This window comes from Monodelphis domestica, chromosome 1, assembly GCF_027887165.1.
Source record: "Monodelphis domestica isolate mMonDom1 chromosome 1, mMonDom1.pri, whole genome shotgun sequence".
Classification (NCBI taxonomy): Eukaryota; Metazoa; Chordata; class Mammalia; order Didelphimorphia; family Didelphidae; genus Monodelphis; species Monodelphis domestica.
Window position 1 is genome coordinate 489,339,566 of NC_077227.1, and position 144,179 is coordinate 489,483,744.

Consider the following 144,179-nt stretch of genomic DNA (forward strand, 5'->3'; position numbering starts at 1 on the left):
GCCAGAGCTGTCTAAGTTTTTAAAGAATGAACCACAGAATACTACATAATTAAGACTAACTTAGGTGGTTTTGTAGACTGGTTTTTTTCTCTAAAAAGCTATATACCAATATAACACTAAGACAAGTGTCCTTATGGGTTTGATTACATTTATTTTGTGGGAGGTAGGAAGACCTGGAGAGGAAAGAAGGAAAATTAACTTATCAAAAATGCATGCTATATTCCAGGTGCTGTCCTAAATATATTACCAATATTTTATTTGAACTTCATAACTACCCTGGAAGGCTGATGATATTATTTTCATCATTTTGCTGGTGCAAAAACTGAGATAGAAGTTAAGTGATTTGCCTAAAGTCACAGAACTTGAAAGTGTTTAAGACCAAATGAACTAGGGTTCTACAGTTTATCCACTGTACCACCCAAAAGGAGCCTGTTTAGTGCCATAAGATCATAAATTTAGAGCAGGTAGCAACCATAGTGATCATCTAACCTAACTGTGCCATTGTTTAGATGCAGAGATTGTGGTTTAGAAAGCCTAGGTTACTTGCTAAAGATCTCACAAAAAGTAAGTATGTAAGGTCTTAAATGTCATATAACAGAAGACCGGGTTCAAATCCTACCTTAGATATATCATTGTTTTGAAACCCTGGGCAAGCTATGTAAATATCTACCTCAGCTTCCTCATTTATAAAATGGGTCTAATAATAACACTTCCTATGGAAGTGAAGGTCAAATTAGATAACAGGTGTGGTGATTTGCAAAGCATAAAATATAATATGAATACCTTTTTATCATAGGAAGTGGCACAGCAAGGAGTTGAGCCATGGTGATTTGATGCCAAATTCAGTACTCTTTCTACATGTGGAACTATTGTAGAATAAAGTACTAGCTTGCTTTTGGAGAGAACTCATTTTATTGTCAGTTACTATGATGTCTTTCCCTGACATTACTTCTCCCACTCGAGATTTCAGCGAACCAAACTGGATTTTTTATCCAGTACAAAGAAAAGATAAAGTCCCATTGGAAAAAAAAGAAACTGAAACAAACAGAAACATCTGTTTGAATAATGAGTTGCATGTTGGGGAATGTTCAGGAGGAAGGAGGCAGCAAACTGATCAGTTCTGGTCACTGAAGACATCAAGTTCTAAAATATAGAATGTGTTGGAGTCATAGAGAAACTTTGAGGAAATCGTACCTTCTGCACCCCCACACAGAACCCATGAACACACAAACACCTTCAGTAACCATGAAACCAGCATGCGCATGTACAGCCACATATAAAAATTAGCTTATCAAAGGGGTGAACAATAGAAATAAAGGGGGTTTAGGAGAAACAACTGAATCAGAAGTGATTTGTCAGAGAGCTCTATAAATTAGCAGGCCCCTCTTTGGGGAATAGTTTTTTGTTCGAAAGTTGTGTTTCTGCTAGATTTTAACTGAGACAAATGTTCTACTCTGTGTATTTTCCCATTTTAATTGAAGGAAAGCAACTAATTATCTCAGAGAAATAGTCATTATCAGTAGACAACAGCCAAATACTTTCAGTCAATGACCCAGAGGCAGCTCAGGGCATTTGATATGCTAACCAATCATTATAAGGCATGATTTTCAAATGGAGCTAACATCATGGCACCAGTAGTAACCCAATGAATGGGATAAAGTCCAAATTGAAGAATCATACTTGTCATATTTCTGGGATTCCAACTGAACATTACTGATTCCTAATTAAACCCAACATTCATCCAACATTTGTTCCTTAAAGTGGAAACCTTTTATTTCTATCCTTTTTTTCTCAAATATGTTCCATCAACTCTGCATATGATTTGCATTTGTACATAATTATTTAGCTTTGTCTAGTCCTTTAGAATACAAAGTTTTTCATGAGAAAAAAATGGGGTTTTTTTTGCCATTCTTTTTATGCCTAGCATTTAACTGAGTGCCTGGCACAAAGCAAATGTTTAATCAGGACTTCTTACCTGACTGGCTGATATGTATCCAGAGATGCATAAGAAGATGTATATGTGAATTTGTATGACATCACTGCATCACTACATGTCATATGCATACAAATACAAAATATGCTTCTTAAAAAAAAGAGAATTTTATATGAGATAGTGAGTATTTTTTTGTTGTTGTTTTTCTTTTGGTTAGGGAATACATTTTTGTGTATAGAAGTGGAGAGATTTCTTTGAGTGCTTATTGAGAAGTAACCTCTGTGTTCCAACCAGAAGTGTTTCCATTAAAAGTAGTATTTTAAAATTATTGATAACAATATAAAGTAGAATATTATAAATATCAACTTCTTAAAACAAATCCTTTAGCAATTTAGTGAAAGGAGATATCTTTGTAGCATTTAGATTAAAAAGGTATTTTAGTTAGATTGGACCTTAGTCCAATCGCTTATTCAGTTAAAGGGAGAGGCAAATGAAACCCAGAGAGGCTGCCCAAAATAAATAACAAAATCAGAAGGATGAAGAAAAGCCTGAAATCACTTGAAGATCAGATTTGGTGGGTATCTCTTCTTGGATAATCCAATGCCTTCTTCCTCCTGCCACAACCTGAAGCTGATACTAGCCAAGGCTTGAACTTTATGTATCCTTCTCACTCTGGAATTTTGTTTATATATTTTTTCTTGGCTGAAACTACAATAATAATAATAGCTAGCATTTATGTGGTGCTTTACAATTTGCAAAGCACTGTAAAATATGTTGTCTTGCTTGATACTCACAACAATCCTGGGAAGTAGGTACTATTTTTATCCCCATTTCACAGATGAAGTTACTGATATTAAGGCGTTAAGTGATGTGGTCAGGGTCACACAACTACTAAATATTTAAGGCAGGATTCCTTCTCAGACTGCTGAAGCCAGCTGGAACTGCCTCTAAAGACCACAATTGTTAAGTATTCAGTGTGAGCATTTGCACCTCAGAAATCAGCAAAAGCTATATATAAATCAGAGTTTGATTTATTGTTTTGTTGATTGTCTAGACTTAAGAAAGTGATGGAGAAAATGTTAATAATGCACATTAATCTTGAAAGTGTGTCATGGATATATTTCTTTTTCCATAGAGCCAGTTGTTAATTTACCAGCACACCCCTGATTTCAGGTATCCTTCAGTCCAGGACTCTATCCACTTCATTGCTAGTATGTATTCTTTCCTTCTCCCACCCCGTTGCTGTTTTTTATTTTCTCTCATGTTAAACTCCAACCTTCCTTTGTGATTTAAAGGGCATCTATATTAAAGGCCTTTCACTCTGAATTAGCAAGCATTTTATTCTTCTACAGAATCTGTTTTAAGTCCTAGCAATGGACTAGAACATAAATCTAGTTCATTTTCCCAATATACCACACTGTATCTCTTACAACTTTCTAGCTCAAGGATGAACAAACAGAAAGAAAAAGAAATTGAGTTCATCTGAGTGGGAAAATGGAAATTCCCTGAGTGGAAGAAAGCACAAAGAGATAGCCCTCACAGACAAGACCTTCTTATAGGAGCCACTATAGTCATTTATATAGAGCACAAGAGCCTGGATAATTTATTGACTCAGTAAGTACTAGGTTCCCTGCTGATTATGGATGGTGCTTTTAGAAATCTCCTTTAGTTATAGGCTATAAATATACAGGCCAAAGTGAATGAAGAACACCAACCAATATTCTTTCTATGTTGAGTGAATTCTAAGTGGTATCATATTGTGTAGATATTATTTCAAGGCTATTTGAAAGAATGGGTAGAAATCAGGAATGTACAGGCAGAGGAAAAGGAATAAGCAAAGATATAGGAATAGAAATACACAATAATACCAATACACCCTTCCTAATAAAAGGAAATCTTTCAATAGGGTGAACACTTTGCAGGAAAAGAAGGAAGTGTTAAATTTTTATGTTGGACTCATGGTGGTCACCAGGGATTTAATTTCTAAATCCTAAATGAATTGCTAAATTAGAATGGAATTTATGGTAGTTTTATTTACAATAGAAGGAAGATATTAAGGAATGAGAGAGAGAGAGAGAGAGAGAGAGAGAGAGAGAGAGAGAGAGAGAGAGAGAGAGAGAGAGAGAGAAAGAGATAAACCTCTGGCTTCCTCTGAGCCAGGTAGAAATGCTAAGGCCCTAATCAGGGAAAGAAGTCTCAAGAGTATGAGGGATGGGCCTTTCTTGGAGGTTCACACCTCCAGAAAGGTGGGGAGATTAAGTTAGCCTTTCACTCATCAGGGTGACCATCTAAAAGAAGAGCAGTCTGAGGTCTCCTGCAGGAGCTCCTCCAGGGTGGAGTTCCATAGCCAAGTCTGAGTGTCTGTCTTCCAGTCTCTCCTCAAATGTCTGTCTTCCAGTCTCTCCTCCAAGTGACTCTTCTTCACTCCAAGCTTGAGAGACTGATCCTCCAGTCCAACTCCAAGTCAGAGTTCTTTGATCTATATATCTTCGGGCCCTTGTAGTCCTCTATTTAAAGATATTTTTCTCTTGTGTCACCTCCCCTAAATTTCACATCTACCAAGAATAGCAGAGACTCTCTACAGCACTACCCACTCAATATATGAAATGGGTGTTAACACTTTTTTTGGTTAGATTATACCTTTTTTGGTTAGATCACACCTTTTGTAGTTAGTTCACATCTTTAGTAGTTAGTTCCCACCTTTAGTGATTAGTTACTTTTTTGTAGATTAAAATGGGTAGATCTACTTCAAATAATGAGATCACTTTGGGGATTAAAATCTAAAAATAGATTGGGGATTACAACTCAATGTTCCCAATAAAGGAAGAGCTAAGTATCTTCATTGTTACAATCATGGGAGAGCTAAATCTAATCTTTACAAAAGGAAGGAAGGAGTTAATGAAAGAAGGGAGAGAAAGAGAGAATGGGGGAAGAAGAGAGAAAGAAAACAAAAATTTATTAAGAGAATTATATTTTACAAATTTGAAAAGATATCTTGGAGCCAGAATTTGAAAAGCCTTAAATGATAGGGTAGCTAGTTTGTACTTTACTCTGCATATTAAGAATATGTAAATTGCTTTTTTATTTGTTCATTTTGGAAGGGAAAAAATATGATTACCCTGATGCTTCTAGGAAGGTTGATCTAGCAAGGGGAGAGACTGAAGGCAGGGAACCCCTTTCAGACCTGTGATAGTAGTCAAGGCTACAAGTGAGAAGAGAGAGGGGGAAGAAGAATTGGTGGCAAAGATGGAATCCATAAAATGTGCCATACGCTTCTCTTTCTCTTAATCTGCATATCCAAAGATACTTCTTTGTTGAAAGAGTAATATCTGTCTTCAATTTGGGAAGGCCAGATTTTTGTGGTGTTTGTTTGTTTTTCCCCAAGTCCTCAAAAAAGTTAATTGAGCATTCCTAAAGGATTAATTGATCTAGAGGATGAAGACTTGAAATACTGACTTGAAAAACTCCCTCTTTTTATAACGGTACAAGGAATAAATAATGTTCCTGAGGCATGTCACTGACCAATACACCATGTTGGCTAAAGAAGAGACAGAAACTGTTCCCAGTTGAATCAATGACATACCCTTGAAGAATATCCTTTCCATGAATTTTTTAAATAAACTTCTCTATTTAAGTGGTCAATATGTGTCCCATTTCATATCAGTACTGAAATTGAACAACAGGTCTGGCCTGCAGTCTGCCTGAGGTTTCAATAAGAGGAGATATACATTCCCCCCATCCTTTTCTCAAACTTTTTGTTGGAGAGGAGGAACTTAAATACCTTTTCTAAATAATTATGAAATGTTTATAACAGGTAATATCATTTAGTCAACAGGCAATTTTCAATTTTTTTTAAACATTGCTTTGTGCTAAATAAATTTTATATGGAAGATGAAGATTTTGCTAGAAAGGCTTTAGACTCTTTATGCCTCTTTTTATAATCTTAAATAATTTTATTTTTTCACATTCCATTTTTTTAAAAACAGATTGGCCCTGGATGTTGATATGTATTTACAGGACAAAACTCAAATCATTTCTTCCTTTAAAAATATTTTCATAGCATCAGTTACTAACATTTGTGACCTTAAAAGATTGTACAATACTTGATTAACTAACTGATGAGGAAATAAACAATAGTAATAGGTGACCTTTAAAGAGCATCTGATGCCTCCTGAAAAACATTCAACACAGCAGCAGTTCAGCTCCAACTTCATTACTTCCTGTATTTCTTGTCAATTTCCTCATTTTTAGGCTATTTGTTCCTATTTTGAGATAAGTCTGTTCTAAACCTTATTCAATTGTGCTGCTCAAACTTTCCCTATTGGAGACTTTACATTGTCCTTTTAAAAAGATTCACCACTTGGGTTCAATAGGATGAAAATACTTCCCAGCAATTAGGAAGGCCCAGAAGTGAACTGAGCTACCTTGGGAATAGTAAGTACCTTTTTTCTAGTGGACTGGAATGGGAATAGGATGACCGTTTTTTTCAGGATATACAAAGATGATTCCTATCCCAGTGTGGGCAAAACTATAAGAACTTTGAGTCCTCCTACAACTTTGAGTTTGTATGATTTTATGTCATATGGAACTTCTAAGTAGTACACTGGTATTTTATTATGGTTAGGAATTAACACCAAGTTCTCAAAGGTTCTTTTGGCTCAAGAGAGTTTTAAGCATATTCTACGGACTTATGTTCAAATATTGTTTCTGACACAACTATCTTGCATAAGATCCAATTTTTTTATTGATTAGATAAAAATTGGTTTAGAAAATTTCTAAGTTCCCTTCCAGCTCTGGATCTATAATACTATTATGTTTTGAACATGGTTGCTTGATAATAAATTGTATGCCTGTCACCCAGGGAACAATTCAACAAAATGCAGAGAGAGTCATTACCATCCTGGACTAGAAGACTAATATTTTTCAGAAATAACAGTTCTTGATCTTCTTTCTACTAAGTCACAGAAAAAATATGGTGGGCATCTCTGGAAGGAGTATCCAAACCAATTTTAACCTGAGGCTTAGTTTATTTTTATAAGATTTTTTGTAAATGATAGCTGATTTCTCAGTGGGTCATGAAGTAGAAGTACCATCATTGAGAGGTCTATGGGAGAGGAGGGCAACATATAATTTAGTGTCTTCTAAAGATCTCACTAACTCAACCTTTCATGTTGGCATGGAACATTGAGAAATCATTCCCCATCAATATGAACAAAATGATCATAACTGAATTTTAACTGAATGTCTAATGTCTTTTTGAACCTTATGCAAATGACCTTTAGCTCCATATGAAATCACAGATCATTTGAATATCTAATCATGACATCTGGAAAGAGGGGCTCTAATAATAATCTGGCCATGTCATTTTGGTGGTCAATAAATTCCAGTTATTCCTATCTTATCTAGAATCAAAAGAAAATTACCCTTTCAGTATGTAAAGTTCTTGGTAACCTGGCCCCAACCTACTTTTCCAGACTCATTCTATATTATTTGCCTTTACATATATTTTGGTCCAAATAATGTTTTTTTCTTTTTTCTCCCCAAACATAATACTGAATCTTTTCTCATGTTTGGAATGTTCTTTTACCTCAGATTGGCCTTAGAATCTCTAATTTCATATAAAGCTTAGCCAAATTAGCCTTTCCTACTGATCCTCCCTCTCTTTACTACTAGTTCCTTCCCTATAAAATTACCTTTTATCTATTCACTATGTCATGCATATGCATAGTTGTGTGTTGTTTCTCCCATTCGAATTTAAACTTTTTTAAATCAAAAATTGGGTTTGTTTTTGTTGTTGTTGTTGTTGTTGTTGTTGTTATTGTTTTTAACTCTCAGTTCTGTCTTAGAATATCAATACTAGGTACTGGTTCTAAGGCAGAAGAGTGGCAAGGACTAGGCAATTTAAGTTAAGTGACTTGCCCAGGGTCACATGCCTAAGGAAATATCTGAGGTCACATTTGAACTCGGGACCTCCTGTCTCCAGGTCTGACTCTCTATCCACTAAGCCACTCAGCTGCCCTAGGGAATTATATTTTTACCTTTCTTTGCATTAATAGCATTTACTTAGCACATAGTAAATACCTGATAAATAGTTGTTAAGTGATCCTCTTTTCTACTAGTATTCTTCCCCCAAAATTCCTTTAACTTATGTTATATAAATTTGGATAGATATGTATACATCGTCTCTTTCAATAAGTTCCCCTAGGGAAAGGGATATTGCCTTTTTGGTTTAGTACAACACTTGGCACATAGTAGGTACTCAATAGACTAATCGAGCATTAGTATAGTGGATAGTGAGCTGGGTGGGGAGTTAGGAAGACCCATTTTCCTAAGTTCAAATCTGGCCTCAGATATTTACTAGCTCTGTATATCTGGGCAAGTTACTTAACCCTGTTTGCCTCATTTTCTTCAACTGGAAAATGAACTGGAAAATCAAATGGCAAGTGACTTGCTACTAAGTCACAGAAAAAATATGGTGGGCATCTCTGGAAGGAGTATCCAAACCAATTTTAACCTGAGGCTTAGTTTATTTTTATAAGATTTTTTGTAAATGATAGCTGATTTCTCAGTGGGTCATGAAGTAGAAGTACCATCATTGAGAGGTCTATGGGAGAGGAGGGCAACATATAATTTAGTGTCTTCTAAAGATCTCACTAACTCCACCTTTCATGCTGGCATGGAACATTGAGAAATCATTCCCCATCAATATGAACAAAATGATCATAATAGTTGAGTGTCTGAAATCCAGATTTAAACTCAGGTTAAACTGACTATAGACCCAGTGATCAATTTCATTGAGCCATTTAATTGCCTTTAGTTGATTCTTAGGACCAGATAAGTTTCTATATTTGGGGGTAAAATTAAGGCTTTCTACTTAGTGAATAAATTCTTTTGATTTGTAAAAATTATTTCTTTCTCCCCTTCTTTCTCTTTCTCTTTCTTATTTTGTTTTCTTCCAAAGTTAACTTTTCCCCATTATTTTCTATACCCTGTTACTGAACAGATGGGCATCTTATCTGGGATTTTGTGACTGTCTCCTATTCCCACCTCCAGCTTTGCTATTAGGAAGATTTCTTGTTGGGGAAACAATTCACTGAACATAATGCTTGCCAGGAGACTAAAGCTCATATTTTCCCAGAGTGTCTCCTCACCTCCTCCTTTTGTTCTACTGAAGGTTTCTTATCTTGAATTCAGTGAAACAGCAAAACGGAACTTTAGTCCATTATGTACTTAGATCTGGCCTACCTCCTAATACTCAGATCAAAGGCAGATACATCAATAATTAGTACTATACTGGTCAAAAAAGCCCATATTTCCCCTCCAAATTTATATTGTATAAAACCTGACTACAGTCCATGACTAATTGCTGTATCATTACTCAGAAAGATATGCACATACATTTTTTACCTAATAGAAAATTCATTTTATGAATATGGCCAAAACAAGTAGGTATTTACTGTATTTGTACCTATAAAATAATGTCTTATTATTCCTTAATCCTGACCAAACTCATAATATTACTATAGAACATGGTGAAAATATAACAGCATACCCTTGTTATCTCTACTACTAGGTTGGTTGAAGGAGGTTAAATTCCAAATTTTTGATCTGCAATGTGCTAAATTAATCAGGTATCCTAATCAAGTCCAACATCAATATGGTGAGCACACAGAAATGAGGAGTCACCAGATTGCCTATGGACTGACAAACTAGACTAAGTCATAAACAGTGCAGGCCAATACTCCCATGTTGGTCAATAATAGGATTGATTCTTTTAGTGACCAATATATTTCCATCCTAACTCTCAGAGATAGAGAATTCGGGTCCAAAAACGTAAAAAAAAAAGTATAGGGGTAGGGAGCAATAAATTAAGATTAAATCTACTTCAATATATCCAAAAATCTCTAATTTAACTGTCATGTACATTCCCTTCAATTTTACACATAGCAGGCTCTCTATAGCTTCATAGATTGGCTTCCCAGTTGCTATGACCTCAAATTCATTACCCTGAAGTCAACCTGGCAGTGAACTTCACCAAGCTAAACTAGACTGATTTTTAGGCAATAGACAATAAAATCTGCCATTAGGCATGAATGAACTGAGAATCAGGCATGCCTGTACACCCTGGGAAACTTTAATATTGGCTCTGAAGAGATGGAGGTAAATGGTAATTCTTACCCAAAGGGGTACAGGTATGTCTGGGCTTGAAGAGTTTCCTTCTTGATATGACCTACCAGAGGATTTCCTTCACTGGCTGAACCTTTGATAACTTATGTGTAACTGCACATTATTATGAGGCTTTGAATAATTGTTCTCTATTTCCAACCCACATTATTGCAGGAGAAAACTTTATTTGGCTCAAAGCTAGACAACAAAAGAAAACATTGTACTCCATATATACATCCATGTCAATCAATGAAAAATATATTCCTTTATCCTATGAGATATACTACCCACCATTTTCATAGATTGAGAGACCACTTTTTCATATTTTTTCCATTCTCATATCATTATTGTAACAGTAATTCCATTCTTGTTCTCCAGAGTATAAAGACTGGACACTGAGAAAATACCATATTAGACATAATAAAGTCTACACTTTTGCCCAAATCTAGTTAGTACCCAAACCTCAAAATGACCTATTATGGTTCAACAGCTTTTGTTCCCACCCTTTTCCTAGTACCCAAATATAAGATGTGAGGTTGAATGGCACATTTTTGCTTCTCACTGTCCACTTTTTTCGCTTCATCTGAAGCCAATCAAAATCCCCTTAGTTTCCCAGGATTAAAAAAGATATGAAAAAAAAGGGTTAGTCTAAGGACATTCATAGTGCCCTCTCCAACTAATAGATCCTTCCTGCACTAAGTTATATTGTATTTGTGTCGTATTTGTAATTATAAATATAGTTAAATATGTAGTCATACAGAAAACTGTATATATTCTAATATTCTTCATATTTTTTATTGTTACAAGAATTTAACCCTCCTATCTCAGGTCCTAAGCCAGTGGAGACAAGCTTTCAGAGGTTCAATCAAACTGAGTTTCAAGGTGAGTCTGTAAATGTCAATTTCCTCTATTAGAATGTGAGGACCTTGAACTTGAGAAATGTTATTATTTGTATTTATAATTCCCCATAGTCTGGTATATAATGGATAATTAACAAATGTTTGTTGATCACCAAATGATTAATCAAAATAAAAGCTATCAGTCTTCCGAGGGAGGAGCCAAGAGGACAGGGAACAGATGAGCTCTCACAAGATTCCCCTTCAAAAAAACATTAAAATAGTACCACAAACTGAATTTTGGAGTATCAAAGCTAACAAAAGTTTAGGGTGATATATTTTTTCTAGCTCAATTCAACTTGGAGGTATGCAGGAGATACCTGTGATACATTGATATGGGATATAGGCTTTAGAATGTAAAGATAATTTAGGGTTGTGACTTAAAATCTTAATTAATTGGTCACCAGGGAAAAATCCCAAATAAAATACCAAAGTCAGTCTGGAAATGTATTGAAATTTCAATTAATATAGAGTTAAGGAGAAAGAGGGAAGAGGGTATATAGGATTTCTCCTGCCTGGCCTGTGGCAGGGGGAGTTCAAGATCTCTGCCTCTAGGTCTCTGAAGAAGATTAAAGGCTTCTAAGAGGATAAAGTTTGGAAAGTAAAAGAGGAAAACTCATCCAGAAACTCACCACCAAACTGGACAATAGCTGTAGCTATGCCGAGATGCTGAAAGGCCCAACACACTGCCACCAGCCACCTCTCTGCCGCCAAAAGGTACCTGAGAGAGAAAGTGATGCCAAATATATGACCTTTTACTCTTGTGTCCTTTCCTCTAAATTTTCACGTCTACCAATCACATCAGAGGCTTTTCTCGAGGATTGTTCATTCTCTAGTTCTCATCTTCTTTGGTTAGATTATATCTTTTTGAGTTACTTAAAACTTCTTTGTTAAGTTCACCTTTTGTTAGTTACTTAACCATTTTGTGATTAATTTACCCTTCATAGTTACTTAACACCTTTTTGTAGTAAGTTCTAAAAATAGACTTAGCTTAAAGTTCTAGCTTCACTATAAAGTAAGAACAAAGTACCTTCATTGTTCAGTCAGGAGATTACAATTTTATCTTCACCATAAAGTAAGATCTAAGTAGGGTGGAGTAATAGAAATTTCACAAAAACAAGGGTCAACACTTATAGACAAATTGAAGAACTCTCAGGTCAATGAAAAAATATTGTAAGCAACCAGAAATAAATTATTCAACTTTGTGAATTCTCAATTCAGAGATATTAAGGGGATCTGGCAACAGATTAGAAAAATAGTGCAGGTTAACCCTAACCCTAATCCTAAACACTAACCTTATCCCTAACCCTAACCCTAACCTTAACCCTAGCCTTAATCCTAAAATTACAGAGCATTCCAACAACACAATTTTACAATGTATTTCTATAATGAAATATTACAAAGTATCAAACACTAATACAGTAAGAATCACAATTCTGCACAATGTTCAGTTATATCATCTGCATTATTCAGCATCTTAGAGAAAAATGATGCCATAATTTATTTGTCTCTAGTTAAACACTTCCATCCCTGATTTTCTTACTTCATTCTTTCTACATTTTGTAAATAAATTGTAAATAAATTAATTTGGAACAAATTAAATTCCTGGTGACCACACTCTTAAATAATCAAGTCCAACCCTTTTAAAAATAATCCCTTTTCTCCCTTAAACAATACATGGTACATATACAAAGATTGACCATATACTAGGACATAGAAATGTTACAACCAAATGCTGAAAAGCAATAAATAGAAATAATAAATTTCACTTTTCAAGATGATAACATAGCAAAAATTATAATTAAAAAGGGTCTATGGAAAGGCAAATTTAAAATTAATTGTAGTCTATTCAAAACTGGTGGGTCAAAGAAGAAATCACAGAAACAATTATGGACTTCATTAAAGAGAATGACAATGAGGAGACATCATATCAAAACTCATAGATAAAGTGAAAGTAGCACTCAGAAGAAAATTTATATCTCTGAGTACCTATACTAATAAAATAGTGAGGGAGGAGATCAATGAATTTGGCGTACAACTTAAAAAAATTAGAAAAAGAACAAATTAAAGTTTCTGAGGTAAAAATTAAATTGAAAATTATAAAAATTAAAGGAGAAATTAATATAATTGAAAGTAAAAGAAGTATTGAACTAACAAGGCTAGGAGCTGATACTTTGGAAAAAACAAATAAAATAAAGTACTGGTTGATCTTATTAAAAAAAAAGAAAGAATAAAATCAAATGAACAGTATCAAATATGAAAAAGGTGATCTCACCTCTAATGAAGATGAAATTGAGGTAATTATTAAGATCTAATTTGCCAACTATGTGGTAAAAAATATGACAATCTAAGTGGAATGGGTGAATATTTAGAAAAATATACCTGCCTAGTTTAACAAAAGAGGAAATAGAATACTTAAATAACTCCACTTAGAAAAAAAAATTGAACACACCATCAAGGAATTTCTGAAGAGAAAATTCCCAGGGCCAAATGGATTCACAAATGAATTCTATCAATCATTTAAAAAACAACTAATACCAATAATATGCAAATTATTTGGCAAGATAAGCAAAGAAAAAGTTTACCAAATTCCTTTTATGACACAAATATTGTACTGATTCCAAAGTCAGTCAGATCAAAAACAGAGAAAGAAAACTTTAGACCAATCTGCTTAATGAACATAGATGCAAAAATCTTACATAGACTACTACTAAAAAGACTCCAGCAAGTTATCAAGCGGTTATTCACTACAATCAAGTGGAACTTATACCAGGAATGTAAGGATTACTTAATATTAGGCAAACCATCCACATAATTAACCATGTCAATAGTCAAATCAAAAGGAATAACAGGATTATCTCACTAGATGGAGAAAAAGCCTTTGACAACACCCATTCCTATTAAACAAGCACTAGAAAGTATAGGAATAAAAGGGCCATTGCTCAAAATAATAAACAGTAGGTATTTAAAACCAACAGCAACTATCACCTGCAATGGGGAAGAGTTAGAAGTTTCCCAATAAGATCAGGAGTGAAGCAAGGATGCCCATTATCACCTTTATTATTTAATATTGTACCAGAAATGCTAGAGGTACCAATTAGAGTAGGAAAAGAAATTGAAGGGAATAAAGTAGGCAGTGAGGAAACTGGTGTGCTTAAAGAACCCCAGGAAATCAACTAAAAAGCTGGTGGAAATATTTAACAATTTTAGCCAAGTTGCAGGGTACAAGATAAATATATATTTATCATTAGCATTTTTATGTATTAGCAATGAAACTCAGCAGCAGGAGTTAAAAAGAGAAACTCTATTTGAATTCACTCTAGACAATATAAAATGTTTAGGAATCTATCTGCCAAGACAAACACAAGAATTATATAAACACAACTAGAAAACACTTTTCACACAATTAAAACTAGATCTAAATAATTGGAAAACCATTAATTGCTCAGGGGTAGGATGAGCTAATATAATGAAAATGACAATACTACCCAAATTAATACATTTATTCAGTGCCATACCTATCAAACTACCAAAAAGAACTTTATAGAATTAGAATAAATTATAACAAAATTCATCTGGAAGAACAAAAGATCAAAAATACCAAGGGAAAGCATGAAAAACAATTTGAAGGATGGGGGCCTAGCAATACCAGATCTTAAACGGTATTATAAAGCAGTGGCCACTTAAAAAAATATGGCATTGGTTAAGAGACAAAAGGGTGGATCAATGGAATAGACTAGGGGTAAATGACCTCAGCAAACTAGTGTTCAATAAACCCAAAGACAACAGATTTTGTGACAGGAACTCATTATTTGACCAAAAAAAAAAACTGTTGGCAAAATTGGAAAACAGTATGGGAAAAATTAGGTTTAGATCAATATATCATACCCTATACAAAGATGAATTTAGAATGAGTAAATAACTTAAATATAAAGAATGAAATCATAAATTAAGTGAACATAGCATAGTATACCTGTAAGATCTGTGGGAAAGGAAGGGAAAAAATAGGCAGAGAACATTCCAAAATGTAAAATGAATGACTGATTATATCAAATTAAAAAGATTTTTGTACAAACAAAACCAATGCAACCAAAATTAGAAGGAAAGCAACAAACCAGAAGAAATTTTTTATAACAAAAATTTGTGACAAAGGTTAAATTTCCCAAATATATAAGGAACTAAATCAAATGTACAAAATACCACACCACTGCCTAATCAACAAATAGTCAAGGGACATGAATAGCTGATTTTCACATGATGAAATCAAAACTATCAATAAGCACATAGAAAAGTGGTCCAAATCCCTCCTGATTAGAGCTATGCAAATTAAAACAACTCTGACATACCACCTTATACACAGCAGTCTGGCCAATATGACAGGAAAGGAAAGTGATAAATGTTGTAGGGGATGTGGCAAAACTGGGACATTAATACACTGCTGGTGGAGTTGTGAATTGGTCCAACCATTCTAAAGGACAATTTGGAACAATGTACAAATGGTTCTAAAAGAATGCCTATCCTTTGATCCAGCTACACTATTGTTGGGTTTGTACCCCAAAGAGATAATAAGGAAAAAAGACTTGTACAAAAATATTTATAGCCATGTTCTTTGTGATGGCAAAAAAATGGAAAATTATGGGGAGTCCATCAAGTGGGGAATAGCTGAATAAATTGTGGTATCCAATGTTGATGGAATATTATTGTGCGGAAAAGTATGTTGAACTAGAGGAATTCCATGTGAACTGGAGAGACCTCCAAAAATTGATGCAAAGTGAAAGGAGAAAAACAAGGAGAACTTTGTACCCAGAGACTGATACATTATGTCATAATCAAATGTAATAGACTTTTCTACTAGCAGCAATGTAATGATCTAGGACCATCCAGAGGAACTTATGAGAAAGAATGCTATCCACATCCAGAGAAAGAAATGTAATAATGGAAACAAAGAAGAAAAACATATAATTGAATAAGTGATATGATTAGGGGTTTAATGTTAAAAGATCACTCTACTACATATGTGTATAATATTGAAATAGATTTTGAACAATGATACATGATTAACACAGTGGAGCTATTTGTCAGCTCTGGGAGGATGTAGGAAAGAGCAGAAGCCGGGGGGGGGGGGGGGGGATCATGAATCATGTAAGCATGGGAAAGTATTCTTAAGAAAAAAAGAAAACAAAAAGAAAAAAAGAAAGGTAATTTTAAAAATCTTTAAAATTTTAAAAAGCTAATTCATCAATTCATTCCCATTTGCAAAATCTAAATAAATGGAAATGTGTTGAAAAAATTAAATTACATTTTTAAAAATGCTAAAGGGAAGGTTTTATATTTTTCCCAAATAGCAAAAGGGAGTAACTGATGCTCTTTGAGCAGGGTAGTGACATGTTAAGACTTCGGCTTTACCCAGCTGTGTGACCCTGGACAAGTCACTGAACCCCCATTGCCTAGCCCTTACCACTCTTCTGCCATGGATCCAATACACAGTATTGACTCCAAGACAGAAGGTAAGGGTTTAAAAAAAAAAAAGACTTGGGCTTTACAATGTCATTTTGACCACTGTGTTAAAGATGTATTGGAGAAGGAAAAGATATGGAATAAGAAAATCAATTAGAGTATTGTAGTGGTGTAGATGTGAAGTAATAAGTCTAAACAAGTGTGATGATTGTGTTAGAGAAGAGGAAGGGGCATATATAAGAAATATTATGGAGAATCAACAAGATATGTATATCAGAGAGAGAATGGAAGGACAGAAAATGAAGGATGATTTCCACGTTGCAAACCAAGGTAATCAAATGGATAATGATAAAAGGCTTGTAAACTACTTAACAATCTCATGACAACATGTCATGAACACTTTAAGTAGAGAGTAGGAAGTTGTGGGCATAGATAGCAATGATTAACACCATAAAAATAAAATGATTAACACTTCAAAAAATAACATTGGTTCCATCTTAAAAGATAGGCTATGGATGTGGGAGTCATTTCTGAATCAGCTACCTATGTGCAGTAAACTATTATATAAAAGATCTGTTATTTGAGTAAATATACTTTTAGAGAAAATACTAAAATTCATAGAAAAAGTGCAAGGCTAAAAATTGAGTGAAATTTATTTCACTCATTGTAATTTGTAACTATTATAATATGAAAACAATGTATGGATGCTAAAACACCGTGAGGAGGAATAGGCATATACCTAGACTGTTATTACTTACTATTTTCCTATTTCTCTTAACTAATGCAAAGCAATCACTACATTGAGTAAGTCCAAACCAAAACAAAAACAAAAACAGAAAAAACAACATTTTTCATTAGAAAACACTTGATCCCCACAAAAGACATTCCAATTCAAGATCATAACGGTTTAAAATATAAACTCATATGAAAATCTTTACAGAAAAGATAGTGAAAGATAACAAACCATTTTGTGTCAAAGCAATGAAGAGAAAAAATGAATATTCAGAAAGCTTGGCATGAAACCCAAATGAATCAGATCATCCCAAATGCTTTGAAAAATGACATTGGAAGAAGGACAAGAAACAGATGAAAAATGAAACAGTCCTCTCAGTCTTTCAGTAACAGACTTTATTATTAGAGACAATAGAATTCCTATATTCAAGATTTAATATCTTAGCTCTCATGTGCTATATGAAGATGTATAAATAGCATTAAAAAAGATGAATCCATAAAGAGTAGTTGGGCCAGTGCAAGAATGCAAGGAAGTTTTTTTTTTTATTTTTAAAATGATACATTTTTGAAGGTTTTAAGGGATTGGTTCTTGGAGTGTTTGAAAGAGGAAAAGAGAATTGAAAATATGTATAATATTAATATTTTTAAAATATGATCTATAGGACTTCAATCATTAATGACCTGTATGCTTCCTTTCATATATCTGCTAAGTCTTTGTAAGAATAATCTTTATGTCTAGTGAGGACATTCTTAATAAATAATTATGAAAATATGCAGGCTTATACAAAGTATATTCTAGAGAAGACTATATCATTGTATATACCATAATTCACTGAAACATAGAAAGAATGCAAGATTCTCACTCTGCCTATTGTTTGTTAGCAATGAAAATGCTTTTGATTCAGTTGAAATGTAGGGTAACTTAAAAGTTTGTATTTAAGTTGTCTTTTGTGTATGCTAAAATAATATGAGATTTCTTGATATATGCAAAAAATAACTTTATCAATATCCATTCAGGCATAAATTAAGGCAGGCAATCTTATCAAGGATATTTGCCAGATATGGAAGATTATGGTACAAAGTCCAAAAAAAGGGATTCCTTGTAAATGATGAAATATGTAAAATTGTATTAAATGCCATAATATGAAAAATCTCTTTAATGATATACACAACCACTGCAAAAAGTTCAGTCTCATTACACACATAGTTAAAACCAAAAGGATGAAAAATATTGTTCAAACTGAGACTTGCCTGGCTAGAAAATACATTGAGTTAACCATTTCCTCTACCTTAAATACTGTTTACAGACACTAACATAAGCTCAAAGTTGAATAGGAGAAGAGTATACTGTTTTTCATTTGAGAAGCTAAACAATAGAAAACATGCTTCCAAGTGATGCTTAAGACAAATAAAACACATAAACAATACTAGCATTCTTTCACCAATTCCATATGGCTATGAATAACAGGACTATACAGTCTCCATTTATCAGGTTTGCAGGTAACATGAAGGACCATTGGAATATATGTGCTACATGTAACTAAATAGTAATACACTATCAACAATGTCTTGAGTGTAAAATATGGCATGAAAGATAGCCAAGAAATGTATATCCTTGATAGGTCAGTCATATAGTGAGAGCAAAGGATAACAAATGTTCAGCTTGCATGCAGAACTGATACTCAAGCAACGTTAAAAGTTTTTAATGCATTGGATAACTTCTCTGAAGAAGATTTATTGGCAACATGAATAAAAATAATACTGAATAGGGAAATGGAAATTGAGGTCTGTATCACTGGATTGATGAGACCACAAGCCAGTTGAGGTATTAAGGAAATTTAATATAATTTCATGATACTTACATATTCTTACTTCCACATATTGATTTTAATAAGTATTTAATGAATGAGATAGTTGAAAATTGACCCCCATCCCCAATACTACACCATTACTAGTGCTATGTCTTGCCAGACTGTTCTTTGTGTCCATCATCTAGAGGAGTAAATGCTGTGGGAAAGGGGCCAACCAACTCCACAACTACAATTGATATCCAAATGCTACCATTGGTATAGGCAAGGAGTCAAGGTAAAACAGTAGTAAAACATTCTGAGTAAGAAGCAGAGGACAGCATTGCCAAGAGAATTAAAGAATCAACATCTCCTTTTCTTGGACCCCAGTGGGGACAGCCTCAGATCTAGATCCAAAGAACTCTAGATATTCAAATAGCCCACAGACCACCAACTTATAGCCACTATTGAAAGGAGGAACCCTTGCAGAGATAGGATCCTCCATCTCCAACACCACCAACACCAAACAATGACTGTCAGCAATGGGTAGGAAAGGTCAAGAGCCCTGGCAATCACAATGTATCTCAAAGCAGTTACTGCCTTGGTCACCAGAGTCATTGTCCAAGGGAATGTCTCTTGTATAGATGAAACATGTCAGCTATTTCTTCAGCTCCTCAGAAGCCCTGGCTACCAACCATACAAAAAAGAAAGTTATCACTGAAGTCCTCAGCATCGTCAAAATTTTAGCATCAGAAACATATATAGTTTTTATTTATGAAAATTATATTTGATATTAATAATATGGAAATAGATCTTGATCAATAACACATGTAAAACCCAGTGGAATTGCTCCCTGTCTATGGGAGGGAGTGGGAGGAGGGAGGGAAAGAACATGATGCATGTAACCATGAAAAAATATCCTAAATTAATTAGTTAAATAAAAATTTTCAAATAAAAAAATTTACAAATTTTAAAAAGCAAGTAATGGAGAAAATGTTAATAATGTAGATTAAATTTTAAAAAAGAAAATTACATTTGATAAGATATAACATCATTTGTTTTATTACTGTACCCTAAAGACTACTAGGCCCATCCATCTTATTTACAGCAGAAATCTCATAAATGTAATGTCACATCCCATTAGAATGTTAGTCCCTTGGAAGTAGAAACAGTATTGCTAGCTCTTCCATATACTACCCGTGGGGTCTTGGGCCAACAACTTAACTTTTCTGGCTTCAAATTCTTCATATTAAAAACGAAGAGCTTGAACCATATGGGCTTGATGGTCCATTTTAGTACTATATACTATATTCTATAATCCCATGAATTCCTTTCAAGAGATTTTGAGGATACAGTCTATATTTAGGGACAGCCTATATTACTATGAATATGGTAATTCTAGGGAATAAATACTTTGCCCTTCTTTACTTCTCCTCCTCCTCCAAAAGGCATATATAAAAGGCCCTAATTTGAATATGCAGTGCAGAGAGGAGAGCCTTGTAATTAAAAGCTGAATGTCAGGTTCGATGTTTGCCGGAGATGGATTTGGCACATCATTATAGCTGTGCATGGAACATAATTGTTACTATTCTTAATATTGTGATAAACAATCATGACAATAAGAACAAATTCATCTTCTTTAGATGCACTGCAAGGATCCACTTGTTCTTTCTGTATGAGCTGAAAACCTTGTATGTCTCTCACTGTTACAATTTTCTTGGAAAAGGACCTGATATGGCCAGTACAAAGAGAATTTTTTATAATTCTATGAGTCAATGCCAAAAATATATAAAAACAACAACCATTCTCCTACCCAACCCATCATATTTTTTCCTTACATTTAGTGACAGTCTGTCACAATGAAATAAAACATTGATATTCACATTGTGGGATTCATCTAAATGACTTAGTAAAAGGAAATAGGCCTAGTGCTTTGAACCAACTACAATCAAGAGAAATGGTTTGACATTGAAATGTACAAAAACAAGCAGTTAAAGAGTTCTTATTCTTTCTTTAAAAAAACAACACAAGCAAGACTGGAGTCAGCAAAAGGGTTCTTGAGAGGAGTTAGCTGAGATGTGTGACTATAACTCAGTGGAAATGACTAAATCATTTGGAGCAGGGACTTGCCTGCAATGTTTCAGGGGAGGACATAAATACTCTAAAATAAAGAAAAAGCCTAGATAGGTTTGTGGGAGGTGTTTTGAGCTCTCTGTACTTCTATCATTATGATTTCCTAACTTTCAATGGATATTAATGATCTTGGGACTGATCAGTGAACAACACGCACAACTCCTTGGAATTCAGGTGGTCCCTTATATCTGACCTCAAGTTTACTTTTGTTTTCATCTGTCCTTCAAATCAACAAATACATAAGGGCTTGAGGTATCTTAGAAGTTAGTAAATATGTCTAATAATATATCAGCTTAAGAACATTAAAATATTATTTAGTAAACCCTAAAATTCTGTAGCAACCCAGGGGCCCACCTAGCCAGCAAGGTTTCTGAAGTTCAAGAGATCTGCTTATGTCAAACAGCCTGTTGTTATAGGGCATTGAAATGGCTTGTGTCCTGACCTAGTTTGTATCATCATGTTTTACACAAACCAAGTGTCAAAATGCTTGTTGTATTTGGTCAGAATTTAATGTTTCCTTATGTGAAATGCTTTATCACTATTAGGCCATACCTTGGTGCTATAAAATGATTTTTCTGTCTGACACCACTTATTATAGTTTTGTAACACATTGATTTAAGTCTTGGGCCATTTTAAAAAAAGAACCTTAGGTTTGTTCAGGAGGTGAGTCAAGATGGCAGTGTAGAGGCAGCAAATGTTCAGACCTCTGAAAAACCTTCCTTACTGATTACAAGCTACATGCTCGTAGGGCACCGAAAATCATACCTAACAACAAGACAGAGCCAAGGAACCCTCCTGCTGGACCCAACTTAAAAGGCACACTCCCAAACGCTTGAATTCAAAAACATTCAGGTCTAAGGGGAAGGAAGAAGGAAAGTCCAGGGACCCCTCCCCTCACCTAGAACGCTAAACCTCCAGCAGCAGCTGGAACCTCTGGGCAGGCAAAGACTCTGGCCTGGAGGGAGTAGCTTGCGGGCAAAGCTGTGCCAAGCTCAAAGCTTAAAACAGGCAGTGAGAAAGCAATTAGAGGAGAAGCACAGAACACAGAGTGGACAGCCTAGTTGTAGCAGTGGAGACACTCCATATTGCGTCCCCCTCTGAAGGTTTTGGCCTTAGGGCACGTCCAGCTCTGCAACTCAGCTGGGCTTAATTTCATCAAAGCCAGGTAAGCTCAAACTCCAACACCCCTCCCCCAGAGACTGTGCTGAGAGATTTGCTGACAAAACTCCAAGGGTGAAGGCTGATGGAAAAGCCCAAACCCACAAAAAAGAAATGAGAGGAGCAAAAGTGCAGGCATCTTCAGGAAGTAAAGAAGGGGTAAATATGAGCAAACAACAGGAAAAGAAAAAAGAAATTACAATTGAACTCTTCTATACAGGCAATAACAAAGAGCAAACAGAAGAGAGAAGGATGAAGGAACACAAAGCAAAAACAAAGAAACTCCAGTGAATTGGACATGAGCTTTGGAAGAACTCAAAATACAAATAAAAAACAATTAAGAGAGGCTGAAGAGCACTTGGAAAAGAACTTTAAAAGCAAAATATGTCATCTGGAAACAGAAAACAGTATCTTGAAAGCCAAAATTAATCAGCTTGAAAATGACGCAAAGGAGATGAAAGATGAGGCAAAGAAGATGAAAGTTGAGGAAAAGAAAATGAAAGATGAGGCAGAGAAAATGAAAGATGACCTACAAAGAAAATCAGACCAGAAGGAGAAGGATGATCAAAAGGCCATAGAAGAAATCCAGTCTTTAATATCCAGAATACAGCAACTAGAAGCAAGCAACTTCACAAGGCAGCAGGACACTATAAGACAAAACCAAGAGAATGAAAAAATTGAGGAAAATATGAAGCACCTCATTCACAAAACAGAAGATTTATAAAATCATTCCAGGAGAGACAACTTAAGAATCATTGGTCTACTGGGAGAGCATGACAAAGGAAAAAGACTGGGCATTATCCTACAGGAAATTATCCAAGAAAACTGCCCCAATATTCTAGAACAAGAGGGAAAAGTGGAGATTGAATGAATGCACAGATCACCTCTTGTACTTAATCCCCAACTGACAATACCCAGGAATGTTATAGCCAAATACAAGAACTAGCAGACCAAGGAAAAAAATACTTCAAGCTGCTAAGAAATCATTCCGATACCATGGAACCACAATGAGGATAACACAGGATCTGGCTGCTTTTACACTAAAGGACCAAAAGGAATGGAATATGATATTCCAGAAAGCAAGGGAACTAGGTCTACAACCAAGAATCAACTACCCAGAAAAACTGACAATATTCTTATAGGGGAAAGTATGGTCTTTTAACAAAATAGAAAACTTCCAAGAATTTGTAAAGAAAAGACCAGACCTGAACAGAAAATTTGATGCCCAAGCACAGAACTCAAGAGAATCATCAAAAGGTAATTAAGAAAGAGGGAAAAAAGAAAAACAAAACAAAAAATAATACATTTTAAGAGACCCAATGAGTTAAAATGATATGTATCCCTATAAGAAAAAATGTCATTGGTAAGTCTTAAAAATTGTTATTATCACCTGGGCAGCTAGAAGAATTACACTTATAGGGACCAGTGACAAACTATATAGGATGAAATGCCAAGACATAAATATATAAATACATATATGTATGCATAAATACAGGCATATGTATATATAATATATATACAACTAGAGCTAAAAAAGAGGTTAATATTAAAAGAAATGGGAAAAGAAAAAAAGGGATAAGTTTATATGTCAAAAAGAAGCTCATGGTGGGAGGGGGAAGAACATTAATACATTGGAACAGTAAAGAGGTTGGAGATGGGAAATATGAAATATAATGGGAAATGGGAACTCTTATATGAATTGAAATTGATTCAAAGGGGTAAAGAAAGATCCAATCCATTGGGGCAGAGAATTTATTTGTGCCCTATAGGAAAGTAGAAGGGTAACAAATGGATTGGTAGGGAAGAAAGCAGTACAAGGGAGGGATAGGGTGGGGGGAGTATAAAAAGACTGCAATGAAAATAAGAGGGAAATAAGAAGGGAGGGGGTAGAAAGTTAATAAAATAAGGGTGCAAATTGGGGGACTCAATAAAAACAAAACATTACTGTAGAAGGAAATAATTCAAGAAGAAAAGGCAGGACTAGGAGTACAAATCAAAATGCTGTGAAATATAGAGCTGGTAATCAAAACTCTGAATGTGAATGGAATGAACTCACACATAAAATGCAAGAGAATAGCAGAGTGGATTAGAAACCAAGACCCTACCATATAATGTCTACAGGAAACAAACATAAGGAAATCAGACACTCATAGGATAAAAGTAAGAGGATGGAGCCAAATCTACTGGGTATCAACTGATAAAAAGAAGGCAGGAGTCACAATAACTGGCAAAGGCAAAGTCAAAATAAAACTGATTAAAAGAGATAGGGAAGGTAATTATATCCTGATAAAAGGCAGCATAGACAATGAGGAAATATCAATGTTCAACATGTATGTACCAAATAGAATAGCATCCAAATATCTAAAGGAGAAACTAGTAGAGTTGAAGGAGGAAATAGATAGTAAAACTATATTAGTGGAGACCTGAACCTTTCTGTATCAGAACTAGATAAATCAAACCCAAAAGTAAATAAGAAAGAGATAAGAGAAGGGAATAAAATATTAGAAAAATTAGAGTCAGTAGATATGTGGAGAAAAATAAATAGGGGAAAAAGGAATACACCTTCTTTTCAGCAGCACATTGTACATTCACAAAGATCAATCATGTACTAGGGCATAAAAAACATTGCAAACAAGTGCAAAAGAGCAGAAATAATGAATGCAACCTTCTTAGACCACAATACAATAAAAATAATGTTTAGTAAGGGTACATGGAGAGCCAAACTAAAAATTAGTTGGGAATTAAACAATATGGTTCTCAAGAATCAGTTAGTTAAAGAACAAATCATAGAAACAATTAATAATTTCATTGAAGAAAATGACAATGGTGAGACATCCTTTCAAAATCTATGGGATGTAGCCAAAGCTCTACTCAGTGGGAAATCTATATCCTTGAGTTCATATAGGAACAAATTAGAGATGGCAAAGGTCAATGAATTGGGCATGCAAATTTAAAAAAAAAACAGAAAGTGAACAAATTAAAAATCCTCAAATGAAGACTAAATTAGAGATCCTAAAAATCAAAGGAGAAATTAATAAAACTGAATGTCAAATAACTATTGATTTAATAAATAAGACCAGAACCTGGTAACTTGAAAAAATAAATAAAATACACAAAGTACTGGTCAATCTAATTTTAAAAAGGGAAGAAGAAAACCAAATTGACAGAATCCAAAATGAAAAGGAAGACCTCACCTCTAATGAAGAGGAAATTAAGGCAATCATTAAAAACTATTATGCCCAATTATATGACAATGAATATGGCAATCTAGGTGATATGGATGAATATTTACAAAAATATAAATTGCCTAGACTAACAGAGGAAGAAATAGACTGCCTAAACAACCCCATATCAGAAAAAGAAATTGAACAAGCCATCAAAGAACTCCATAAGAAAAAACTCCAAGGTCCAGATGGATTCACAAATGAATTCTATCAAACATTCAAGGAACACCTAATTCCAATATTATACAAACTATTTGACAGAATAAGCAAAGAAGGAGATCTACCAAAATCCTTTTTACGACACAAATATGATTCTGATTCCAAAGCCAGGCAGGTCAAAAACAGAGAAAGAAAGCTATAGGCCAATCTCCTTAATGAATATAGACATAAAAATCTTAAATAGAATACTAGCAAAAAGACTCCAGCAAGATATCATGAGGGTTCTACAGTATGACCAGGTAGGATTCATACCAGGAATTCAAGGATGGTTCAATATTAGGAAAATCATCCATGTAGTTGACCATATTAACAAGCAAAAATCACATGATTATCTCAATAGATGCACAAAAAGACTTTGAAAAAATACAGCACTCATTCCTATTGAAAATACTAGAAAGTATAAGAATAGAAAGTATAGGAATAGAAGGGCCTTTCCTAAAAATAATAAACAGTATCTATCTAAAACCATCAGCCAACATCATCTGCAATGGGGATAAAGTAGAAGCCTTCCCAGTAACATCAGGAGTGAAACAAGGATGCCCATTATCAAGTCTATTATTTAACATTGTACTAGAAACACTAGCAATAGCAATTAGAGAAGAAAAAGAAATTGAAGGTAATAAAACAGGCAATGAGGATACTAAGCTATCATGCTTAGCAGATATTATTATGGTCTACTTAAAGGGTCCTAGAGAATCAACCAAAAAGCTAATCAAAATAACCAACAATTTTAGCAAAGTTGCAGGATACAAAATAAACCCACATAAGTCATCAGCATTTATATACACCTCCAACACATCGCAGCAGCAAGAACTAGAAAGAGATATTCCATTTAAAATCACCCTAGACAATATAAAACATTTAGGAATCTATATGCCGAAACAAAGGAAGTGTATTAACACAACTACAAAACACTCTCGACACAATTAAAACTAGATCTAAACAATTGGGAAAACATTGATTGCTCATGGATACAATGACATAACATAATAAAAAAGACAATCCTACACAAATTAATTTGCTTATTTAGTGCCATACCCATTGAACTACCAAAAAAAATTTTTAATGAATTATAAAAAAGCTATAACAATGTTCATTTGTAAGAACAAAAGATTAAGGGAAATCATGAAAAAAATGTGAAAGGAGGCCTTGTACTCCCAGGTCTCAAACTATACTATAAAGCAGTGGTCATCAAAACAATTTGGTACTGGCTAAGAGACAGAAAGGAGGATCAGTGGAATAGACTTGCTGTATGTGACCTCAGCAAGACAGTCTATGATAAACCCAAAGATCGAAAATTTGGGGACCAAATTCGATTATTTGATAAAAAATGCTAGACAATTTGGAAGACAGTATGGGAAAGATTAGGTTTGGATTAACATCTCACACCCTACACCAAGATAAACTCATAATGGGTGAATGACTTGAATATAAAGAAGGGAACTATAAGCAAATTAGGTGAACACAGAATAGTATACTTGTCAGATCTTTGGGAAAGGGAAGACTTTAAAATCAAGCAAGAGCTAGAAAAAATCACAAAATGTAAAATCAATAATTGTGATTACATCCAATTAAAAAGTTTTTGTACAAACAAAACCAATGCAACCAAAATTAGAAGGGAAGTAACAAATTGGGAAACAATCCTCATAACAAAAACCTCTAACAAAGGTATAATTACTCAAATTTACAAAGAGCTAAAGCAATTGTACAAAAAAAAATCGAGCCATTCTCTAATTGATAAAAGGGCAAGGAACATGAATAGGAAATTTTCTGATAAAGAAACCAAAACTATTTTTTTTTAATTTTAAACATTATTTTATTTGGTCATTTCCAAACATTATTCACTGGAAACAAAGATCATTTTCTTTTCCTCCCCTCGCCCCCTCCCACCACCTTTCCCTCTCCCATAGCCAATGCATGATTCCACTGGTTATCACATGTGTTCTTAACTCAAACCCATTTCCCTGTTATTGGAATTTGCATTAGAGTGTTCATTTAGAGTCTCTCCTCAGTCATATCCCCTCCAACCCTGTAGTCAAGCAGTTGCTTTTCATCGGTGTTTTTACTCCCACAGTTTATCCTCTGCTTGTGGATAGTATTTTTTAGATCCCTGCAGATTGTTCAGGGACATTGCATTGACACTAATGGAGAAGTCCATTACCTTTGGTTGTACCACAATGTATCAGTCTCTGTGTACAATGTTTTCCTGGTTCTGCTCCTTTCGCTCTGCATCACTTCCTGGAGGTTGTTCCAGTCTCCATGGAATTCCTCTACTTTATTATTCCTTTTAGCACAATAGTATTCCGTCACCAACATATACCACAATTTGTTCAGCCATTCCCCAATTGATGGGCATCCCCTTGTTTTCCCATTTGTGGCCACCACAAAGAGCTCAGCTATGAATATTCTTGTACAAGACATTTTTCTTATTATCTCTTTGGGGTACAAACCCAGCAGTGCTATAGCTGGATTAAAGGGCAGACAGTCTTTTCTCACCCTTTGGGCATAGTTCCAAATTGCCCTTCAGAATGGCTGGATCAATTCACAACTCCACCAGCAATGAATTAGTGTCCCCACTTTGCCACATCCCCTCCAGCATTCATTACTTTCCATAGCTGTCATGTTAGCCATGCTAGGTGTGAGGTGATACCTCAGAGTTGTTTTGATTTGCATCTCTCTGATTATAAGAGATGTAGAGCACTTTTTCATGTGCTTATAAATAGTTTTGATTTCTTTGGCTGAGAACTGCCTGTTCATGTCCCTTGCCCATTTGTCAATTGGAGAATGGCTTGATTTTTTGTACAATTGATTTAGTTCTTTATAAATTTGAGTAATTAAACCTGTGTCAGAGGTTTTTATGAAGATTGTTTCCCAATTTGTTGTTTCCCTTCTGATTTTAGTTATATTGGTTTTGTTTGTACAAAAACTTTTTAATTTGATGTAATCCAGATTATTTATTTTGCATTTTGTAACTCTTTCTAATTCTTGCTTGGTTTTGAAGTCTTTCCCTTCCCAAAGGTCTGACATGTATACTATTCTGTGTTCGCCTAATTTTCTTATAGTTTCCTTCTTTATGTTGAAGTCATTCACCCATTTTGAATTTATCTTGGTGTAGGGTGTGAGGTGTTGATCTAAACCTAATCTTTCCCACACTGTCCTCCAATTTTCCCAGCAGTTTTTATGAAATGGTGGAATTTTGTCCCAAAAGCTGGGATCTTTGGGTTTGTCATATACTGTCTTGCTGAGGTCGCTTGCCCCCAGTCTATTCCATGGATCCTCCTTTCTGTCTCTTAGCCAGTACCAAATTGTTTTGATGACCGCTGCTTTATAATATAGTCTGAGATCTGGGTCTGCAAGACACCCTTCCTTTGTATTTTTTTTCATTGTTTCCCTGGATATCCTTGATCCTTTGTTATTCCAAATGAACATTGTTATGTTTTTTTCTAAATCAGTAAAAAATTTTTTTGGAAGTTTCATGGGTATGGCACTAAATAGATAGATGAGTTTGGGTAGGATGGTCATTTTTATTATATTGGCTCGTCCTACCCATGAGCAGTTAATGTTCTTCCAATTGTTCAAGTCTAGTTCTAGTTGTGTGGAAAGTGTTTTGTAGTTGTGTTCATATAGATCCTGTGTTTGTCTCGGGAGATAGATTCCTAAATATTTTATTTTGTCTAGGGTAATTTTGAATGGGATTTCTCTTTCTAGTTCTTGCTGCTGAGCTGTGTTGGAATTATATAGAAATGCTGATGACTTATGTGGGTTTATTTTGTATCCTGCAACTTTGCTAAATTTGTTGATTATTTCGATTAGCTTTTTGGTTGAATCTCTAGGATTCTTTAAGTAGACCATCATGTCATCTGCAAAGAGCGATAATTTGGTCTCCTCCTTGCCTATTTTAATGCCTTCAATTTCTTTTTCTTCTCTAATTGCTACTGCTAGTGTTTCTAATACAATGTCAAATAATAGTGGTGATAATGGGCATCCTTGTTTCACTCCTGATCTTAATGGGAATGGATTTAGTTTATCCCCATTGCAGATTATATTAGTTGATGGTTTTAGATATATACTGTTTATTATTTTTAGGAATGACCCTTCTATTCCTATGCTTTCTAGTGTAAGAAACCAAAACTATTAATAAGCACATGAAAAAATTTTCTAAATATCTTATAATCAGAGAGATGCAAATCAAAATGACTCTGAGGTATCATTTCACACATAGCAGATTGACTAACATGACAGCAAATTAATGTAATGAATGCTGGAGGGGATGTGGCAAAGTTGGGACTTTAATTCATTGCTGGTAGAGTTGTGAATTGATCCAACAATTCTGGAGTGCAATTTGGAACTATGCCCAAAGGGAGATAAAAGACTCTCTGCCCTTTGATCCAGCTATAGCACTGCTGGGTTTGTACCCCAAAGAAATAATAAGGAAAAAGACTTGTACAAGAATATTCATAGCTTCGCTCTTTTGGTGGCAAAAAAAATTGGAAAATGAGGGGATGTCCTTCAATTGGCAAATGGCTGAACAAATTGTGGTATTTGTTGGTGATGGAATAGTACTGTGCTCAAAGGAATAATAAAGTGGAGAAAGTCCATGTGAACTAGAATGACCTCCAGGAATTGATGCAGGGTGAAAGGAACAGTAACAGGAGAATATTGTACACAGAGACTGATATAATGTTGTATAATTGAATATAATGGAGTTCACCATTAGTGGTAATGCAGTGATCCTGAACAACTTGGAGGGATCTATGAAAAAAAAAAACACTATCCACATTCAGAGGAAAAACTGTGGGAATAGAAACACAGAAGAAAAACAACTGCTTGAATACATGTTTCGAGGGGATATGGTTAGGGGTGTAGTTTAAATGATCACCCTAGTGCAAATATCAACAACATGGAAATAGCTTTTGATCAAGGACACATGTAATACCCAGTGAAAATGTGCGTCGGCTATGGGAAGAGTTGGGGTAAGGTAGTGAGGGAAGTAATAAGATTTTTGTAACCAAGAAATAATGTTATAAATCAACTAAATAAATTAATTAAATTAAAAAAAAGAATGATGGAATAAAAAAAACAGCTCTATTCCTTCCATTGTGTGAAAACTCCAAAGGCATTCTTGAGTACTGGAAACTTATAGGTGATTGTGAAGAAGTAACATGTGGATTTGTGAATGTATTATTTTACACTAAGGAATCATCTGATGTGAACCTTAGCAATACATTTTTTACTTACTTCTATTATCTAAAAGGCATATAAGTCCCACTGATGTGTAGTTTATAATTCTAAATTATTTTCTTGGATAGTAATCGGTTAACAACAATTATAAGAATAACTAGCATTTGTATAGCATTTATTATATTAAATATTTTATAATTACTATCTCATTTGACCCTCAAGGTAACCATGAGAGGTAGATGTTATTATTTCTCCCAATTTATAGATGAAGAAGTGGGGGGTGGGGGTAAACAGAGATTAAATGAATTGCCCAGAATAGCATAGCTAGTAAATATTTGAAGCTAAACTAGAACTCAGGACTTCCTGACCAGGTTCAGTGATGTATTTACTGGGTCACATAGCTGCATAGAGTTGATAAGATTTTAAAAAGTCACATAGTACAGCATCCCAACCAATGTAGATATCTCCTTGAAAATATCCTCAACCAGTAGAAATTTAACTGCTGTTGTAAAGGTGGTGGAGATGTATCATATGATTTTAACCTGGAAATTATCTTAGAATTCATATGATCCAGCCCTTTCATTTTAGAAATAAGGAAGCTGAGGTCCACATAGGTAAGGCAACTTTCCAGAAGTCACACAATTTGTTAATAATTCATGTGGAATGTAAACTGGAGTTTTCTGATTCCAAATCCAGTGCTCTTCACTTAACCTCTGCTGAACATCATTATTTTGAGAATCAACCCATTCTGCTCTGAATTAGTAAAAAGTTTCTTCTTATATGGAGGTAAAATTTGTCCAATTGTTATTTCTACTCACTGATCCTATTTCTGCCTTCTGAGGTCAAGCAGAACAATCTCTCTTCTACATGGCAATCTTTCAAATATTTGAGGGAAATGATCATAAACTTTCCCTTCTTCCATAATAACAATAATAATAATACTAAAATCCATCATTCTCTTCAATTAACCCTCATGTGGCATTATTTGACCCTTCCTTTTGCTCTCCTTTAGACATTCTCAAGCTTTTCAATATCCTACCTTATCTGTGGCTCTCAGAAACATACTATTGCAGGTTGGACTGACAGATTAAGAGAAATGAATTGGGTAAGAGCCACACATAGGGAGGGAGAGACAGACAAAGAGATATAGAGTCAGAGATAGACAAGGAAAGAGACAGGGTCAGATACAGAGAGAGACAGAGAGAGACAGATAGAGATAGAGACAGACAGAGAGAGAGAGAGAGAGAGAGAGAGAGAGAGAGAGAGAGAGAGAGAGAGAGAGAGAGAGAGAGAGACAGAGAGACAGAGAGAGAGAGAGAGAGAGGATACATGAATAGGTTCAGAGATTAAGAGGGAAAAATATATTAGAAGTCATTGAATCTAGATCCCTCATTATACAAATAATTATCCCATTACTTGTTCTGAATACTTTAACCCTAATAATGGAGTCTAAGATGATATTGCCTTTGTTGCAGTCACTTCATACTTTTAGTTCACATTATGCTTACTAAAGAGTCCAGTAATTTCTCACATGAAATTTCCTTCTATTAAGTCTGGTCTATCAAATATTCTTCATATAAACATCTTCATATGTATATATGAATGTATATATCTAAACATTATGTATAAATCAAAATATATAATAGTTTTCTAAACAAAAAGCACTACTTTCTACTCCTTAACTATATGCTGGTACTTATTAATCAAAACATATTAATAAAAATGCATTTTAATTCCAGTCATTTCAGGCTATGGCTTTTTCAAAATAAACACAGCTTTGCAATTGCTCAATAAAAGAATACAGAATGATTCTTCATATAATCACCTTAAGCTTAACCCTCACCTCATATATTTTAATTATGCATAACAGATAGCAAAACTCCTTTGCAACAAGCAGCCCTTCATTACCTATAATTCCTATTTTATAACTTTTTTGTTTGATCTGTTCCAGGATTCATTCGGAAGAAATTCAACAGAATAAATTATCATTCTCCCCTACTATTTGACTGCAGTTTTGAATATATAATATATCAACCTGTGTATATTATTTATGAAAAATTGGTTGTTATTCTATCTCAATGTTCCTTTAAGGCCCTGAGAATATGGACTTAACATACTATCTCTGAAATGCAACAGTAGCCTTGGAAAACATGATAAAATGATGACCAGGTATATGGATTCTTTCAAGTAAAGCCACACCTTGGTCAATAAAGTATTTTTCTAGTTGAATAAAGTCTTTACTAGCCTGAGCCAAGGGTTTATTTTCTCTTATCTATACAATAATGATTTTACTATATTCTCCCAAAACCAGGTCATAGGTTCAATTGTTACCTCTAAAAGATACAGCCCTCAAAATCAGATATTCAGTTTTAATCTCTTTCCTAAACATGAATAACATCTTTACTAGCCTTAGCCTCCTAAGAATCATTCTTATTTTTCCTCCTGGATATCCCATTGACAATAGGTATCTCCCACTCAATCTTTCCAAAACAGGACTTTGTATCATCCTCCAAATTTGTATCTCATCCAGACTTATAGATTTAAAATAGGATCATGGATATAAGTGGGAAGGGATTTTGGAATTCATCTAGTCCAAAGGTCTCAAGTTACAGATGAAAGAATTGAGTATCACAAAATGATGACTTTTTAAAGATTAATACAAGATTTGTATTTATTAATTTTTTCAGTTGCACATAGAATCAGTTTTTGACAATTGTTTTTGACATTTTAGGAATCAGATTTCATCCCTATGCTTCTTACTCCTTCCTTCTCCTCCCCAAAGGCAATATATAGGTTCCAGTACTTTAATACAATAAATTATTTGCATATTGCTCATGCCATGATAGAAGACCCATATCACATATATATTAAAAATCTCATGAAATAAATAAATTGGAAGATGGCATGCTTTGATATGCCTCAAACTCCAACATGCCTTCTTTGGTTCCCTTTTGGTTTTCTTGGAAACTTGCTTTGCAGTTTGCAGTTTAGTCCTTCACAGTTGATCATCATAGACTATTTGTTACTGTGTACATTGTTCTCCTGGTTCTGCTTACTTCATTTTGCATCAGTTCATAGAAGTTTATCTAGTTTTACCGACCTTGTCTTGTTCATTGTTTCTCATGGCACAATACTATTCAATTACAATCATATGTCACAACTTGTTTATATATTGCCCAAAAAATGGACAATCATTCCAGTTTCCAATTCTTTGCCATTACAAAAAAGAGCTGCTAAAATATTTTGATACAGGTTGTTCATTATTCCTTATTTCTGATCTCTTTGCAATACAGAACTAGTAGTAGTATTACTAGGTCAAGGGCATGCATAAGTTTTATGGCCATTTGAACCTAGTTCGCTACTATTCTCCAGAATGGTTGTATTAGTTCATAGTTCCACTAATACTGTATTAATGTTCCAGTTCTCCCATATTCCCTCCAGCATTTATCATTTCCCTTTTTGGTCATGTTTGGTATATAATACATATGAGGTGATATCTCATAGTTGTTTTAATTTGTACTTCTCCAATCTTTAGTGATTTGGAGCATTTTTCCATGTGTCTTTGGATTGCTTAAATTTCTTCCTCTGAGAATTGCCTGTTTATGTTCTTTGACCATTTATCAGTTGAAGATTCGTTTTTATTATTATAAATTTGTCTTAGTTCTCTCTTTATTTGAGAAATGAAGTAGTTGTCAAAGACACTTGCTTAATTTCCCCCCAAAAAAAGGTATCAAATGTTTTTAATATGATGTAATTATTTACTTCACTTTTTGTAATGTTCTCTATAACTGCTATGGCCATGACTTCTTCCCTTATCCATGAGTCCAAAAGGTAAAACTTTCCTTGTTCCTCTAATTTGTTTATGGCATCACCTATATTTATAGATAAAGTTATCTATTTTGACTTATCCTAGTATATGGTGTGAAATGATGTTCTGGTCTCTGCAATACTGTTTTCCAGTTTTCCCAGCAGTTTTTGTTAAATAGAAAGTTCTTTCCCCTAAAGCTTGGATCTTTGTGTTTATCAACATTAAATTGCTAAGGGCATTGTCATGTATTGATTACCTAATCTATTTCATTGATCCACTACTCTATTTCTTAGCCAATGCCAGATTGTTTTGATGATTACCCTTTTATAGTATAGTTTCAGAACTGGTATAGCTAGGCCTCCTTTCTTCATGTATTTTTTCCATTAATTCCCTTGATATTGTTGCCTGTTGTTCTTCCAGATGAATTTTATTTTTTTCTAGTTCCATAAAATAAAATTTAGGTGGTTTGGTATGGTACTGAATAGGAATATTAATTTAGGTAGTGTTGTCATTTCTTTATTATATTAGTTCAATCTATCTCTACTTAATGTTTTTCCATTTTTTAGGTCTACCTACATCATACAAGTTGTAAGTAGCAGAACTTGCATTCAAACCAAAATTTTCTGACTCCAAATCCAAAGTTTTTACATGGTGTCACAATGCTTTTTTCTGTTTTTATTTGGAGTACCATATCATTTCCAATCATTCAGATTTCACCTAGATTTATCCTTGACTCTTCCTTTTCTACTCTCCAAATCCAATCAGTTACCAATTTTTGCCTATTCTACTTCCATGACATCTTTCACATTTGTCCCCTTCTCTCTACTCAACAGTCACCATCCAGTTTCAGCTTTTTGTCACCTATCACCTGGACAACTGCAATAAGGCAATAATTCTTCTAACATCTCTTTTCTCAAATTTGTCTTTTACAGAGCTGCCACAATAAATGTCTTAGATTAAAGGTTAATAATGAAAATATTGAATATTGAAATAATATATGAAAAAATAATAAATGAAAATAATAAAATAATGAAAACTCCAACCAGATTTCTGGTTTGAGGGTTTCTACCATACTCTAGCCTCTAGAAAACAAATTATTCCTGGAACATATATTCTCCTAATCTGTTTTTATCTCATGTTGTTTATCTTCATGGTTTCTTAATTTTCTAGTTGTACATACAATATATTACTATAAGATATAATAAAACATACATTCCTTTTTCTCTTATTTAAGGCTAATCAATCAGTATATTGTGTTTTTTCATATTTTCTTCTACACTCTCCTAGCATCATGAATTCAACATTAAAGATGAACTGAATCACTAGCCATTAACTGAATTTGATACTCTATTTCTTGCCATTAAATTTTGGTACAAGCTATTCTCCATGGTCAGAATTCCTTCCTTCCTAATTGTTACTCCTCAGGAAGACCCAGATTTTTAGCAGAGTTTACTTCTTTCCATATGTCTTTTCTCACTCCCACCCCAGCTATTGCTAATTTCATCTATCTCCATTTCCTTTTTGTTATATTTTGCTTACATCATTCTGTATACTCCTAGTAGAATTCCTTAAGGCTTTGATTGGCTATATTTCATTAACACATAATATAGTTGGTTCTTAAAAATTGGGGTTTTATTGCATTGACTTAATAATTTTAGAGATGTCCCAAAGTGGTATAAGTTATCATAAGAATCACTAGAGATAAATATAAATCAGAGATGTTATATAGGGGACTCTTGCTCAAGTATAAGTTGGATTAAATGGCTTCTAATAAAAATTAAGAGAATTGGAAAACAAAAGCAATAACCATATAAAATCCAAAGAAGGATGAGGAACAAAATACTGAGTTATTTCCTTTGTTGAGGTAAAAGCACTAAATCCTCTGTCACTAAAGAACAGGAACTAACTTGTTTCAATGTGTCAGAAGTTCTCTATTGTATTATCCTCTAACATCTGTTAACCTTATGTTGTATAACATTTTTATCACTAACTAGGATGAAATAATAGATAGTATGCTCACCAAATCTGCATATGATACAAAACTAGTTGGTCCTTATATGATGAATACTCAAAGTCCTAGGAACTAGGAGCAATAGCTATCATTAGTTGACTGAGTTGGAATCCAAATGAATCTTGACAACCTAAAGCATTGAGCTGAAACTAATAAGATAAATGCAATAGCAATAAATGCAATGTCTCATACTTGGTATAAAATAGCAGATTCACAAGTACAATATGGAGAAGGCATGATTCTGAGGAAAAGACATGATTCTTTAAAATTCTCCAAGCTGAATAGTGTCAGCAATTTTATGAGGCAGCTGAAAGCAAATACATTTTAGAACTGCATCAGGAACATGGAGGTGAGGAAGCTCTATCAGACTTCATTTGGATCATTGCATTCATCTCTGGGATACATGGTTTAAGAGGGACTTTGAAAAATTAGAAAGAATACAAAGAAAGACAACCATATGGAAAAGGACTTTGAGTATTCATCATATAAGGACCAGCTAAAGGAAGTGGGCATTCTGTACCTGGAGAAATTAAGACTCAGGAAAAATAACAACCACTGCCTCTGAAAAGGTTTGTCATATGGGATAGAAATACAAGTTTCTTGATTTAGCCCCACTAGGAAGAATCAGAAACAATTCTGCAGATGGAACAATTTAAGACCAATTCCAAGATATACTTCCTATTAGACTTGTCCAAAAGTAGAATGGGCTACCAGGAAAAATGATGGACTTGTTCTGCTCATAAGTCTTTGAGCCAAAGGTCCAACCACTAGTTGATTATACTATTCCCTTTAGGTATGGGTTAGACTAAATCACTGATAATGTGGGAACCAGCTCTCAAATTCTATTTTTCTGAGTTTCTGTGATCCTGTGACCATATCAATATTTTATCCCAAAATACCAATCCCAAATCCTTCACATAATAGATAAATGAGAGTTGATTAAAAATTATGATCAAGGGAGTTCAAATGTTTGTCCTTTTAGAGAGACACCAAAGTCCAAAAATAGATTCTGGGGCCTAAAACAAGTTAAACCTGGGTTAAATTCTCATCTGAGTTACTTGGGGCAGTCACTTTCTTCTCTGAAACCTAGCTTTCTTGATTGTAGAAAAGGGCTAATAATACCTGCAGAATCTGATTCACAGTACTGCTATTAGACTCAGATGAATTTAATGCATGGATAATATTTTGAAAACTTTAAAGGCACTATGTAAATGTCAGTTGTTATTATCATTATTCAGCAAACATACCCAGGTGCATTCTGTGAGGGACTCCAGAAAGATGGCCATTAAAGTCTTGAGGGACTGTTAAAATTTTAGCTTGTGGGTGGATGAATATCTCAAACAGCACATGACTGTGTAGGAAGAGGAATGTATTGTTCAGACTAATTTTCTCTCTAATTATGTTGAAATCAATTGGCCCACACAACCATGAAGTGAATTACAGTGTGTCTCCTGAAGGACCAATTGAAAAGGTAGCACACTCAGATATCTGGGCATTTTGTAATTGCCAGGTAGAATATGTGTACAAATGATCAAATACAGAGAATCCCATTTTCTATAGGAATTTAACCCAGAGTAAAATTATAGAAAGGAACCTACAGAGGAAGTAGAGATATATCAAGACCTTCAAAAATGATAATGATACCTGATTTAAATGTTTGTTACCAAAGGAAAAGGTGATCAATGAATCACATGGCAATAGGATTAATGTCTGTTACTCTTTTCTCTGATTTGTTCTCAGTCCCTCATTCTAGTTCCTATATCAAGATTAATTCAGCCAAAGATGAGGACCCTTTGGATACTTTTGTGTTGTGAGAGACAATAAAAAATTAATAGAAGCAATATCGTCTTTTGAGTCAGAAGATTCCAAATAATTCTTAAATATGCTTATATGAGAAAATCAGTGAGGTTTGTGCTACATATATAGGCAGCATATAAATCACTGCTGTTGATGACAGAAATAAAGCAATGAATGAAATCACCCTTATTAATAAGTTACCAGGTGTGAGGAACAGGATTAAGTGATGGAGACACAAATAATAGTCCTCTGAACTACTAACTTTAACCCAATCAGCAAGATGGATCCCTGGGAAATAAATGCCCCAGAGTCAAGTTATTATCTGTGCATATGTACTTCTGAAAGTATTCCACTGATGCTTGTTCAGTTTTTCAGTCATGTCCAACTCTTCCTGTCACTGTATGGGGTTTTCTTGGCAATGGTACTGGGATGATTTGCATTTCCTTCTCTAGCAGATTAAGGAAACAGGGGTTAAGTGACTTCCTTAGGGATACATGGCTAGTGAATATCTGAAACCAGATTTAAATTCAGGTTCTCTAGGATACAGGTCCAATACTCTAGCTACTGATCCACCTAGCTGCCTCCAAGGCAAACAGAGGCAAAATGATTTGCCCAGGGTCACAGATCTAGTAAGTATCTAGAAGCTAAATTTGAACTCAGGTCTTCCTGACTCCAGACCCAGCACTCAATATACTAAGTCATTTAGTTGCTTCCTACTACTGGTACACTTACCTCTAATTACCAGCATTTACTGAAACTGCATTGTAAAATAAAAATAGCTACTCTAAAGAATAATAGCTTCTCCTCCATAGTCACCCATCTAACAAAGTAAAAGCATCAATTGGAAAACTGGACACATAGATTTCTCAAGCAGATACTCATACATGTAGGAAGCCATCATGATAAAGACAACTTATATCTCTGGCACTCAGTAGGGCCTCAATGTTTTATTTTCCTTTTGTTGCTGGGTGCTCTCAGTGCTTCTCTTGGGCAAAGCTTCTATTCATGGCAAATCACTCTGCTGGGTTCCCTGGGTCTATAACTCATCTCTCTGGGTCTGCTTTCTTTTGAGTATGGTACTTCCTATTGGGACAGTCACTCCAGTTAGGAGAAACCTTGCTGAAGATGGGCATAAGGGGAGAAAAGAGTGAAGAAGATGGAAATCCCTTCCCCATCCTGTTGTACACTGGAAGAGATGCAAGGGAAAAAGAAGAGAAAAGTAATTGGCACTCAAGAACTGAGTCCTCCCTATATAGTTGACTGTACTTGACTAACATATCACTGCCAGAAGATATTACTTTCACAACTGATTCAAGAACTGACCAGCTTGCTTTTTAAAGACTATCGACAGTTTTTGCTTAACCTGCAGTTAATAAATGTTTAGGTGCTCTATAATTTGGTCAAATGGAAAAAAAAAAAACCTTTTTACTTTCTCAAGCAGTAAGAAAATAATGTCCTCCTTTTCCTTATGGTTTTTATTTTCTGATGGTCTAGCCTAGGAGGTTATGTCCAGGGTGGGGGAAAGTATGGCATAATAAAGGCAGAACTGCGACCTTAACCTGCTTCACCCAGCTTTTGATTTTGTTCCTACCCTCATATATACACTAATCAAAGATCTTTATAGAAAAGTGAACCTCATCACCCTGGGAATTTTAATAGCTCCAGTGAAGTTTGAGGATAATGGAGTCCTCAAAATTAGTTTTAGATATATAACCTCACAATAAGAGATGAAATCTGAGTTTCCAAGGAATTTTCTAACCATAATCACTTAGTTGTTTGAGACTAAAGCTCTAGAGACAACAATAAAGAAAAGCTAAAGAATATAGACAATTTGCATGAAACATTTTTTCTGTTTTTTGTGGTCTCCCAGACTGAGTGTTGGGTTCCAAATCTGTGTATGAACTACAGGATTAAAGGTTTTATGCAAATAATTGGTGAAGGTAATTTTTTAGGGACCCACAAGTGAATAAAGAGTCCTGTTGCCATATTTATTAGACATGAAACATTAAGAATCTTAATCAACCTTACTGACCCTCAATTTCCTCATCTATAAAACTGGTTAAAGATAATTTTATTACATATATCACAGGATTGTTATGGCAACAATGCCTTAAAAACCTTGAAGTGATACACACACACACACACACACACACACACACACACACACACACACACATTAATTAAACCCTTACTTTGTCTCTTAGTATCAATCCTAAAACGGAAGAGTGGAAAGAGCTATGCAATTGGGCTTAAATGATTTGATCAATGTCACACAGCTAGGAAGTATTTGAGGTCAGTTTTGAACCTCCAAATCAAGGCCTGGCATTCAATCCACTGTGCTACATAGCTACCTTAAATATATTCTTATTATGAGATCCATTTTCATGTGTCCTTAACTGCTTGAATATTCTTTTGCTCTCTCATATTTTACAGTCCCTTCTATCTATAAGCCTGGGTAACTTTAAATAGGAGGACCTAAAAAGTATTGAAAGGGATTTTGTGTCTTCTTCCTTTTCTCTCATCTCCTATCTTTCCTAGAAAGAAAGCAGGCTGGAATTTTTTTTTCTTCTCTCAGAAGAATACAACATTTCCATGAAGGGGTCAGGGAGGGAGAACAGGAAGAAGAATTTCCATTGCCTGCTTTAAGTAAACTTTGGGCATGCAATAGCTTTGAGGAAGCAACAATAGCTTTACCTTGTTTCAGAAGCCAGCAAGAGATTGAGTGTCATAGTTTCACTATTGTATTTTGCAGAAAGATAACACCTTTAAGACCTATTTGAGGGTTTCAGTAATATTTGAATATAAATCTATCCCGAAAGAGTATATAGCTTATGAATTATGGAGTCACTTATGGTAAATATATATCTATATCTACATATCTCTCTATTGATCTATCTATCTATCTATCCTTCAAAAATAGAAAGTTTATTGATGAATATTTAATATATCTTTTACTATTTCTAAATGAGGTGTGTGGGTATATTTATTTTTCCTTTCCATTTAAATTATCCTTGATCTCAGATGAAATCTATAAGCCACTTTTGTAATTCAGTGAAAAAGATTCAGTGAAAGGCCACTAAGTTCATCTTTTGAGGAAATGCTTTTGAAAATTCTGTAAAAGCTGTTAACATTGGCAGGAGAAAGAAGCAACATATGGTATTGCCTCTCTCATCATCTTTAGTATCTGTGTACTTCCAGGCATCCTGAATTGCTTTTAGTGTGTATGTGATGAATTTCTGATCTTATCAGAGATCAAGAAAGAACATTCTTGTATTGTACCTTCTTAAATATTGTACCTTCTTAAAGGGCTTTGTCATAAAACACATACTCACCCTCAGATCTGTGATTCTTGCTTTGTGAGACCTTTACCAAGTCATCTAACTTCTAGGCATCTACTGCTTCCTTTCTGGTAAAAAAGGCTGCTGCCACTTAGATTGAGGAGTTCCATCATTCCTCTCAAATTTTCTATCACAAAACCCTGGACATTTGATCTTATACTGCTTTGTGACGTCTCTTCTTTTATATAAAGAATAGTATTAATAGTTTTGCGTTCCACTAAGTCTTCATTCCTTAATATATCCCTCTTCATACCATCTCAGGAAATAACTCTTAAAAGAATTTTTTTTAAAGAGAAGTAAAAACAAACTTTTCATCAAAATTAACCAACACATTAACAAAGTGTTATTGATGATATTCTGCAGCCATATCCTTCCTCATCAATCAACAAGAATTTATTATGCTATTAGTCACATGTAAGACTTTGGCCAAATCCCTTAATAATCAACAAACATTTATCATATGTTTATTATGTGTCAGTCATATTTAAAAATATTTAATTAATTAATTTAGATTATTTCCTAAGGTTATATGATTCCTGTTCTTTCCTTTTCCCCCTTATGCCCCCCTCCCATATGTGCCAGTCATTTTTCAATGACAAAAATAACCCTAATTTCTTTCAAGAAACTTATATAATTAATGAGGAGACAAATTTACTTCTAAATATATGAAGAGGTATAGAGGGTAGTTATAAAAGAAGGAATAAAGCAGAGGGTGAGAACGGGAAAGAAGCATAAAAATGATAAATATAAGCTGAGTCATAAAGGAAATCAGATTTGAAGAAGGAGAGAATGAATTCTAGGAATGAGTTGCAAAGGCACAGAAACAGGAAAGTTTTCTGTTTGCAGAACAGTAAGACAGTTTGGTTGGAACACAGCATAAATATAAGAGAAAAAGTTTAGTGTTAACCAATTTGAAAAGAAGAAAGAGAAAAGAGAAAAGTTGAAAAAAAAATTAAATATCCAACAATTGATTTGATTCTAGAGGTAAATGGAAGCCTGAGATTTTAAAATAGAAATATGACCACACTAACATTGGAGCAAAATTACTTTGGCAGTGGACTTCCAATCAAGATGGCGGCTTAGAGAAAGCTAAAGTTCAGATCTCCAGAAACCCTTCCCTACCGAACTCAAACTGTATGCTCCTAAGGCACCGAAATTCAAAATAAACAACAGCATAGACCCCGGGAATCCTCCTCCTGGACCTGGACCTGGATCAAAAGGTATGCTCTCCCCAAAAGCCAGAACATGCGATCACTTGGACCTAAGGGGTAGGCAGAAGGAAGGTCCCCAGACCCATCCCCCCAACCCAGAGCTCTGAGTCCAAGGCAGCAGAGGGAACCTCAGAGCCTCAGGGCGGGCTATCCTGAAGGCCTCTTCCTGAAAACAACCTGACCCAATTGAGGGGGCACCCAGACAGCAGGGAAACAGAGAGAGATGGGGAAGCCTATAACCCCCTGACCAGATCCTTCCATCTGAGTCTCACAGAAGGTCCCTGCCTCAGGGCATACTCAGTCCGAGGTTAATCCTATCAGGAGCCCTCAGAGCTCCAGGAAGCCACAACCCCCCCACAGAGAGCAGGGTCATCTGAAACAACAGTAACCCTCAGGGCTGGCAAAAGGGCCTCAGAGCTGAAGGCCGAATCCTGAAAACAACCTGACCCAGTTGAGGGGAAACCCAGACAGCAGGGAAACAGAGAGAGACAGGAGGAGCCTGTAGCCCCCTGATCAGATCATTCCATCTGAGTCTCAGGGAAACTCCCTGCCTCAAGGCATACTCAGTCTGAGGTTAATCCTATCACCAGCCCTCAGAGCTCCAGGAAGCTACGGCCCCTCCCTTCTCAGAGAGCAAGGTCCTTTGAAACAACAGTAACCATCAGGGCTGGCAAAAGGGCCTCAGGAGCTGGCTATTCTGAAGGCCACATCCTGAAAACAACCTGACCCAGTCGTGGGGGCACCCAGACAACAGGGAAACAGAAAGAGATGGGGGAGTCTGCAGCCCCCTGGTTGGATCCTTCCATCCAAGTCTCAAGGTCCCTGCCTCAAAGAATAATCAGTTCAACCCAAAGAAAGTTAATCTTATCAGGAGCCTTCTGAGCTTCGGGAAGCCACAGCCCCTCCCCCCTCAGTGTGCTGGCTCTCATGGCCAGCTAAGGCACAGAAACAAATGAGGAAAGGACCGAGCCAGGCTCAGAGCATGGAAGTAAGGCAATGGGAGAAGCATCGGGAAGGAACTGAGGAGGGCAGTAACAGGGAAACACCAACAATTCCTGGCTTCCCCGGGAAGACAGAACAACAAATGCATAGAAAGGACAATCGGCCTAGGGCTAAAACCTCTGAACACCAGACAGAGATAAGAAAAGCTAGTCCTTCCCTTTCAGATAGAGATGGCAAACTCCACAGAAGCACAAAAGCCCCAAAATTCCAAGAAAAACAAGAAGAAGGGGGTCAATTTGGACACATTTTATGGAGCAAAAATCCAAAATACAGAGGAGATAGAAGAGGAAACACAAGCAAATGCTCTGAAACCTTCCAAAGGAAATGGAAACTCTCCACAAACCCATGAAGAATTTGAATCGGGAACAATCAAAAAGATGGAAGCCTTCTGTTAGGAAAAGTGGGAAATAATGCAAAAGAAATTCACGCATCTACAAAACCAGTTTGACCAAAGTGAAAAGGAAAACCAGGCTTTAAAGGTCAGAATTAGGCAACTCAAAGACAACGAGCAGGTAAAAGAGCAAGAATCAATAAAGCAAAGCCAAAAGATCAAGAAATTAGAAGAGAACATAAAATATCTTACTGACAAGGTGACAAACTTGGAAAATAAAGGAAGAAGAGATAATTTAAGAATAATTGGACTTCCAGAAAATCCAGAAATAAACAGCAAACTCGACATCATAATACAAGATATAATCAAAGAAAATTGCCTAGAGATTCTAGAACAAGGGGGCAATACAGGCACTGAAAGAGTTCACAGAACACCCTCTACACTAAATCCCCAAAAGAAAACTCCCAGGAATGTAATTGCCAAATTCCAAAGCTTTCAAACAAAAGAAAAAATCCTACAAGAAGCCAGTAAAAGACAATTTAGATATAAAGGAATGCCAATCAGGGTCACACAAGACCTTGCAAGTTCCACTCTGAATGATCATAAGGCATGGAACATGATTTTCAGACAGGCAAGAGAGCTGGGTCTTCAACCAAGAATCAGCTATCCAGTAAAACTGACTATATACTTCCAAGGGAAAGTATGGGAATTCAACAAAATAGAAAATTTCCATGTTTTTGCAAAGAAAAGACGAGAGCTCTGTGGAAAGTTCGATATTGAAAAACAAAGAGCATGGAATACCTAAAAAGGTAAATATGAAGAAAAGGGAAAAGAAGAAAAATGTTATCTTTTTCTTTTACCCAAACTCTCTTCTATAAGGATTACATTTATATCAATCTATGTATAATAACATGTGGGGAAAATGTAATGTGTAAATAGGGGGAAAAGAAACACCAAATAGAATAATCTTTCTCACACAAAGATTCACATGGTAAGGGGAGGGGAAGAAAACTCCTATAAGAAGGAGAGGAAGAGAGTTTTTACATAAACCTTACTCTCAGGGAAATCAACTCTGAGAGGGAAGAACATCCAGATCCATTGGGATCGTTAATTCTATCTTACCCAACAAGGGAAGGGAGAAGGGAAAACCAAGGGGAGAGGGGGGAGGAACACAAAAAGGGAGGGAAGAGGAGGGGGGGAGTGGGAGGGAACAAAAAAGGAGGGACTAGAAAGGGAAACATATCAAGGGAGGGGACAAGGGGGACTGATATAAAGTAAATCACTGGACTAAAAGGTAGAGCTGAAGAAGAATGTTTAGAATTAGGGAAGGATATCAAAATGCCAGGGAGTCCAAGAGTAACAGTCATAACTTTGAATGTGAATGGGATGAACTCACCCATAAAACGTAGACGAATAGCAGAATGGATTAGAATCCAAAACCCTACCATATTTTGTCTTCAAGAAACACACATGAGGCGGGTAGACACTCACAAGGTCAGAATTAAAGGATGGAGTAAGACCTTCTGGGCCTCAACTGACAGAAAGAAGGCAGGAGTTGCAATCATGATATCTGATAAAGCCAAAGCAAAAATAGACCTGATGAAAAGGGATAGGGAAGGTAATTATATTTTGTTAAAAAGGACTTTAGATAATGAGGAAATATCACTAATCAACATGTATGCACCAAATGATATAGCACCCAAATTTTTAATGGAGAAACTAGGAAAATTTAAGGAAGAAATAGACAGTAAAACCATATTAGTGGGAGACTTAAACCAACCATTATCAAATTTAGATAAATCAAATCAAAAAATATATAAGAAAGAGGTAAAAAAGTGAATGAAATCTTAGAAAAATTAGAATTAATAGACATATGGAGAAAAATAAATAGGGATAAAAAGGAATACACGTTCTTCTCAGCACCACATGGCACATTCACAAAAATTGACCATACATTAGGTCACAGAAACATGGCAAACAAATGCAGAAAAGCAGAAATAATAAATACAGCCTTTTCAGATCACAAGGCAATAAAAATAATGATCAGTAATGGTACATGGAAAACCAAATCAAAAACTAATTGGATATGAAACAATATGATACTCCAAAATCATTTAGTTAGAGAAGAAATCATAGAAACAATAATTTCACCGAAGAAAATGACAATGGCGAGACATCCTTTCACACGTTTTGGGATGCAACCAAAGCAGGAATCAGAGGTAAATTCATATCCCTGAGTGTATATATTAACAAACTAGGGAGAGCAGAGATCAATCAATTGGAAATGCAAATAAAAAAACTCAAAAGTGATCAAATTAAAACCCCCCAGCAGAAAACCAAACTTGAAATCCTAAAAATTAAGGGAGAAATTAATAAAATAGAAAGAGATAGAACTATTGATTTAATAAATAAGACAAAAAGCTGGTACTTTGAAAAAAACAAACAAAATAGACAAAGTACTGGTCAATCTAATTAAAAAAGGAAAGAAGAAAAACAAATTAACAGCATCAAAGACAAAAAAGGGGACAGCAACTCCAATGAAGAGGAAATTAAGGCAATCATTAAACATTACTTTCCCCAAATAAATGGCAATAAATACACCAATTTAGGTGATATGGATGAATATATACAAAAATACAAACTGCCTAGACTAACAGAAGAAGAAATAGAATTCTTAAATAATCCCATATCAGAAAATGAATTCCCACAGGCCATCAAAAAAACTTTAGCAAAGTTGTAGGATACAAAATAAACCCACATAAGTCATCAGCATTTCTATATATCTCCAACACAGCTCAGCAGCAAAAACTAAAAGAGAAATCCCATTCAAAATCACCTTAGATAAAATAAAATACCTAGGAATCTACCTCCAGAGACAAACACAGGAATTATATGAACACAACTACAAAACACTCTCCACACAACTAAAACTAGACTTGAGCAATTGGAAAAACATTAACTGCTCATGGATAGGACAAGTCAATATAATAAAAATGACCATCCTACCCAAACTTATTTATCTATTTAGTGCCATACCCATGGAACTCCCAAAATATTTCTTTACTGATTTAGAAAAAAACATAACAAAGTTCATCATTTGAAATAAAAAAAAAAAAAGATCAAGGATATCCAGGGAAATAATGAAAAAAAAAACACAAATGATGGGGGCCTTGCAGTCCCAGACCTTCAACTATGTTACAAAGCAGCAGCCATCAAAACAATTTGGTACTGGATAAGAGACAGAAAGGAGGATCAGTGGAATAGACTGGGGGCAAGAGACCTCAGCAAGACAGTATACGATAAACCCAAAGTTCCCAGCTTTTGGGACAAAAATCCACTATTAGATAAAACCTGCTGGGAAAATTGGAAGACAGTGTGGGAGAGATTAGGAATTGATCAACACCTCACACCCTACACCAAGATAAATTCAAAATGGGTGAATGACTTAAACATAAAGAAGGAAACCATAAGTAAATTGGGTAAACACAGAATAGTATACATGTCAGACCTTTTGGAGGGGAAAGACTTTAAAACCAAGCAAGACATAGAAAGAGTCACAAAATGTAAATTAAATAATTTCGACTACATCAAATTAAAAAGCTTTTATACAAACAAAATCAATGCAACTAAAATCAGAAGGGAAACAACAAATTGGGGAAAATCTTTATAAAAACCTCTGACAAAGGTTTAATTACTCAAATTTATAAAGAGCTAAATCTATTGTACAAAAATCCAAGCCATTCTCCAATTGATAAATGGGCAACGGACATGGATAGACAGTTTTCAGATAAAGAAATCAAAACTATTAATAAGCACATGAGAAGTGTTCTAAATCACTTATAATCAGAGAGATGCAAATCAAAACAACTCTGAGGTATCACCTCACACCTAGCAGATTGACTAACATGATAGCAAAGGAAAGTAATGAATACTGGAGGGGATGTGGCAAAGTTGGGACATTAATTCATTGCTGGTGGAGTTGTGAACTGATCGAACCATTCTGGAGGGCAATTTGGAACTATGCCCAAAGGGTGCTAAAAGAATGTCTACCCTTTGATCCAGCCATAGCACTGCTGGGTCTGTACTCCAAAGACATAATGGACAAAAAGACTTTTAGAAAAATATTCATAGCTGCGCTCTTTGTGGTGGCCAAATGTTGGAAAATGAGGGGGATGCCCTTCAATTGGGAAATGGCTGAAGAAATTGTGGTATATGTTGGTGATGGAATACTATTGTGCAAAAAAGGAATAATAAAATGGAGGAATTCCATGGAGACTGGAAGGACCTCCAGGAAGTGATGCAGAGCAAGAGGAGCAGAACCAAGAGAACATTGTATACAGAGACTGATACACTGTGATATATTGGAACGTAATGGACTTCTCCATTAGTAGTGGTGTAATGTCCCTGAACAATCTGCAGGGATCTAGGAGAAAAAACACTATTCATAAGCAGAGGACAAACTGTGGGAGTAGAAACACCGAGGAAAAGCAACTGCCTGACTACAGTGGTTGAGGGGATATGAGAGAGGAGTGACTCTAAATGAACATTCTAATGCAAATACTAACAACATGTCAATGGGTTTGAATCAAGAACACATGTGATACCCAGTGGAATCACACATCAGCTATGGGGGGTGGGAGGGAAGAAAAAGAAAATGATCTTTGTCTTTAATGAATAATGCTTGGAAATTATCAAATAAAATATTATTTAAAAAAAAAGAACCCTAAAAAAAATTACTTTGGCAGCTAATTAAGGAATGGATTAAGTTGGAGAGAACAAAGGATCTTAGATAGTCTTACCTTTTTTCTTTGGAGCCACATTGGGTCATTATAATTATACTGTATTGTTTTGTTGTTGTTTCCATTTACATTTTTGTTGTCCTTGTATACATTGATTTTGTTCCACCGACCTCATTTTGTGTCAACTCATACATGCTCCTATAACTTTCCACATTCTTTCTGTTGATCATTTCTCTTAGCGTAATAATATTCCATTATGTCATCTTTTAATGTTATCTTAAACTGTTGTTAACTTTCTTTCATTTTTTTTTCTTTTTTGACAATATGGTGAAAAACAAAGGAGTAGTTTATATGGAGTCAGATAATCTGGCTTCAAATCTCTGCTCTGCTGTTAACTACATTAAAGACTTTGAACAAAATCCTTTACCTCCAGTTTCAGGGACCTGTTCTCTGATAAGAGTGGGGTGGACAAAACAACAAGTCTTTTCTACTTCCAAATGTTCTGTCTTATATTTCCAACTAGAATAGGAAGATCTTTGAGTACAGAGAAGTTTTCATATTTACAAATTTCCAAGTTGTCTGATATTCATTATATTCTGATCTACCCTATGATATTTTTAGCATAATAACTTGTAAACATTAGGTGCCCCCAAAATGTCTAAGGTAGATTTGATTTGTTGAATGCTAATGTATTCTAATACTTTAAGTTCTTCAGTAGTGGGGTAAATATATAGTATCCATTGCCATTATATTTATTTTGAATTAAACTTTATTCATATTCAAAACTAAATTCTTGAAAGGAAAAAAATACCAGTTCTTCCTCATTATAATAGCCTTAGCATTCCGCATTCTACTTTTTTTCAAAGACCTACTCAACTCATAGAGTTTTTAAATTAATTGGATAATTGCTATGCAACTAAATAGTCTGGAATTTTGACAGTCAATAAGAAAATTGCTTTCATCAGAGAGCATTCTGTCCCTATGCTTCTAGGATCCTATCACCAGGAGTATGAAAATGACCTAGAATCTAAGGAAAAGTGGTGCTTAATTCATCTCTTGTGTAAATTACCATCTGGAAAAATTGCCCTGCTGCCTGTGATACACCCAAATTAAATATACTTGCTTGTAAGCCCAGAAGATCAGAGCAAACACAATTGTGTCCATATTAAAAAGAGAATGAGCTATATGGTACGATATCCCTGTGGTGCTGAGAATGACTACTCAAGTACTAAATCATCCCTAATATACTACTAATCATGTTGAGTAACAAACACTTGTTTTGCTTTCATTCTGGCAGTCTAGCTTTTTTTATGGGTTTTTATGATCATTATATGATCATTACTTTTATGCTAAATTAGTAGAAAGATACTGCAGACTTGTGAAATACCATTGAATGAATAGTTTGTGCATGAAAAGAGATGGTGGCATGATGGGGTTATCAATTCTTGTCTCTACCCGGTAAAACCACATGGAATTAATCCATTTAAAAGGAGTTGTCTTTAAGCTGGGTAAAAGTTTCCAAGTCTTATTTTAACATACTTTTCAATGAACAGATACCTTGTAAAAACAGAATATCCATCTATTCTACCTAATCACAAATAGAGAATGAGCAGCTGTTGAAATTCTGTTTTTAATCTCCCTAGTTCAAGTCAGTCAAACTACTTCAAAGGGCCTAGGGCTACAGCAAAGTATATGAGCCAAGAAACACTTGGAAATATTTTAGTCTTTGAAACAAGTCAGTTTGCTTTCAATGAATACCTCATTATGTGTGCATGTCTGTTTCTTTTTTTCAATTATCACAGTATAAAGCCATCTCTGAAGCGTCTTACTTAGGAAGGAGAGGATTCTTCTACCCACCTTGATCTATCATGTTGGAGAGGTATCCCAAATACCTGTCCATCTGCCCAGATATTCCCACATTATTCACTTTATGGGGCTATTGCAGTCCTGAAGGTCTATTACATTACAAATGTTAATTAGGTAGAGAAGTACAATGATTTCAGAACTTAATAACTGAATCTTCTTACTTCATTTGATCCATGGTCTTATAGATGTCTATACTATCTCTACTCTCCTAACTTACAACATTGTATAGTTCATTTGTTTCTGGTCTGTGATGCTTGTTCATATATTTTCCTAAAACCTCCATTGAATATTTAGCCACAGCACTATATAACTTCCTTTATTTTTTCAATATTTTGTCAATACTAGTATGTAATCAGTCTGTTCATCTCATCTCTCACTCTAAGGAGTCAGTGTGTCATAGTGCAAAGTATGAAAATTTTGTAGTCTAGTAAAATTCCCATCTCCATTTTAAGGAGTATGATCTAGTCAACCGTGTCCTTACTACTGTCCAGATAAGACTACACCCTCACAGGATTTTCTCTACCATGACTGAGTTTAGCTGAGTACATCCCTCTCTTTACTCCCCTATTTCAGCTTCCTTTTGTGTTATCTTCCCCCATTAGAATATAAAATCTTTGAGGGAAGAGGCTGTCTTTCTTTTACTTGTGTTAGTATTCCCAGATCTTATCACAATACCTGCCACATAGAAAGCACTTATTAAGTGTGATAATAAGCATGTTTACTTATTGACTATCATGTTTCTAATGAGGTTAGTGTTAAAAGAGATAAGCCTTCACGTCAGGAAGCAACTTATTGAAATGAATTAAATTGAATACAATTCAACAAAAAATTGTATGTGTTTATTGCATACCAGGCAGTTGATATGCAACAAGCATTTATTAAGCCCCTACTATGTATGGGTATTGTGTTAAACAATGGGAAGACAATGAGAGTGAGAAAAAGTCCCTGTTCTCAAGAAGTTATAAGGATGATATTAGAAATTAGGTCTTATTATATTAGTTTAGAGATAAGAAGTAGAGAAGCTGACTTGAGAAAGAATTGGAGTTTCAAATAAAGTTAAGTCAGAGTGTCAGTTTCAAATCCAGTGTTTTTTACTGTGTGGCAGCTGGTCTCTGGCAATTGGCAGAGTCACTCACAGAGAGTCTCTCTCTAAGGGCTTGAATTAGGTAACATCTTTGCCTCTTTATCTCTCTCACTGTCTGAGGTAAAGACCTGAAGGAGCTAAGTGTTTTCCTTTTATAATACAATATACATTTTCAAAGCACCTAGGGGCCCTAATGGTTAGAGCAACAGTCCTGAAGCCAGGAAGACTTGAGTTCATATTTGACCTCAGACACTTACTAGCTATGTAACCAAGGGTAAGTCACTTCACCCTGTTTTTCTCAGTTTCTAAATCTGCTAATTGAATTTGAAAAGGAAATGGCAAACCAGTCCAGTATCTTTACCAAGAAAACTTCAAATGGATTTATGAAGAATTGAGTACTACCAAAACAATTAAACATCAACATGCATACTATGTGCCAGGTATTATGCTAAGGCATCACTATATACATAAGAAAAAGAAAGAGAATCCTTACCACATAGGATGGGAAGATGGGTTACATCTCACATTTCTCAGGATAATTGTTCATGGGACTTATACACAGCACAATGGTAGCTATGCTTATCTTCTAGAACTCCCTAAGGCTACTTCTCTTTCTGTTCTGTAAGCTTCCAGTCTCCATAGTTCTGAGTAACTGATGCATTTGCCCCTGGGAGCAGTTATAAACTAAAAATTAAGGTCACCCATAATAGAAAATACAGAGGTAGTCCTGAGAAAATCCCCTTTGTTCAAACATGACATACTCTTTCCCCCACATCACCTTGTGAATACAAGTACCCATTGAAGGGCAAGAGTTCTACTTACCTTCTTTTCATTTTGGGTAAGATAGAGTTGTACAGGATAAGTAATGAACCAATAATGATATACACATTAGAACTTTTCACATTATACATCCCTTAAAACCGGCTTATTTTCTAAAAATCCCCATTATGACCAATGGCAATCAATCCAGTCACTAAGATTCATGACTTCATTGTCATTGCCTGATTCTCATTGCCTTTCATTCTACGTATCCAATCAGTTTCCAGTCTTGTCATTTTTAGCTTCCTAATGTCCCGTACATCTCTTCTCTTCTTGCTATTTAAACATTTTCTACAATCTTTCAGGCTCTAACTTTTTCTTATTTCATTTCCTTGCTTCAATACTTTTCTCTCTGATCCATTCAGCATACACTTACTGAAGTGATTTTCTTAAGTGAAGTTCTGACCATGTCACATTCCTGCTCAATAAACTCTGATGGTCTTTTATTGTCTGTAGGATCAAATGTGATTTTATAATTATTTTATCCTTTTAAATGATTTGTGGATTTTATAATATCTCTAACTTGTGGTACATAATTACATATATAATTTATAAAGTATGCACATAAATAAATGGGTGGTACATGTTTAAAAACATGTTCTCAATGGTGGCATTATTTTAAGTCTAGAGACTACTACATAACATGTAGACAGTGAAATATACATGCATATATAAGCAAACCCTTGGGGCATCACTGAGTCTGAGGCCACATGGTTAGAAAGTATAGGGAGAAAAATTATAAGGAGTAGAAATTAGATGAGAAACTCAGGAAACAGCTCTCATGAGGTATTATACAAGTAATTATGGGGAAATTCAGGCACTGAACACCTGGATAGATGATGTACCTAAGTGGATAAAAGGGGTACAGAGAGGAGAAATAAAGGATAATGAATACAAATTTTCTCTACTTTACAGCTTGGTCTCATATTTAACCTGCTTCCATCAACCACTAAGGCAGGTTATGGCCAGTTCTATAGTTTTACAAAGGAGGGTGCAAAAACTCAGGAGCATATTAGTTTAAAGGGAAAGATTCAAGGCTACAATGTGGAAAAATTTGAAGGGAAATATGTTTCATTGTAGAATAAATATCATTAGAAACCACCGGGATTTGGGGGATGATAGACTGATAACAATAGAAAAATATTCTTTGTTCCATGAATATCAGAAAGCTTTGCACTTGTCATGTAGTACTTGTCATCACTCTGACTGTATTAAAAACACACCCACTAAGACAACACCACACCTTCTCAGTCCTGGTGGATTCTCTACTCTAGTTGGGCCATATTTAATACCACTCAAGCTCTGTCTCCCTGGAAACAAAGGGAGACACTGGCAGGTCTTGATGTACTACTCAAATGAACCAGAGATGAACCAGAATCAGAACCAGAAATTCCAAAACATATCTTTTCCTTGTGTTTGATCTTCATAAACTAAATAAAGCTACTCTTTTATAACCCACTCCTTGATTTGGCAGTAATTAATATCATTGCCATACCTGAGGTTATGACAGCTGCCAGTAGCCTGCTTACAATAATTTGGCATTTAAACATTCATGGCACTTGGTAATCTGGGAAATGACAAATAGAAAGAAAATATTCAAAGAAGAATAAATATTGTATTTTACTTGTTGGTACCTATTTTCTAGGAAAGTTCAAAGTACTAACTTAGTTGTCATTCAAAATAAAATGTATTGTATTGTAGTCTAACTGAATCTTATATATTCCTAGCTATGTTATGAGATAGGGAAATGTTAGGGTAATCCTCACTTGGCACCATATCTCAGTTATGTTTTCCTGACCACCAAGGAAGATAATTAGGTATCTGGGTTGGATGACTCTTGGGAAATGTCAACTATAACTTGTGATTCAAAAACAAAATGTTGCAAACATTGCCAAAAAGGGGTGATATATGATATATGATATGTGATATAATACCTGATCATAGTGAATAACCCTCGTGATGACTTGCTTGTGTCTTTTTGTTAGTATCCTTTTTAAGATTTTTGCATCTATGCTCATTAACGAGATTGGTTGTTAGAGTTTTTTCTCTGTTTTTGACGTGCGTGGCTTAGGGATCGGTACCATATTTCTGTCAAAAAAGGAATTTGATAGAACTCCTTCATTGCTTACTAATCAAATCGTTTGTATAATATTGGGATTAGCAGTTCTTTGAATGTTTAATAGAATTCACTTGTGAATCCTTCAGGGCTTGGTGATTTTTTCTTTGGGAATTCTTTGATGTCCTGTTCAAGTTCTATTATTTATTTAAGAATTCTATTTCTTTTTTTGTTAATCTAAACAATTTATATTTTTGTAAATATTCATCCATATCACCTACATTGCCATATTTATTGCCATATAATTGGGCAAAATAGTTTTTAGTGATCACCTTAATTTCCTTTCATTGGAGGTGAGTTCTTCCTTTCCATCCCTGATACTGTTAATTTGATTTTCTTCTTTCCACTTTTTTATTAGATTGACCAATATTTTGTCCATTTTGTTTTATCAAAATGCCAAATTCTAGTCTTATTTCTTAGTTCAATAGTTCTATCACTTTTGATTTTATTAATTTCTCCCTTAATTTTTAGGGTCTCTAATTTGGTTTTCATCTGGGGGGTTTTAACTTGATCACTTTCAAGTTTTTGGATTTGCATGTCCAATTCATTGACCTCTGCCCTTCCTAATTTTTTAATATATGAACTCAAGGATATAAATTTTCTCCTGAGTACTGCTTTGGCTGCATCCCATAGAGTTTGAAAGAATGTCCCATTGTCATCATTTTCTTCAATGAAATTATTGTTTCTAAGATTTGTTCTCTGACTAGTAAATTTTGGAGAATCATATTATTTAATTTCCAATTCATTTTATTTGGCTCTCCATGTACCCTTACTAGTCATTATTTTTATTGCCTTATAATCTGAAAAGGTTGCATTTATTATTTCTGCTTTTCTGCAGTTGTATGTCATGTTTTTATGATCTAGTACATGGTCATTCTTAGTGAATGTGTCATGTGCTGCTGAAAAGGTGTATTCCTTTTTGTCCCTATTTATTTTTCTCCATATATCTATTAACTCTAATTTTTCTAAGATTTCATTCACCTCTTTTATCTCTTTCTTATTTATTTTTTGATTTATCTGAATTTGATAGTGGTAGGTTCAGGTCTCCCACTAGTGTAGTTTTACTCTCTATTTCCTTCTTCAATTCTACTAGTTTTTCCATTAGAATTTTGGGTGCTATACCATTTGGTGCATACATCTTGATTAGTGATATTTCCTCATTATCTATACTCCCTTTTATCAGGATGTATTTACCTTCCCTATACCTTTTAATCAGGTCTATTTTTACTTTGGCTTTGTTAGATATCATGATTGCAACTCCTGCCTTCTTTCTGTCAGTTGAGGCCCAATAGGTCTTGCTCAACCCTTTAATTCTGACCTTGTGAGTATCTACTTGTCTCATTTGTGTTTCTTGTAGAGAACCTATGGTAGGATTCTGGATTCTAATCCACTCTCCTATTCATCTATGTTTTATGGGTGAGTTCATCCCATTCATGTTCAACGTTATGATGATCACTTTTGAATTCCCTAGTATTTTGATATCCTCTCCTAGTTCTGAGCTTTCTTCTTTTGTATATCCTTTTAAACCAGTGGGTTACTTTTAGTCAATCCCCCTATTCCCCTCCCTTTTTGTTCTCTTCTTGTTTTTTAGGGTCTGTTAAGTTCCCTCCCTCCTCTCTTTCCCTCCCTTTTTTTGAACTCCCTCTCCCCGCCCCACCCTTAATTTTCCTTTCTTCCTTACCCTGTAGGATAAGATAGACATCAAGATCCCAAAGGATCGAGATGTTCTTCCCTCTCAGAATTGATTTCACTGAGAGTAATACTTGAGTATTACTTATTAGCACTCTCTTCCTCTCACTCTTATAAGAGTATTCTTCCCATCCCCTTCCCATGTGTATCTTCGTGTGACAAAGATTATTCTATTTTATTTCTTCAATTATATCTTAGTGCCATCATGGATTTCCCCCCACCCCTTTTTTGCATATCATTTTATAGCCTTTAAAAGCCCAATCTTTTCCTATGAATGATTCTTTTATTTACTATAATAATGAAAACATTTTTGAGAGTTACAAATAACAGTTTCCTCATATATTAATATTTATAATTTGATCTAATTATAGCCCTTAAAGAAGAGAGTTTGCATAAAAAAAAATTTCTCCTTTTCCCTCTCTTTCATATTTACCTTTTCATGTTTCTCTTGATCTTTGTGTTTGGATACCAAACTTTCAACTTAGTTCTGGTCTTTTCCTTACAAATACTTGGAAATATTTGATTTTATTGAATGCCCATACTTTCCCCTGGAAGTATAAAATCAGTTTTGATGGATAGGTGATTCTTGGTTGAAGACCCAGTTCTCATGCCTTTCTGAATATGATGTTACAGGCCTTGCGGTCCTTTAGTGTGGAAGCTGCCAGGTCTTGTGTGATACATATTGGTGCTCCTTTGTATCTGAATTATTTCTTTTTGGCTTCTTGCAGGATTTTCTCTTCAGCTTGAAAACTCTGGAATTTGGCAATTACATTTCTGGGAGTTGTTTTGGGGGGGTTTAGTGTAATGGGTGTTCTATGAACTCTTTCAATGTCTTTTTGCCCCCTTGTTCAAGAACTTTAGGGCATTTTCTTGGATTATCTCTTGTAGGATAGTGTCAATGTTAAACAATAGAGGTGATAATGGTCATCCTTGTTTCACTCCTGTTCTTATTGGGAAGGCTTACAATTTATCCCCATTGCAGATGATGTTGGCTGATGGTTTTAGATAGATACTGTTTATTATTTTCAGGAAAGGCCCTTCTATCCTATACTTTCTTGTATTTTCAATAAGAATGAGTGTTGTATTTTTTCAAAGGCTTTTTCTGCATCTATTGAGTTAAGACTGAGCTTTCTGTTGGTTTGGTTTTTGATATGGTCAATTATATGGATGGTCTTCCTAATATTCAACCATTCTTGCATTCCTGGTATAAATCCCACCTGATCATAATGAGTAACCCTTGTGATCACTTGCTGGAGTCTTTTTACTAGTATCCTATTTAAGATTTTTGCATCTATGTTCATTAAGGAGATTGGTCTCTAGTTATCTTTCTCTGTTTTTGACTTTGCTAGCTTTGGAATCAGTACCATATTTGTGTTGTAAAAGGAATTTGGTAGAACTCCTTCATTGCTTATGATGTTAAATAGATTGTATAATATTGGGATTAGTTGTTCTTTTAATGTTTGATAGAATTCACTTGTGAATCCATAAGACCCTGGGGATTTTTTCTTAGGAAGTTCTTTGATGGCTTGTTCACCTACATTGCCATATTTATTGCCATATAATTGGGCAAAATTATTTTTAGTGATTGCCTTAATTTCCTATTCATTAAAGGTGAGTTCTCCATTTTCATCTTTGATACTGTTAATTTAGTTTTCTTCTTTCCTTTTTTTAATTAGGGTGGCCAGTACTTTGTCTATTTTGTTTTTTAAGTACCAGCCTCTAGTCTTATTTATTAATTCAAAAGGTTTTTTTTTAATTTTATAAGTTTGTCCTTTAGTTTTTAGGATCTATAATTTAGTGTTCATGTGGGGATTTTTAATTCATTCACTTTCTAGTTTTTAATTTGCATATCCAATTCATTGAACTCTAGCCTCCATATTTTGTTAATATATGCCCTCAAGGATGTAAATTTCCCTGTGTTCTGCTTTGGATGTATCTCATAGATTTCTATAGGATATCTAACCATTGTCATTCTCTTCAAAGAAATTATCATTTTTTCTATCTTTTGTTCTTTGACCAGCCAATTTTGGAGGATCATATTTAATTTCTAATTAATTTTTGATTTGCCTCTCCATGTAGCCTTACTAATTATTATTTTATTGTATTATGATCTGAAAAGGTTGCATTTATTATTTCTGCTCTTTTGCACTTTTTGCCATGTTTTTATACCTTAGTACATGGTCAATCTTTGTGAATGTACTATGTGCTGCTGAAATGAAGGTGTAGTCTTTTTGTCCCCATTTATTTTTCTACAGATATCTATTGACTAATTTTTCCTCTAGGGATGCATGGCTGAGTTATGAGGTATATGAATCAATTGGCAAGAGAAATCAAAAACAGCAACAAAAAAAATCAGAAGAAAAAACGATAATTTCTGGATGAAATATAGACTATCAAAGTCTCATATGTAAAAAATTCCAAGTAAAGGAAAAATAAATCTATAACAGGTCCTTGAATCAGGGTCCAATTAAAATGATATAAACAAATAAACATTTACCCAGTCAATAGCCAGGACTACAGAAAGTTGCCATGTTATGAAAGACATAATAGTGACTAGATTATAGGAGCGAAATCTGAGATACTCGTCTGTAAGTATTTTCAGAGGGTGGATATAAGGAAGGCCTACGTCTTAATATATGTTAAGTGTCGTAACCTTGAGGCTTCACACTAGATTCAAGTGCTTTGTATTGGCTTAGTATTTTCATCAACCCCATTGGGAATGGTTGTTCTCTTTGACCTTGTTCTTGATTGGCACTGTGCAAGTTAACTTTGTGCTTCTTTGGCCCTGTGCAATGGCTCTTTTGTATATCTTGTCCTGGAATCAGACAGAATCATTAAGCAAGGTACCATAACTTTTTTAAACAATTAGTGGCATCATTTTTATATTCTCAAGCTTTTGGGACATGCATTGAGATTAGGCATTATAGCAAGTGTATTTTAAACTTATATTACTGAAAATCAAAAATAAATTAAGGAAAATCTTAATACTGATGACATGCTTCAAATATAAAAAGAGAGAAAAAATAAAAAACTGAAATAGTATATTGCACATGCAAGAAAAATATAATGATAAAAGAGTTTTAAAATTCAATATAGCTTATAATCATTGACACACTGTGTCAGCTAAGAAAATATAGAATACAAGGCTTTCTCACCAAAAATGAGATCCATTCCATTTCCTCTTCATACCTGGCCATGATCTACTGTGAGTATGAGTAAATGAATTTCACAAAATAACAGTTTTTTATATAAAGAACAGTAGTACAAATATATAGGTATCAATATCCCCAAAATTCTCAATAGCCCAATTAATTACAATAACAAAGAAACACTATTTTTTTTTTTACATGAGTCTGCTGTGTGACATTTAAAGAAAACGGATACTTGTTTTTCAGGGGTAGCAATGTTTCAACCTTGGCAAACATATTTTTAAACAAAGTAAAACTTATTTGGGTCTAGAACATCATCAAGAAATCTAGATTTCATTAAAAAATGTGGCAGGGGACTAGGAAAAATTCAAACCTCTGTACTGTTGATGTTGGGTAAAGTGAGCTGAAGAGTTATAAATGAGAGATGCTCATCTTTGGGGAGTCATTTAGAGAGGTGCAGTGCCCTGGGATTAACTTCCTAGCTCCTTTGGTATGAGACTGTGATGTCCTATCTGTTCACATTTTTATAAATGTCCGATGTGGGGTTTATAATTCTATTTCACTTCAGTGGAGTCAGTGGAGGAGGGGTGTTGGAAATTGAGCTTCCCTGGCCTCTGAAGGCTTTTTATCTGCCTTATTGATAAGATTAAGCCAGAAAAGTGTGGAGTAGATCTTTGGAGCTGGTTGTCCCCTAAGGCCAAAACGTTGAGAAAAGGGGTGGGGCAAGATGGAGTGTTTAGGTTGCATCTAAGCTGCCCTCTCTGAGTTTCTCCTCCAGCTGACTCCCTGCCATCCGTGTTCAATGTCCTGAGTCTGTTACAGCTGTGCCAGTAAGATATTACCTCAAGTCTAGCACCCTTGCCTGCCCAGATTCCAGGGACCATTGTAGACTCAGAACAGTAAGTAGGAGAAGGGTCCTGGGACCTTACTTCTTCCTTTCCCTTGAACCTGAAAGTTCAAGAATTCAGACTTTTTTGGCATACCCTTTAAGTTGAATCAAGCAGTAGGGTCCCCCAGGTCTGTTCTGTTGTAATATTTGGTAATCTGTCCCCTTGAAGCACTTTGTTTTTGATTGTTGTGGAAGGGTTTTGAGAGAGGTCTGGACTTTTGCTGTGTCTAGGTGGCCATCTTCCCAGAATCCTCAAAAAGTAAAAATAAAAAAAAAAAGAATTTCCTCTCAGGGATCAAGTTCTTCCTTAACTACTGGCTCCTTTCTAACTCAGGGGTAGTTTATTAATGGAGATTTTTTTTTTTAGTCATTTAATTTTTAAATCTCTGAAATGGACAATATTGAATAAGCATAAGAGAAAGTATTGGTCAGACCCTAGGAAAGATGAAAAGCCATAGAAGAGAGATTGGAGCACTTGAGATGAACATTATATTCCAAGCTTCAATACCAATAGATGCAATAAGGAATCAAAGGGGGGAAAAACCCTGATACTTGCAACCACTCTACTTAATGAAACATGTTAGCCATCATTTTTGAGAATACTACTATTTCTGTCACTGTTGCCTCTGGCAGGAGTCAAAAAGAATGATAAGCAAATAACAAGTTTGAAACAGTAGTATTGTGGGAATTATGAGTCTTGCTGTTTTCTTACTTCTCCTAGTAATATATACATATATGTAAATATATGTATATATTAGATATTGGTTTTGTTAAAAGGGCAAAAGGGCTTTGGGCATTCAATAAATTGCCTTCTCTAATCATAAACTCTTCCTGTAACTATTCAAATTAAATTTGTTAGGTAGCCTAGCTATGTTTCTTAAACTCAGGAAATGATTATCCCAGTCAAGCTAGTAGGATGGGAAATCTTTTCAACTCTTCAAGATTTCTCCTCCCAGTTTATTAAAACTCTTCTCTTGTGCCAGAAAGTGACAACAACCCACTTTTACAACTCTCCTTGAGACTTACTTGTACAACACTCACTCTGATGTCTTGAGAATGCTCCAGAGGCCAGGGTCTCTGCAGGAAGTTCCATTTTGTAACATTTGAAGCTGATTCAGCCCAGGAGTTCATGATATTCCCCAGGAGGATGGCAGCTGTGGATGGTTAGCTCATTTGACATTGCAAACAAGAGTCTGTCTTCCACAAACACTTCTGAGGCATACACAAATCCTGTAGGAAGGAAAAGGAAGAATTATAAGGCAAATATATGTCATTTTCCCACCTTAACTCTATTATATTTTTTAAAATTTATTTATTTATTCGTTTGTTACATTAAAATCTCAAGTATTTTCTAACTTCTCTTCCCTCCCTGCACTAGATAAAATATTATTTAACAAAAAAGCTATGTATATATAAAACTATGATTGATTGTTACTACTTATCAGTTCTTTTTCTAGAGGTAAATATACACAAGTCATTTTTCAAACATTTTTGTTTTTGTATATAAAATTCCCTTGGGTTTGTTCATTTCACTCTTCATAATTTCATGGAGGTTTTTCCATGATTTTCCCCTAGAATTTACTAATAATATCTCCCTTTATCACTACTATTCATAGATGCTCATGTTAAAATCACAGACTTTGGAGTCAAAAGATCTGAGTATATATATAATGCCTCTAATACTTACTAACTTTGTGATTTAGGTCAAGTCATTCAACAGTATTAGGACTCAGTTTCCCTATCTGTAAGAGGTGATAGTTAAATTAGGTGACCCACAAAATCTCTTCTACCTCTAGAGCTATAATCCTATAACCTTATGTCCATTGATATTTAAAATTTGCTGATTTGGCAACTTATAATATATCTCAAAATATAATAATTTAATGAATTTGTAATAGAAACACTGGTCAATAATTGCTAAAATGAGTAGTCCTTTATTTGATATAGCTTAATTATTGAAAGGAAAGACTTAAGGCTCAAAAAATATCCAAGGAGGAGAGAACAGAAGTGGGAAGGCAAGATCAATTAAAGAAAAATATGGCTTATGCTAAGTTCTTATTAAACTTTTGTTGACAGATAACCTGACTATCAAAGTAGGTAGGAGACCTGAGATGTGAAGTCGCCAGGCCTCAAAAAGAAAAAGGTAAAAAAAAAAGAGTTAAGGAGATAATTTTAGATTAGTTAGATGGAATAAATAGATGGAAAGAACTTTATAGGCATCAAAAAAATACATATTTTTCTCAGCCAGTACATGCCACTTTTCATAAAACATGACCATAGGGGCAACCAGGTGGCTCAGTGGATTGAGAGCCAGGTCTAGAGATGGGTGGTCCTATATTAAAATCTTGCCTCAAATATTTTCTAACAGTGTGACCCTGGGCAAGTCATTTAACCTCCATTGCCTAGTCTTTGGCATTCTTCTGCCTTAGAAAAAAATATTTAGTATTGATTCTTAGATAGAAGTTGAGTTTAAGAAACTGATCATAAATTAATACACAAAAATTTTTAAATTTTAAATGCATGAAAGCAAAATTATTAAATTTATAATTTTCAAAACATAATGCAATGAAATTATTTTTAATAAGGGACCATGGAATCACAGAATAAAAAGTAATTAGATATTATATAACAACCTTAAAAATGAGTAGGTGGAAAGAAGCAATAATTTTATTAAATAAAATGATACTTATGAGATAACATACTAAAAATTGGGAGATATAGCAAAAGCAGTAATGCTATAGAGAGAAAAGATAAAAAAAATTGTGTGTTCAATTTTAAAAATTGCAAAAAAATACAAATTGAACATCCCCAATTAAATACTAAACTTAAAACCTTAGAAATTAAAGGTGAGAGATTAACAAAATTGAAAATAAAAAGCTATTGAATTAATAAATAAAACTAATGAGTTGGTTTTATGAAGAAAAAAACCAAAATAGATAAACCATTGGTTAACTTTATTTTTAAAAAGAGGGAACAAGACTTCCGGTTAAGATGGCGGCTTAGAGAAAGCTGAAGTTCAGATCTCCGGAAAACCCTTCCCGACCGATCTCAAACTAGAAGCTCCTAAGGCGCCGAAATTCAAAACGATCAACAGCACAGACCCTGGGAACCCTCCTCCTGGACCTGGACCCGGTTCAAAAGGTACGGCTCCCCTTAAAAGCCAGAACCCGAGATCCCTCGGACCTCAGGGGTAGGAGCGCAGAGTCCAAGGCTCCCGGAAGCGGCAGCCGCGCCAGGCTCAGAGAGCAGGGTCTGAGGAACAACAACCCTCAGGGTCTTCTACCCAAGTCCCAGTCCAGGTGAAAGTTACTGCCTGGGGCCTCCGCTGCAGAGAGCTGGTCAAAACAACAGCAACCCTCAGGGCGGGCAAGACAGCCTCACGGGCTGGATCCTGCTATCCAAGTCTCAGTGAAAGTCTGTGCTCTCGGAGCTTGGGGAAGCGGCAGCCCATCCCCCCGCAGGCCGACGAAACAGCCTCACGGCCAGGGATTCTGAAGGCAACTTCCGGAAATCGAGCCAGGGGGAGAGTGTGGCCTCGTGGTCCGACCCTTCCATTCCAGTTCCAGTGAGGCATATTCAGTTTAACCCAGGGAACGCTCATAGAACCAACATCTGCCCAGGACTAAAGCCTCTGATCACCAGACAAAGACAAGAAAAGCCAATCCTCCACGTTCAGAGATGACAAATTCCACAGAAGCACAGAAGCCCCAAAATACCAAGAAAAATAAGAAGAAAGGGGCGACTCTGGACACATTCTATGGAGCCAAAATACAAAATACAGAGCAGATAGAAGAAGATATACAAGAAAATTCTCCAAAATCTTCCAAAGGAAATAGAAACTCTCCACAAACCCATGAAGAATTTGAATCAGAAAGGACCAAAAAGATGGAAGCCCTCTGGGAGGAAAAGTGGGAAATGATGCAAAAGAAATTCACGCATCTACAAAACCAGTTTGACCAAACTGTAAAAGAAAACCAGGCTTTAAAGCAAGAACTAATAAAGCAAAGCCAAAACACCAAGAAATTAGAAGAGAACATAAAATATCTCACCGACAAGGTGATAGATCTGGAAAACAGGGGGAGAAGAGAAAATTTAAGAATAATTGGACTCCCAGAAAAGCCAGAAATAAACACCAAACTGGACATGGTGATACAAGATATAATCAAAGAAAATTGCACAGAGATTCTAGAACAAGGGGGCAATACATCCACTGACAGAGCTCACAGAACACCTTCTACACTAAACCCCCAAAAGACAACTCCCAGGAATGTAATTGCCAAATTCCAAAGCTATCAAACAAAAGAAAAAATCCTACAGGAAGCCAGAAAAAGACAATTTAGATATAAAGGAATGCCAATCAGGGTCACACAAGACCTTGCAAGTTCTACGCTGAATGATCGTAAGGCATGGAACATGATCTTCAGAAAGGCAAGAGAGCTGGGTCTCCAACCAAGAATCAGCTACCCAGCAAAACTGACTATATACTTCCAAGGGAAAGTATGGGCATTCAACAAAATAGAAGACTTCCAACTTTTTGCAAAGAAAAGACCAGAGCTCTGTGGAAAGTTTGATACCGAAAATCAAAGAGCAAGGAATACCTAAAAAGGTAAATATTAAGGAAAGGGGAAAAATGTTATCTTCTTTTACTCAAACTCTCTTCTATAAGGACTACATTTATATCAACCTATGTATACTAATATGTGGGGAAAATGTAATGTATAAATAGGGGGTAAAGAAAGACCAAATAGAATAATGGTTCTCACACAAAGATTCACAGGGGAAGGGGAGGGGAAGAAAACTCCTATAAGAAGGAGAGGAAGAGAGGGGGGTGGGGTTTACTTAAACCTCAATCTCAGGGAAATCAACTCTGAGAGGGAAAAACATCCAGATCCATTGGGATCTTGAATTCTATCTTACCCAACAAGGGTAAGGAGAAGGGAAAACCAAGGGGGGGAGGGGGAGAGGAAGAACAAAAAGGGAGGGAAAGAGAGGGGGGAGGGGGAGGGAACAAAAAGGGAGGGACTAAAAAGGGAAACATCAAGGGAGGGGACAAGGGGTACTGATTCAAAGTAAATCACTGGACTAAAAGGTAGAGCCGAAGAAGAAAAGGTTAGAATTAGGGAAGGCAATCAAAATGCCAGGGAGTCCACAAATGACAATCATAACTTTGAACGTGAATGGGATGAACTCACCCATAAAACGTAGACGAATAGCAGAATGGATTAGAATCCAAAACCCTACCATATGTTGTCTTCAAGAAACACACATGAGGCGGGTTGACACCCACAAGGTCAGAATTAAAGGATGGAGTAAGACCTTCTGGGCCTCAACTGATAGAAAGAAGGCAGGAGTGGTAATCATGATATCTGATAAAGCCAATGCAAAAATAGACCTGATCAAAAGGGATAGGGAAGGTAATTATATTTTGTTAAAAGGGACTCTAGACAATGAGGAAATATCATTAATCAACATGTATGCACCAAATAATATAGCACCCAAATTTCTAATGGAGAAACTAGGAGAATTGAAGGAAGAAATAGACAATAAAACCATACTAGTGGGAGACTTAAACCAACCATTATCAAATTTAGATAAATCAAATCAAAAAATAAATAAGAAAGAGGTAAAAGAAGTGAATGAAATCTTAGAAAAATTAGAATTAATAGACATATGGAGAAAAATAAATAGGGATAAAAAGGAATACACCTTCTTCTCAGCACCACATGGCACATTCACAAAAATTGACCATACATTAGGTCACAGAAACATAGCACACAAATGCAAAAAAGCAGAAATAATGAATGCAGCCTTCTCAGATCACAAGGCAATAAAAATAATGATTAGTAATGGTACATGGAAAACCAAATCTAAAACCAATTGGAAATTAAACAATATGATACTCCAAAACCGTTTAGCTAAAGAAGAAATCATAGAAACAATTAATAATTTCATCAAGGAAAATGACAATGGCGAAACATCCTTTCAAACCTTTTGGGATGCAGCCAAAGCGGTAATCAGAGGCAAATTCATATCCCTGAAAGCTCATATTAACAAACAAGGGAGAGCAGAGATCAATCAATTGGAAATGCAATTGAAAAAACTCGAAAGCGATCAAATTAAAAACCCCCAGCAGAAAAGCAAATTAGAAATCCTAAAAATTAAGGGAGAAATTAATAAAATCGAAAGTGATAGAACTATTGATTTAATAAATAAGACAAGAAGCTGGTACTTTGAAAAAACAAACAAAATAGACAAAGTACTGGTCAATCTAATTAAAAAAAGGAAGGAAGAAAAGCAAATTCACAGCATTAAAGATGAAAAGGGGGACAGCACCTCCAATGAGGAGGAAATTAAGGCAATCATTAGAAATTACTTTGCCCAATTATATGGCAATAAATACACCAATTTAGGAGAAATGGATGAATATATACAAAAATACAAACTGCCTAGACTAACAGAAGAGGAAATAGAATTCTTAAATAATCCCATATCAGAAATTGAAATCCATCAAGCCATCAAAGAACTTCCTAAGAAAAAATCCCCAGGGCCTGATGGATTCACCTGTGAATTCTATCAAACATTCAGAGAACAGTTAACCCCAATACTATACAAACTATTTGACATAATAAGCAAAGAGGGAGTTCTACCAAACTCCTTTTACGACACAAACATGGTACTGATTCCAAAACCAGGCAGGTTAAAAACAGAGAAAGAAAACTATAGACCAATCTCCCTAATGAATATAGATGCAAAAATTTTAAATAGGATACTAGCAAAAAGACTCCAGCAAGTGATCAGAAGGATCATTCACCATGATCAAGTAGGATTCATACCAGGGATGCAGGGCTGGTTCAACATTAGGAAAACCATCCACATAATTGACCACATCAACAAGCAAACTAGCAAGAACCACATGATTATCTCAATAGATGCAGAAAAAGCCTTTGATAAAATACAACACCCATTCCTATTAAAAACACTAGAAAGCATAGGAATAGAAGGGTCATTCCTAAAAATAATAAACAGTATATATCTAAAACCAACAGCTAATATCATCTGCAATGGGGATAAACTAGATGCATTCCCAATAAGATCAGGAGTGAAACAAGGATGCCCATTATCACCTCTACTATTTGACATTGTACTAGAAACACTAGCAGTAGCAATTAGAGAAGATAAAGAAATTGAAGGCATCAGAATAGGCAAGGAGGAGACCAAGTTATCACTCTTTGCGGATGACATGATGGTCTACTTAAAGAATCCTAGAGATTCAACCAAAAAGCTAATTGAAATAATCAACAACTTTAGCAAAGTTGCAGGATACAAAATAAACCTACATAAATCATCAGCTTTTCTATATATCTCCAACACAGCTCAGCAGCAAGAACTAGAAAGAGAAATCCCATTCAAAATCACCTTAGACAAAATAAAATACCTAGGAATCTATCTCCCAAGACAAACACAGGAACTATATGAACACAACTACAAAACACTCGCCACACAACTAAAACTAGACTTGAACAATTGGAAAAACATTAACTGCTCATGGATAGGACGAGCCAATATAATAAAAATGACCATCCTACCCAAACTTATTTATCTATTTAGTGCCATACCCATTGAACTACCAAAATACTTCTTCACTGATTTAGAAAAAACCATAACAAAGTTCATTTGGAAGAACAAAAGATCAAGGATATCCAGGGAAATAATGAAAAAAAACACATATGATGGGGGCCTTGCAGTCCCAGACCTCAAACTATATTACAAAGCAGCAGTCATCAAAACAATTTGGTACTGGCTAAGAAACAGAAAGGAAGATCAGTGGAATAGACTGGGGGAAAACGACCTCAGCAAGACAGTATACGATAAACCCAAAGATCCCAGCTTTTGGGACAAAAATCCACTATTCGATAAAAACTGCTGGGAAAATTGGAAGACAGTGTGGGAGAGACTAGGAATAGATCAACACCTCACACCCTACACCAAGATAAATTCAAAATGGGTGAGTGACTTAAACATAAAGAAGGAAACCATAAGTAAATTGGGTAAACACAGAATAGTATACATGTCAGACCTTTGGGAGGGGAAAGGCTTTAAAACCAAGCAAGATATAGAAAGAATCACAAAATGTAAAATAAATAATTTTGACTACATCAAACTAAAAAGCTTTTGTACAAACAAAACCAATATAACTAAAATCAGAAGGGAAACAACAAATTGGGAAAAAATCTTCATAGAAACCTCTGACAAAGGTTTAATTACTCATATTTATAATGAGCTAAATCAATTGTACAAAAAATCAAGCCATTCTCCAATTGATAAATGGGCAAGGGAAATGGATAGGCAGTTCTCAGATAAAGAAATCAAAACTATTAACAAGCACATGAAGAAGTGTTCTACATCTCTTATAATCAGAGAGATGCAAATCAAAACAACTCTGAGGTATCACCTCACACCTAGCAGATTGGCTAACATAACAGCAAAGGAAAGTAATGAATGCTGGAGGGGATGTGGCAAAGTAGGGACATTAATTCATTGCTGGTGGAGTTGTGAACTGATCCAACCATTCTGGAGGGCAATTTGGAACTATGCCCAAAGGGCGACAAAAGAATATCTACCCTTTGACCCAGCCATAGCACTGCTGGGTCTGTACCCCAAAGAGATAATGGACACAAAGACTTGTACAAAAATATTCATAGCTGCGCTCTTTGTGGTGGCCCAAAACTGGAAAACGAGGGGATGCCCATCAATTGGGGAATGGCTGAACAAACTGTGGTATATGTTGGTGATGGAATACTATTGTGCTCAAAGGAATAATAAAGTGGAGAAGTTCCATGGAGACTGGAACAACCTCCAGGAAGTGATGCAGAGCGAGAGGAGCAGAACCAGGAGAACATTGTACACAGAGACTAATACACTGTGGTATAATCGAACGTAATGGACTTCTCCATTAGTGGCGGTGTAATGTCCCTGAACAACTTTCAGGGATCCAGGAGAAAAAAAACACCATTCATAAGCAAAGGATAAACTATGGGAGTGGAAACACCGAGAAAAAGCAACTGCCTGAATACAGAGGTTGAGGGGACATGACAGAGGATAGACTTTAAATGAACACTCTAATGCAAATACTATCAACAAAGCAATGGGTTCAAATCAAGAAAACATCTAATGCCCAGTGGACTTACGCGTCGGCTATGGGGGGTGGGGGGGAGGAAAAGAAAATAATCTATGTCTTTAACGAATAATGCTTGGAAATGATCAAATAAAATATATTTAAAAAAAAAAAAGAGGGAACAAAACCAGATGCCCAACACCAAAAATGAAAAGTGTGAATTTACAAACAAATGAATATGAAATCTAAACAATTCTTAGGGCAATTATTATTGCCCAATTATATGCCAACAAATGTGATGATTTAAGTGAAATGGATGACGACTTACAAAAATATGAGTTCCCTAGAACTAACTCTAGATTAAATACATAGAAAAATAAATTGAACAGGTTATAAAAGAACATTCTAAAAAAAAGCTTCAGCACTAGATTGATTTACAAGTGAATTTTACCAAACATTTAAAAATCATATTATTCCAATATTAAATAAATCATTTTGAACAAATGATAAAGAAGAATTCCTACTACTCCCTTTTTATAAAACAAATATGGTGCTGATACCTAGACCAGGAAGATAAAAAAGTCAATTTTATTAATAAACATAGATTCAAAATTTTTAAATAAAATATTAGCCAAGAGACTCTAACAATATGTCACAGCAATTATATATATATATATTTATATATATAAATATTATGATTAAACAGGATTTATACCAGGTATTCAAAAATGGTTAAATATAAGGAAAACCATTAACATGATTAATTACATCAACAAAAATATGATTACATCAACAAATGCAGAAAAACCTGTTGTCAAAATGTAATATTCATTCCTATTTAAAAACATTTGAAAGCATAGGTAAAACTGATTTTGTCTTAAAAGAATAAGAAGCATATATTAAAACCATCACCAAACATTATTTGTAATGGAAATAAATGATAACTTTTTCCTACAAAATCAGGAGTAAAACATGGATACACATTATCACGAATAGGATTTAATATTGTGTTAGAAATGGTAGAAATATCAATAAGAAGAAAAAGAAATTAAAGGTATCAAGATGGTCAAATAGTTAATGAAATATCTCTTTTCATAGCTGATGTGAAGATATATATATATATATTATGTATATGTACATATAAAATATCCTAAAGATTTAAGTGAAAAATTAATTGAAACCATCAATAGTTACAGTAAAGTCTCAGGATATGAAATAAATGACACAAAATCATCAGCATTTTTATGTATCACTAATAATGTCCTGCAAGAAAAGATTGCAAGAAAATAAGCTTAAGTAGAATTAACCATAAGTAGAATAAAATACTTAGGAGTATAGATTGCCAAACAAATATGGAAACTTCATGAAAATAATTATAAAACATTTTATACAAATAAATCAGATTTATGTAATTGGAGAAATATTAATCATTCATGGATGTACAGAGCCAGTATAATTACAAGGACAATACTACCTAAACTCCTTAAATCAATGCCATGCCAATTAATTTTTAAAGTATTTTATTAACTAGAAAAAATAATGACATTAATTTGGAAAAACCCAAAATCAAAATATCCATATAAATAATGTAAAAAATGTTAAGAAATGAGTTCCAGCAGTGTCAGATTGCAAATAAATTTCAAATAAAGCAGTAATCATCTAGATTATCTGGTATTAGCTTAGAAGTCAGTAGTAGATCAGTGGAATATAATAGACATACAACAAATGGAAGTAACTTCATGCTCGGCAAAGGAAAGTTCCTAGTTTGTGGAATGAAAATTCAGTATTTGGTAAAAAAATTTTGAAAATTGGAAAGCAAAAGCAGAAGTTCAATATGTTTTCTTATAAAGACTCTTCCCTGCACTTTGTGCTTTTGCCAATTTATGTAGGGTATAGTCAGTGTTCTAACTCCCTCACAAAAGCAGCATTCTGATGCCCTCCCTGGGACCAAAAATCTGAACACCTCCCATACTAGAGTAGTAGATACTAACTCATTCATTCTGGGACATACAATGTACAGGGAGAGCTCAGCCACTAGGGCAATCCCTACAAATGCCAAAACCATAAGATTTGTAAATTGGGTCAGTTTCTCACTGTGTGAGTTTCTCACAGTCAGTGTGTCTGACTGGTTTCTAATCTTTGATGTCATAGTCAGGAAGCTTCCAATTAGCAACATTGCATTATTGGTAGAGTTTTCAAGCATAAAAGATTTAAGAAATTAAAGGAAGTGCCAGATAGGAGGAGGCTTATCTATAGTTCTGACAGCCTGTCATAAGAAAGAATCCAAAGAAACAGAAATTTTATTTTCAATTATAATGTCAAATCAAGTGAGAAATGACTTTAGTTTTCTCAAACCTTTTAGGAAACACTGAATTCTATTTAATGGATAGTATATCCTAAATAACATTAAATCATTCTGTGATTTTAGTACATATTTTTGAATTTTAAAAGAGTTTCAACCTTCAATCCGAATAATTTTTGAATGTACTGCAACTCTGTGGCCAGATTCCTCTGAACACTTAGATGTAGAAAAATCTAAGGGTTCTGAAGGTATTAAGGATAAAGCTGTTGAAAACCTTGTAAGATAAAAGCATCATTGGACAAAACTTCTGTACCCAAGGTTTTGGGTAGAGTCTTTTATTCACAGCATGACCCAATTCATAAGGCTTATTTTTTCTAGTAACATAAGATGCAACCCAGAGGATCATAAATGTAAGTATTTAAGTGGTCAATTAGAATACCAGCACTACTCTAAGCAACCCTGCTGCACCACCAAGAACTGATATTTCTCTCTCTCTCTCTCTGTCTCTGTCTCTCTCTGTCTCCTGTCTCTGTCTCTGTCTCTCTGTGTCTCTGTCTCTCTCTCTGTCTCTGTCTCTGTATCTGTCTCTCTCTCTCTCTCTCTCTCTCTCTCTCTCTCTCTCTCTCTCTCTCTCTCTCTCTCTCTCTCTCTCTCTCTCTCTCTCTCTCTCTCTCTCCTTTGTTCCCTCCTTCATGAACTGCTTTGGCAAGTAGTAATATTATAGGCCAGATTAAAATACAGGTGCAATGTTGTCAGGTTAGTTGGGTTTTTTGTTTGCTTGTTTCTTTGTTTTTATTTCCTGCTCCATTCTGTCTTTAATCACAATGTAGGAAAGAGGTTGATGCAGTCTTCCAAGTCATTGTCCACAGGTGCTACTTGCCAGCCCCACAAATCAGTTGCCAACTTTCTTAAAGTGAAAGTAACAAGCAGGAGTGCAGCCTCATCAGAGAATATCTCCTGGATAGCTTCATTTATCTATCTCAGCAGTTGAAATGCAGCACAATAGAGATGCTTACACCCCATGGTTCTGTTTTCAAGGCCGAGCTACTAAGAGACAGGATCTAATTACATTTAATCATCCCCTTTATTCACTAAACACCTCATCTTAAGACCTGCCTAATGCAGTGTGGGGGAAAGAGCTCCTGTACAAACTCTTGAAAAACCCACAGACAGTGTTATAGCATGTGATGCCTCTGCCTGAATGTCAAGATGTACCAGTGGAAGAAATTAAAGGGAACAGAAAAGATTAAGTGAGTTCAAGATACAATGATGTTTTGTAGTTTTATAATAATTGAGTCTCCTTCTGTGTTCCACTCTGTTCTTAGAACACGCAATGCCAATTTTTCTTCTCTCCAGTTAACTTAACCTCTCTTAGAAGATTTTTAAAAGATGCCCTTTCTTTATTGCTTATAGTTCAATAGAGACAGAACACAATGTCCCAGCTGACAGAGACTAGCTTGGTCTGCTATCAGCATGGCATAGGAAAAGAGATGTCTTTGCTGACTTCTCTGCAAAGACAGCAAAACAAAAACGGAGATGTATGAGAAAGGGGGGATTGAGGAAAGATGGTCTGTAAGAGAAAATTAGGATCATTTTTATAACTAAACACTCTCTATGAAATATAAAAGCCCAAGTTCAGATCCTAGCTCTATCTTTGAATAGGGACCATTTACTAGGATTCACTTTTATTTTCAAATCCCAAAGGAGAAAACAATGGGATTCGGGCAATTTCCTACTTGATAACTATGAATCCAGTACAATCTCTAGTTTTTTCTCTGAAGAATGTCTAGTGTCATCACTGACAGGCACAAAGAGATTTTGTGGATCTATGCTTAATTTAGAACAGCTTTCCTGTGAAAAACAAATGGAGGCTATTTTCATTTCTAAGTAAGACCCTGTCAAAAACTCTATATTCTCCTGAGCCACTGGAAGAGAACACTCCCAGGATCATTTATGGAGATGATGACAATAACGATAATGATTTCAAAAACAGTAACATTAATAGTCAACATTAATTTAGTACCTTAAAGTTTACAAAGCACCTTTCTCTATATCATCTCACTTGACCTTCTCTCCCTTTACTTTGGCTTTTGAATTGGTCTTTCTCCTCATTAAGGCCAACCACTTTAAGTATACCCTTGATTCCATTTTCTTCTTTCTCTTCTACCAAATTGATCCTACAGTTGTTTTCTTTTTCTTTAATCTTTGGTGTCTATGGTTCCACAAGTTCCTTTCCTATTGCATATTTTAAAAAATCTACCAACAGTCTGATAGACCCCCTCCCATCCTTTGCTTGCCTTTCATATATATCACACCCTTTTCCTATTAGTATACCTTAAACTCTCTTCTGATTCCTTCTCTCTCTGTCTCTATCTCTGATTTTGTCTCTGTCTCTGTCTCTGTCTATCTCTATTGATCAACTCCACTGAATTACTATGTCTTCTATGTGCTCATGACTAAAGAATTCATACATACATCCTAGTCTCTCTTCTGAACTATTTCATATCACCAACTGCCTCTATTGGACATTTGAAATTGAAGCTCCCATAGATATCTCATACTCAACATGTCAAAGACAGAACTCCTTATCTTTTCCCAAAAATGTAATCCCTATTCTATACTTCTCTATTTCTATAAAAGTTCCTTGACATATCTGGTCATCCAACATTATCCATAACTTCTCACTCCATTACCCAATTGATTGCCATTATTTCCAATTCTGTCTGCAAAATATGTCTTATTCATTCCCTTTATTCTATTCACCTAACCTAAGCTCTCATCACCACCTACCTGGACTATTACAATACAAATTACTATTGTAATTGGTCTTGAAGCTCAAGTCTCTCCATTCATCGATCTATCCTTTTCATAACTGCCAAAGTGATTTTAATAATTCACAAATTAGAACAAATCATCCCCTTAAAGCACAGATATGATCTTATAATTACTTAATAAATTTCAGAGGTTGTTCCCTTTATTAGAATAAAATATCACTTTTGCCTTTGGTATTTAAAGCCCTTTAGAGCACAATGCCGACCTACCTTTGAAATCTTAATACTCATACCCCTCTTCATATACCATAAGGCCCAGCAACACTATACTTCTTACTGTTCTTCATATATGCCAGTCCATGTCTTGTTACATTTCACTGGCTATCTTGCATGTCTAAATGGACATCCTTTGCATTTCCTCTGCTTCAAACTCCTTATTTCCTTCAAAATTCAGCTGAAGTACCCTATATTATACCTTTCCTGTTTTTCCCACATCTGAAAAGGCTCCCTTCCAAAACTGTTAGGTGTTTATATTAATATATTATATAAACATGCATTTATTTACCTAGACATAAACTTACTGAAGGCCAGAACCATTAAAGTTTTGTTTTCTCATATTTATCATAGGGCCTGTGCCAGATCCTGGTTCTATCTTTCTAGTCTTTCAATTCATTAGTGCCCTTCTTGAACTCTTTGATTCAGAGACTTTGACTTTATTGCACTTATTTAAGCCTGATTCTCCTTATCCAAAATCCAAATCTTTTTAGTGGCTTTTTCCATTGCCTAAGACACTCTTTCATCTAACCCTTATCTCCTCAATTCCTTGACTTTCTTCAAGGCATAGCTTAAATCCCACCTTCTATAAGATGCCTTTCCCAATTTCCCAATTCTTTCTCCATCCCCATCCCATTTCTAGTGGCTTTGCTTTGAAATTAACTCCAATTTAGACTGTTTATCTCATATGTCCATAGTGGTTTATATTTTGTCTTCTCATTTAGTATGTAGCAGTTGTCTCCAGTATTTAGTACAGTGCTTAGCACATAGTAAACACACAAATTATTATTGACTTATTGATCAATTCAGTCAATGTCTAAACATTCAAGAATCACATCACTGATCTTAAGCTAGAAGAGACCCATAGAGGTTATGTAAGGAATCATTCAATCCCCTATATATGAGGAAATGAGATCCAAAGAAGCAAAGTGATTTGCCCAGAAACACTTAAGTAGAAAGTGTCTGTCAGGATTTGAAACCAGGATCTCTGACTTTAATTATGGTTCTGCTTCCTTTATGTCCTCAATAGATCTATAATAATAGCCTATATTATACCTGAGTAAAATAATTATTATACATTAGTATGACCAAAATGTTTGATATTTATAATGGTAAATCAATTTCCATCATGTCTTGCTCTGATACAATATTGTATTATGGAGATATTGGGTTCTCAAAGGCCACATGAGAATAGTATGATTTGTGCCTACCATGATGACAAAATTTGAGTAAATATCTAGCAAGTTAATGAACAATAATTAGGAATCTATGCAGAGTTGATGCCACTGATTCCTTGAGAAATCAGGTTCACCCTCTAGGAGCCATTAAGTAGCTAAAACATCTGACTTATCAACTTTGAGATTTCTTTAAAGATACATAATAAACCTTTGAATTCTCAAGAAACACAAAATTACCATTAGATCCTGGGAATGAAAACCAACTTGGATCTAAAAGAATTATTAGATGCTGCCATGCTTTGCATAATCATAAATAACAATTATAATGAAATAGAAAATGAGTCATTCTCTTCTTTGATGTACAACCTTCAGTAAAATAATGGGAGAGTCCAAAACAGCAGGATAGAATGACTGAAAGCCCTATTTCTTTGATCTGCACAACAGTAAAACTACTGACTTCAAAATATGATATATTCATTGCAGTCTGTAGTGTTACCTAACGAATTCCTTTACTAAGGCATTATCCAATTTACATGTTTCAACTTTCATCAACAAGTTCGATGGAGTGTACTTTGTGTACGACAGCATCTATTTTTCAGTAAAACAAAACCATTCAGGATGTAATTTTGATGGTTTGGGTACCATTTTATGCTTGACTATTTTCTCATTCTAAATCTCTCCCTTCTTTTTCTTCTTCTAAGGTTGCTGAATGTGACTGTTTATATGCAACTCCAAAATTCAACTGAAAAGTGAAAAATCCCATCTGGTTCTAGATATCTAGACATGTTATGGTTAAATAATTGCAGCCTTTTTCATTTTTATTTAATTTCCAAAACATAGTACTAACATAGAGTTAGTATAATCAAAAAGCAATTGTGCTAAAGCCTGAATAATACATCATATATAGTTAATAGGGCAGCTTGGTATAGTTGCTGAGGAGATGAACTCAGACTTAATAAATCTGAGTTCAGATCCTACTGCTGCTGTATACTGGCTATATGACCTTGGGCAAATCATTTAACTTCCTAGTGTCTCATGCAATTCAATAAAAATATAAGTATTAGAGGATTGGCCAAACTCCAGTGTAAAGAATTTCCTTAAACTGATGAAATTACAGGTCCAGAAAAAAAGTAAGACATCAGCAAAGATTTATTAAGTGTTGATTGTTTTGTTCATTCTGAGGATAATAAGATAAAAAAATTAATTTCTGTCCTCAAGGACATAAATTTACACATATATGTGTGAGCAATGAATGATACAGTGTTTTACTTTGATAACATAGTAACTAAGAGAAGACAAAATTTATATTCTAAGAAACATACAATTTAGAATATTAACAATTTCATTAGGAAATATAACATTAGTAGTCTTCATTCTGTTGAACACCTTCGGTAACACTTTGGAAATAGTCATGTAACCCAGTGTATATATGACATTTCAGTACATCTTGCATGACATCTGAAAACAAACATTCTAGGAAGCATCATTTGAATAGCAGAGTGATATTTCATTGTCCCTATTATATCTCTGATGGTACATATTCATAACAACAACATAGATCACAGTCCATTCAGGCCCTATCATTCCATGACAGTCTTGTCCATGTCCTCCCATAAACCCTACAATTGAAAGGTTGGGGAAGGGATATCCTACTTGATGTTGAGGGTAACTTCCACTATTTCTCTTCATATTATCAGAGGGGCAAGCAAACTGCCCACCATTTATCCCTACCTCTCTCTACATAGCCCATATCTCCTCTTTTTTTCCTAATATATATATATACATATACATAAATACATATATAAACATATTCATATATATTCATAATTTATATGTATCTTATAACCGTGTAAAGTATACAGTTATTTTAGCTTTCAATCCTTCACAATGAACAGGGAATTTTTAAAGAATAAAATACTATTTGAACTTTCTACTTATTGGGGCTATCCCAAATCAAAATGTGCTCTCTAATTACTTACATTCCTGAAGTAGTTGAAATTTGCTAACCTGGTTATGAGAGGAATGCCTGTAATCCCTTGCCTAAAAGAGGTTGACTAAACCAGTTACTGAGTACATAGTAACTTCCATGTATCATGATCAAATAGTCACTTCTAAGATATAGGACCTAGCAATAGGCCAATCATCATACACACAGAAGAGTAAAGGGGAATGAGCATAGAATTTGGGGTCAGAAGACCTCTAACAAAATCCCAGCTCTGCTATCAACAGCCTGTGTAAACTTGAAGAAGCTGCTTCACCACTCTGGGTTTCAGTTCTATATCTAGAGAATTTAAGGGTTTCATTGAATGGCTTATCTAAATTTATAATCCTCTGATCTACAGGTTGGCCATAGAGTGATGAATTTTTCATCTGTGGCAACACCTAAAGATCATCTACTACTAATAATAATCATAACTGATGTTTATATAATCAATGAAGTTCTTGGTAAATAATTTAAACTATCAGTGCTTCAGGTAAGTCTTTTAGAAAATTAATTACATATAATGCATCAATATGTATTAGTATAAGTGGCATTCTAGTGGCTCTCTAAACCAATGAAATACAGGTATCACAGGTTTAGTTTTTTTTAAGAATATTCTACATTCTTTATCACATGATGACACACCTAGATTTAATCAATCAATCAGAGGAATGAGCTAGATGTGAATAGGATATCATCAGCTATGTTCACATACCAGAATTCCAACTTCTGGCAGCTTAATGATGGCAGCAGTACTACCCAAGCCCTTAAGAAGGAATCATTGGTGGGTTTAGAAGTGGAAGAAGATGAAAGGATCTCATTTTGCATTCCCCAAAATAAACCTGTGATCATAGGGGAATACCATATACTTTGGAGGGTCTGAGAATTTTGTCTTTTTCATTGATATTCCACAGATCTCTAAAGAGCAATGATGAGTAGCAATGTCTATATCAAAAACCAAGGACAATCAAGACACACAAAAGGCAGATTTAAAACTGTATAAGGAACACAGAAGGAAAAGTAAACCATGCCTAAAGAAAACTTAATGACTACTCAATGAGGGAGAGAAAGAAATACTTCTAAAAGTGAATAGATGTGTTTCTTTGACCACAAACATTTTCCTTAAGTTTGAGCCCTCTTTACTCTCTGCTCTATATGTTCTCATGAGAGAGTATGTTACATACATTGAGGGGAGGTTTATATTCATAATTCTTAATAAAACAACTTAATAAATACTCCTTAGTTCTGACACACAGGGAGCTTTTATTTTATAATATTAGCAATACCCCTCATCTTCTCAGGGTCCCCTAGAATCCTAAGATGTAACAGATACATGCTCATGATCCATACTGTCAGTAAGAGTGAGGATTAGGATACAGATAGATTCAGAGAAAACGAATCAGACAGCAATGGGCAAAGAAAGAGAAGGGAAAAAATAGCAAAAGAGAGAGATAGTCCTTTAAAGTCTCCCTTACTGAACTTCACAAGAATGCTAAGACTTGTGGGATAAATACTATTGCCATCATTTCCAATCTGTAACTGAGAAAACTTTGGTTTGAAAAATTCAGTAATTTTCCAATGGTCCCATACTTACTGGGTCTTATCTGTCCAAATGGATTCTAGTATTTCCTAATTCCAATCAAGAATTCTATCCACTAAATGATATTGCCTTTATTAAGATAAAGAGGGTGTATGATACTGTGTTAGTAGAAGGAATATCTGTAGTGATAAAATAAATTTTTGAACTTAATGAGTGACATAGTAATAAAGGCGAACTCATCAACTTGAAATTCAGTGGCAAATATGTTTGTTTTGAGTACCTGGGCTTCTTTGCTCAGTGTTCTTATGACTGCAAATGAAGGAGCAGTCCTGGCCAGACTGAGCCCCCTCCACCTCTGTTCTCTCATTTCCAATATAAAATTGCTCTTGCTGCAGAAAATATGGATAATATATTTATGAGAAGTAAAGATGACAAGAAAAATGACTACAGTATAGTATTGTAGGAGAAAGACCAGTAAACTTGGAGGTAGAGTCCCTAGATTCACAACCTAGTTCTGTCATTCATTAGCTATATGACTTCCTGCAAGACCCAGATTTTGGGGGACTCAGTTTCCTCATCTGTCAAGTAAAGATATTAGACTAGATGGGCCTCTAAAGTTCTGCAACTTTAAAACTTACAAACCTCTAGTAACAATATTTTAACTGGCCTGGAATTCTAATACATGTTCTTTTGAATTTTAAACAAACTCTTTGTATGTATATATCTGTGTATCTGTATGCCTGCCTGCCTATCTATCTATCTATCTATCTATCTATCTATCTATCTATCTATCTATCTATCTATCGGCAGAGAGAGATATACTTTCAAGCCCAACAGTGTTTCCTGGATCTGTTTACTGAAGGACAAAATCTCTCTCTCTCTCTGTGTCTCTCTCTCTGTCTCTGTGTCTCTCTCTCTCTCTCTCTCTCTCTCTCACACACACACACACACACACACACATACACACACACACACACACACACACTCTCACATTTTCTTTCTCTATCTCTCTCACTCTCTTCCCATCATATCCTCCCTCTCCCTCTTCCCCCCCTCCATCCTTCTCTCCCTCCCAATATGTCTCTCTGTCTATCTTTCTTTGTATGATAGACATAGTATGTAGTTAGACAGATAGGTATATAGATAGATGGGTAAATGTATATTCCTTTTAGATATTTCAGATACTTGGATATGGCTGTGCATGTAAAGGTTTCAGTTTCATTGACTACCAGGATTCTGTGACATAAACAAGCCCTAAGGGGTCAAGGGAAGGCAAAGAAAGGCTTGAATAGTTTCAAGCAGAAAAGAAATGTTTTGACCTTGTGACAAAGAGTAATCACTGCTTATTCCTTTGGTATATACTCTACCTACTAGGTTAGGCAGTTTGCTGCATGGCTCAATGCGTAAGACTTCCCAGGGACACACATAACAGAAGGCAACACAGACATAAGCATAAGAAAAGTTACCCAAGTAACCAGATGTCTGAGATATCCACTGGTCTGTCACTGATCTGGCTCTCTTGCTCTCCCTCCTTCCAAATCAATCAGCTCTAAACTAGACCAGAGGCCTTTGCAGCTTAGACAGAATATCTTAGAGGGAAAGAGATCCTTGTGCCCTTCTTAGAATTATTGGCCACAGCTCCTACTTTCCTGACACACTATCCAACTGTCCGCTTGCAATGTATTATTACTCTAATTGCTTTCTGGCTAAGGCATTTTTTTTTACCCAACAAAGAATTCTAAACATAAAAGGAATATGCTGCTTACTTAAGTCAATGCAAATTGTTATTTTCTGCTTTCTGATATTCCCTGTCATACACATATTTTAAGTTCTAATTTATGACCCAAATTTTGCATCCAATATAATCTTAAATGAAATGATGGAAAGAAACTCCTACCAAAAATCATGTTAGCTGGGGAAATTCTGCATACAATGGGCTATTAGTGCATCAAACCTAAACTAACATTTCATTCTTTAAATGGGATTTTTGCTGAATATCTGTAGCAAAAAGTCAAATAAAAGATTTCATTTTCATGGCAGCTTGACATTAATATAAGGCCAAATAAACACAGCATCACCAGGAAATAAATCCAAATTTGAAGTTTGAAAGGGCAGTCATATTTCTTGAATATTCTGAATGTCAACCTTTTTGATGGAAAAATAATACAATAGCCATGAATGTGCACATGGGCCCATTCTGGTTGTCTTTGCAGTGTGTTTCAAAGTTTAATTTGTTGAATCCTTGCATTTCCTGCTCCCCAATATCTAGTGGCATTTATAATGTTCTCTTTAAGCTACAGCAAATGAAGGGCTTAGAAAGGTCACTGTTCCTTGCTATTTTTTTTAGTTAAAGTTAATAAATGTTCTCTTAAAAGAGCCAAATAATCTTTCTTTCATGTGTATCTATTTCTGAAGTTTGAATATTTTTTCAGGCTTGTTTTCTAAAGTTTACATGCGGCTGGACTCCACACAAGCAAAGATGCCTGGATGGGGGTACCTCTATTTCAATCTTTATGAGCTAATCCCAGAATAGTAGTGTAATCAGACAGATATCTTGGCAAGCTCCTAGTAACTCTATGCTGAATATTGTCACCTGTCATGAAGAAAAAAAAGAAAAAAGGTCATGTAAATTAGTCCCTTAAAACTTCTAGTTTTTGAAGTTATTTTCTTCTTTTAATTTAAACTATGTTGGTTAGTGTTACATATATATATATATATACATATATTAGTGTTTTATATATATAGTTATATATATAAACTATATGTTAGTATTTTATACAAATACACACACACACACACACACACACACACACACACACATATATATATATAAAACCCATTACTTGTTTTGAATTCGGGGCAATGTTTTACATGAATTGTTGGTGTTCAGTCATGCCTGACTCTATGATCCTGTGACTATAGCATGCCAATGCTGTCCATGGAATTATTTTCTAGAATTTTTTTACTAGAATGGTTTGTTATTTCCTTAGCCAGTGGATTAAGGCAAACAGAGCTTAAATGACTTGTCCAGGGTCACCCAGATGGTAAATATATGAATTAGATTTGAACTCAGGTCTTCCTGCCTCCAAGCCCATAACTATAGCCTTTGAGCAACCTTGCTACCCTCTAGGCAAAAAGAGTTCTAGTCATTAACCTAAGTCACATAACTAGTAAGTATCTGACACTGGGTATGAACTAAAATATTCCTGATGTCAGGCCCAGCACTCATCCACTGAGACAACTAGCTACACCTCTGCACAAATTAGGATATGTTATTGTTTTCTTTACACTTTTAAAATTTTGTATAAGATATCTTCTGCCTGCTGATCACTTCAGTTTAATTAGTGGAACATATATTTATTACAGGAAATAACAATGTACTACTTGAGTTTTTAGCTAAAAATGGTTAATCATAATGCATTCGTTTAGAGCTTTAAGATGTGCTATGTGAGTGGAGAAATTCCATGGAGACTGGAACAACCTCCAGGAAGTGATGCAGAGCGAAAGGAGCAGAACCAGGAAAACATTGTACACAGAGACTGACACATTGTGGTACAATCGAAGGTATGGACTTCTCCATTAGTGTCAATGAAATGTCCCTGAACAATCTGCAGGGATCTAAAAAACACCATCCACAAGCAGAGGATAAACTGTGGGAGTAAAAACACCAATGAAAAGCAACTGCTTGACTACAGGGGTTGAGGGGATATGACTGAGGAGAGACTCTACATGAACACTCTAATGCAAATACCAACAACATGGAAATGGGTTCAAGTCAAGAACACATGTGATAACCAGTGGAATCCTGCGTGGGCTATGGGAGAGGTGGTGGGAGGGTGGGGAGAGAAGAAAATAAAACGATCTTTGTTTCCAATGAATAATGTTTGGAAATGAACAAATAAAAATTAAAAAAAAAAAGATGTGCTATGTGCTTTTCTCATAATAAGTCTGTTCATTAGGTTGTACAAATTTTATTTAAAAGATACAAATGAAGGAAATTTAGCTATTGAAAACTTACATGACTTGCCCATTGTTCTGTAGCACCTAAATGCCTGAAGTGATATCTGAATCCAGGTCCCTTTATTCCAAATCAAATTGCCCTAACCTCTACCCCCAATGCAGCTCTCTACAAAGTAAAGGGGACTTGCATAAGAAGTATTTAATCTAATTGAAAGAATTAACTGGGCCTTCTACCCTCTACTCAAAAAGGTAAGAGTAAAGATGATGAGTGTCACAAATATCCATGACTTGTACATCAGTGGCCCAAAGGTAAGGTCAGCATTGGGGGCTTAGCTAGATAGGAAAAAGTCTTTTAAGTAACCATAAGTCAAGAGGTCCCAAAGATTATCTAGGATTACCAGCTAAACCAGGAAAGAGCAAAGAGAAACCAAATGACCAGGCATGTAGTCAGAGATGTTCCATAGTCCATGAAGCCACTAAAGATGTGGATCCTATACTATATGAATGAGAAATGAAAGTTCAAGGAGCTAGAAAAAATCAATTGGGCAAAGAATAAGTGTGACTAAATGCCAGAGGCAAAAGGAGAACTGGATACTAAAGTCTTTGATACAGGAACTTCTCTTATATACATAGTAGACTGAATGATAGAGAGAGAGAGAAAAGAGAGAGAGAGAGAGAGAGAGAGAGAGAGAGAGAGAGAGAGAGAGAGAGAGAGAGGAGAGAGAGAGAGAGAGAGAGAAAGTAGATAAGTCAACAAGGACTTATGAAGTGCCTACTATGTGACAGACACTGTGCTGGCCAGAAGTGATTCCATAGTGTGATATTGTGGATGGTTGAAATAAAGGCTAAACTGGAAAGTGAGAGAGAAGCAGAGCTCCTGATAATGGGATTGAAACATTGTGGTGTTTGCATTTCCTAAAATCCTTAAATGTTCACAATATAACACATAAATTTAGAACTCTATAATTCCTTTGAGATTAACTAGTTCATTAATCTTCCTCCTTTTACAAAGAATGAAAGTGAGTTGCAAGGGAATTAAGTAACATACTCAAGCTTATACAATAAGGGACAAATCCGGAATATGAACCTGGGCATTTCCCAAAATATTACCCTGTTGGAATTCATACCCTTCTGCTGGGAATGTTTAAAGTTTGGTCTCTAGGGTTCTGGCAGAGACTTTCTTCTAAAACAGTGATTAAGCTCCTTCATAGAATTAGTTTCTTCATCTCTTAGGGGTTGTTAGTCTAGATATCTCTAAGGTAACTTCCAGTACTAAAATCTGATGTTCCTTTGAATTGTGATCAGAATAACGAATATTTCTCAGTTCCTATCCATCACTCTCCAGGATTGAAGGATCAGTTGATTGGATTGACCCAGAGTAACCCTCAGACCAGCTCTGAAACAATTCTGGGCAGAGGTGCCCTATGGATTTATCTATGTGTGCTAGGGCCAAGACACAGGGATTGATTATGTAACCTCTTAAATTCTCTTTCTTGGAGCTAAGATGCTTGACCTGCAGAAACCTAATGAACACATCATTACTGAGTTCTGAATTCAGCACTAGCATCATTCACTTGGTTAAAATGCACTCCAGTTCCAGGGAAGATAGCTATTGGGGAGGAACCTCACCAGAGGGGGAAAAGTGAAAGCCAGGGATTCAGTTGTGTTCAGCAGAATAAAGCTGGGGAGCTTGAAAAAGGCTTTTTCTTGGGACTTCACTGTTCAGAGAAAGCAGCCTGCCTCTCTGGGTGAGCCCAAGAACAAATTCCTCCAATCCCCTTCCATACTTTTATTGGCATGTTACTTCTCTCTGAATTAGCCCCTTGGAATTCACCTTAGAAAGAAAAAAATATGTTGTTTTTCCAAAGTAAGAAAAGATAGAGAAGGCTTCTTCTATGGAAACAGTTACATTTTATGCTTTTGAGTTGGTGAACAATATAAATCCAATCCCCAAATGTCAAGGATTACTGTATAAGTGCTTCCAATTTCCATGATGAGAGAACCTTTGGTCCAAGTGATTCTTCAGAAATTTTAAATGCTACACGATTACAAGTAAACATATACATACTTGTAGGTGAGCTGAGGGAAACAAAGACAGAGCTTTGTTTTCAAGATCAAGGTGCAGTGCACACATTCATACTATCGCTCTCCTGCTTTAGAGATTAGGATGCTGCAAGGCTTTGAGTGGCACTGCTAAGTCTCCCACACATTTGCTTGTGTATAAGTTCTAAGGGTACAAAGGAGCTCCAGATGATTCTCTCAAGGACACCTGCTGACTCCTCCAAGCTGTAAGGTACTAAGAATCCAAGAGGACTTCAGAGGTGCTCGAAAAATTAATTTATGGATTTCTTACTGTTTGTAGATATGTCTATGTTACCAAAAACATAACTAAATGAAATTAGCATTAACTTTCCTAGCATCAATTGTAGGCATTTTACTCCATGGTATAATTCTTACCAAAGTGACCATGGTACCTTGGAGTCTCTGCCAAATTCATCCACAGATATGATACAACAATGCCTCTTTCTCTTACCTACTGAATAACCCAACTCCAAGGTATCAGAGACTTGCCCCTACTAAAGCTGAGGTAAAATGCCAATTATACTCCCAAAACTTAGGATATAATTTCAACTGTGGAAATGGCTGTGTTTATTAAAAAAAAAAAAAAGGTATCTTGGTCTAATGAAAAGACCACCAGGTGGGGGAATCTGAGTAGTTCAGTGGATTGAGATTCAGGCCTAGGGATGGGAGGTCCTAGGTTCAAATCTGGCCTCAGACACTTCCCAACTGTGTGACCCTGGGCAAGTCATTTAACCCCCACTGCCTAGCCCTTACCACTCTTCTGCCTTGAAACCAATACACAGTATTGATTCCAAGACAGAAAGTAAGGGTTTAAAAAAAAGAGAAAAGAGCATCAGGCTGGAAGTCATCCAGTAGGCCAATATGGAAATACAAAATCCCAAATAGAATAGTAAAGCCCCTTTAAGTTAATTTAAGTGACTGGATTATATAATGGTTAGAGGTGAGGGAGGTCTGAGCACAAACCCTCTCTCAGACTATCTGTTTGATCTTGGACAAGACATTTGACTTCTGACTGCCTCAGTTTCCTCATCTGAAAAAATAAGAATAATTTTAGTACCTATTCCACAGGATTGTTGTGAGGATCAAATGAGATAATATATGAAAAGTGCTTTGCAAAGCTTAAAGTATTATTAAAATGTTGCTATTTCCCCCACTTTACAAATAAGAAAATTGAGAGGGAAAGAAGATTGAGAGAATTTATTTAGCACCCTATTGTATGCCAGGCATTGAGTCTTCAGAGAGAGACTCTGAAAGATTCTCTTTCCCAAGGCCAGTAAGCCTGTCTTGTTCAGAGCAGTAAACTGAATCCATGTTTTCTGATTTCAAGACTGGTACTTGGTATGTTTTACAAGATGCATACTTCCTGATATGTAAGTGCCTAGATAATAAAACCTGATTAGCCTAAAGGAAACTGAAAAAGAAAGTCATATCAGAAGCAATATATATGTATATATATATATCTATATCTCTATATATATATTCCATCAAGGAATCAAAAAATACCTATGGATTACATGAAATATGGAAAGTAGTAGGATGTAGTGTGGGAACAATAGAAATAGTATTATCTCTGTAGTCAAAGGATCTGTGTTAATAACAAGCCTCTGACTCTTACCTGTAAATGGAAGTATTTGAACCATATGGTCTCTGGATCTATTCAAGCTCTAACAAGATAGTGCTTTGCTTTCTGTCAGAAAGAATCTGTAAATTCAATGTGGAAAAAAAATCCTTAGAATTTAATTGGATGACAATAATAACTGTAAATTGCATGCCCCATACCTTCCCACCCAACAATTTGTTCTTTTGTAGTTTAGAGAAGGAAAACGTCATAGTGCTTTGTTGTGGTCATTGACATATTTTGTTGTTATTTGGTTGTCTCTGACTCCTTGTGGCCCCATTTGTGGTTTCCTTAGCAAAGATACTAGATTGATTTGCCATCTCTTTCTCCAGCTCATTCTACAGATGAGGGAATTGAGGCAGAAACTTGCCCAGGGGAACACAGCTGATATCTGAATCCAGATTAGAACTCAGATCTTATTGACTTCAGGCCTAATGCTCTGTCTACCACAAAACTAAATATAGGCGATGTGAAAGTTACTTGTTTCTTTCTATTATCAGAAAAAAAAAATGCTAGTCCTTTTGATTTGGGGTCAGGTTCAACTTCGATTTTTGTCTGTTTTCTACTGAACTCAGAACACTTAGGGGCCCCAATAAAAGCTCATTATTGTGCAACTCACTCTCTTATTCCAATCATTTAATATGCCGAATAAAAAACTTATTGTGTCTGAATTGTTGCTCCTGGGCTCTCCAAGCCAGAGTCAGAACCTAAACCAAAGCTTATGTTGAAATCACCAAGGAGTCCTTGGTTTTTCTAGCCAGGGATGCTGTTCTGGAAACACTCCATTATCCAGGACCAGAAAGGAGACGTGCAACCAGAAACTGTAACTGGAGGCTAGTTCGTGTGACTGGACATTCTCTGTTTTATATAACCGTAAAGCAGCCTGCTGAACAGAATTTATGCCCAGCGATAACCCACGCAGCTGGTATGCGATAAACTGTGAAGATCTGCAGCCATAACCTCTAAACATCAGCTCTTTGGGCTGCAATTCCTTCAAGCAATGAACAGATTTTTTTTTTCCCTCCCAGGTAACTCATCAGCAGAAACAAATAAGATTTCTGCATCCCCAGTTCAATACCTCAACACATACTGAAGAAATGCATATCAGGGTGGAACTGTGTATGCATTTCACAATTTATTTCACCAAAATGTGACGCTTACTAGGAGCCACATGAGAAGCAGAGAGGAGATAAAAGGTCTTCATTTCTGGAAGTCATTTTTATGCGTAAAGCCTTGGCTAAAACAAAGTTGTCTAGACAATGCCAGCAGCAAGGGGATTGTGCATTTCAATTTTCAAAATATTTCTTATAGGTGCCTGAACTGTATTTTTTAAAAAGAATAAATAAATAAGCTATGCATTTGCAGCAGGGTTCCTTCTGACAGCCTTTTAGTGCAACTATTCTTTAGCATTTATAGATTCGGTTTGTACTTTCCCCGTCAGTAATTAGTTATTCCTGAAATGGAGTCCACCTCCCCACTTCACCCCCACTGATGACAAAGCATGGGGAAGGTCATTATGGATGTATTTTACTGCATTTGCTTTTCACTAAAACTGAACCCCATGAGATGAGTTTCCCAAGCAATTGGGCCTCTGGAATGTGTCTGGAAGAGGATGAAGCAGGATGGTGAAGGAACTAGAAACTAGACCATGAGTGTCAGAAAATCTGTAAGCAAAGGCTGGATGGCTCAGGAACATAAAAAGTCCATAATTGTTTTCAAGAATGTTCTAAAGGCTATCTTAATAAGGATTATGTAAACATACCATATACAAAGCATAGGAAACATGGTGGACTTAGAATGAGGAAGAAAAGTTTTGAAATGCCACCTCTAATAATTACTGCGTGACCGTGGGCATGTTGCTTACCCTCTCTGAAACTGTTTCCTCATGTATAAGATGTGGATAAGAACACCCTAGTTTCTACATCACATAGTTATTTTGAAACCTAAAGGAAACAGTGAATGGAAAGTGCTTTGCAAAAGTGGAAATCTTGCATAAATAGCATTTTATCTATCATGATCAACTGAAGGAAATGGGCAGATTTATTTTGGAGAAGGGAAGATTTGAGCAATATATTCATTGTGGTCAACCCCAAGGTACTGCTTCCTTTACCTCTATAGAAGAGGGAAGTATTTACAACCCCTTTTTCCTGTTCTGAGGAATATAGGTAGAGCTTGCTTTCTGCAATAAGACTGTCCCAAAGATTGTGTGCAAATAAAGTTTAACTAGTCAAAATATTTTTTTAAATGAACTTGTAGGACTTGCTCCTTAAAGTAGACTTATGGTGGTGCATCTCATTGTAAAGGGGGAAAATCACTCCCTAATTTATCTTTTGCATGTAATTATTAGAGGTGGCATTTCAAAACTTTTCTTCCTCATTCTAAGTCCACCATGTTTCCTATGCTTTGTATATGGTATGTTTACATAATGTATTACATTATGTATTAGACTTACTTTAAATGAAGTTAATCAAGGTAACATCCTTTTTGGTTCATTTGGTTGGTTTTGGTTTTTATTGAAGAGCAGAGGCCTGGGAAACAATAGACTTTGATTGTAGTCCTGGCTTTAGCACTTTCTTGTCTTCTGTAATTTCCAACTCTATAAAACAGAGAAGGTTGCTTAAATGATTTCTAAATGATTTATTTCAGATCTGATATTTTGTGCTAAGTAAACAGATATTGCTACAAAGGGGTTTTTCATATTTTTTTTCACAATAGGGCAACGTGGATAAAGAAAAGTATGACCTCAAAAGGCACTGAAGACTTCAGTCAGGTACCTAGCTGGAAAGTCTCAGAGGGTCAAAGAGAAAAAAAAAAGTTTTAGTAATTGAATTTCATCATTATTTATGGTACATATATTTATTAGGAACATGACAGTAATTGAAAACTAAAAATAAATACAACACAGGTTAAACATGATTACAAAATCCAAGTGTCTGACATGTTATATAGCTGATTATTTGGGTGTTTTTATTAATCACCAAAACACATTTCAAGGGAAATTACTTGTTGACTTTCTTGTGTGACAGTCCTCTTACATCATGAAAACTATTCTAAAGCAAGTTCCAGGAATATTAATTGTCTTATTATAGCTCTGATAATGCCCTATCCTTAACATGAACAAGTTAACAAGTCTGCTGCATGGTACTATGATATAAATGTATAATAGGAGTCAAATATTTAATAATAAGCACACCACGGCTTGGGGAATTGTGTTTGTCTATATTTGCTTTTGCAATTCAGACTAGATTCTTCCAAAAGTAGTTGACACTGAATATCTTATATATGACATTCCCTGCAATTTTTCTTCTGGGTTGGGGGAGAGGGGCAGGGATTCTAAACTAAAAACTTGGAAGAAGCATATTATTATGATTAGCACCACTGTTTTCCCTTATAAAAAACTATGTGAAAATGTATCCACTTAGAACAGATGTGAACAGTCTGGTTATAAATTTAATCTGAAATATGTGTGCATATCCTTTTCTATCTTTTTCCCTGGTCTAAAATCTTTTCCTTTAGGGGATGGATTAAGAATCATGCTAACTTAGATTAGTTAAAGATACTTGTAATTTCAAAACATTGCCTACTAAAAGTTTTAGAAATTTACATTAAAATATATTTATGGGTGATGAGATTGGACCTGTGATTTCATAAGTACAAGGATTTCCAAAGGAGGAAATTCCTTCTAATTCTACAAATTACCACTCGATCTATAGTTTAATAGTTAGAATTTTTATGGAACCAAGAATTGAAGGAAATATAATTATCTTTTCCATATTGCAGGAGGATGTAGAGGCTCAGCACCCCAGCACTCTGGAAAATCCACATAAAAATTTTTGTCTCTCCATCTACACAAGAGAAGTTTGATTTTTTTCTCTTTTTCTTTTATGGGATGTTTACAGTAACTTTGTAAATTTTGGTCATGGGCTATATATCAGTCAATGTTAAGCTACATTCTTTTTGTAAACTTTTTACTTCACTTTAAAAAAGAAAAGGTGCATATTTAGGTATTAAATGGTAAAATAAATGGTAAAATAAAAAAATAAAAAATGGTAAAAAATATTACTCATATAATTTATGCATTTCTGAGTTCCTAAATTTTTTTGATGTCATCTTCTGGCCTTCATGTGCCATCTAAAGCTTCCACAAATTCCCAAAAATTCATATTCATTTTCTCCTGCCTCTCAGTGATATATCAAAACTGAAATGGGTAAAATTGTGGAAGATGTGGAAGATGTTGAATGAAAATGGTTATAGTTAAGGTGACACAGCCAATAGGGGTCAAAGGTGGGACTACAGCAAACTTGTTCTGGTTCCATAATGAGCTTGCTTTGTACTCTACTGCTTCTAATGGATGAATGATAAGAGATGATTAGAGATTCATGGGAAGACTGGTCTTGAAAAGGATCTCTCAAAGGGACCTCATTCGGTCCCAAACTCTATCTGAAACAATTATTTGTATGTAACATTTCCCGGAAGTGATGGTTTTAGCTTTTTCTTGGGCATATTAAGGATAAAGTAACTCATTGCTTTACAAAGCAAATAATTCAATTTCTCAAGAACTCCATTTTCTATGACATTTCCCACAGAGAATATGTGTTGTTCTTATTTCTACCCATTGATCCTAATTCTTCTCTCTGGGGTCAAGGAAAATGGGTCTAATCTCTCTTTTACATGTCTAATTATTACCTTCAGTCAGTAATGCAGAACATTTGAGCTTCAAGAGTCCGAAAGTGGTTCCTAATGCCAAGTGCCTGGAGGAGTAGGAAATCAGTATCTCTCTAGTTTTAACTGTCTTTAGTCAATCAATCAGCTAGCATATATTAAGTAGCCATTATGTGCTAAGCACTGAGGAAAAGAAAGAAAGAAGAAGGGAAGGAAGAAAGAAAAGAAGAAAGAAAGGAAGGAACAAAGGAAGGAAGGAAGGAAGGAATAAATGAAGGAAGGGAGGGAGGAAAGGAGGGAGGGAAGAAGGGGCATTGTAGTTTACCGATAAGGGGATAATCAGTCTGCCATTTTGGAAGGTGAATTTGTAGGCTAAATTTAAGATTATTTGGAGTAAGGAGAAACTTAAGACCGTGAGGCTATTAGCCAACCAGTGGGCTATTAAATTGTCTAGGAATGAAGGGAATAAGGTGAGGAGGCCTTTACCACAATGGCTGCAATATCAGAGGAGAAAAGGGACATTGTCAAGAAATATTATGAAGGTAGAGGTAACAAGGCTTGACAATTAATAGGATATGGGGGTGAAAGAGAATGAGAAGTCCAAGATGACAAGTAGAATGTGAGATTGGGCAACTGGTAAGATGGTGAATAATAGGTTTGCACATTAATAGGTTTGTATTCCTTGGCAAGGAAAAAGATCATTTCTTCTTATGAGATAGGAATGAAAGAGAAAATGGCAGAAGACATATGAATGATAAGAGATGAGGAGGAAAGAATAAAGAGCTGTAAGCAAATAGCCTGAAGATTTTTTTTCAATGAAATATGTCAGAAGGTGAAGAGAGAGTTAAGAGAAAGGGGAGCTACTGAGAAAGGGTGAAGAAGTTTGAAAAAGCTGCTGCGGTGAGTGGGAAAGTGAGTTAATTAAGGAGGTATAAAATTATTGCCTCATTGGAGTGAAGTTAAGATTATCTAACATAAATTTATAGTGAGCCCAGTCTACATGTCTTTTGTTTGTTTGTTTTTAATTTTTTCTACCTTCACTCATCAGTTAAGTAGAAGCAAAGGAAGTGAATGATGGAAGTAATCCAAAGTTGAGGCTTACCTGGGCAAGATTCATGGTAGGATAAAGAGAAAATAGGAGAGAGTTAAATTGTTTCACCATCAGATTAAGAGAAGAGAGAAGTGAGTTCATGGTAAATAGCCTTTATTTTCTCAATAAAATATGAGGTAATATCTTCTGAAGCAAAGGGGCAGGATTCAAAAGATATCAAGGATTGTCAAGAACCAACAATTCTCTAGATGTGAATGAGAGGGGGAAAGAGTTAGATGCCTGCCAGATATCTACCTAAATGAGTTGAAGAATAGAAACCCATTAATACCATGAAAGAGGTAGTTTTCATAAAGAAACCCTCTAGTGATAGAGAAATTGTGAAGCAGCACATTGCTCTTTTTTCTTCATTAAAAAGGGAGTTCTTCCTTATTTTGGAATATAATTTGTTATATCCACCCACCCCACAGATACATACATATGCATATGCATTATATGTATAAATGTATATATATATATATATACATATATATATATATATATATATACTCACATGCTTACACATATTTTAATCAAGTGACACTGATGAACAAGAGATTGGGTCAAGAATTAAACCTAAGCTTGTATTACATTTGGGATACTGTGTACTACTTTAAAGGGTCCTCGGCTATTTGCTCACTAAGAAAAGTCCTCCCTTTTAACATATATTTTCCAAGGAAATCTATAACAATAAATCATGATCTCTAGAGTAGCAAAAACTTACAGGGAACCTTAAGGGCAATGTATTGATCCATGATAGGTTAAGTACCTTAGGACACCTGGATGGTGCATTAGATAGTTTGTGGGGCTAGATTAAGGAACACTCAGCTTCCTGAATTCAAATATGATCTCTGACACTGACTAGTTGTGTGACCCTTGCCAAGTCACTTTACCCTGTTTGCCTCAGCTCCTTATCTATAAAATGAATTAGAGATGTGAATGGCAAACCATTCTAGTGTCCATGCCATGAAAACCCCAAATGGAGACATAGTCAGACATGACTGAAACAACTGAACAATAATTAAAGAGGAATTACATTTGTAAAAGGGCATGAGGAAAATTGAGTCATATAGTAAGAGTATAAATGCATATACATACATACAAAATATCTACTCCAGTGAATTTCTTTTTAAAATCTCATCAAATTGGGTTTTACCTTCATGATGAAAATTACAACAGATGCCTGCCTGTCTATCTTGGGTGACTCTCATCCCAATCATCCCATACATTCAGTACTGGGGCTTTCCTTGTGCTCTCTTGGCATTTCGAGAATGTCCACAGAGTGTAACTTAATATACAGGGACTGAGGAATTCATTGTAACTGTCAACCCAATGTTCTGTCAGAATCTCAGCATTTTTATTTGGCCTCCTGGTATCTTTACCTTATACATACCTTCCCCTTCCCCTACCCTGAGGATTGGTGAGATCTCTTGCTATATTACGGTTTCAGAACTTGGTTTTTGCATTGTGTTTACCTTATGAACTTTTTCTGCCTTTTATGTTGTTTATTTTTACATGCTGAAATGAGTCATTTCACTAATAATTTATTCTACCTAGGGTAAACACAGAATATAGCAACAGAAAGTATTGCAACTGATCTGGCAACTGAAAGCTTTACTTTATAATCATATGGCAAACTAGTAACACAGGTTAGCTCTCTCTATCTCTCTGTCTCTGTTTATCTCTCTCTCTCTGACTCTGTCTCTGTCTCTGTCTCTCTTTCTCTCTCTGTCTCTGTCTCTGTCTCTCTGTCTCTGTCTCTGTCTCTCTCTCTGTCTCTGTCTCTCTGTCTCTCTGTCTCTCTCTCTGTCTCTCTGTCTCTCTATCTCTCTGTCTGTCTGTCTGTCTGTCTGTCTCTCTCTCTCTCTCTTCTCTCTCTCTCTCTCTCTCTCTCTCTCTCTCTCTCTCTCTCTCTCTCTCTCTCTCTCTCTCTCTCTCTCTCTCTCTCTTTCCCTGCTATTATGGAAGCCAGAAAGAACAACATAAAAGGCAAGATTTTCAGTTGAACATGTTATAGTAATAAAATATTTTATCTAGTCCTAAATGCATGTCCATCATCGGTCCATATTTCTATTTATTAACTGCTTCAAGGAACTGTCCTGTTTTTATGACAGAGAATCTAATGTTAAAACCTGCCTAGAATGTATTGAACCAGGAACACACTGAACACAGTAACAACAATAATGTATGATAATCAACTGTGAATTACTTAACTATGATCAACAATGCAAAAATCCAGGACAACTCCAAGGGATTCATGTTGAAAAAAGATATCCATCATCATAGAAGGAACAGATGGAGTCTAAATGCAGATTGAAACTTAAAATTCTTCGCTTTATTTCCTCCATGAATTGTTCTCTAGTGTAAGCAATATTTGTCTTCTTTCACAACTCGATGAATAGGGAAATATGTATTATATGATCATATATGTGTTACCTATGTCATATTATCCTGCCTTCTTGGGGAGGGGCAGTGGTGGGAGGGAGGAACCAAAGTAAATGTGACATAGATTTTGAATATAATTAATGTGAGAATTTACTTCATTTGGATAAAAATTTATTAGAATTTATTACATATTTATAATAAGTCATATGTATTATTGATTATGTAATATTTTATTTTATATATAAAAATAAATGACTCCTGATCCCAACATATGAAACTTCTGTGATCAAACCTGAAAATTTTTTTTTAAACCCTTACCTTCCATCTTGGAGTCAATACTGTGTATTGGCTCCAAGGCAGAAGAGTGGTAAGGGCTAGGCAATGGGGGTCAAGTGACTTGCCCAGGGTTACACAGCTGGGAAGTGTCTGAGGCCAAATTTGAACCTATAACCTCCCATCTCTAGGCCTGGCTCTCAATTCACTGAGCTGCCCAGCTGCCCCCTGCTGAAATTTTTTAAAGTGGATATGGGAATGACTAGTCTGAATTCCGAATTCTTTGGCATAATGAAAAAGTCACAATGATTCAGTGTCAGAAAATCTAGATTTGAGTCCCACCCAATTCTATTACTTACTAGCTGTGTGACTTTGAGCAAGTCCTTTACCTCTATATGCCTCACTTTGTTTTACTTGTAAAATGGGTATAACTAGATCTACAGAATCTACCTTGCAGTTATTATAGGGAACAAAAGGAATAATGGATGTAAAGTGCTTCATAAAATATGAAACACTGAATAAATCTCAGCTATTATTTTTAATGGCTAAATGATCAGTCTTGCAATTAGAAGATACTAGTTGAGAATCAATAAATTAATTGTCTAGTTAATGTTGGGATTAAAATCTGACTAGTGACTTTCAGGGAGCAAAGTTTTGATCCACTTCATTTAGTTTATTTTAAAATCTAAAAAGATTAGAGAATTTGATTTTTATTCAAATGAGAAAAGTTTTATTAGTGTCTATAGTGATTCATAAATCTAAAATGAAAGACCATTAGAACTGGAATAACCCATTATGAAGCTCCATTAGTTTAGGGTCATCATATTTTTAGACTTTATTTTCTTTGGAAATAATACTCCTTAAGAGGGGAGTGGGAGAAGAATTAATGGATTAAAGTAGTAATGCCAAGGTTGCTCTAGATTGGTCTATGTCTCTGCCCCAAGACTAAGGCCAGAGAGTCTAAATTGTACCATATGGGAGAAAATGATATTCTTTTTGTCTTCTTCCTCTTCCCATTAGTCTGCCAAAGGTTAGAAGTACATGGACATCCCTAGTCAGAGGGACAGTCCCCATCCTGCAATGTATTTGGATATATCCCCTCAAAAATTTTCCTGGGGATGTCAATGATTCTACTATTCCAGGGTGACTAAGCAAGTCACAAAAGAGAGAGGATCTTTTTAAGAACCAGAGAATTGCAGTTAGGACTGAGCCAAGGAAGTTAGCCTGAGGCTTTGAGGTTAGAAACCTCAGTATGCCCTCAGAAGCTGTCAGAACAATTTTACTCATAGGGAACTGTTCAGGATAAAGAAATGCAAACTGTCTTTGCCTGAAGCTCTTTCTGACCCTATGAATCAGAGCTCCTACCTTTAAGCTTGGCTTAGGGCCTTGGCCTTACTTAAACCCTGCTCTCCTGACACAAACTAACCCCTTGGCTACTTTTTTGCCTTGACTTCAGCTACCCCTGGTCCCAGCCAAGTCCCCTGCCCCATGTTCTGACTGACCTTCATTAACCCTTGAGCTATTTTTATACCCTGAAATCATCAATGAGCCAATGAGTATTTTTGAACAGAGTCATGATGCTATCAGGAAGCCTTCCATACCTGGCAATATGAATGGGATGTATGGGAGGGGAGGAAAAAGATGGAGTGTCTTGCTAGAGGCAGGGAGATAATTTCAGAGGCTATTCCAACAGTTAAGGCAAGATTGAATGAAGGCACAAAACAATAATAAAATCAGGGATGCAAAATTTCAATGAGCAGATATGGTCCCCAAAAAGAGATATGAGAAAACATTTGCAACCCTCTTTTGTGCCAAGAGAAGAGATCTACAACAATAGAACATCACGTAATATTATCCAATATTCTTGATGTATTGGCTAGTTTTGCTGATTTTGTCCTCTTTTTTTTAAAAGAAAAAAATATTTTATATGAAGTGACTCTGGAACGGGAAAGGTTAATACAAAAAATGATCATGTTTTAAATGCAAAAAAAAATTTTTTCATGACTTCATTGAGATCTTAACTGATTGTGGTGGTCCTACATATAGAAAAAGAAAGGAAACAAGACATCTGCTGTATACCAGGTACTATATTAAGCACTTTGCAAATATTATTTCAATTAAACATCAAAACTCTGCAAGGTAGGAGCTATTATTGTCCCCATTTTTCAGTTGAGGAAACCGAATCAGACAGTTTAAGAGACTTGCCCAGGATCACACAGACTCTGAGGTTAGATTTGAATTCATCTTTCTAACTGTGGGCCCAGTACTCCATCCAACATGCCACCATGTTGGCTAATTATGGAAAAGCCTTTTGATACAAGACATTCTGTAAAGGAACAAGAATTGATTTCTGAAGAGAGACTCGAGAGAAGTCCATACAAAGTTCTCAAATGAACATAACTGAAGACAGAATCCAGGTGCCCTCAGTCCTGATCTCTTTAATACTTTTGTACATGTGTGGACAAAGATTCTGGGGAGTATTTCATGATATTTTTATACTGCTATCTAAGTGGTTATGGTGGCAAGAGAGAAATGGCCATAAGAGAAGATCCATAGACTCCAATAAATGCAGACTTTATGACATTTGTCATGTCCACTAGCAGGATTTTATCCTGGAACAGGGGTGAAGCCAAACAATATGTTCTTTTGATTGTTAATTGTCTAAAAAATCTTGAACAAAGCAGCCAGCTGGCTATATGCTTGGTTCAATCAAGAAAAGTATGAAATGTCAGCAGTAAGAGAAGCATGGTACCCAAATTGAGAAATTTGATAGTTTCTTTGTACTTTACTCTTTACTCTGCTCAGACTATATTTGGAGAACAGTGCCCAGTTCCAAGCATTACATGTTAGGCAGCACATTACTGATAAGGTGGGAGATAGCCAAAAAGGACTGGATAAAAAGATTGTAGAAGGGAATTGAGAATGTTTAGTTGAAGAGGAGAAGATGGAGGGAGAGAAAAAGAAAAGGAACATAACCTTTGGACTATCTCTGTTATATCATTGGTAGGAGGTACTCCTAAGTAAAGAAGTTTCCTCTACCAAAATGATATGCTGCCATTATAGTCTAAAAGAGTTGTTTAGGACATAGAGAGAAAAAATGACTTGGCCAAAGTCACACAGCTAATATGTGTCAGAAGTAGTACATGAATACAGATTTCCCAAGCTTCAAGTTTGACTCTATCCACTACATTAACCAGTCTCTCCAATATATTATATGCTGAAATTTTCCCAGTGTCAGTCCTAATCATTGCAGGTCATTGCTCAGTCATTTGGAACTGGAATTAAACTTGGTCTACTGCAACCCAGAGAGCAGAACCAAGAATAAAGGACAGAAATTTCAGAAACAGAAATTTAATATTGAAGGAAGAAAAAACATCTTCCTAAAAATAAAAGCTATCAAAAGTTGTAATGAGTTGCTTCAGCAGGTATTAGATCCTCCCTTTCTGGTGATATGGATGTAGAGACTGAAAAAGCAATTGTCAGTGATGGTGTAGAATGGAAACATGTTTAGCAATAGATCAGCCCACCTGCCCTCTAAGATGCTTCCCAAACATATGCTTCTTTGAAATGCCTAAGAGAATTTGAGATTCATCCAATATGAGGGAAAACATCCTAAAATTAAGAGTGTTTTGCACAGAATGGGCTACATTTGAAGTAATGAGTTCCTTATCACTAGAGATTATTAAATGGAGGTTGTAAGTGGCACAAAAAGAACTAAGTGATACAATGGTTAGAGCTCTGGGGCAGAAGGTAGAAAGACCTGAGTTCAAGGCAGCCTTGACACTTGGTAGCTGAGTGACTCTGGGTAAATCACTTAATGTGTACCTCAGGATCCTCAACTGTAAAATGAAAATAATACAGTACCTATCTTGCTGGGTTGTTGTGAGGATCAAATAAGTCAATATTTGTAAAGTACTTAGCACAGTGCAAATAGTAGTAGCTATATGAATGCATATTTCAATCTCCACATGGTAGGGACTTATTAGAGAAGATTCATGCTTTGAAAAAGCATGGAATTAAATGACTTGAGACACTTTGCAATTTTAAGGTCATATCATTCTATTTGTACTTTATTTACTTTTGACTAAGAGACCAGGTTTGAAAGAACTTGTTTAAATCCAATGCTCATGTGCTTCACTCCAAAAAAACATTAGGAGTTTTGTTTCTTATCTTCCCTGCTCAGGATCAGACAGTGGGAAAAGTTCATGTTCTGAGGACAAGCTGTAGTATAAAATTGCCATAATAGCAGTTAAATAGTGTGATCTTACCACAGAAGTACTCAACACAAATAGTCTTAATTCTAGCCTAGTTTGCAATTTTTTATTAACTGGGCTTCAGGCTGTGGGGATAGGAAGAGCAGATATTCAAATGGTCATGCCACCAAGTTTTAGGTGAGAAATCAAACATTATTAATCACATTATGTTCCCTGAATTGGCAGGGATGCCACTGATTGACTTAATCTGGTATGGGACATGATTTGAGTATTTTTCTTCCTTTTATTTTCCCGAGGAATATTTTGTACTTACAATAATGTCACTGATAATTCTCTTGAATTTGTGCTTTTTATAAATCTTCTCTTCACTGAAATTCTCTTCTAATGCTATATTCTGGGAGTAAAGTAGACTCTGGTGTCTCAAGGAAAATTCTAGTATATTGTAAGCAATGATAAATTCTACCAAACTTAGGGAGTAGAATATGTGATGTCCACAGGTGAGCTAAGCTTAGAGACATTCATCGCTATGAAACTGAAAACAAGTGATAAAGTATTTGGCCAGGACAGATCTTTAAACTGATTATTGTGTCATGGTAGAGGCATAATCCGTGCTAGTGATGAAATCTCAGACCTTCAGAAAATTCAAGTATTTGAATTTTCAGAGGGAAAACAGGAACATATATCTTAGTCAATTCAAACCAATAAACATTTACTAATTTATTAAAATATATTCATTGTATTCCTGTATCATAGCATCAATAAATGCTTATTAAATTGAATTAGTCTATTAACTACATTTTTTTAGAAAGGTACTAGTTGGAAAGGCAGTTAACTTCCTCCAAGAGATCTGCAGATGGAATATAGCAATGATTCTCTTGGTAGCAATGCTCAAAACTTGGTTTTTCTGTATCCTGTCAATGGGAGCAGGCTTTCAATTACTAAATAGGTTTCCAAATCCAATTTGGAGGCATGACACAATAGGTAAATTTGTATTCAGGCAATATAACCATGATGAGGGGAACCTTAGGGGCAAGTGACCATTCCCTCTCAGAGTCGTGAGAGAAGGGAAAAAAAAAAAACCAGGAATAGGTAAACATGCGGCATATATTTTGGAAGAACAAAAAGATTCAGAGTAAGTAAAGATAGGATGAGAGGGAGTAAAATTCTACTAGAGAAGTCACCCCAGAAGAGATGGGAAGTTCACAGGAATGAAATGCTCATGACTAGTCTCTTAAAAGCAATTATGATGAAAAGAAAGAATAGATGTTTTAAAAGTCCAAAGTATATAAATGGTGAACTCCCAACCAATTTAAGGTTTAAAAACTGCACATAGAATGGAAGCAAAGGAAAGTCACAGTATGACATGGTATTGTGGGAACAGTGTTAAGAATGAGAAAGCTCATTATCTTGAGAGATTGTTGAGGAAAGTTAAGGATCAAAAAACTGGGGGCGGGGGAGTTGTGATTTTTTTGTTTGTTTGCTTTATTTCTTATCTATATTAGAGAGAAAGAAGATCAGAGTAGGAATAGGGTCACTGCTCAGATTGTATGGTATAATGATAACTATTTATAAAGATATAAAAAGCTATGCAATTCCTCTTTTGTTGTTTTCCATGCCACAGAGAATGACTTTTGGACTGGAAAAGACTAGGTGGAAGTGGATATCCAAATTGCTGTGAGAAGAAAGGAAGAAAATAAGAGAACATATACATACTCAAAAAGTTTTCATTTTATCTGGTGCAGATAAACCACATCTTTAAGTGGTGAAAAAATAGTGAAATATGGTTTCGTAGCCAATATCAGTGATATTTGAAAGATTTTTAATAATGAGAACATCACAGTAATTAAGAATGACAAGGGGCTAAATTTATATCTGATCTCAAAAGGAACAATGTGGAAAATTACAGAAGAAAATTTAAGCTTGATATAAAGAAAAACTTAGCAAATAAATAAATTTAAGTGGGATTCATCAAGAGATAGCCATTGGGGTATAGAATTCTATCTTACACTATAAAAAGTAAAAGGAGAATAATAAAGTGGTGGGCAGGAGAGTAATATAAATGAGAGAGAATTGGGGGGGGAGTGATTAAAGGACCATTTAGAGAAGTATGAGGGAAATAATAAGGGGGGTGGTGGCAAAAGGAGTAATATAAGGCAGAGAAAAAGGGGGATTGATCAATAGAAAAACACTTGTATGGAAGGACAAAATGAAAAGAGAAAGGTCAGGATTAAAAGGGGAAAACACGATGAAAAGGAATACATAGATGGTAATTATAATTAAATGAAAATGGGATGAATTTACCCATAAAAAGGAAGCAGATAACAGAGTGGATTAAAAGCCAGTATCCTACCATAAATTATTTACAAGAAACACATTTGAGGCAGGTAGACACATACACATAGTAAAGGTAAGGGGATAGAATTGAATCTATTGGGCTTCAACTGATAAATTAAAAAACAAGAGTAGTGATCATGATCTCAGACAAAGCTAAAGCAAAAATAGATCTGATTAAAAGAGATAAAGAAGGTAATTACATCTTGATAAAGCATGGTATAGCCTCTAAATGTTTAAAAGAGAAACTAACAGAGCTTCAAGAGTACATAGACAGTAAAAGTATTCTATTGGGGAACATCAACTAGATAAATCAAACAAACAAACAAAAAAGAAGTAAATAAAGAAAATGAATGAACTTTTAGAAAAGACTTAATAGATGTTTGGAGAAAATTGAATGAAGATATAAAGCAATATACTTTATTTTCAGCAGCATATGGAACATATACATATAACAAGGATTATTCACTATAATGTAAGGGCCAGAATATAAGGGGTTAATATAAAAAGTTAGACTGGATTACATTTAAAATAGTGTCACCAGGAATTTAATTTATTCCTAAGAGATTTATTTACAACTAATTTACAAAAATATAGAAGGAATTAAATAAGAAATTTAGAGAGAGGATAGAGTAAGATATCTAGCCTAAGCACTAAGTACTCCTTGCCCCTGACTCAACCTGGGCAGGGAGAATTAGTCCTTAGCCAGAGAGGCCTCAGCAAAGCTAAGGACCTGGGGTAGTCTCTCTCAAGAGGTAGGCCTCTTCTGAGGCTAGTCTCCAGAAAATCCAAAAAAGAAGTTAACCTTTTTACTCACTATGTGTCAGTTCAAAGGAAGAGATTTAAGAACAGCCTCACCAGGAACAGGTTCTCAGGTCCAGTCAGAAGATTTGTCTCTAGTCTCAACTCCAAAGAATGAAGAACTGAGTCTCATAGAAAGTTGTAATTTCTTTTAAAGACACTTTTGTTTCCATAACTTCCTGTGCCTTCCTTCACTTCTGATGTGGACAGATCATAGTCTAAAGCCTTGGTTAGGACTGCCTCTAAGGCAGTCACTTGATTCTGATTCATCACCCATTATTGCACACATAGGTCACAGAATTTTCCACTAAATGATTAAGTGGGATGTTTATACTTTTGGTGATTAGATCTAAAAATGGGCAGGGGAGTTAATTTCATTTTCAAAATCAGGGGAAAATTAATTAATTTCATTTTCACAATTAAGGGAGAGTTAAATTTAATCTTCACAAGATCAACTTGAAGCCAAAGACCTTTTCACAGGAAGTCCTTGGCATTTTTAAAGACCATTCCTTTTCATCATATCCTGTGACTTCCTCTTCCTTCCATTTTCCGAGTATCAATTATAGCTAAAGTTTTGCTTAGGACTTCCCAGGAGGCAGTCAGTGGTTTCTAATTCATCACTCATTATTTCACACATGAATCACAGACCTCCTCCACTCAAGTGGAAGTGGGGTGTATATGCTTCTGTTGATTAAATCTAAAAGTGAACAGGGGAGAGTTAATCTCATCTTCACAATGACTAGGTGGGATATATACAACAGGAATGTAGGACTGGCTTAATATTAGGAATACTATCAGCTTAATTTACAAAATAAATACCCAAACTCATGGAAATCACATGATTATCTCAATAGATACAGAAAAAAGACTTTGATAATACAATAGTCATTTCTATTGAAAACACTAGAAAGCAAGGAATAAAGGGGCCTTTCCTTAAAATAATATAGTCTGCTCTGATTCTAGTAATCATTCCACCACTCCCTGTTGCACCCCCCCACCTTTTTTTAAACCATCACCTTCTGTCATCGAATTGATATTAAGCATTGGTTCTAAGGCATAAAAGCAGTAAAGACTAGGCAATAGAGTTGATGTGACTTGCCCAGGGTTTATCTATGGAGTATGTGAGGACAAATTGTAACTCAGGACCTCTCATCTTTAGGCCTGGTTTCCTATCCATTGAGCCACCAAACTGCCTCCCAAGTTACCTTCCTTGAAGAGAAATAAACAGAAAAGGAATGGCAGGTATGTGTCCATTGTAGAAGAAGGTGGTATTTCATATTTGATATTACTGTTATTGTTGTTGTTATTGTTAGTGTCCTCCACTAGGCTTATAAGTTCCTTGAGAGATCATATGTTTCATTCCTACCATGCACATAATACATCCCAGAAATCCTCTTTAATCTATGATTATTTTCTATGAATGGCCAAGTCTATTGTAGGTTTTTGTTTTTGTTTTTGTTTTTCTTTGTGGAACCTATTTGTACAACAACAACAAAAATTGCTTCTCATTTAGGTGAATGGTAAAAGTGTTCCAACTTCCATTGTCTCTATACTTAAAATGTCAAAATAATATTCTTTATTTAGAAATCATGTTGTGTTATATCTCTTTTAAAGTACTTTAATGTATCCATATTGCTCATTTAAAACATATTTTTATTAAATTTTATTTTTTAATTAATAACCATTTGATTCTTCTACTCCTCTAATCACTCTTCTCATTGGGAAAAAAAGCACTTTGTAACAAATCTGCAGAGTCAAGGAAAATAAATTTCTGAATTAACCATTTTCAAAATTATATATCTCATTATTTATATTGAATCTGTCATCTCTCTCTTTCTCAGGATATATTTAACATATTTCATCATCTGGAATCATGGTTGACCTTTCTAATGATCAGAGTCCTTAAGTCTTTCAGAGTTTTTTTGTTTTTTTAATGTTGTAATTGCATAAATTATTTTTGTGGTTCTATTTGTTTTATAATGCATCACTTCACAAAAAGTCCTTCCAAGTTTCTTTTAAATTTTCCCTTTAATTATTTTTTATTTCTCAATGGTATTCTATTACGTTAATGTGCCATATTGCTTATTGAATTCAAATCTGGCAACCTGGAACTTTATCTGGTGCAATATGACACACCCTACTTTTCTTTATATCCTGATAATCTATTCCAAATGATCTGTCCAGCAAACTAGTAGAGTCACTGTCCTCTGTATATATTCTGTGCTCTCTTACTTATGTTGTTCACACTGTTCTCGATGCCTACAATACTATTTCTTCCTCATTCTGACTGCCCCTCAATGAATAAATATCTATTTTAAAACTCCAAACAAAGTAGTACTTCTTCAAAAAAAAATTAACTGGCTTGTATTAGTTGCTAAACACTCATGGATCACAAAATATTTTTGAATTTCTTTTGCATGACCATGTGCCATTTCATAATATGTGTATTTGTGTATGTGTCTAAACTCCATAAAGACAAGAGTTGTGTCTAACTTAAACCTTCTATTTCACAAAGGATCTACCATACTGGTAGGGTCACATTAGGATCTTAAAAAATATTTACTGAATTTCAAAAATATTTAATTGCAAAGGAGACCAATGCCCTTAGATGGTTTTCAGGAAAACTCTTTCTTTCCCTGAATCAACCAATTTGATACAGTCTTCCACTGAAGTTCTCTTCTGATGCTTCATCTTAATGTGATGATGATCTTGGGTTTTCAGAGGTAAGTAGAGCAAAAATTGTGTGAATATGAAAAAACTGGAAAATCTTGGTGATTATATATGCATTGACTGATTAAGTGTTTATGGTCCAAGGACCAATCCAACTAATATGTGCAGAGATTTTCACTACCTAAATTGGCTTGAGAATAATGATTTTGTTTTTTGGTCATGGCAACTCTTAATCACTTTTTAATAAGTCATTAAAATGTTGTCATCAGGGTCAGCTAGATGGCTCAGTGGATTGAGAGCCAGGCCTAGAGATGGGAGGTTGTAGGTTGAAATCTGGACTTGGACACTTCCTAGCTGTGTGACCCTGGACAAGTCACTTAACCCCTTTGTCTAGCCCTTACTGCTCTTCTGCCTTAGAACCAATACACAGTGTTTATTCTAAGATAGAAAATAAGGTTTTTTTTTTAAAGAAAATAAAATAAAACAGTGTTATCTTCACTTCATCTTGGAGAGACTCTCCTAGTTCAATGAAATTAGAAATCTATGAATTTAAAGTTGAAGTAATAGCACAGTTTTCTAGAATACAAAATCCTTACATGTTTAAGTACAGGAAGAAATTCTGTCAGATGCAAAGGGATAGTGATTCCATCTAGTAGTGGTATTTCAGACTTAGTTTCCAAAACTATCTCTCCTCTTTTACCCTAGCAGACCATGTTTGTTCTGTAAGGAACTATTTCTACCATAATGCTTATAATAAATTATAACAAGTCATAGTCTATGAATATTTGGGTGTGGTGAAAATTGGGAAGGGAATGGATTATAAATTTAAAATCATGTAAATTTAACTCTGATTTTAGTGGCTATGCCATAGATTGTCAACTCTTCTACTTTAGAAATAACAGACATCAGATTCTGCAATCAGAATTCTCTAAGTAAATGTAATGATTTGGGGACTATTGGTTGTTTTTTAAATAACACCTGCAGAACAGCCATTAGAACCTTGATTAATTCTGTCTGTCATATGGAAAAATGAAAAGAGGTCTTTGAGAAAGCTGCAGGGTTTTTAGTGTGAATAATTTGTTGAATATTCTAAGAAGGGATTACTGTGCTGAATATGCAACACTGCAAATATTAGAAGAGATTCTTTAATGAAAACTTTTACTTCACTGTACATGACTAGACTATAAAAAAAAATTAAATATACTTGGTACCTCAGTCCTAGGATAAAGCTTTGCTGAATAACACCAACTATGTCAGTGTGACTAGATGGCCAAACCTGGAGTGAAGAAGATCTAGATTCTAGTCTCTTTTATAGCATTAACTGTGTGACCAGGACCATGTCTCTGGTCAGTCTTAGCATCAGATAAGTATTTAAAACGGTAAGGTATCAAGGCTCATGTGCCTAGAGGTGGAGTTCCCAAGTCAAAAAAATCTCAAATTTTCAATATTAATAAATTAATTATTGTTATTGTATCATAGAATGCTGGGGTTAGGGAGATATATGAAGAAGGGTACCAAATTAATATCTTTCCTGGGAGGACCTAAACCTTTCAGTTATGAAACTCCCCCTGTTCTATCTATCATGATTGATGAGAGACAGCCCTAGATATGCCTACACTCCTCCCTGTCCATCTTGTCATTTTCACTGCAACTCTTAGCATCCACACCCTCACTAATCACCACATTCTTGCTCTTGAAAGGGCAATCAAATCTAGACTACCATTGCTTTGTGGAAGAGTATGTCAATTTCCCGTCCTATTGCTTCACTTATAAGCAATATGACTTGCAGAAGAAGAGAATGAAAAAGAAAAATATTATTAAAAATTAATACCATTCAGAGATTCCTTCACTGAGTGGATGATTGGATTAGAAAACCTTTGAGATCCTTTTCAACTCTTCAGTTCTATCTAAAGTGATATGAGTGTCTCAGGTGGTATATGCACACCAACCCAAAGGATTAGCCAATATTCATGAGGATGGATATCAAGAGTCTAACTTGAGATGCAAATATATAGGATACAGAAACAAAACGCTCATGTCCCCAATATTATTGTACAACAATAAGACATCAGTTCAAAAATGATTGGAGAAGAGAATACTGGGGCTATGAGATGTGGAAAGGGGAGATACAAGTTCTGAGGTAATTCAGGTTATCTTTTAAATTGGGTGTTCTGTTCATTGTGGAGAAATGTATAAGCATAAAATAATGTGATAAGCTTTTACTGCACTCAGGAAGTCAGGCATTAAAAGTTTTTTGTGTTTATTCATTTATTTATTCTAGTTTTTTTAATTTTTCATCAAAATGTAGAAATAATAACTAATTTATTAACACTTTAAAGTTTAGAAAGTGATTTACATATTATTTTCATATCTGATTTTATTTCATGTTATCTCTTTTGATGCTCACAGTAACCTTATATGGTAGCTGCTATTATTTTTCCCATTTTATAGATGAGGAAATTGAAACATTAATGGGAAGAGAAGAGAACAAGATTTTCTTAAATTCTTATTCTGTGTCATGCATTGATAAGCATTTTAGAAATATTATCTTATTTGATACAATCCTAGAAAGTAGATGCTACCATTATCCCCATTCAAGACAGTGGAAACTGAGACAAATAGATGTTTAATGATTTGCTCAAGTTCAGGTGGGAAATATCTGAGGCACGTTGTGGGGTTAGTTTCACCTATGTCACCAAATGAACTAAGGTCCTTAAAAACTAAATCAGCAGATAACAAACATAGGCAAAGATTATTAAAATGAAAAGTTGTTGAATATAAATCCAACATTAGATTGTCATTCCAGGACTGGAGTATTTTAATATGGAGATCCTTATACCTAAAGGCCATCACTCCAGGCAATGAAAATCTTGACTACAGGAACTGACTATGAGTTGGAGGGTCATGTTGAGTGACCACTAAAGTAATAATTCACATCAATGATCATAATATATGATCTTATGCATTCCAAAATAGACCAAATGCATAAACTACAAGCAATAAGGAACAACATTATCAATCAATAATATTGAGGAAATGTAGGAAATTGTTCAGTTCTTATTCCTTTAACTTGGATTTGAAAACCACTTTCAACATTTATGAGCAGCATGGCCTTATAAACTAGTCAAGTTACATCTCTGAGCCTCAGTTTCCACAGCTGTAAAAGAGACAATAATAATTTCACTATATGTCTCTATTATAGCATGCATTATAGGCATAAAGTGAGGAAAGTCATTTCTCAACTGTCAAAAACTACAGAATTAGAAATTTTTGTTTACTTCCTTCCTTTGTTACAAGAGTAACCTTAGCCAAAGGCTGCATCACAGAAGTGACTAGTCTATTGGTATAGAGAATGACTTTACAAAGAAAGGGTAAGTACAGTTTGATTGCATCTGGTGGTGGTGGTGGTGGTGGTGGTGGTGATCTGCATGACCAAATAGAATGACTATAATGATTAGATCCCAAATTTATTGTAGTAGAGAAACGTTATTTCTTCCTGGTTGCTCATATGCAGTAACAGCAAAGGATAAGTGATTTCACTCTTGTCTCCATGTCCTTAGAGGAGCCCCATTTATCCATATCTACCTTGGACTTTGATACTATAGTTCATCTTTGATGGGCATGAATTATACACTGATTCCAAATTTAAGAAGTTTTATGTCATTAGACTGCTAATCATCACTCCATAGTCTCCTGCAATGTAAGCCTTTCAGAAGCCCTCAGAAAAATGTCAGGTATTTCATTAACTATGCTAATGGAAGTGTAACTGCATGGTGGGGGCCATATTTTCTTGAATGAAGTTTCCACTGATGAATGCAAACAATAAGTGTAAGACAGAGGAGGATTTTAAAACACTTTCCCTTTGACTGTCCTCATATTTTTTTTTAAATCTGAAACAGTTTAAAAAATACTGGTTTTCTTTTCATTGGCAGAAGCAATATGTCATCTTGACATAGTAGAATGATATCTTTGGAGTTAGGATTACCTCGGTTCAGTTTGTGCCTCTGACCCCAACAGAATGTATTGATAAAAAGCATCTCTATCCAGACAGAAGACAATAGATAGATGATAAATACATCAATAGATGATACATCCAGTATTTAAATGTCTATGCCTATGCTTTAGGCTATAAATAACATTTTCTCAGTGTGGGAAGTGTATGCCATTAAAGAAACAATATCCATTGATGTAGAATGAGGCATATATATTATATGCTACTAAACACACTTAAATATTACAGAGAGAAGCAGATCGATAATAGAAAGCAGACATAGATATATTTGAGATGTTAGATGATAGAAGATAGATACTAGGTAGGTCAATAGATATAATAGCTTGATATAAGTAGAAAGATAAATCGGTAGACATATATTAGAGATATTAGATGATAGAAGCAGATAGGTAGATAGATTATATATATATGTATTAGATATATATTAGAGATGTTAGATGAGAGAGGGAGAAATTGTGTGTGTGCATTATCATGACTCCAAATAACAGAGATTTGAATCAAGCATATTTGAAGCAATTTTTGTGTAATATTAAGGAGAAAAAATACTATATATAAGGATAGGAATAGGAACTTTGACTTCTTTAGTATAGGCAACTCCAAAATTAGGAAACTTCCCCTACCAATGAGTTTGGGGAATTTTCTACAATTTAAATTCTTAGCAAGTTGCCTTAAGACATGGAAAGGTTAAATGATTTGCCCAGGGCCACTGAGTGTTAGAGGCAGGATTTAAACATGAATTCTCCTGACTCTAAAACCAACTTTTTATCTACTATACTATATTTATAATAATTGGATAATCAATCAAAAAAAATACCTATCCACAAAGTGTGAGACTATAGGAGAAAATATAGAAGGAAAGACATGTATACTTAAAATTAAGATTGTGTGAGTATATTCAGGACCTCAAAATAATTGCTACACTTTGTTCTACATGGCAGAGCCCTTGTAACATGAGTTCATAAATTAAATCATAAGTTTAGTAACTCTGCCAAGGTCACTGGTATTCTTCAACATGAAGGGTGATATAGAACATGACACTCATTTGCAATATCTAAATAATTCTGATGTCCTAAACCTTAGAAAGGCTCGTGTTCTGTTAAGGCATATAAGTGCCATGTAATTTAGTGCTAAGTTTTGATAACTAGGTCATGAAAGTTTTTCTTTTCCATTTTAAGGAAGCTTGAATGTTTGGTCTGTTCTGACTAGATCAAGATATAGCAATAATAATAAAAATAGTACTTTAACTCTATATAATAGTGTCCAGTTTAAAAGGTGGTTCCGAATATATTTTCTCTTAATTGTTACATTACCACCTCTATAAGGTTGTCAGGTATTACCCCTAAGTCATAAGTAGAAGACAATGAAGTGCAGGAAACTGAGCACTGAACTTTGAGTCAGGAACTTTGAACCTGGGTTCCAATCCCACCTTCATGAATGGAGTACAATATTCATAGTTAGAGGGAATTTCCAAATTGATGAGATCACAGATGCATTTGAGAATTTGAATATGTGCAGAGCTAATCAGTAGGCAATGGGAACATACAGACCAATGTGAGATGAGTTCAAATCCCCTCAAGGAATTTAGCAGTCTAGTCAAGAGTATTAACATGTAGATATATTTTATGTACATAAAAATCAATACATTTTGATAAAATTAATGTATTTAGTTAATAGGTGGTGCTAGCAGCTAGGGAAATGAAAAAAGATTTCCTGCAAGAGTTGGCATTTAAGCCTGAGCCTCAAAAGAAAGTAGGGATTCTCAAAATTAGACATAAGTAGAGAGAACATTCCATGCTCTGGGGAAAATCATCAAAAAAGGCACACAGGGGAGAGAAGGCATGCTACTTATAAAGAATAGCAAGAAGGCTAGTTTGGTAGAAACATTTTAAATAGGAAGAAGTTAAGTCTTGTTAAATAAACCCATGGTCACCCAACCTAAATGACACATAATAATCCTGGAAAGCAGGTTTTCTGATTGCAATTCCATTATGATTTCTGCTATTATCACCTCCTCTGGATTAAAAAGAGAATCAAAGAATTTCTATCTAGATTTCTTTTCTGGCTTGGTACTGATGTCCAGTTTGCTCAGACTAAGCTGGTTTCTGGGATTCCACAGACTTTGGTGATTTTCAGAAGCCCCTGGCTGTTTAGCATCATTAATGAACTTATTTCTCTGAGCTCAGAGCTCTTCCAATCAGACTCTGAAGAACTCTGTTCTTCCATACATATCTCACTTGAGGATGCTTGCTCACAGGGAAGGAAGATTTGTTCTCTAAGACTTTTATGGAGCAATTAGTGTTGTGAGGGGTTTTCATTGAGCAATTAAGACGAATGTTCTGCCACATTCGTTAATTACCGAAACACCAAAAGACCATTGGAGGCAGAGCATTCCATCTTGAAAATAATTGAAGATTCACTTAAGCTGGAGCTCCTGAAACTGGAAAACTGACAGTCCTAAAAAATAGGCTTTGCTTCTGATGTCTAGTCTAAGGAATTAGGTTCGATAGGAAATGGTTTTTCTTTCTGCTTTGAAAGTTACATTAAGAAAAAGAAAGACAAAGACATATACCCCAAGGTAAGAGGGTAAGGGTATTTATTTAATGCTGCTTCTTTGCTACATGTGATTCTTAGGTTAAGCTCAAGGGATTGGCACTAATCTACCCTATGTAGCCTCTCTTGACATTTCTAATCCTGCCCAGAAGGAGAACGAATAAAGTTGTTAAAATCAGAATGTTCTGTATATCAAATAAGGACAGAAGATTCTTAGTCTATTCTTGGATAAAATAGATATATTTGTATATACACACATAAAGCTATATCTTAAAAGTCATTTCCTCATAAATGCTGTGCGGTGGATATTGAATGAATTCTCTCCATTTTACAAATGAGGAAATATGGTCATTAAGAGACCTACCTAAATTGCCATATTCCAAGGCTTACCCCTTCCCAGCTACCTCCTACACAACCTCCTTAATGACTCATATAAGAGACCATATCCTGGAAGTATTTTTTTCCCTGGGATCTTCCTTTCCTTCCTGGTAACTGTCAGCCTGGATCTTCAAACCATGGAACAATGAAAAACAATTAAGTCAATTAAGCCATTTTTAGGGTTGGCTGATCTATTTCTCTACAACTCACCATCTTGGTAATATAATTCACCTTCTCTTTCACTTTCCTGACTGAAGTATCCCTTTTTGTCCACCAGGCTTCTTTGTGTATTATCACCCCTATTATAATTTATTAGATTAAAAACTCTTGAGGTCAAAACTTGCCTTTATTTTTTGCATTTGATTCCCCATTACATAGAACAGTGCTTGACACATAAGTAACAAATATTTCCTTATTCATTGTTTCCATTACATCTCTTGCAGAGGTGAAAATATCTTTGTAGGATTTCCCAAGATATCATATTGAAAAATAGTCTACTGATTCCTGGAATTTAAAAAATATAGATTCCTTTTTTATATAGTGTAAGTGGACTTTATAAATCCTCTATCTCAACCAACCTAATTTTACAAATAAGGAAACAGAGTCAGAGAAAGGACCTCACTCAGTCACTTACATAATAGGAGGACTGGGAATTGAATCCAGCTCTCTTATTTCTCAGTTCAGTGGCCTTGCTACTATTTTTCTATTCCTTTCTTTGCCCTTCTCTTCTTTCCTTAACCTTCTCCTTTCCCAAATTTAAACTTGAAGGCATCAGACTCTTCCTAGAGTCAACATATGGCACCATATGCTTCCCCATCAAACTGAATCAACTTCTCCTGAAATACATGTGGGTCAGCACACCCACAATAACTGGAGACATAGTTACTGGAAAGATAAGGAATAGATTAAAAACCTCTTCTTTAACAAATTTAGGATGTCAAGTGATAATCTGCAAAGAAAGATGGGACTGGGAAAAAAAAAACATGCTGTGAGCCTGCAAAGAGGAGGAAAGAATGAAATAGAGATTGAGCAAAGCATAGAAAGAGAAATAATGAAAATAAATTTTCATCAGCCAAATCAACAACATGATGAGCCAGCTCTCCTTGGGTTTGGAAGAGGTTTATGCACAAGGAATTTAAGCTAAAGGAGCCCTAGAAAGTTATACTATGCCAAAGGCATGGTAGTAACTTGGGATATATTTCTCTACCTGAAATTTTAGCATCAAAATGGGAAAAAATCCCTGAATACCTCAGTATTTATTGCCATGGTGTACATCAAACTTCCCCTGACCATATTGGAAAATCAGATCTTCATAATTCCAATACTATCACATGTACAGGTCCATATTTTCTTATAAGCACCCACCACTGGACAAATCTCAAATCTCATATAAATGGGAAAATACTCCTGTAAGAAAAGAATGACAGAATAAGTCAAAGGGAGCCACACAATATTCTATCAACCCCATAAAGTAGGGATAATAATAATAGCTACTTCATAGCGTTGTTGTGGGGATAAAATAATAATAAGTGTAATATGCTTTGAAAACGTTAAATATCTACATAATTCTAGCTATTATTATTGTTGTTGTACATCTTCTCAGTATTCTTTTTGTTTTATAAATAGTTTGATGCTAATTAGTTAAATAATCCTGGTACACTGATCATTTGTAAAATATACTGAGAAGAATGAACAGGAACTGTGCACAGCTTAAGCTAATGGCATTAAAAGACATCCCAACCCATCAGGGGTACTTCTAGAATCCTAAGAGGGCAATGTTGCCTTGCTCTAGGAACCCTACATTTCCCTGAGAATGGGAGTTGGAATAAAAATTCCCCAGAGTCTGTAGCTAGCTGTTTTCTGGGGATCTGACTGAGAAAAAATACGAGTTAAGCTAAGAATCATTAAAACATATGAGACTACATTTTGTTTTCTATAGGGAAGAATGGTAAAAAGAAAATGGAGAGACTGTTCCCATTTCCCCTTGCTGAACTTCAATGAAATGAATGAAAGGAAAACAACAACAACAACAAAAAGGACAGTGATCCATACTTCATTGTTACAGATCATAAGGAAAGGAGTGGCACTTAAAAGAAGGGTTCAACCTCCCATTAATCTCAACATAGGACAAAGTGGGTTGAGTTCTATCTAAGCCTAGAGTCAAGCTGACCTGAGCTCAAATGCTGCATCAGTTACTTACAAGATCTATGATCCTGGGAAAGTCACCTAACCTCTCTCTGGTTCAGTTTCCTCATCTATAAAATGAAAAGGTTTGATAAAATTGACTTCTATGAGCTTCCAGCTATAAAACTATGATCATAATATATTCAGTCATTAGTCTTCTTGGATATTAATAAGGTGTCATTAACTAAGACAAAGAGACATGAAGCTACTTTCACTGACCTGAGTATAATTTATACTCTATAATCTCATCAAATTGATAGGAGTTCTTTGCATATAATGCTACTACTACTACTACTAAATATAAATTCCAGGGAGGTCACTGGTAAAAAGAAAGGCCTCATAGACACAAAAATACTTAAAATATCACTTTTTATGATAGCAAATAGATTGAAATAAAATATATGCCCATCATTTGGGGAAGGACCAAACCAACAGTGGTACATAACTGAAATGGAATGTTAGTGCATCCTAAAAAACAATTAATACGATGAATATTGAGAAGCATGGAATTATTTACATGGATATATGTAAAATGAAATAAGCAAAGCCAAGAAAACAATATACAAATTAAATATGACAACATAAAGGGAAAAAGCAATCACAAACAATTAAAAATTAATTTGCAGAACTACAAAGAACAAGCTTCACCCCAAAAGGATACTAGAGAAGACATTTCTTCCTCATCCTTTTCAAAGGTGGGGGAGAGAGGAGTCCATTGATGTGGAATATTGTTTATATTGTTAGATTTTTTCCCCACTGTGCTGACTGGTTTTGCAGACATTTTTGCTTTTTCCTTAAGAAAAAAATTAAAATTAAAAGACTTCTGGTATCAACAAGCCAGAGTAAGAAAGTCATACTCCTAAAACCTCTAAAATTCCCCTCTGAACAGTACTAAACAATTGAAAGAATGTAAACAGGATTAATAGCATGCTAAAGGAAATACAACAAATGGGAAAAGATAGGCAAAAAATACCAAGGAAAATAACTTCTAAAAAAGTAGAATTGACCAAAATGAAAAGGAGGTACAAAAATTCACTGGCAGTAACAAGTCCTTAAATAGTAAAACCAGTCAAATGAAAAAGGCACTTACTGGAGGGAGGAAAAAAAAACAACCTTAATAATTAAAATTAGGCAAATAGAAAATAATGACTCCATTAGGCTTTAAGAAACAAACAAAAATGAGAATTTTAAAAATGGGGGGGTGTGACACTTCTAATTGTAAAAACAACTGACCTGGAAAATGGATTGTGGAGGGATAATTTAAGAATATTAAGCTTTTTGAAAACCAAGAGCAAAAGAAGAACCTGAACCTCATACTAAGAGAAGTTATGAAGGAAAAGTGCCCTGACATCCCAGAATCAGAAGGTAAAATAGAAACTAAAAGAATATACCGATCACCTCCTAAAAGAGATCCCAAAAAGAAAAATCCAAGAAATATTATAGTCAAATTCCAGATCAAAGAAAATACTTCAAACATCCAGTAAGAAACAATTGAAATATGGAGGAGGCACAATTGGGATTACATAGGATTTAGTAGTTTCCATGTTAAAGGATTAATGAGCTTGAAATAAGATATTCTGAAAGACAGAGAAACTAGGATTACAATTTAGAATCACCTACCCAGCCAAACTTCAAGGGGAAAAATGTGTATTTAATGAAATTAAGAACTTTCAACAATTCCTAATGAAAAGACTGGAGGTCCATAGAAAATTCAACTTTCATATGGAAGCCTTGAAAGAAAAATAAGAAGGCAAACAGGAAAGAGAAAACACAAAGATTCAATAAAGTTAAATGGTTAAACTGTCTATATTCTGATATGAGGTCATACTTATACCTCCTATGAACTTTATCAATATTGGAGCATTGGGAGAAATACACACCAATAGGGAGAGTGGATGTGAATTGTCTGTAATGAGAAGATATTCTAAAAATCAAAATTAGAGAACAAAGAAGGTTACAGCAATATAAGAGAGAGAAGGTAGAGGTAGAATGAAATGAAATAACTCATATAAAAGGGGCTCAAAAGAATTATTATATAGGAAGGAAAGATGTAGGCAATGAGCAACTCTTAAACCTTCCTCTTATAGAATTTGGTTCAAAAATGGAATAACATAGACATTCAATTAGATATAGAAATCTATATTACCCCTAAATGGAAGTAAAAATTGGAATGGAAAAGGGGAAGAGGGGATGGATAGGGGAACATGATAGTCAAAAATAAAACATTTATAATATAGACAAGGTAACAGAAAAAGGAGAGAAGAATAAACAGAGGAAAGTAGGATGGAGGGAAATACAAATTTAATTTTCATAGCTGTAATTGTGAATGTGATGAGCTCAACCATAAAACAGAGGTGGATGGCAGAATGGATTTTAAAACAGAATCACATATTATGCTATTTATAGTAGTAGCTTGGTAACGGAGGATGACTATTGTCTTTGTGTGTTTTTGTGCATAAAGACACTTGTGCATGAAGATTTAAGTGGAAAAGTCGATGCACAGAGACAGTCCCACTCTCTCGGCTTTGGAAGCCTGGGTCCAGTGGCACGAAAAGTCATTACATCTGGAGACTTCCTCAGCTGCATTGGATGGCCGTGTTGTCTTTTGTGCTCCAACACACCCTAAGCACTCCATAGTGCCTTGCTGTATCGCCATCTCAGGTGTTGAACCTTCTTACTGGTTTCTTCTGTCTGTTCAGCCGAAGCAGTCTTCACATGCTGGGTGAGCAAAGCCCTGGTTCACCAGGGGTCGATGACCTGATGGCTACCCTCACAAGGTTTAGCTGGCCTGTCAAAGCCATTGCCTGGGGTGTGGCTGCTGCCATATGCTAGCAGCTACTAGAAGCCACAAGTGAGAGCTGGGTGTCAGGTGAGGGTCAGAGGCTGAAGAGCTGCTCTAGGAGGGCACAACAAGCCCTCCATACCAAAGATATTACTCCTCCCTGAGCACCCCATACACCCCAAGCACAGAGATACACATGGAGTAAAGGCAAAGGACTGAAGCAGTTTCTTATGCTTCAAATGAAATAAAAACAAAAAAAAATGCAGAGGTCATAATAATAATCTCAGACAAAGATATAGTAAAGAAGAATAGAATATAAACAATATATTTAATTAATGTTCCCTATATCAAGTGGTATAGTATCCAATTTTTTCAATGAAATGTTAAATGAGTTACAGGAGGAAATAGACAGGGAAACTATGTTAGTAGGGGACCTCAACTTTCCCCTCTCAGAACTAGATAAGTCTAACCAAGGAATAAACAAGAAAAAAGTTAAGGAGATGAATAGAATTTTAGAAAAGTTAGCTATAATAAACCTTGGAGAAAGCTAAATGGAAATAGAAAAAAGATACTTTTTTCAGTGTATGGTACCTACAAAAATATTTACCATTTATTAAGACATTAAATGCCTCACAATTAAATGCAAAAAGGCAGAAATATTAAATGCGTTATTTTAAAACATAAAACAATAAAAACAGCATGCATTAAAAGTTCATAGAAAGAGAAATTGAAAATTAATTGGAAACTCAACCATCTAATTTTAAAGAATAAGTGGGTGAAAAAACAAATCATATAAATAATCAGTTTTAATAAAGAGAATAACTCTGAGACAACAAATTTATGCTATATGGTTAAAGCAGTGCTTAAGGGAAATTTTATAACTCAAATCACTTCTATTAATAAAATAGAGAAAGGAATAGATGAACAAGTTGTGGTATGTGATTATTATGAAATACTATTGTGCCATGAGAAATAAAAAACAGGTTGATTTCAGAAAAACCCAGAAGGTCCTTTATGAACTGAGTGAAGTAAGCAGAAGCAGGAGAACAATGCATACACTAACAGAAACAACACAATGATCAACAGTGAATGACTATACCATCATCATCAAAGCAAATTCACAAGAAAGCCACAAGAGACCCATGATGAAAATGCTATCCAGAGCCAAAGAAGGAACTATTGGAGTCTGAGGCAGATCAAAGCATGTCATCTTCCACTTTATGAATTTTTTATTGTATCTTTGATGTGTATTTTTTATCATATTAGAAATATGGAAATATGTTTTGTAAGAAAGTACTTATTATAATGAGGAAAAGGAAAGAAAAGCTTTGCCAACAGAGAGTTGACAGGAGAGTTTGCAAAGAGGACTTGCCTCATGCCACGGAACTGTAAAGACCTTATTCTAGAATATAGGGAATATTTAAGAAAGATACATTGGGACAACTGAGGGTCATTGGTTCCTGTCCTTGGGAGAGCTTGGAGAGGGAACTTCCTGTGGCTTGTTCCTGTCTGAGCCAAGTGGGAGTTTGTCTACCTGTTCTCTAAGGAGCTGAAGAAATCTGTCCTGCTGTCCCAGCATCCTGGTGTGAGATCCTATCAACTTGTCTCCTAATTTGTCATCCAACTGTTTTCCTGAGTCCTGACCATGTTTCCTGAGGTCCTTGAAGAGAACTGCTGGCAAGCCAGTAAACCTGTCTGTGGGAAAGGCCTGAAACCATCGTGGTCCCAGGCCAAAAAAGGTGAACTCACCAAAAGTTCAAAACTGCTACTCTTATAAATTATAAACTTATCTAAACATTATTTGTGATGACTAGTTAGATCAGATAGCTATATAGGGGGTTTATAGATAGAGAGTGTAGACATAGGCAGCCAGAAGACTTTAAAGACTGTTCTCTACAGAACCCTTAGAAAAGGGAGAAAGAGTATCCAGAATTCATAGTTAGGGATTCCTTTATTCCTAGTCCTCCTACCCTCATTCATTTGAATAATAATTAACCCTATCTTTGATGTTTCTAAACTTTTGTCTAAGAGTCAGATAGCATTCTGGACCTAGAAGTCCTACTGGCCTTATTTCCTATTAGGTGTATCAAGTAACCATCTAACCTTGATATGCTAAGTCAACAAACTTAACATCAATATTACCCACATATTTCATTATATAAGCTATATCAGACTATTTAACTCCTTGGGGGAAAGGGAGGGAAGGAAGAAGAATTTTCTAAAGTATTAGAAAATAATTGTCAAAATTGTTTCTATATGTAAATGAAAAAATAATAAAACAAAATAATAAAATAGAGAAAGAACAGATTAATGAATATTATAAGCAACAATAACAAAAGACCAAAAAACTAGAAACAAAAAAAATTAAAAATAACCAATTAAATACCAAATTTAAATCCTGAAAATCAAAAGTGAAAATAATCAAATTAAAAGTAAGAAAACAATTGAACTAATGAACAAAACTAAACTGATTTCATGGGGAAAATAAAACAAATAAAATAGATAAACCATTGGTTAATTTGACTTAAAAAAGGAAATAAGAAACCCAAATTTCCAGTGTCCAAAAATAAAAGGGTGAAAGTATCACCAATGAAGTTAAAATAATTATTAGGAGTTGTTTTACCAAATTATATGCCAAAAATTCTGATAATCTAAGTGAGATGGATGAATATTTATTAAAAATATGAATTATATAGATTAACAGAAAAGAAAAAAAATACCTAAACAATCCTTTTTCAGAAAAAGAAATTGAACAAACCATTAATGAACACCATAAGAAAAAATCTCCAGGACCAGATGGATTTACAAATGAATTCAATCCAAACATTTAAAGAACAATTAATCCCAATATTATACAAAGTATTTGGAAAAAGAACTGAAGAAGGCATCCTACCAAATGCCATTTACAACACTAATATGGTACTGATACCTAAACCAGGAAGAGCAAAAATAAAGAAAATTACAAACCAATCTGAATATTGATGCAAAAATTTTAAATAAAATACTAGCAAGGAGACAACATCAATATATCACAAATATCATACACTATAACCAGGTGGAATTTATTTCAGGAATGGTTCAATATTAGGAAAACAATAAGCATAATATTTTTCATCCATCAGAAATCTTTGATCATCTCAATGAATTAAAAAAATTGACATCCATTCCTATTAAAAACACCAGAGTATAGGAATTAATGAAGCTTTCCTCAAAATGATCAATAGTATATATCTAAAATTATGGGCAAGCATTATCTGTAAAGGAGATAAACTAGATGCCATCCCAGTAAGATCAGAAGTGAATCAAGGATGCCAATCATCAATGCTATTATGTGATGTACTAGAAATGCTAGCTATAACAATAAGAAAAGAAAAAGAAATTTGAACAGGTAATGGAGAAACAAAATTATCACTCTTTGGAGACAATATGATGACATAATTAGAGAATCATAAAGATTCAACTTAAAAAAAGCTAGTTAAAATGATTAACAACTTCAGCAGAGTTGCAGGATATAAAATAAATCCACATAAATCATCAGCATGTGTTTATATTACTAACAAAGCCCAACAACAAGAGATAGAAAAATAAATTCCATTTAAATTAAGTGTAGATAATGTAAGATATTTGGGTGCCTACTTTCTATGAGAAACTGAGGAATTATATGAACATAATTTTTAAAATACCTTTAACACAAATAAACTCAGATTTAAACACTTGAGAAAATATTAATTATTCATGGGTTGGCCCAGTGTAATAAAGTGGCAATCCCACCTAAATTTATCTACTTATTCCATCCCATGACAATTGAATTTCCCCAAACATATTTTATTGAAATAGAAAAAATAACAAAATTCATCTAGAAGAACAAAAGGTAAAGAAAATTAAGAAAGTCAATGGAAAAAAATGTGAAAGAAAGTGGTCTAGGAGTTCAAAATCTCAAACTCTATTACAAAACTATAATTATTTATAACAATCTAGTACTGGCTAAGAAGTAGTGTGCTAGATAAGTGGAAGGGATTAACTACATAATATATAATAGAAAATGATAGTGTTAGATAAACCCCAAAATCCAAGCTCTGGGGATGAGAAATCATAATTTGACAAAAATATTCTGGGAAAACTGGAAAAGGATCTGACAAACATGAGGTAAAGACTTAATATTTCATACCCTATACCAACATAAAGTCAAATGCATATATGATTTAGACATTAAGGGTACTACCATTTGCAAATTAGAAGAGTACAAAATAGTATACCTATCAAAATTTTGGATAAGGGAAGAATTTATGACAAAACAAGAGATAGAAAGCATTTTAGGTATAAAATGGATAATTTGATTATATTAAACTCAAGTTTTTGCTTTAATAAAACCAATGTAATGAAGAATAGAAGAAAAGGAGAAAGCTGAGGGCAGTGGGAAATTTACAGCAAATATACCTAATAAATGTCTTATTTCTCAAAAAATAGAGAATTAAGTCAAATTTGTGAGAATATAAATTATTCCCCAAGACGTAAGAAATTGAGCCTATGTGCCAGATGAAAAAAATGAAAAAACTCAACACTTATCTGATTGGCAAATATGACATAAAAGGGAAATAATAAATGAAGGAGGGGATGTGGGAAATTTGGGACACTAATGCAGTGCTAGCAAAAATGTGAACTAATCCATCCATTCAGGAGAGTAATTAAGAACTATGTTTAAAGGGCTTTAAAATGTGTATACCGTTTGATACAACTACATCCTACGACAAGCTTTGTAGTTCCAAGAGACTTAAAAAAAAAAAAGAAAAGGACTTGTTTGTACAAAAATATTTATAGCAGATCTTTTTGTGGAGGCAAAAAATTAGAAACTGAGGGCATGTCCATCAATGGAGGAATGAATGAATAAGTTGTGGTTTATGATTGGAATGGAATACTACTGTGATATAAGAAAATATGAGAAGAGTGATTTAAGAAAAACATAGAAAGACTTGCATGAAATGATGCAAAGTGAAGTGAGCAGAATCAGTAGAATATTATACAGAGAAATAGCAATATAATATGATGACTATTTATGAATGACTTAGCTATTCTTACCAATATAGTGATCCAATTCAGTCTTCAAGTACTCATGATGAAAAAATGCTACTTCAGAGAAAGAACTAATGGACCCTAAATTCAGAATGAGACACATTATATTTTACTTTATTTCTTCAATTTTCTTTTATTTGAGTTCTCTTTCATAAAATGACTGGCATGGAAAGATGTTTTACATTGTTGTATATGTAAAATCTAAATCAAACTGCTTGCCAACTCAGGGAAAGGCAAGGAAAGGAGAAGGAGAATTTTGTTCAAACTTAAGGGAAGTCACATACATAAGAAAGGGAGTCAAGAAATCAACTCCATCACAAAGTATAATGTCAGTGAATCTTATCTTTAGTAGAGAAAATGGAGCTGCATCATTTTCACAAATTCACAAATATAGTATAAGCAAACCCCAGGTATCTTTGTATACAGTAATAAGTAGCTCATGCGTAGGATTCCTTTGGTGAGGAATTATGAGTTGTGTGAACCTAAGAAGTCACTTAATGTCTCTGAGCCATGGTTACCTAATTTATAAAATGAAGGTTGAAATTGATCATGCTATGGTCCCTTCCACCTCTAAAAGGATGAACATAGTCTTTGGAGTCTTAGATTCTTAATCTGTGAAATAATAATGACAATGATATTTTGAAAAAAAACTTAGAAAGACCTACATAAAGTTATGAAAAGTTAAATGAGCAGAATCAAAAGAAATACTGTTGGAAGAATGACTTGTGTGTGTCTACTTCCCAAGAAAGCACTGATAAATGGAAATAAGCAAGATATTGTTTTATACACACACACACACACACACACACACACACACACACACACACACAAATATATCTTTTTGTCCAATGATGCCTTCACTAATAAGAAGAGGGGAGGGAAGGAAGGAATTATATGATAATGTAACAAATAAATATAAATTAAAAATAATAAAGTAGCTAATGTTAATGTTACTCTTTAAGATTTGCAAAGTGATTAATAAATATATCATTGTATAGTTGCAATAACCCTGACAGGTAACTGTTATTATTATTATTATTCCCATTTTACAGATGAGAAAACTGAGCTAGATAGAGGTTAAGTGATTTACTCAGTCACACAATTAATGAAAGTCTGACTTTGGATATGAATTCAATTCTTCCACTGGCACTCTTCTTTGTACCATCTCCCATCTCATAGGATTGTTCTAAAGCAAGCACCTGGTGGATTATAAGGTTGCTATAGTAATATAAATTGGCAGCAATAGCAATGTGTTTGTGTACTTGTCTTCCTAAACACTCTTAAAATGTAAACTCCTCAAAAGCAGCACCTGTGTTATAACAACATTTGTATTCTTCAATATTAGCACAGTGTCGGTCATTTTTTGTTCAGTATATGTTATCAGTTTCATTCAAAGGAACTCAAAGTTAGATGGAGGCAAGGTGTGATGTACATGCTCTTTACACTAGTAAGTTCTAAAAAAAAAAACTCTGTACTCTGAAGACAAGTATATTTGTTCCTTTAAAATGTGTATTATTCCTTAGAAAAATCTTAAAAATTATTATTTTACTGGTCTCATGATAGAAATAATATTAAAGTCATTTGAACCTTTTATTCTGACTTTGCCACTTTTCTCACTCCTCATTACCTACATCAGACACAGTTATAATTCCCATTATGAAAATCAAAGGATAAGCCAGATGACAGAATTTTCTCCAGAGATCCAAAGGAGAGTTATGCAACCATGTAGTGACTGTCACTATCCAATCAATATGTGGTTTTAGACAACTAGGAAACAAAGCTTTGTTATAAAAAGGGAATTAATACAAAATTGAGATGTTAAAGGAGGAAAAAAATCCCTTTCCAAGCTTCAGTGGTAATACTTCTCTGATACTTCGAAGTTTGTATGACTTGCCACCTAATAACAGCAAAAATTCACACCTCTTCTGCATAATGGACTGCCAATGGTATTCAATATTACAACAGAGATTGTTTCTGCAGTGAAACCATCTGTCAAATGTGCCATAATAACTGTCTTTTAAGACTGAGCAAATTTGCCAATCTACTTGCTGAATATGATAATGGTGATGAATTTATTGACAGGATAACAAGTACTAGAGTTCTACTAAAGAGAGTTTGTGTTTTGGTCTTTCCTGTCACCATACTAAATTTCTGTTGTTTCTCTTTGGTTTGCTCATTTTCCAACCTTTTTCTTTTCTTTTAACTTAAAAAAAACCTTTAAGTTGGATTCTGTAATTATGGTGAAGGAAACACTATTCCAAGTTTCATGTTCTTTGTTCTGCAAGCTAGTTCTTGGGATCTATCTTCTTTCAGTTATTCCAAGATAATATGATGTAAGTAAGGCATCCTTCCCTGTTCTCTGGTATTAAAGTAATCACAAGCACTCTTTTGTGCTTTAGAACTATGTCCAGGGTCTCCTGAGGCCATGACCCAGGACTGAAATCCTGATTTGTGTATGAGCAATATGATAAACCTTGCACCCAGAGCCAGCAAAGAGACCTTCTCCTTCTGAAAATAATCTCCTTCTGAGCCCTTGTCTGACACCTCCCCGCACCCTACTTTACCATCTGTGACTGTGAGCTCCAGAAACCTTTGCTTCTGATTCAGTTACCCTTAAAGCCTGTTGCCTAAGTTCCCTAAGTGCCTGCTTTGGTGTGCTGATTTGTGCTCCATTTCAACCCTAGTACAATAGATTTTGAATATCATCCTTCTTAGAGGTTTTGGGCAGGAAAAGTATTTTATCCCATCTTTTATGTACTATGCTGCTCCAGTATTTATTTTGACGTATTATAGCATAGTTTTTTGGAGAATTATTTGGTAGAGATCAGATGGGTCTGTGTACCTTTTATGACATCCAATAAAATTTCTTAAAATTAATTTTCTAATATTTTGCAATCCATGTTCTTTCCCTTTCCCATTCCCTCCTCACCAAGAAGGAAGATATGGTATATATTGTATTATAATATTATATATATATATGTATATTTAGTTTAATAGCATATAATATATATTTAATATTATAATAAATATTTCCCAGTTCATTATGTTGTAAAAGAAGATATATTGCTTATTGCAGTGATAGCAAACCTTTTAGAACCTTTTAGAGACCCCATTCTATGCCCCACCCTCCACCCCCAGACTGTGTGCAGTGCCCCATCCCTTCCAGAGACCAAGTGCCCCCTCCCCCTTCCTGCCTTATCCTAGATTGGGGAGGGATAAAAGGAGGGTAGTGGTCTGAGAGCTCCACTCAGGGAAGGAAATAAGCTCATGGGGCAGGGAGGCATGTTGGAGAGGGGGAAGGGAGCAGCTCCACCAGAGTCCCTCTGCCTTTCTAGTAACTAACTCTGCCAGGGACAGCATGTATGCCCACAGATAGATCTCTGCATATCATCTTTGGCACACGTGTCATAAGGTCACCACCATAGGCTTATGGTAGACAAACACTTATGGAGGAAATAAAGTAAAAAATGATATGTTTCAATTTGCATTCAGACTCCACATGTTCTCCCTGTGGTGGAGGATATCCTTTTCTTGTTATGAGTCTCTTGGAGTTATCTTGCATCCTTCTCCTATTGATAATAGTAAATCATTCAAAGTTAATCATCATACATTATTGTTACTGTGTTTAAGGTTGCTTCTTTCCAGGTTTTTGTGATCATGCTTATCATTTCTTATGGCAAAATAGTATTTATTATAATATAAGCATATTTTATTACTTATTTAGCCATTCCTATACTAAGTTCTGGGGGAAAATATGAACAAAAACATAGTCCCTTCCATCAAGGAGTTTACATTCTAATAGGCGAAGACAATATATAAAGGAAAGTTAAAAAGAAGTGGGCTGGGGAAGGAAGGTATCTATTCAAGGAAACAGAGAAACAATAAAAAGGACCTTGTTTCAGCAATCTTGAGAAAGAATGACATGCATGATTCCCATATAACTAAGCAGACCTGACCCTGTTAATGTGAGAGAATATTTATTCTGTTTAGCCAAGCAGGAAACCACAATTGTCACTCCAGAGTAAGGAAGGGAGGTTTTATTACACATGTAGACTCAGATGGGATCTTTCCTCAAAGTCTGGGCACCAAGTTTTGGGTCTCTGGCTATTTTATAGGTTTATTAGGAGGGTACAGACAGATATGGAGCATTTCATGATTGGAGACACCCACAGATTGAGGGTTTACATGATTAGATGGAAAAGGGGAGCATCCCTGCATTCTGCTACAGTATTGTTTCAAGAGGCTTTATCCTATTGCAGCATTGTTCAAGGGGAGGCTTCAGACTTGTATTGTCCTTAGTATGGTACAGACACTATAAGACCAGAACACTGATCCATCATGGATTTGTCAGGTCATACCATGAGAAGTTACAGTTTCCTATGAAATGGAACCACTTGCTTTGTTCTGGAGTTCCAGCAGGTACAGGGGAAGGAGGAGCTATTGGCTACCCTGTCAGTAGCAAGTTTCTGCTTATGTCAGCCTCACAAAGCCAGTCCTTAGAGTATAAAGAGTCCCTAAAGGGGAAATCTGAGGATTTTCCTCTACATTTAAATAAACTGGTTCAGCTTGTTATGCAATTTTGAAATTCTGCAAATGAAATTGCATTTAATAATATTAATAATTCTTATTTATATAGCATTTTATTATAAATGGATATCAGAGCTATAAGCAAATGTTATCATGCACATTATGTAAGCTTTTATTGATCTCTTTCTTTTGTACAGAGTAAGATAGCTCTATCCTTTTCTGTTTACCATTGAAAAGCCAACTTTTTAGAATCTGTTTAATTTATGGCTGAAATTCTCTGAAGATATCCTAAGTTATTATTGTCCTTATCAGGATGTCAAAATCTTACATTTTTATGGAACTTTAAGGTTTGCTGACTGTTCTTTGCAGTGACCTTATGGTTCTGTGCTTTCCTTTCTTCTCCCCACCCTGACTTCCCAAATTTCAATTCTATACTCTCTCTATAACTAATTTATCTAATAACTTCCCTTAGAACCTTTGGCGTCATTTATCAAAAACAGCCTACCAATGCACACTTTGTATGGAACATCTTACAATGCGACAAGGCTGACTTACCCCCTCTCCCTTTTGAAGGTGTCCAGAATCCTTACACTTGGAAACCCTCATCCTTTCCCCTTTCCCACTCTAATTTATGTATTTGTCTCCTACTAGAATATAAGTTCCTTTAAGCACAGTGAATATATTTAATTTACTTTTATTAAGTATAATGCCTGGCCCATGCACTAAAGAAATATTTCCTTATTTCTTTCCTTCCATCACCTTTAAAGCCTTTCACGTCCCTATCCCTTCCTACTTCTCTAGTTTTCTTATACTTTATATCCCTGTAAATATGATCTAGCACTTAACACAGTGCCTGGCATATACTAAGCATTAAGGAAATGTCCCCTTCCTTTATTCCTTCCCTCTCCTCCCTCCTAAGCTTCCTCCCTTTCTTTCTTCCATCCCCTTTCTACCTCTCCATTCTTCTTGGCACATGGTAGTGCTTATTAAACGTTTATTGATCGATTCTATCTCTATTGGCTTGCTTGCTACTCTTTGGAGATCACTTCCCATCTCCCAGCTCCATTAATTTTTCACTACCAAAATTTCATGTTTGGTATAGGATTCTTCCTTACATTGCCTCTGAACTTTCCAGGCATCCTTCATGGTACAACTCCAAGACTACCTTCTCAAAGAGTTAATTATAGCACCCTTCTCCCTTTTCTTCTCAATTCCTAGTGTTTTCCTTTGAGATTACCTTTTGTTGGGAGCAGCAAGGTGACCCAGGGATAATTATTTGAAAGCCAGGCCCAGAGATGAGAGGTCCTGGGTTCAGATCTGACCTCAGATACTTCTTAGCTGTGTGACACTGAGCAAGTCACTTAAATCCATTTGCCTAGCCCTTACCACTCTTCTGCACTAGAATCAAAGTATTGCTTTTAAGAAAGTTTAAAAAAAGAGAGATTACATTCTGTTTACAACTATAGTATAATTGTGGGGATATTTTAACTGAATTTGGAGGAAAAGTGGGAATAATATTAAAAACTTTAAAAAGTTAATTTATGTCTTGGTGAATTAATAGATTTATGTGTCTTTTATGCATGCATTTGTTTTCAAGGGGTCTCCTCAAATAAATTGTGAACTCTTAGAGAAGGTAGCTTTTTTAAAAAGCTATTTTTGTATTCCCAGGCCTTAGCACAGTATCTGGTAAGTAGTAAGCAATTAATAGATGCTTTTTAATTGACTATTCTGATTTTACATAGGAGGACATTGAGGCTTTTAAAGCTAAAATGGCTTGGCAATACTCACACAACATTTAAGGGTCAAATCAAGGAACCAAAGTCTGTTGCCCTTCCTCCTACACTAGGCTAAAAACAGAGCGTGGAAGAAAAATGAGAGTTCAGTGTTAATTATCCCTATTACATTTTCTCAGTAAGTTGAAGTGTTGTTTAAGAGGCACATCTTTTTTAATATAATTTTTATTATATATATATATAAATAAATCAAATTTAATAAAAATATGATTCATCATATCCACAAATTCTAAATAACAAGTGTCCTGATGATAGAAGAGCTGAGTATGATTCCAAACCATAGGTTGTCATTTTGAGAGACTTTAAAAGAAAAGGATAGTCTACAATGAATAACTTCATGATAACTCTCTGAAACAGAGAGCACAATAAATGAGGTCTGGTACCCTAAGCCTCCAAAGGACTCTTCCCAGAAGCAAGTCATGGGATTAAACAGGAATTTTACTGCATAAAAAGAGATAGATCTAGTTTTCTTAGATGGTAGTAGAGGATGAAGAGGAAAATTTTTCTGCTCTCAGGGCTTTTAATTAATAAAAACACAAAACAAACTGAAAGATAATCTTACTATACAGTCACAAAGTCATTTTACATTAAGTGAACCTCTATTAAGCACAGCCTGTATACATATCACAATTCCAGGCACTGGTAGTGATGTAAATTGGAGATATAATACAGTTCACTCTGCCTAGACTTTACACAATAGCAGAGAGATAAAACACAATTATCATTGAATATAAATGTACTAGAGATATTAAAAATAAAATGCTATGTGAAGTCCAGCAGCAGAGGTTATTACTAATGATGGGGGAGTTGGGGACCATCAAACCCATGATGTCTGATATGGTCACAGGTGGAAACTGAGGACTGCAAAGCAGCCACCAGAAAAGATGAGACAACACTCATCCCCACTTTATGTGACTTCTCTCAATAACATACCTTACTATTGAAATTGCTATGATTATTGTTCTCTCTCTAGTTTCAGGAAAAAATAATATGAGAGCAAAATACTTGCAAGGATTAATACATATGTCCCACTTTAATCCCCCCAAACTGTCATTAAAAGATCATATTTATAGAATTAAACCCAAAGATTCTTATGTATGTACTTAGATGAAAAACCTCCTCCTCTTTTCCTTCCTAGGTGTAAGCAGATTCTCCACCCCCAATGCAAGCCAAGGATGACAGGAATATTAATAATTTCTCAGGAACAAGCTGATACAACACACTTTGCTGGTTTGTTGTGTTTACTGAAGTCACAATAACATTACCAAGATACATTAGTGAAACATAGAAAAATGAAACTGGAAAATTAAAAAATACCTAAATCTTGTTTGTGTTAAATTTACTCTTTAACCCTGCACCTAGCAGAATTGTTTTTGTTAGAATATCTCTTAAGTAATTCTGGTTGATTATGTAAGTTGATTAAAAGCAACAATGATTTTCTTAGCTAGTCATCCCACAGGTCAGTAGGAACTGACCCCTGGTTACCCTGCCTATGACATTTATCTCTAGCAAGCTTTACTTTGTTGTAGCAACTTGGTATTCAAGATAATCATAGAATGTTAATTAAACAATTTGCTACAAGTTAATGTGTGACATATCCAATTATCTTTAAGAGATTATGTATGTTGAAAAATGAGACTGTGTGCCAGAGAAATATGTAACCACTGAGGTATAGCATAAAGACAAACCCTGTGCCTGGTAGAATAGCTCCTTGTGACACCTGAGGAACAGGTTGGAAATACGCAGCTATCTCCCATTCCTTACCTGCCTAAGTCATCACACCTAGTCAGAAGGAACCCCTAACTTTGTAGACTGCTGGACAGCCTTCAAAAGGGGAGGGGGAGCTCTGAGGTGAAACAGCAAAGTCTTAAGTTTTACTTTTTAAATAATTCCTACATGACCACCAAAGCCTTTTTAGGTACTTTTGTAATAATTAAAGGGATTGTAGGGATTGAAGAGATAAAGGGGATAAAGAAGGCTTTGTAACAGGGAACGGAGTAGTTGAAGAGACAGAGGGAATATGGATTTGGTGAGGTAAAAGGAGAGAGATACCCCTTGCTGAAAGGCTATCTTTGAAAAACGGGGTTCCTGAGAAATGGGCCAACTATGTTATTCTGAGGGGACATCTTCTCTATTGATTAATGTTGAAGATACCCCAGAGCTGGTAAGCATTGACTCTCCTGAGGGACAAGCCTCCCCCCAGACCAAGGTCGCCCAGCAGGGGTCTGATGACTGTTTATGGTTGAATGGCTGTCCTTAGGTTCTGCTCCCTCTATGTTCCCTGAAATGATAGTCCTCTTATCGGACTGCTGGTTATTTAACTCAAAATGAATTTAATAAAAGTTTGGATTGGAAAAATATCAGGGATGAGGGAGTCAAGATTTCTCTAGATTGGATTTGAGTCTCTCTCAGCTTTTGAACTGAGGCCAGGCCTCACAGGCTGGTGGAGGGTTTCTTTTATTCCTTCTATGCTAATCTGTGCTAATTTTCTTAAGTTCAAAGTCTTAGCAGTAGACAGCAAAAATAAGAAAAACTTTTAGAGCTGGTTGGGCCTGTCTCTTTGGGCTGATGCCCCTAAAGATCAGCCTTACAGTTCAAACTGCTCCCCTTAAATCCTTTTGTTCAATGACAGGATCACAGGAATCCAGGTAGAACACACAGTTGGGAACAATCCAGGAATAGAGGTACTTTTATCCCAAGACAAAGAGAGAGATTCCTTCCAGTCCCAGGGTCAAGAAAGAGACCCTTTGAGACCAACTACAAGTTGCCCCTCCCCCCACCAACTGTCATTGCTGTCCATAAATTTCACTCTAACCTCCCAACTGCTGTTTGCTCCAATTCAGTGGCAGAACGTTCAGAGCTTGATTCAATTTTCCTTTCCACACTTTGAAGAGATGTATTTTTGTCTCAGAATTTCATGCTTTCTTCTCCTCAAATGACAGCAACTTCTAGATGATCATTATTTACTGAAATGAGGGGAAAAGAAAAATACAACATTTGGGGAACACTACTTTGATGCCCTCTGCTAAGTTCAACTTTAGAGTTTATCATAGTTTATGGGTGGCCCTATGTTTCCAAGGACAATACCAAAAGAAGGCTTTTTCAAGTCCTCCAAACAAGAAAGGCTTTGAAAGGAACTCCAAGTATAGAATAGAGGTCAGTCATTTATTGACAAATCTAGGTAAGGACATATAATCACATAAGAAGAACTTTTACCATAAGGCAATTTTCTTTGTTCATTAGTCTAATTTGGTTTGTTTCTTTGTTTGTTTTGCTACAGAATTTCATATCTAACAAAATGAGGCAAGGCTTAGGATTGTATTTCTATGTCACTGATGTGGCAATTCTCCCATTGATGCAGATCATGGTGCCATTCATCCCATCCATTCTGTCTGACACTCACACTGATCAAAACCACAGATTTCTTTGGAACTACTAAGAAAAGTTGTTTCCATTTGAAAAGATTTCAAAATGAATTTTGCCAAGAAGGCATACTTCCCAAATCTGACACATGTAAGGAAGGTATTTGCTAAACAAAGACAGGAATAAAAACTTTGAATATGCTTTACATAATTTGCATTTTAAAATTGTATGATTTTTAAAGTGTCGTTTTTAAAGGCTGATTTGCCATACTGTAATTCAGACTATAAATCTTGCCTGTAATATATATATTAAAGTAATGAGGGATTACTCAAGAATGTGGATTTCTAAGTACTAGTGAATAATTTTGAATAATGTAGCTGCTTTCACCAATTAGCAGAAAATTAAGACTGTGGTGCTGGTGATTGGTTTACAATGATGAAATGAACAGCTTCCTGAACTCCTTAGGATGGCAAGTAATATTCCTCACCTGAAAAGGAAAAAAAAAGAAATACAAGTTATATATCTATTTTATGATTAAAAGAATTCTGACACAAAAGGTCTAGATTTGGGAGGGACTTCAGCCTTTTCCTTAAATTATTTGGAATTATAATTTTCTTGAAAATTCTAGATGGAAAGAACTAGTATCTGGTGATTCAGGGTACCAACAGGACTTTAAAACTACAAATGAAAATAGAGCTGTCAAATGCCTGGAAACAGAGAATTCTGTAATCTATTCTGGGAGTATTAAGTATAGTGGGTCAAGTACTGGCTTAAGAGTCATAGGACATCAATTTAAATTCATCCACTGGTAATTATTAATTCTGTGACCTGAATCTCAGTTTCTAAATCTGTAATATGAGAGGATTAAATTAGGTGGACTCTCAGGTCCCTTCTAGTTGTAAATCTATGACTCTATAGCAGTGAAGCTGAACCTCTTAGAGATAGAGGGCTAGGCCCTGCCCCTACCCCCAGACCAAATGCCATGCCCACAACCCTGCAAACCCTATATTGTGCTCCTGCCTGTCTAGTGCCAAGCATACCCTACCCCACACCTTTACCCCACATAGGGGAAGGAGAAAGTGCTTCCATTGGGCTGTTGGTTGGAGGGATTGGGGAAGTGAGGAATGTTCTCAGTGAGTGTAGAGGAGGGAAAGGGAATGGCCCAAGCACTCTGCTCTCCTCAAGCTCTGCTACCAATCAGTTGCACACCTTACCCCCTATGATCTCATATTGGGCTGCTGGGAAGAGGGGTGGGAGGTTGTGAAAAAATGTCATCAGGAGAGGGGGAGGGGAGCAGTTCAGCCCAAGTCCCTCTGCCTTTTTAGTAATGAACTTGGGAGTGTGGTCACATGCCCACAAAGAGTGCACCATATGCCATCATTGGCATCTGTGCCATAGGTTCACCATCACTGCCCTATAGGATCTTGTAGTCATAAGAGATGACAGTTGAATAAAGCACTTTCATATCTCTTCTCATTCTATATGCATTTATATTTGTTCAGAATATGAAAGATATATTCACAGAAATTAGCCATACTAACCATACTCAGAGGAGTATGCTTCCTTCATCGTGAGAAATGTCTCTCACTTACAGTAAAATGTTCCAGCTTCCTAAGAAAACATAGTAAATTGCAGAGGCAGATGCTCTGGTACATAGACCTCTTCTACTTTACTTTGCACTAATCCAAGTTAGGATGTTTTGCCCTTGACAGACACAGGGCTTAGTTAAAGCTTTTCAAAAGTCTAACTGGCCCTATTTTCAACAGTTCAGGGTTCTCAACTGAGAATGCACAAGAACCATTTTCTCAGGCTGTATATAAACTCAATGATACATTGTTTTGGTCCATGTAAATTGGTTTCTAGCTCACTGCCAATTGTCTAGTATTTAAAGAATATTTTCATACTTTAAAAAAAATGACTGCAAATACTTATGTGATCTTAAATCAATAGTTTTAATGATATTTTTATTCCCAGTCACTAGATGATAAAAATATGCATATTCTTTATTCTGGCTCTAGGGCATGGAATAGGAATACCTATATTAAGGGAATCAATAATTACATGTTTAATATATCTACTATAAGCCAGACTCTGTGGAACTGGAACTTGGGTTAAAAAGACAAAAATAAGCTAATCAGTATTCTCAAGAATCATCAGTACTATTGTGGGAGAAAACATATACAAATGTAGGTATATACAAAATTTACCTCCCAAAAAGTAAGGGGATACTACTAGGTGGAAGAATTAGGAAAATTTTCATGTAGAGGTGTTGTTTGGGATTTGTTGTTGAGATTAGAAGGAAACTATGGGTTTTCAGAGGTGGATGGAAAAAAAGAGATATGGAGGCATTCAATACTAAGTCACAGAGATGGGAAATAGTACATGTATCATTTCCCTAAGGGACAGGAAGACCCATTTGGCCAGAAAGTATATGAAGGAGAGTATTATTTTTTAACATAGCAAAGATAATTAGGGCCAGATGGTGAAGGCTTTAATATGTCAAAGAGAGGTTTATATTTGATCCTGGAGGTAAGAAGGAATCACTAGAGTTTATTGAGCAGGGGAGTTGACATTATCTGACCTGCAGTCTAGGAAAATTACTTTGCCAGCTGTGTGGAAGATAGATTAAAGAGAGACTTGAGACAAGACACCAAAAGAAGGTAAATGCAATAATTTAGTCAAGAGGTGATGAACGACTAGACTGAGGTGGTAGCCGTGGGAATACAAAAAAAAAGACAGATGCAGGAAATGTTGTGAAGGTACAAAGTACAAGATTTGGCAACTGACTGAATATGTGAAATAAGTAAGAATGAAAAATAATGATGACACTAACACGGTAAATCTTAGATAATGAGAATCATGGTGCCCTTAGTAGTAGCACAATGGATGAAAACTAAGAAAATCCATCAGATTTGAAAATTAAGAGTTCGTTAGGGGCAGCTAAAAACCTAAGTGCTTAGAAAGCCAGGCCTAGAGATGTGTTTAAATTTGAACAAAAATACTTCCTAGCTTTGTGACCCTTGGCAAATCACATAACCCTAATTGCCTAGTGCTTACTGTTCTTCTGCCTTAGAAGCAATACTTAGTATTGATTCTAAGACAGAAGGTAATAAGGAGCATGGGGAGAGAGGAGGAAAATGGAGGGAGGAGATAGGGAGAGAAGAGAAAGTGAGAGTTTTTGGTTACTTTGGAAAGAGTGTTTTCAGTTGAATAAAAGATGTGAGATGATAAAGGTTCAAGAAGTGACTTAAAGGAGAAAAATTGAAAATATTAGCTATAGATAAAATCTTAAGGACTTTGATTATGAAAAAGAGGAATGATATAAAATGAAAGCTGGAAGGGATATTAGAGTTTTAGTGAGATGTGTAAATGTGTAGAAAAGAAATAGTAGCAAAAGAGAAAGTAAGGATCAGAGAAAAAAATGGTAGGGAAATCTCATAAGAAAAGGAATGAGATAAAAACATATATAGACATATTCCCTTAGCCAAGAAAAGGACCAATTCATTACCTAATACTGGAGTAAAAAGAAAGAGCAAAGGGCATGATGTTAAAGGGTTTTTAAATGAGGAAACTAGAGAATATTTGAGGTAAAGTCCTCAGTCGAGAAAGTTAGAGGAGAGGTAATATGGAAAACAAGAGGAAGAAGAGAAGTTTTTAAATAGAAAATATGGGAAATGGGATAAAGAATCATTTAAGAAGTAAAATTACTTTCTTGTTGCATGACAGCACCCTTAGAACATAATATCTGTTTGTACATTACTCAGTCATGACTGAAGTGTGAATTTCTCGATCTCTGTCTATCAACACTCTTTAAGAGTTGAAGAGATGGAAGGTAGTGAAATTTAGAATTTTAGTTTAAATTAGGGAATCTAAGCCAGAGGATGAAATAATATAGAAATGTCTAGAAGATTGATACTGAGGAAGGAAGTAAAGCTAGAGGAAGGCTGATGTCCCAGAAAAGTACTAAGGCATAGAGAGGTAAAAGTTTAGCATGGAGGAAAATCAAAAATTAATTGGAAATTAAATAATATGATTCTCAAAAATTGGTTGGTTAAAGAACAAATCAAAGAAGAAATTAATAATTTCATTGAAGTTAGTGACAATGAGGAGACATCATATCAAAATGTATTGGATGCAGCCAAAGCAGTACTCAGGGGAAATTTTATATCCCTGAGTGTATATATCAACAAATAAGAGAGGGAAGAGGTCATTGAATTGGGCATGCAACTTAAAAAAAAAACTAGAAAGAGAACAAATTAAATCCCCAGATGAAAACTAAATTGGAAATCTTAAAAATTAAAGGAGAAATTAATAAAATTGAAAGTAAAAGAACTACTAATTTAATAAATAAGACTAGGAGCTGGTACTTAAAAAAAACTAATGAAATAGATAAAGTACTGGTTAATCTAATTTAAAAAAAGGAAAGAAGAGAAGCAAATTAACAGCATCAAGGATGAAAAGAGCAACCTCAACTCTAACAAAAAGGAAATTAAGGTAATTATTAAGAACTATTTTGTTCAATTATATGTCAACAGATTTGGCAAATATAGCTGATATGGATGAATATTTACAAAAATATAAACTGCCTAGATTAACAGAAAAGGAAATAGAATACTTAAATGATCCCATATCAGAAATAGAAATCAAACAAGCCATCAAAGAATTCCTGAAGAAAAAATCCCCAGGGCCAAATGGATTCACAAGTGAATCCTATTAAACATTTAAAGAACAACTAATACCAATACTATACAAACTATTTGACAAAATAAGCAAAGAAAGAGTTCTATCAAATTTCTTTCATGATACAAATATAGTACTGATTCCAAAATCAGGAAGACCAAAAACAGAGAAAGAAACCTAGAGACCAATCTCCTTAATGAACATAAATGCCAAAATCTTAAATAGAATACTAGCAAAAAGGCTCCAGCAAGTGAGCACAAGGATTATTCACTATAATCAGGTGGGATTTATACCAGGAATGCAAGGATTATTTGATATTAGAAAAACCATCCACATAATTGACCATATCAATAACTAAACCAACAGAAATCATATGATTATCTCAATAGATGCATAAAAAATCCTTAGGCAAAATACAACACTCATTCCTATTGAAAACACTAGAAAGTTTAGGAATAGAAGGGCCTTTCTTAAAAATAATAAGCAGGATAGATAGATAGATAGATAGATAGATAGATAGATAGATAGATATCAGCAAGCATCATCTTCAATGGGAACAAATTAGAAGCCTTCCCAATAAGATCAGGAGTGAAGCAAGGTTACCCATTATCACCTCTATTATTTAACATTGTACTAGAAGCACTAGCAGTAGCTATTAGAGAAGAAAAAATAAATTGAAGGTATTAAAATAAGCAATGAGGAGACTAAACTATCATTCTTTGAAGAAGATACGATGGTCTACTTAAAGAAACCTAGAGAATCTACTAAAGAGCTAATGGAAATAATCAACAATTTTAGCAAAGTTGGAGGATACAAAATAAACCCACATAAATCATCAGCATTTTTATATATTTCCAACAAAACTCAGCAGCAACAGTTAAAAAAGAGAATTTTTATTAAAATCACCCTAGACAATTTAAAATATTTAGGAATCTATTTGACAAGACAAACACAGGAATTATATGAACACAACTACCCCAGACTTTTCACACAATTAAAAGTAGATCTAAATAATTGGAAAAAACATCAATTTCTTATAGGTAGGATGAGCTAATGTAATAAAAATGACAATCCTATCCAAATTAATTTACTTATTCAGTGCCATACCTATCAAACTATGAAGAAACTTGTTTACTGAATTAGAAAAAATATATAACAAAGTTCATTTGGAAGAACAAAAGATCAAGAATATTAAGGGGAAACAATGAAAAAATATGTGAAGGATGGGGACCTAGCAGTACCAGATCTAAAACTGGAGTATAAAGCAATGGTCATCAAAACAATATCGTACTGGCTAAGAGATAGAAGAGAGGAGCAGTGGAATAGACAGGGTAAATGTCCTCCACAAGATAATATACAATAAACCCAAAGTCCAAGCTTTGGAGACAAGAACCCACTGTTTGACAAAAACTACTGGGAAAACTAGAAAATAGTGTAGGAGAGATTAGGTCTAGATCAACATCTCACACCCTATACCAAGATGAATTCAAAACGAGTAAACAACTTAAATATAAAGAAGGAAATTATAAGTAAATTAGGTAAACATAGAATAGTATACCTTTAAAATCTATGGGTAAGAAAAGAATTTAGGATCAAGCTAGAAATAGAAAATACACAAAACATAAAATGAGTAATTTTGATTATTATATAATTAAAAAGGTTTTGTACAAACATCACCAATACATACATAATTAGAAGGGAAGTAACACATTGGGGGAAAATCTTTAAAACAAAAACCTCTGTCAAAGATCTAATTTCTCAAATATATAAGGAACTAAATCAATTGCACAAAAAAATCAAGCCATTCCCTAATTGACAAATGGGCAAGGGACAAGAATAGGTAGTTTTCAGATAAAGAAATAAAAACAATCAATAAGCACATGAAAAAGTGTTCTAAATCTCTAATAATTAGAAAAATGCAAATCAAAAGAACTCTGAGGTATCACCTCAAACCTAGCAGACTGGCTAATATGACAGCAAAGGAAAGCAATAAATGTTGGAGGGGATGTTGCAAAATTGGGACACTAATGCACTGCTGGTGGAGTTTTGAATTGATCCTACCATTCTGGAAGGCAATTTGAAACTATGCCCAAAGGACTGCCTGCCGTTTGATCCAGCCATACCACTGCTGGGTCTGTACCCCAAAGAGATAATGAGGAAAAATACTTGTACAAAAATATTTATAGCCACACTCTTTGTGTTGGCAAAAAAAAAAATTGGAAAATGAGGGGATGCCCTTTGATTGGGAATTGCTGAACAAATTGTGGTATCTTTTGGTTTTGTAATGCTATTGTACTAAAAGGAATAATGAACTGGAGAAATTCCATGTGAACTGGACCAATTTATAGGAATTGATGCAGAGACAAAGGAGCAGAACCAGGAGAACATTGTATACAGAGATGGATACACTGTGGTACAATCGAATGCAATGAACTCCTCTACTAGCAGCAATGCAATGATCCAGGACAATTCTGAAGGACTTATGAGAAAGAAAACTATCCACATTCAGAGGGTGGGAATAGAAATACAGAAGAAAAACTACTCCTTGATCACATGGTTAGATCGTTATATGATTGGTGATGTACACTCTAAATGATCACTCTATTACAATTATTAATAATATGGAAATAGGTCTTGATCAATGACATGTAAAACCCAGTGGAATTGCTCCTTGGCTATGGGAGGGAGAATGAAGGAGGGAAAGGAAATAATATGAATCATGTAATGATGGAAAATATTCTAAATTAATTAATTAAATAAATATACTTTAAATAAAAGAAAAAATTCAGTATGAAGACAGAGAATAGGTTTAGGAAGACAGAAAAAGAAGTTGCCATGATTAAAAAAGTTCAGAGTTTTTAATGATGGATTTAGAACATACTCATGTCATGGAAAGGGTTATGACCCTGTTTATAGTTGAGATGGAGTGTATAAGTACGTCAAGAGAACTGAGCAATCTGAAGATCTGGGAGATTATGGTGTTTGAGGACACAGACACATTCATATCATTCATACATACATTATATATTGATGTCCCTAGGAAAATAATAAGAGTTAGCATAGAGGAAAATTAATAAACCAGGTGCTGTTCTTAAGCAAAGAGACAGAATGATTTGTAGGTAAGTAGATAACTTTCACTAGGGTCTTGATTGCATGATCAGTTTGGATAGAGTGACTGGAAATAAGGAGAGGTTGTAGAATAAGGGCAACATGGAGAGAATGTTGACAAAGCAAATGGGAAGATGACTCTGCATGTGTGTGTTTATGTGTAATTGTGTGTGCATGCTTGTTGGCAGGAAGAGGTGGGGATAATGATAAAAGGTTCAACTATTGCTGGAAAGGATATGCCAAAGTATTTGCCAAGGATGCAGTATCATCCAGGGAGAACCATATTTCTGTAAGTGCCAGAAACAAGAAAGAATTTAAGAGGAAGAGTTCCAGAATAAGAGGAAGGTTATAATAATTATATGGATAGGTAATTCTAGAGGACACAGTAAAAGGGGTGGACAGATCTGGAATTTGGCAAGAGAGAGATAATTTTGAGGTAGATGGGATTAAGAGGCTGAAAGGTAAGATTTGGGGATAGGGATATAACCAGCTAGGCAACTACAATTTCAATTTCAGGGGGATTAGGAGAGTAAGGGGGAAAGACAAATAATAAATATTGTGAGTGTGTCCTAGTAGAGTGACAGGAAATAGGAGCATCTTCATTGATAATAACAGATGAGACTGTCTCACAACCCTAATATTGTGTTGTGTTTGTTCTAATTATCCTTCTGCAAAACATTTCACCCATTGCACTGATACAATTCTCAGAATCTTAAGATTTTTTTTCTTGTTGCATCCTGATGATAAAAATGATAAAATCTAATGTAAGTGATAATATTTACTTTCTGAAATGGTATTCTTATTTGCTCAATGTCATGCCAACAAGACTGGCATGAGCAAAATGAAGTAAAGGACAGAGGTTATTGATCCAGATGCTTCAATATTCCTTCTATCTGGAGCAGAAAAGGACCCCGATGACCAATTTTGTTATACTTATTTAGATACTCCATGTGAAATGATTGATTTGTTTGTGAATTCTACAAATTATTTTGCCAGAATTTCATTTTTATGATCTTAATTCTGAAGCTAGAATCCAAACTAATGAGTGATGTTAATGCCGTCTATAAAGGCAAATTGAAGTGGAAAATTCCACTGCCTACCCCCAAAGCCAGCATGTGGTGCTAAAAAGGAGTTTGCAAATGAATTACTTAGGCAATCTGGATTAAAACCTTTTTTTTGTTTTTAAGACTAGAGTTGTGATTTCATTTGGAACTTTCCATGAGGAAACTTTCCATCAATGAAGAATGGAACATCTTCTGTAGCATAATCTTTGGTAATTCCCTAGCATTCTCAGAGACTAATGCTTTGCTCAGGACCATACAACTTGCATATCTCAGATACAGAAAATTTAAATTCAGCCTTCCTAATTCCAAGACCAGCTCTTTATCTGTTGTGCCATGATGCCTCTATATTTCAGATGACAGAAAGCTGTGCACACAACTTGTTTGTTATTTTTTGTTTCAATATCTATATTTGCTAAAGCATCTTTGATTATATCTTGCCCTTCAATCATGCCTTTAGGGATGATGGGATAATGTGTCAAAACAAATGTAGCAGTAGAAGTGCAATCATGGCTGTTTCTGAAAGGCCTTCTCATCACAAACTCTGCAATTCCTGGAAAAAAATCAATCAATCATCATTCACCCCTGTCTGAATGGGAATGATGCCAAGTGTTGGCATAGCACACCAGACATATGGGAAAGGGATATGTATAAACTCACTCTCCAATGCTTCCTTACTTACCAGTGCCTAGAAGAGAACAAGGAACACTCACCTGAAAGGAAAATTTCTTTTATGAAACCAGCACAATATGATTAAATCTTTCACAAACTCCAACACTACCTGAATATTACTATCACTTTAGTAACAAATTAGAATACATAAAGGCATAAAAACCAACCCACCTGTTTAGTTTAGCAGCCTCTAATTTCTCTTTCTCTTACTTCAATAATTTCTAGAATAATAGTAATAATAATATGACATGTATATAGATCTTACTCTATGCAAGCATTGGGCTAATCAGTTTATAATTATCTCATTTGTTCCTCACATTATTCCTAGGAAGTGGGTACCATTGTTATCTCTATTTAACAGCTGATGAAACGGAACCAGAAGATAAATGACTTGTCCTAGGTCACACAGCTACTAAGTGACTGAAGTGGAATTAAGCTATCAGAAGAAGGTACAATGCAAATCAAAGTACAACAGCAAGTTATTTAATATCTTTTAGGCCTCAGTTTCCTCATCTATAAAATGAAACGGTTGCACTCGATGATCTTTTAAGCCTCTTCAATCCAATTTTATGACTATAGTTGTAAATAAAAATTCCCATGCCATTTTAAGATCTGTGAAATACTTTATATACATAATGGCATTTGATCCTCATGATAAAAGGTAAGTATGACAATTATTAATCCCTTTTTTTGCAGAAACGTAGTAAGTGCCAAGACAGTATTTTAACATGTTCATGGCTACACTATTAGTAAACATCAGAGGAAAGATTCAAACCCAGATCTTCCGAACAATCTTGCCTGCTCCTGTACTAAGCTGGCCATGTGTGTCCTCAGGTCCTGGTCCTAACTGCTTTTCCAATAGCAGTGCTAGCTAACATGATCATAATCTATTCATCTGTTTGAATAGAAGTTCTTTGAAGGTAGGAACTATCTTTTGCCTTTCTTAGTATACCCAGAGCTTAGCACAGTGCCTGACACATAGTAGTACATGCTTAAGAAATTCTTCTACGTTGACTAACTGAGCCTTACCTACTCTAGGTTCAGTCACTGTGTAAGAAAATCCCTTGTTTCTTCTTTCACTCCCCTGAACAATCAAGGGTACCTCACCCATTTCTACTTTCTTTCTCTCATAGTGAACACTACATTTGAGAAAAGTGAAAAACATGTGAAAAACACATCTGGAAAAGGTAGGGCCTCTTGGCTTTTGGCTTTCTCTATTAAATTTAGTATTAGGGCAGCCTCAGGTGAGATTACTAATTCTAAATGTATCAGAATACCAAAGTAATGAAACTTCACCAAATTAAATTTGTTATAGGGGAAAGGGAACTGACTTGAACTATGGCAAGTAAAAATGCAACAAAGGTAAACTGAGAAAAGTCATAGCAAGATAGTTTATTAATAGTGATAGGTATAACTACTAATAAATTATGTCAAAATGTTTCTCCCTCATGGGACACTGACCTTAAGGAATTGAAAAGAATATTTATTGAGATTCCAGTGGAGGGTAGGGTTCAGGATAGTAGAAAAGCCATACAAATATTGCAGCTGGAGAAAGTGGGCTGGCATTCAGGTGTAGAGGATTACCCCTTTCTTTGACAATTAAAGAATGGCCACGTATGCAGCACAGTAGATAAGAGCACCAGGCTACATGTCAAGGAGACCTGAGTTCAAATGTGGCCTGACCTTAGGCAAGTTACTTTACCCTGTTTACCTAGTTTCCTCATCTGTAAAAAATGAACTGGAGAAGGAAATAACAAACCATTCTAGTATCATTGCTTAAAAAACCTCAAATGGGATCACAAAGAGTCAGTCATGCCTGAAAAAAACAAAAAAATAAAAACAATTTCTTTATGAGACTCAGGTACCTCTAGTAATCTTGACTAGCAAAACAGAACCACCTCAATCAGTGGTGCCCACCTCAGTACCTTTAGTCTTCCCATTGAAGACCAAATCACCCCTAATTTTGATGAGTAAAAGCAAGGATAGGAGATATCTCCCCTGGGATGGGGCTCAGCCCAAGA